Source organism: Aulonocara sp. 'chitande type north' Nkhata Bay, linkage group LG15 (assembly GCF_057382095.1).
Source record: "Aulonocara sp. 'chitande type north' Nkhata Bay isolate Kocher_YH1m ecotype deep benthic linkage group LG15, A_spYH_male_GT1.1, whole genome shotgun sequence".
Lineage (NCBI taxonomy): Eukaryota > Metazoa > Chordata > Actinopteri > Cichliformes > Cichlidae > Aulonocara > Aulonocara sp. 'chitande type north' Nkhata Bay.
The window spans coordinates 10432968-10577146 of NC_141358.1; the positions used below are offsets into that span (position 1 = coordinate 10432968).

The window sequence follows — 144179 nt, forward strand, 5'->3', positions numbered from 1 at the left end:
AATACTAACCCTTACCCAAAATATTAAAACATTCGTTCGCTTTACAATGTAATGACTCACATTGTGGTGCTACCTTTTAGTCTCAATAAAACTTTAGGTCCCCACAACATTGAGTCTTACCTGTGTCTCACATACGGAGCAGCAGCAGGACAAATAACACAGGGGTGAAGAGCTTTTTAGATAACAATCTGTGTGGTGAAATTAGGAGCTCTATTACATATATATATATATATATATATATATATATATATATATATATATATATATATATATATATATATATATATATATATATATATATATATATATGTGTGTGTGTGTGTGTGTGTGATATCTGATATCTTTCTCCGTTGCTTTGGATTTTACTGTTGGCATTTGATTGATTGATTAATTAAGCGGGTGTCTTTGGAGAAGTGACGGTTTTAATAATTGTCTCTAGATTCTATTGCTCCCCCTCCCCCTCTGTGCCCACTTTCTTTCTATATCTATATGTGGTTAAGTACATGTGCACAAACACGTGTGCACATGGGGGAATCTGCCCCTTCCTTGTTCCTTGTGCACTTCCCTCTCTCTTCACAGGAGAGTGACACGCAGCAGTCAGACAAAGATGGACCGATCAATAAACGTCTGAGAGCTGAAGAAGGTAATCCATACAAGTGAACTGAGCTCTCGCATTTAACTCCCACTGTGTCCTTCCCTGCAAACACGACTACTGAGCAACAACATCACCAAACCACAAAAGATCCCCTGATTCCTACTTCTAACAAACGGGATGCTTTTGTAGATACTAATACAGAAATTCAGCTGAAAACAAAAAGCTCTTCACGGTTATGTTTGAATGTGTGTGAGTGTGTGCGTCTGCTGAAGCACTGGGGTTTGCACCTTGTATAATAAGCTGTTGCCCAAGGATATGATTATGTGGCGTTGCTTTGATAAGAAAAAAAACCCCACAAGAGCCCTCCCTCGCTTCCTATCACATTGACTTTGTGGTTACCCATTTTCCCTTTTGGAGACTTCAACTCGCTGCAGCCCAACAGCTCATTATCAGTTGGATAACATTCATCTCAGTGGCAAATACTATACTTGGAAGGCAGCTTTTTGTGTGCATGTGAATTCATTTGCGCCATCTGAAGCCTTTCGAACCTGCGATTAGGCCTTTATTCTTAACGGTTTTTGTGAGAGAGAAAAAAGATAATCCTTTATGCTGAAATATTCACTTTGGCTTTTTATCTGGTGCTTTCAGCACCTCTCGTTTAAAAACGTGCTTTACATTCTCAACTTGTGCTGCTGCAAAGACATTTTTATTGCTGCTCTCTTCAAACACTCGCTGCGCTGCACGCCAGTCGATGAGTAGTGGGGGTGTTAGATCACATGCTCCCTGCCATGTAGGACAACACAGATATTGCTTACTTTGTCACTCACGCATGCACACACGGAAAATTCTAAAAAGGGGAAATGACTCTGATATATTTGTAGTTCGCGTCCAGGTGCTTCTGCTATCTTGTCATGCTCGCCAGAAAGCAGGTGCCACCTGTGTGGAAATGAAACTGTCAGAAAATAGATATCGGCCAGCTAGATGTTAATACAAGGTGTCCTGTTTACCTGCAACACTCTGTATGTGACGCTAATCAAGAATTAACTTGTCTGCCTTCGCCACAGAGGCACCTCCTATCTTGCCAAATTACATCAGCTTGCTGCTCATAATAGAAATAAAGTCTGATGCATACTTTCTTTTCTTTATTATTTTTCGCCTGATGAAAAGATGATCATTAGCAGCAGTTTCAGGAAATTAGATGTATTTTTCCATCACAGCTTGCTATGAAAGCAAATTGGAAACCATGTTATTGACATGAACGCTGACCAAAAACAGTTCACAAATAGACAGTTATTAGCAGGTTGATGTTTTAAAGTATTGCTTGCAATATTTTCTGTTTCTAGCTCCCACATCTACTTAAACATCACTGAAACAATGAGGCAAGATGCTAAAGGCCAAAGCCTTTCAAGACAAATGCTGATGTTGACACAAAAATATCCCTGTCTGTGTTTTTCTCCACAAAGCTTATTGTTCTTTTATGTTCTTGAAATCAAATGCAGTCCTGTGGGTCCTGTGGGGCTCCCTGCACACATCATCTCACATTAATTTTTCTTGTGTAACTGAATGCCAGATGGTATATTGCAGAGAGTCTGTTGACTTCTACAATAAAAATGATCAATCAAAAAATAAATCTGCTGCTAAACCTTCATAAATAATTCAGCTTTTCACCCATTTAGTCCTGTGGGCATGTTTGGTGTAAAATTTTGTGCATATATGAGGCTCTGCTTTGGCAGCGAAACTGTTAAAAAAACAAAAACAAACAATGATTCTGAATTTGGCAAGAAATCTGAACTCTTGCTTAAAAAAGTGATGCTGAAGTTTTACAACAGGTTCTTTCTCCCTCGTTTTAAGTTATGTAACAGTGAACAGAGAACATGTTTGACTTCTAGTATATGATTCCCTCATATGCGTTCCTAATTGATGCGCAATTTAGAGGAGACGGGAAGGGGACCTTGACTCACTGACCTGTATTTGCATCTTCAGTGCCTGTGTGCCAGCATCACGTTAAAAGGATCACAATAACTGCAGCTTGTGTTGCTGGGCAACTAACCATCGTCCAAATTGCAGACATACATACCAGGAATAGCAAATTGTGGTGGAAGAACTCTCCACAAAGCATCTGTTGTACGCTTTTCAGAAGGTATTTCCTCACTTTAACACATGGAAGTCGAAGAAGAATGGCATGGCGCTGACATTTTTAAAAAAAAAAATCAAGCTTTCAGTTGAACTGCCGTAACACGAAAGGTTTCATATTGAAAAGGGTGCTTAGGAAGGGCAACATTTTTATTCAGTAAATGGAAATTAACTTGTTAGTAATGACCATCTGTTCAGAGCATCAACGTGCTCCAGAAATAATATGTCTTTCATGTTTGTACTAAAGTATCTTCCTATTCCAGCAACTTTCTCTAACTTCTGCAGTTCAGAGAACGATATAAAAATAACTGCACAAGCACCGTTTGCCACAGTAGACAGCTTGCTTACACAATCCCTTCACGCTACTGAGGGTTATTCATTCTTTTCAAGTGTGCATAGAGCTGTCAAGGAGCCGCTAACCAGATCCAGCAGCAGGTTTTTCACAGCCAGATGAACCTGGTACCTCAAATGCCGTTTGCTGAGGTGCTGGAGAAGAACTTTTCCACCCGTGAGACCCGAATGCTGGAACTAATGACGCCGGCTCTCCAGTTGCCAAGAAGATATTTTCCAGTGAAGAGTTTTGAACTATAATTTCAAGCACTTCTTTTCAGAGACACTGATAGCTTCACAAGTTGCATTAGCTGAACCAGGGCACAATGTTGAGGCTGAACAACAATGAAGTGCAATACTGCAAAGGAGCAACAAGGCTCCTGGCTCTCTGGTTTATTAGGTTATTATTTTAATTTTCAATCACTTGCTGTCGGCTATCCAGAGTCCACAATAGGCGACAGCAAAATTGATCATAAAAGCCACTTAAATGGCAATCATTTGCAATATTTTTGTGCATAATATCCCATTAATGCTGTATTGGATATGCAATAAGATTGGATATTATGCTGTTAAAATTAGGTAGGTTTTTAAATTAGGCAAGGCAAGGCAAGGCAAGTTTATTTGTATAGCACAATTCAACAACAAGGTGATTCAAAGTGCTTTACAGAGACATTAGAAACAACAAATAAAAAGCATGATTTAAAATTGATTAAAACAAGCAAATAAACTAACTAACTAATTACATTCAAGATTTGCCTCAACTCCACACAACTCATCTCATGTAGAGTTCAGACTCCATTCCAATATTACATGTGATTTCATAGTCTAGGTGCTGGACATCATATATTCTCCTATGATGGGCATGCATTTTGAATTTTTTGACCTGGAATACTCTGAACTTTCCACTGTAAAATTCATCAAATTTATCAATAATCCAGCCATGTATTGAACATTCACCTTACAAATATCTGTGTGCCACAAAAATACCCCAAATTAAGGCAGAGGAAGGAGAACCTCCTACCTTTCTCAATGCTGCAATTTGTCAGGCGCTAAGAAGAGAAGTGATTTGGGTAATTTGGTGGTATGCAGCAGCCTGTAATTACCTAAACTGTGTGAAACAGATGAGATAAGAAACAGTTTTCCAGAACCCTAATGGAAAAAGTGGATTTTTAACAGAAAATTAAATGTTTATATTTTGGATTATATCACTCAGGGCTGTCACTGTCTGGGACTGCAACACATACTGGGCAAAAACATCTTAAAAACAAAATGCTGAGGCAGCACTAAAACATGCAGCACTTTGCTTTCTTTGTTACATAACCTCTCCCCATGCATGCCCTGTTCTCACAACCGCCTCTGCAGTGTGAAAGAAACCCTTTGGCACTAGCAGAAAATTTAAAAAAAAAGAACAAAACTGTGATATTAAGAAATGTCTGTAAACACACATCAATATTTTATTTGGATCTATCAAAACCAAAACACATAAAATGCATGGGAACGGCGACTCAGCCTGAGAAGATTTTTTTCTTTGTTACCACGAATAACCCTTGAATTTGGAGAGATTTAATTATCCGTCTTGTCTGGATGGAATATAATCCTTGATTTAATTCAAGAATACAATTTTCTTTATCACTGTCTCAAGCCTGTAAGCAATGGTGCAGGTTTGAGGCTTTCAGAAAACGACATCTCATAAAATTCTGAAAATGGAAAATGAGCATGAACTTAACTCACTAAAAGCAAGAATTATGTGAATCCCTGCTGTCCTCTTTGTGACCTTTGATCTGCTGTACTTACAAATAAGAAGAATGCAGAATAAGTGGAGAAACACAGTGAATGCAGATGCTTCCACACAGGGCAAGGAGTTTGCATGTTCCTGTGGAGGTTTTCTCCAGGTACTCTGGCTTCCTCTCACAGTTAGGTCAGTTTTGTGAAACTATATTTTGCATGTGTGTGAATGTGAGCGTGATTGGTTGTTTAGCTCTCCGTGTTTGCTTTGTGATAGACTAGCAATTTGTCCACAGCTCTGATAGGCTCCAGATATCCTGAATTGGATAAGTGACATTGTTGGATGAATGAATGAAGCCTGCTTTACAAATATCTCACCAGGCTCTTGAGTCAGCTAATTCTTCAGGACACATTGCCCTGATGTCTTTGTAATAACAATGAGGTATATCTGTCCGTGTCCATGTTTTTGGAAAGACGGGAATGCACTGCTTCTGTCGTGGTTTTAGATGAGGGTTTTGAATTCCTGGGAAATTTGGGTTTTTCTGGTTTTGTATTTTTTGGATCCTATATTCTGTATTATTTAGTCATCTGGTCATAATGTTATATTTACATTCCTGGGCTTATGATGATTCTGTTTTCTGTGCTGTTTGTTACTTGATAGGTGATGATTATTCCCCTTTTGGTCTTCCTAGTCTGTCTTTCCACTCTTTTTTCTTTGTTTCTTATCTTCTGTGTTTGTCTCAAGTTTGTATATTTTAGTCCTGGTTTCACTGTTAGTGATTTCCTCATTATTATGATAGCCTCTTGTCCTTTGTTTTGGTTTCCCCTGTTAGATTCTGTTCAGCTGTGTTCACCAGATGTCTCCAATCTCCTCATCTCCTAGTTCCTCCTAGTTTCTTCCTAGTTATTTGTTCCTTTGTTCTTTGCACCTAGTTTCATTCTTTGTCTGAATTTGTGTAAAATTGAGTAGTAACAACAATAAAACTGCCTCTTTTAGGTAATCCCTTGTCTCTAAGTCCTGTAATTTGGCCCTACTCTGCCTCCCACACAGTTAAACCTTGACAGCTTCCTCGTGTTTGATGCTTAATGCACATGCCACTATATATGGTGTCATGATCAGTGATCGACAGTTTCCATCTTTGAAGACAAGAGCCAATACACTTTTTATTCTATATTGTGCACTTCCCTGCTGAAATGCCCAAGCTGGCAGCATTGTGTGTGTTTGCCCATGTGTGAAAGAGTAAACTACAAGACACCTTAGTTTCATCAGAAACTTTTAAAACACAAAGTGGTGCTACTAGTATTTTTTGAAGGGCTGCTATTAAATGGGGACAATGTGGAAATAACAAATCATGTCCATTTTGAAAACAACTATACTAATAACTTTGTACTGACTTTATCTAATGACTTTATGAAAGTGGATCTGAATCAAACTGCATACATTTTTAATAAGCCCTTTTTACATTGCTTTAACCAATGCTTTTTTTCTGTATTTCTAATAGCTTCTTCAAGTATTTCAGTAAAGCAAGTCATTGTTTTCATTAAAGTACTAGCAGTCAGCAGATTGTGTGAGATCAGGTAAAGTCTATAGCTATAAAAAATAGAGGGTTTAAAAGAAGACACTGAACAGGTGGAAACGTCTTTCTTTTTACCCGTTTGTCTAATATCAAAGCAGAAGGACTCTAAAGCACGACCCAAGAGACCAGTGACTAGTTTAAAAAGACTTCATTTGAAAGGACCTCAGGAATCTGGACTCAGAGGCTGACAGATTGAAGTCAGGCAAGGCTTTTTCTGGGACTGGGCAGCTATTCTCCAGGGAGGCCGCTTAAATCTTTTCCTTAGGCTGAAGGTGGAGGAGAACTGCCAGGATAAATTCAGAGGACGAAAAGGTGGGAAGTGGGTAGGCAGGTAACTACAGGTAAAAATGATGAATGGCTTACTGAGACCAGCTTGAGAAGATCACAGGCGATTTAGCTGAAAGTAAATCGATTCCTCTGAGGGATCCATCTAAGCACAAGCAGGGACATAAACTAGGAGAGGCCCAAGAGAGTTTTGTCAGGAACAGGTAAGATTTCAGAAACAGGCATACACCTTGTGAGGCCAATTTACCACCATAGAGGCAACAATAATCTGGCAAAAGATGATAAATTAGCATGGCCTTAAATCCATTGAACTAAGGAGTAATGAGAAGAGTAAGAATTTGTGTGCCAGCTGGGTCAGAGGGGCCGGCACCGCCCTGCCCAGAGATGGAGCTGAGAACCAGAAAACCTGCTCCGAACACTAAATGAGAGAAAAGGGGAATCTAGAGGAAGAGTGAAAGAGAAAGAAGAGTGGGGCTTGCCAGGACCATGACACCTTTTTGGTTATTTAATTTAAATCTTGTTCTGATATATTGTCTGGCAGATGGATCTTATCACTTTAATGTGAGCACAGGGCTCCTGTAGTTGAGTGCCTGGATGATCTCATTGTTTTTGGTGTATGACTATTAAATATTGCCTTTCAAATTAGTAGATGATGCGGTAATGAATAGCGAGTCATTTGTAGGATCTCCAGCTTAATGGCAGAATTAGTCTCATGACGCTGAATGAGAATACCCAAGAAAAACTGTATAACAGTCCTAACAGATGCAGCAGAGGGACACTTTAGATTCCCCAAACACATTCGCACACACAAGCACACATTCCTCCTGTCATTGTCATTATGCAAATGCAAATGTGAAAGAAAGCATGGCAGTGCGATTAGCACACAAAGTAGGCTGAGTGAGCTATAAGTTAAAAACCCAGAGTGGGAGGATAGAGTTATGTAGTGACATGCAGTCTGAGGGATTATGGCAATTCATTACACACTGTCAGTCACAAGAGCAGAGCACAGCAGCAGCAGAACCTTGTTTTTATGCATCTGTAGTTTGTTGCACGCATCCATTATTGGCCCCTCACTGTATTTCATCCATCTACTTTTCTTGTTCCCTTCATCTGAGCAGGAGGGTGACTTTTACTCTGCTACGATGACCATGCATGTGTTGTTGCCATGGTTACCAGGTCGCAGAGGGCAAAATGTAATCTGTGGCTGCATGCTGCATTCATGAACACATGGCACATGTTCTTCGGTGTAATGTTTGGCAGCCTCTGACTTGATCAGGTTTGCCTGGCGTGTATTTACTTAGCTGTTTGCCGTTGTTGGCTCCTTATTCATAGCAAATCAATTTCCTCATGTTAGATTAAAAATTCGAAAGACCGAACAGAACCAGTGTGAATGAGTGGCCTGTCATGTTGCCTTTGGAGACTTTGAAATTACAGGGTGCAAGAGAGAAAAAGTATGTGCAGCTCTTTAAGTTCAGAATTTCTCGTTTGAGTGGCAGACTTCTCAAAATGGTGCATTGAATACAAGGTAGTTGCGCAATATTGCTTATGTTTGTGTCTCACTATGCCTTTCACATATTTTCTACTTAGTTGTGGAGCTAAAGTTTGAGATTTGTGTGTGTGTGTGTGTGTGTGTGGGGGGGGGGGGGATGCAAAGCACGAGTCTTGAATCTGCTTGTTTTTAGAGGAATTTTATAAATTTATTTTTGTTAACTTGATGAACCACTTAACTCTGACCTATGAATCATTCAAGAATAAAGTGATATATCTACACATAACGTCAATTTAGCAAAAAAAAAAATCGGCAATTGTATATATAGGCACGTTCCCATTTCTTTGGCTGAATGTGAATGTGTGAAAAATGCCAAACATAAAACAGTTTGACAGACATGAAAAAATATTTTTGATCCATCACTTCTAATGGTTTGGGGCTGGATTTCAGACAGTAGTGTTGGGGATCTTTCAAAGCACAGAAAGGGAAAGCGCCGTCAGATATTGATCCACCATGCAATGCCATCTGGACATTGGCAATGGCTTCATTATTTAGCATTACAATGATCCCAAACACATTGGCAATACAGCAAAGGCATACCTGGATAAAAAAAACCTCAACAGATTATTATCAGTTATTGGGAATTGGCCTCCCCAGAGCCTGGAACTCAACATTATTGAAGCAGTGTGGGATCATCTTAACAGAGAGCTAGACGAAGGCGGTCGCACTTTTCTCCTCTCCTCCTCCTCCTCTCCCTTAGCTTCCCTGCTTAGCCTCTTATGTCCTTGTCTAGTCTCGTGTTTTTTGTATTACTTTTCCCTGGAACATTCTCTCACAGTCTGTTCTCTTTTTTTTTTTTTTTTTTTTTAAATGACATCAGAAACAGCAGTATGCGACATTACGTGATGGCAGAGCTTCAGTTCATCCTTTGTCATTTTTTTTTTTTTTTTTTTTTTAATAAATAGGACAGGGGGAATGAATGAGAGAAAGAGGGGGAGAGAAAGAAAGAAAACCAAAGGGGAGAAGAGACGGTGAGAAGGGGGGGGAAGAGAGAGAGAAAAAAAAAAAGAACTCCTGGGTCACCTGTATGGAGAAAAAAAAACAAACAAACAAAAAAAACAAACAGAGGAGACAGCAAACAACAAAGAGTAACATAATAATAGAGAAAACAAAGCACCATCACAATAAACTAGCTAGTCATAGATATCAATATTTACTAAATAATAAACGATATTGTGCAGCACGCAAGATAGACAGCGCACAGTGTGCTTTGAGGCAGCAGCCAAGAAAGCTTTAGTCCGCGTCTGTGAATACCCATGTGTACATACCTGTGTGGATCAGCATGCTTGCATTCCAAAGGTTTCTCCATGTAATGATCTGCTAGGGAGTGTGGGGGGGCCACAGCCCCGTCCTCCAGGGTGTGAAGCGGGTATGGAGGAGATCAAAACTCCAGACATCCAGAGGCCCCCAGAACACAAGAGACCATGGAAGACCAACAGAGGGGCAGCCGCGCCACTGTTCCAGTAAGAGCTGAGGAGAGTCCCAGATGAGGGCTCGCCCAGCAGCCGCGGAGCAGAAGTCAGGGGGAGTTGCAGTGACGCGCCCGTGAGCTCCGCCGGCCCCCAGCTGTGCCTGAGTGACCGAGCCCCAGGCCGAGAGGCCGGGGGCACCCCACCTCCAAAGGGGCCCGAGCGAGCCCCAGGCCCCAGGCCCCGACAAGCGGCCGCCAAGGAGTGAGCCGGTGTGTACCCGGACGCCCACCCCCAGACACAAAGAACCACCAACACACCGACACCTGAGGGAGTCCGCCATCTTTCAAAGCACAGAAAGGGAAAGCGCCGTCAGATATTGATCCACCATGCAATGCCATCTGGACATTGGCAATGGCTTCATTATTTAGCATTACAATGATCCCAAACACATTGGCAATACAGCAAAGGCATACCTGGATAAAAAAAACCTCAACAGATTATTATCAGTTATTGGGAATTGGCCTCCCCAGAGCCTGGAACTCAACATTATTGAAGCAGTGTGGGATCATCTTAACAGAGAGCTAGACGAAGGCGGTCGCACTTTTCTCCTCTCCTCCTCCTCCTCTCCCTTAGCTTCCCTGCTTAGCCTCTTATGTCCTTGTCTAGTCTCGTGTTTTTTGTATTACTTTTCCCTGGAACATTCTCTCACAGTCTGTTCTCTAAAACCTAAAAGAGGAATTATGGATTGGATCAACTGGTCCCTAAATGCAATTGACACCCCTTTCTCAACAAGAAGTTTGGGCTTGGGTGAGCCTGAGTGCTGAAGATATCTACCTATTCGGAAACATGGTAACAGGGTTCTGGCGGATCGGAGCTGGCTTGGCCCTGACTTATTGAAGAATTAAGAAAGCGGAACCGGCTGTTCAAACCCCCACAAGGCTGCCTGCTGGGATTGGAACGATGGGAGAGGCGTGAGTTTCTCAAAATGGGCTCATTGAGTGCAGCACGAATAAGATCTTGGAGAGGCTACGGCTGCTGTGAATACTCAGAATAAGATCTCTGACTGCAGACTGGATACATCTCGGAAGGGCTAGCTCGGAATAACATCTCTGGGCGCAAATTGGATGACATTTCGGGGAGGCACACTGCCGTGAGTTCTCAGAATTGGCTCCTTGAGCACAAGAAATGACAGCATCACAGAATGCAAGTATGGCGAAGCTCGTGGCTCTCCAACGGGAGATTGAGAGACCAGTGTTGGACTGTAGAACTGCTTTGAAATTCATAGCTGTTCGCACTAAAGTAAAAACCACCATCACTTCATGCGGATACCCCTTTGGCGCCAGCTGCGGTCTCAAGGCTGGAGCTGAACAACAACACCCTGGTAACGACTGTGTTTAGTCTGTTCCTTCCCATTCCATGCAAGGCCACCTGGGTTGGCTGGAAGACTGTTTACTTAGGCTAGCAGGGCGAAGGACACTGTCTCAGCTGAACTCTGGACACGCACACACATACATATACACTGATATGCACACACTCATCCCCCCTCCCTTTCCAAACGCCTTCGACGCTTATTCCCTTCTGATGCTGACGGTGGATCAAGGAGACCAGCGCACGCAGGCTCGGATGTACTGTCTAATTCAGCTGTCTCTCACCCTTTACCCACCCCTGTTGCTTGTCATGTGTTTCTTTGGTGTATTAAGAGTTTTTTTATGTGCTATGTGCAGAGGTGTTTTTTTCTGTTCTCAAACTGATCTCCCTGTTGGAGCTCAGTCTGGGGGGAGTTATTTTTTTCTCCTTATCTTTCCTCATGTGGTGTATTTTCCATTGTTATACCTCTCTGACCTGTCTTCCCCATGTGATGTTTTGTGTAATGTATGTATGGTCAGAGGGTAAGATGGCGCCGCCATTGCGTGCAATAGGTCGGCAGCCTTATGAAATTTCCCCTTGTGGGACTAATAAAGGTATATCAATTCAATTCAATTCAATTCAAAAGGCAGCCAACATCCAAAGAAGAGCTTTAAATGTACTTCAAGAAGCCTAGAGACTCTTTTACTCCAAGAAATGACAAGAAAGGGTAATCAGAGGGTAATCTGCAGCATCAGACACACACAGGTTCCAGTGTGCCTCATGAATAAAATCCAGAGCGGCAGACCTCCTTTCTCCATGAACTATTGTGTTGCAGTGTTTTGATTAGATCCTTTTCTTTTTCTTTTCCTTGGAACAATAATGAATAAACAATGAGCCAGATACATGTATCTGTTGTTTGTTATTAGCAGCATACACATATCAGGTCCTGACAGCTTTGTATTACACAACTTAACTACATTTGTTTCATTCACAACCAAACTCAACCAGCTTTTCACCTTCAACTACTGGACAAAATCCTGTTTATGTAGCCACAAAAATGTTCAGGGACATTTCTGATCTTTTACTACACTTCTTCCAACAACTACCTGTCCAAAAATAGTGGCATATCTAGTCAAACTTGTCTCTATGCACATCTATGTCCATAGAGCCAGGCGATTTGTAAAAACAAAAGAAATAAATGTTGTCACTGTATTGCGTAGACACTGTGGAGCCACTCTTGGAGAGGCACGAAGGTAATGGGTAATAAATTGGTGATATTGTGAAATGATATTGTCTCTGTTATCGTTTTACCCATGCCTGTCAGCAAGAAACACAATTCTGTGTAATATAATATATTGTATAATGAAATCACAGTAATAGTAATGGATCCCCAAACAACAAATGTCATGACAAACACATGTTACTATGCAATGAGGAAACTGATATCGGGTGCAGATTTACTGTAGAGCATCAGTAAGTGAAGCTGTTATTATTAAATGATGTGAAAACCTCATACCTCCAATTTGATTATGTTTTATTTTTGTTTTTAGGTGGGGTTGACTGGATGTTGTGGAGAACAATAAAATCAGATTCAGCGTTTTATTGATTTTACGTTGGCCACAAAAGCTGTGCTCATGTGTGGGACGCACATGCATGACAGACCATGACCTTGTTTACTATCAGGGCACCTGAGTGAAGAGGGCTGGATAGTGTGAACTCATATGTATTCAATGCATGTGTAGTGTGGGATGAAGTGTATTTTGACCCCAAACTTATTTATTCCCTTTTAACTACAATATTTTGTTTTCTGTATTTACAAAAGTGTCAGAATATCTCCTGTACTTTGTGCCGTATACCCCCATGCAGCAACCCCTTAATGCACTTTGGTTAGTGTAATATCTTTTAGGTCTCCAAGTCCTTAGTATAAGTGATACAAGTTTTTTTCACCTACAATGACATTAGCACAATATTCATTTCTTTGTCTGCAGAGAAATCATTGCTGCTAATGCAGCTGCTGCAATTCAGTGTGAAAAACACTGCCATTTGATAAAGCACATTCATACTGTGAATGTGTGATTAAACATTTTTATTCACAATACATAATTATTTGACACTTGATTACATAAAACTCTCCAAATGTGAGTCATGACAATGTCCTGCTATGCCCCAAGAACATAAGAAAAAGTGGACAAGACACACCAAGTGCCGCTAACTGATTTCATTTCAATGCTCTAACAATCATAAAACAAAGCCAATTGCTTTTTTTTCCTTCTTTTTTTTACCCATTATCGGTCCAGTCCTTGTACCTGACCATTTTCAGAGAAATGTTTCTTTTGCTTACTAAGACAGTTAACACTGACCTATGAATAATTCAAGAATTTTACCTATTTCAGGGGATGAACCGGTGTTAAGAAGACAACTTAGCAAAGAACCAATTTTAAATTGTATCTTTAGCCACTTTGTTAACAGCAGCTTGTCACAAAAATACATAATTTGTTTTCATTTCTTTGGTTTAATGTTTGAAAAATGAGTGGCAACGGGCCTCAGAGAGTGATTTATCCACATTTTTAATTCAAACCATGTTTGAAGGAGGTCAGGCGAGACATATAACAGTTTTCTGCAAAACATGGTGCAGGCTCTGTCATGGCTTGGGGCAGCCAGCAGTGTTGGAGAGCTTGTCACTATTGATGGAATTATGAACTCAGAAAAGTACTGTCAGATTTGGATCCACCACGCAATACCATCTATAAAAGTTCCTACTGGCAACAGCTTCATTTTTTAGCATGACAGAGATTCCAAAAACTCCATTATTGATATCACTTATCGATTCAATTCCTTATTGATTCTCTTATGGATTGTCATTGGTTTCTCATTGGCTCTGTTTTGAGAGTCACCACAATCTCTAAGCAGCAATAAAGAAATTACATTAATGCAAATTAATTGCATGCTGTGTGTCAAATGTTTCATGTTTGTTGAGGTATTTCCCCTCTTCTTTGAGATCAGTGTTGGAGTCATTACTCAAAAAAGTAATTATTACACATTTTAAACAGAACATGGACAATTTCACCTCAGTAAATCGCATGATAGGGTGGGGCTAGGTTTCACAATGGGTTCACCCGAAACCTTGGCTGCTTGTGACTACACCCGTTTCCACACTTTGCCTCGTGTGATTAGGTAGGACCAAAAGGGGTCCATGGCTCTCTTGGGGACACTCCCATAGGGCTTAAAATCTGGGACTCTGCACCAATTGCTCTTAGAACTGAAGAAGCTTCTCAAATGAGATGTGAAACGTCTTCAAGGAAACTTAAAGAAGTCCGGACGCTTTTGTTTCCAAGCTCCTTACACTATGATGACCTGGATGATTGAGAACCTTCACAGACATTACACTGAAAACTTTTCTTAAAAGGAATGCAGCATGTTAAAGAGAGGCTACAGCCTGACTGTTCATCTGTTTGTTACCTGATATTAAGGGTCTGGCTGCTGGGGTCGGCATTCGCTGAGCACTTGGGGATCTTGGCTAGCTTAGCGTTAGCATGCTGTCTGCACAAATGCTTGCAAAGAACTGAAGTTGTGTTAGCAGAATAATGTGGTTGTTTCTGTCCTGGAAGCAGTTTTCCCCTTTACCATTTATGTCACCCTTCTGTACAATAAAAATAAATGTCCATATCCTCACTCTACACTGTGTCACTATCAGCTGGTAGCCCAATTGCAAGAACCAATAAGCGGCATCAAAAGGCAGACAGACTAACAAAACAAAAGTCAGCCCACATTCAACAACAGCTTTAAACGTCCTAGAACTATTCCTAAAGACTACTTAAAGAAATGAATGAATGAATGAATGAATGAATGAATGAAAGGGGTCATGCAGAGGGTTGGTGTGACAGAGGAGAATACTAGTTACAGGGTGAGATGAAGGCATATTATCTGCTGTGGTGAGCTCTAAGAACTGCTGAAAGAAGAAGGAGGATCTAACAGCAATTATCTCACATTTTCTTAGTAAGACGCTTCACTGGCTGAGACCACATCCTCATTTATTTCTCACAGCATTTCTAGTAGATAATGGCATGAAAATGAGTTGAGTCTACGATTTAGAAAAGGTCTCTAAGTGGACTGGAGATGGCTTCCGGACAGGGCAGATCCCCATGTTTGCCCAAGGGAGGTTGGGGCATGAAAATGAGAACAAACTGCTTATAGTGCAGGGGGGTCATATATCAACAGAGAATGGAAAGGGGATGCATGAAGTGTGAGCCTGCTCCTGAAATTCGGATAAATGATCTCCATGTTATTTTATTCATTTTTGCCAATTACTAAATCAGCATCCACACTCTTGTTTTTATCAGCAATGCAGAAAAAAAGCTGCCAGAATAACAGAGTATAATTAAGTATAATAAGAGGAATTAACTATAATACAACAGCTGAATACAGAATCAAACCTGGCAAAACTAAGCTTCTTCTTTTTCACCCCGACAGCTTCTTTGGGGTGGGGGGGGGGGGGGGGGGGGGGGGTCATTACATCGGCTTAATATCAAATCTGCCAAGAACGTTGGTATATTTTTTGACCAGCATTTGAAATGCACATTTCACATCTCAAAGTTCATCCAATCTTGTTTCTTTCGTCTAAGAAACACTGCAAAAATCCAACCTCTAATTTGAATCTTGAGTATATACGCTTTAACTTTCTTCCATCTTCCATCAAAAAACTAGCTGACACTCATACATCACTCCTCTTCGTTCTTCTCTTCACTGCCCAATTAAATTCTTTATCCATTTAAAAATTTTAATAAAAACATAAAAAGCTCGATGGTCAGGCTCCTGCATATATAGCAGAGACCTTATTCCAGCAGTTAGCCTCTCTTAACTCTTAACTGTTTCCCTCTTTAGTATTAAATCCAGAGGCAATCAAGCTTTTGAGGATGAAGTGCCTAAACTTTGTAACAACTTGTCTCTGCCTATCAAGCCATCTAAATCTGTGGTGTTTTTCAAAGACTACTAAAAACTCGTTTTTATAGGTCCATTTTTCTCAGTCTTTCACCCATTTGACTTTGTCTCTATGCTGGAACATGTTTACTTATCTTCAATGTGTGGTTTTATTCAAACTGTAAAGCACTGTGTAACTGTGCACTGAAATCAGGCCCCTACCTTCATCACGCTTCCATTTACCACTGTGCTTTTAAAAGAAGTAGTGGCAGAACCAATTCCCGAGATAGCATCCAAAACAACTTGACATTGAGGGAAAAGAAGGTGGAGGGTAATAATACATTTAGTTACAGTTTGAGTACAGAATAAGCTGCAGTCAGTCAGCTCTTGTGAATGCTCTGTCAGTGGGTCCTAATGGTGAAGGATCATGATGTCATCATTGAAAGTAAGCCACCTACTCAGCCAAATGACTTTGTTCTTAACACTGTACTTTCTTGGCCTCCTACAGTAAAGTAGATTGGATGATGAGTCACTAAGAAAAACAGAGGACAGTCATACAGACACACGTTTTACAGTTAGATTATTAAATTGTACCAAATACATCTTAATTACAAATTTTTCATGGCCTTGAATAACAACCACATGCGCCTCACGCAATGCTGATCTGAAAATATAATCACTTGCAAAACCCATGTTTCTAATGGGCTCATCCAATGTCATTATGTTGCCTCATCATAGCACCTCCTGCACACCCTCACCATGAAAATCAGTCAACAGCTAGTTCTGCATATATTTCTTCTTCCTCCAGAAGAGAAATTATGCAATAAGTTTAACAACTTTATAATGAAATTATCCAGATCCTAAAATGATTAAGCAAAACTGTGAACATTCAACATTCTTACACTGTTTAGACCAACCAGTGTGTTTATTTTTAAGATTTTTCAATATTACTAAACTAACAAAGTTTTACTTTGCAAAGAAAAACTGAGATTTTGGCAATGACAGGTTTTTGCACCGAAACATACATCATTACAACAAAAACAACCTGATGTTAATGTTAATGTCTGTCAACAACAGAGATGGGCAGTACAAGTAACACGTTACTGTAATCCGATTACTTTTTTGAAGTAACGAGTAATGTAGGGGATTACTATTGCAAAAAAAGGTAATTAGATTACTGTTACTTTCCCGTAAGCACGCCGCGTTACTGCATTACTAAAACCGTGTCTCATGACAGTGACGTAAGCGAGTGCGACGTTTGTGACAACAGCTGTGTGCAGATCAACAATGGATAATCTATCGAGTGCAGGAGAGAGTATGAGCGTGCAACGTTTAAAGCGTGGAAGTACTGACCTTACTTTGAGTTTGATTCTGTAAAAAGTGACAAAAACATTAGTGTCCACTGTTCACTGCGTGGGAAGAAAACTTCTTTTCACAGCTAAAAAAAACCCTTAACTTCCGAGGAAGCACCCAGTGCGCTACCACGTAATGGGAAATTCACAGACAAACTCACGGATTCTTCCACTGACCGCTGCGGCACACCTGCACCAGGGCAAACATCTGCCTGCTATACAGGTGAAAATAGAGCAACAGGACCGCTGAGTCTTTGATTTTATTTATTTTCTGCTGTGTTTCACTTGCATTTATTTGAAAGACTGAGTGTAAACACAAAAAAATATTTTATTTTATGTGCTGGAATGTGCAGAAAATAGGTTTAAATGTTAAACAAATTTCTTCCAGTCAGAGAATGTTGCATATAATTAAATTTTTGCTTGATGCATAAAGTTAAAAGATTAAAACTAATAAAACTTTGTCATTTTTTGAACTTTTTGAGGGTTGAAATAAAGAAAACCCTTTTTGAAGATATCTTTTTTTTGCCTGTGTCCTCTATGCCTTGGCTGCTTGGTCCCTCACAGTTTTGCTATTACTATTATTCCTGTTTTGATTTCTTTCCCAAGTTGTTGTGAGCCCCTTATTTCTTATAGTAATTTCGTTCCATTATTGTTTCTATTTGTTCTATTTACTTAGTTCCCTCTGTGTTCCCTTTCGGTTCCTTCTGTTTTCTCTCTGTACTTGTCTATCGTTCTTCTGTCCAATACCTGTCTTCCTTTGTGTCAAGCTCTTTCTTGCTCTCCTGATTAGCTGTGGCTAACTTCCTGTTTTGTTTTGGTAGCGGTTTATCGTGATTGTTTTCAGCTGTGTTTAGTTCCCATACTGTCTCTGCTTTCCTTGTTACCTCTTGTCATGTCTTGCCATCCTCTTGTTACCTCTTGTCATGTCATGCCATCCTCTCTACCGCCACTAAAATAACCAGTAACCGCCCAGTTACTGTGGATCAGGAAGTAGAAGAGGTCATCCAACATTTGGAAGATTGCTGGTTTGACCCCTTGAGTCCTGTAATCAAAGTATCCTTGGGCATGTTACTACATACAGAGTTGGCCCTTTTAGTGTGAATGTAGTAAAAAAAAAGGGCTTTGAGTGCTCAAATAGAGTAGTAAAGTGCTGCATAAGTACCAGTCCGTTTACCTTTTGCTCCTGAGATGTTCATAGTATCTCGTCATGTTGCTGGTTTCCCTTGTACATGTTAAACATTTAGTAGTCTGTGGACTCTGCATCACACTCTAACCTATCCTGTCAATGTCACATCTAAAAAAATATCAGCATCTGGATTACAGTAAATGTTGTGGTTGAGGACTGATGTTTTAGCACAATTTTTCAGCATCTTGTTACACTTTTAAAGTTTATGTGTTAAGTTGTTTTGGTAGGATGGCACATTGATTGTGTTTAAATATCAGAATCAGAATACTGCCATACCTTGGTACGTCTATTCTGCAAGAGTAATTTGGTTTTACAAAAGCAGTTTTATATCTTTTTAAAAACAAGTGTGTTGCAGTGCTCGTATTTAATCAAAGGACAACTGAGTAGAAGATGCATTTTTATTAAAGAGGTTCCATTCAGTCACTCTGAGTGACGGTTGGCATGTCACTTTTGGATTCACCTCTCGTCTTCATCACCCTCATCGCTTTCTTTATTGCCTTCAAGTAGGGAGTCTTGTTCTTCAGAGGCGCTGTCAGCAAATTCATCCCACCAGTGGAACTGTTCGCTGGCATGACTTTTCTCATCATCACTGTCTTCCTCTCTAAACTGTCTCCCAAATCCTCCAGGAAGCAGATCCTCCGCTGCTTCTCCTTCATCCGGGTTGACTTCATAGTCAACCTCAGCAGCAGCAAGGTCATTTTCATCTTGATGAGCTTCATTGCGTTCTTCTTCATCGTTGCTGCTGTCAGCATTTTGATCATCATCGGCAAAATTATAATTGCAATAATTGTGGTCATTTTCAGTATCTCTGTTATTGTGGTCATTTTCATCATCAGCATTATTGCCAGCATTATTGCCATCATTTCCATCATCAGAGTTGTTGTCATCAATTTCAAAATGAATGTTGAAGAAATTATTCTGATTGATGTGATCACCATTGTTGTTGTTAAGCTGCTCTGGCTCCCAAAGTCTCGCAACTTCAAAGATACGTGGTGCAAACATTATAACATATTCCACACCATTTTCAAAGAAGTTGTCCATATCTCCCCAGTTACCATCTTCAGCCAAGAGTGGTTGCTCTACATGAAAGTTCAGTTAGCAAAGTCACAGCTAATCAAAAGAAACTTCAACACTGCATTATGTTTCTTTTGTACAATAACAGATCAAGTTCTTACCCTCATTAGGCTGAGCATGGGCCCCATCTCCTTGTTCCGTCATCTGAGCTTTAAAGATCCCACAAAGACATAAGTTATTCAAGTTAAGCAGTACATTTCCCATCTGTACTGTTGGGCATGCTCAAAAATCTCACTGTAAATATCTACCATCAGCTATCAAAGTTACAGCGTCAAAAGTAAGTTTCACTTATAAAGCAGTTCCCCCAAAACTCACCTCTTTTTCAAAGAAACTGCTCTATGAAAATGTCCTAGTTCAGCTGTGTGTGTATCTGCTTGTTGCTGGAGTCAAAAATATGTTTCAGTTGTAACATTTAAACCTGCACTGTAACTGTGCAATAGCAGTGATGTCATAAGAACTACCAGAATTCCACCCCATGAGTGTTCCATGAGATTCCACCTCAGGAAGGCCAACTCTGATGGCCTTCATCAGGGCTTATGCAAGCTTACTTCAGGACTACCAATGTAGCCACTGTACTCCTGGTACCCTATGACCCATCAGGGTCATATATCATACTGATATATAAAAAACATAACCATGCTAACAGACAGCCATTTCTAAGTAGTGATGGCAGTAAAAATAAAAAGCTGAGCTTGGTTCTTTCATTGTGACAAAAAAGTCGGCAATGGCTGGGATGTGAGTCATTTAATTAATATTGCATGTACTTATGTGCTTAAAGTAAACAAACAAAAATAATACTATTAATGTTTTAGCAGTAGTAACAGTTTTATATATTTAGTCTTCTCATATAAAACTGACAACACAAACATCATAAATAAGAGGAAAAAACTGACCTCCTATTTTACACCTGCTCATGAGTGTTTTCATGATGGCGGCAGCCTTGTTTTCTTTCAACAATCAGGAGAAGCAGGAGACCAGAGCTGAAGACTCTGTATAGATAATGTATGGGAAGCTGCATCCCCTTTTACATTACAGGCAGGGGGAGAGGAGGGTCACGAAGACACGCTCATAAAACATTAATTCAGCACTTCATTCTGCTCAAAAGCAGCCACACACGGTGAAATAGGCTGTCAAATACAGTGTGCTTCTGCAGGGAGTTTGATTCACTTTAGTGTTAGCAGCAGTGGCCTCAGAAATGTTCATGCAGCTCATTTTAGTTCAGCATTTTAGAAAAAACACAAAGTCACTAAATAATTGTGACTCATCGGCTCAGCCATTTCTGTCAAAATTGTTAGGAGTGTGAGTACTTAGGTAATTTTTACATTTATTAAAATCAATATGTTTCCCTGTGATCCAGGTTGTGTAAACGCTGTTGTGTAAAAGCTGTGTAAGCAGCAGGTTGTCACTTACCTGCAGAAGAAACAGCGTGGGCTTTTTTTTTTCTTTTCGTAAGTGTATTGGTGCCTATGTCTTGTTCAGTCTCTGAGTGTTCCCATGCTGCAGGTAGCCAGAGGGTATGTGGACACAGGAACATTAAGTGTTGAGAAAACAAGTATTTATTCAATCAGCAGGTGCCATCAAATCTGAGAAAGAAATGCTAAAAACAGAACATCTGAGATAAAAAAAAAAAAAAAAAAACAACAACAAAAAAGAGCCAATTTCTAGGAATTAAGGAACACAACATGGCTATGGGGATTACTATATGTTTGTTGTTTTGCTTCATTATTAAACCAGACTGAAACACTGAACAGAGTGCGTGCTTTGTGCTAGCACATCTCACCGAGAGTAAAACCTCCTGAGTCACCTGAAAATCCTGCATTAGAAATAATTCTAAATTCTGCTGATTCCTTAATGAAACCTTCTAGTAATTTCAAACTGTTTAAACTGTTTCTGAAAGTCACACCACTTACTGGCCTTAGCTCGTTTCTGCTTTAATCCCAACACTTTAATTTCAAATCAGCTGTAAAACAAACGTTTAACTTTCAAATGCCATGAGAGCGAGACCCGTCTCAGACGTCTGATATTAAATGTGACAGCAGTTACCAGGAATCAAATTCGACTGTGGTAGACGGCACTTTTGAATAGTCAAGAATGGTATTTTTATCAGTATGGAAAGTGTCTCTTTTCATCGAATTTTTACTTTGTGCTGTTTGTTTAACCTTTTCGAGATTTCAGCAGGTAACCTTTAGAAACTGTGTCTAATTTCAGGGTTGTATATACCACTTGTGATGCTCTGTAATGTATGGTTGGCTATGATGGTTTTGATGCCTCGCTCTCTTATAAGGAGATTCGGGCCATTCGTTGTTTATTCTTTGTCGGTTTACATCAAAGAAAATGTCAGCCATGTGTTTCTGCGCTCGGTGCTCTGAGCAGGTTTTCTGTAATAAGGCATGAAAATGTTGAGGTGACTGTACCAGCACTTGCAAAGTACAAGGGACTCAATTTTCCAGCTAATGCACATTTTGTCAGCCATGTCTTTTCTCACTGTGCAAGACACACACTCACACAGATGTGCACATCAAGACACATATAACCCCACTTTGCGCTGGTGCACCAATGCATGAAATGCACACTATGTCTGAAATGCTTTTTCTGTGATGTGAAGTGAAGGTCAAGAGGACGGGGCATGAATGACTGGCTTTTATTTTAGCTTGACATCATATGCAAGATACCATCTACGTCTTTGTATTTAGCAACAAAAGAAGCTCTTTATTTACTTTTTTTAAATACTGAAATTCAAAGTTGTTTTTTGATTGGATCTAGCTCAGCAATATTTAGTGCGTTATGTGTCATTTGTCTGTGCTATATCAAATTAAGAGACCTAGGTTAACAGAGAGTGAGGCGTTTGGGGTCGAGTAAGTCTTTCCTCAGGCTAAACAATGAGACACAGCCAATGGTGCGCTTGATGAATCTGCTGACGCGTCAGTGTCGTCGTATAAATAATTCAGAAAGACAATAGAGAAGAACAGAAGAACTCACTGCCGATGGCTGGAGGTCAAAGGTCCTCCCAGCTCCTAGACATGTTGGAAAAACAAACTGCATCACCGCACAGTGACTTATCCAGTTGCTCTGCGCGACCCCCTTGAAAGGCTGAAACCTGACGCTGTTATGATCAAAGAGGGCAACTGTCTGTTAGACTGACCCACCTCTTCTATGGAGCTTTTTGGTAATATTTTTTACATGAGACATGATGAATGGAACAAATTAAATCCCTTATTATTGAGCTGCCCGAGATCACTAAATACATAAGCCCGTAGCGAGTGATACACAATGATTGTTACTGATGGACTGATGTGGGCACTCAAAGCCTCTCATGAGATTTTCATGACAGTCACATTAGAAAGAAATCAAAGGAAATGGACACTACTGGCAGCACTTAATAACAATCCATCTATCCACTGTTCTGTGATTTTTTATGCGGTTAGATATAAAGCTTTTTAAATGGAAGGCAAGTCCAGCATTGATCTGATACTAAAAGCCTTCCTGTTGCTAATGAAGATCATGTCATGCTGTATTTTTCTGAAGAAAATGTCAGCCCATTCAACCGCAGCATTTTATTCACTTACATCAGTGTAGCATGAACCAGCAATTTATTTCTGGAATGAACTCCACAAAGAACGATGATTTATTTTTCATGTTATAAAAACTTCACAGTCTTCATTCTTCAGGTGTGATTGCCCACTTATGACGTTATAAAGTCAGATTTCATTGGTCACTCAAAAATCAAAAATACAAGCTACACATTAACGTTTCATAGCCAAAACCAAGCTTTTGTTTGGAAACTTAGGCCTATAATTTTTCACATTACCTTACACTTTCCTGTTAAAAGAGAGATTTTCTTTCCCATTGCTGCCAATCATTGTATTGTATTATTATAGGACTGTCATGACACAGTTGTAAGTGTAATGTAATAAATTTATTTAGTACAAAACAATAATATACAAACACACACGTACACATACGCTGTCCTTCGGCTTATTACAGTTTTTCTCAGTCGCTTTGGTGCGTTTCTCAGATCAGAATTGAAATTCTCATAACTATTAGTTCAACCTCCACAACACTCAGTCATTTGTGCACATCATAGTAGCAATTTCTCCTCTCTCTGAACAAACTGCAAATGATTTTGGACATGAATCAGTTGCTTCCATACATTTCCCTGCTGCTTTCTGACATTTCCATTTGCTTATGTCATGTCAGTCAAAAGTAATCATACCTATGGATGCTGAATAGTCATTCCCAATAAAACTAATAGTCATACATCCATTGCTTAAGTCATCACACACAAAATTGTTGAACTAGTTATCACATGCCAAATATTGGCCATCTGTCAAGCAAATCCTATACCTTTCTGTATCATTTTTCCTGGAAATGTCTCCGAAATTGAACAATTGATCTCAGGTGAATTACAGCTGTCACTCATGAGGAGGCTCTACCAAATTGGTGATTTTATGTTTACATGTATTCTACAGTGAACAAGTGACTGTAGCATATTTTTCTTTTGCACAATTCTGTAGGATTACAAACACTTCTACACAATGGAAATGTGAAACGTACGTATTCAGTGTCTCAGTTACTCCCAAGACTCCCATAACATCTACAGTGACTTTACTGCACATTTCAGATGGCTGTACAGGTAGGCCATAGTGCTGTCGTCAGCATTTTCAGGTGTCACCAATTGTTTTTGCAATGGGAAACACTGAAATTATAAACTGTCATAGTGGAAACATGACAATGCCATTTGACTATCTTGTTCATAAAGATGGTGTCAAGACTTTTCATTTTGATGGCACTGACAGTTTCATTGACATGGATACTTGCTTTTGAGGTATGGATAATCAATTCTGTGCATGTGACGTGCTTTTGCAGGCTATCCACTAGGTGTTGCAGTTTGCACTAATTGTTTTGGGAAATGCACTAACTGCTGTGCAAATGTTAATGGTGTTCTGAGAAACGCACCAAAGCGACTGAGAAAAACTGTAAAAAGGCTATGTCATGTTTTTGCTTTGTCAAAAAAAAAAGAAAAGGCCAACATAAAACAACAACCTGTTATTACTGTGCTGACTTCCTCATTTTGAAATGATTAGGTTTTTTATTTTTACAGCATTTCATCTTGGCTGATGATGGCCACTAACCTGATGAGCTCACATGAATGAAAGTAAAACTTCCTGTGAACGTAGCTGCTTCTCGCCGGGTGCGGTGGCGAGTGCCTGTCATCCAAGTTACTGGGAGGCTGAGGTTGGAGGATCGTTTGAGCTCAGGAGCTCTGAGCTGCAGCAGGCTGTGTCGATCGGGTGTCCGCGCTAAGTTCGGCATCGATATGGTGATCCTGGGGGAGCCCGGGACCACCAGGTCGTCTAAAGAGGGGTGCACCGGCCCAGGTCGGAGACGGAGCAGGTCAAAGCCCCCGTGCTGCTCAGTAGTGGGATCGCGCCTGTGAATAGACGCTGTAGCGCAGCCTGAGCAATTCAGCGAGACCCAATCTTTATACACACCATTATACCTGTCTCTACCTCACACAGCAGCCTCGTCAGCCCTTATTTATATTTTTAATTGACGTCAAAAACACTCACAAACCTGCTGCTCTGCTTGTCCTGCACCACCTCCACCTGCAACTACATCCTCCACCCTAAACACTCCTGCCGCCCAGCAGGTGGAGACAAACTAAATCAATCAATCAATCTATCTATCTATCTATCTATCTATCTAATAACTTATTGCATTACAACTTGGCTAATGATGGGCAGGAAGTTTATGTGATGATGTCACCTCAGACATAGTTAAAATCCTTGTTAACGTAGCTGCTTCTCGCCGGGTGCGGTGGCGCGTGCCTGTAATCCAAGCTACCGGAAGGCTGAGGTTGGAGGATCGTTTGAGCTCAGGAGCTCTGAGCTGCAGCAAGCTATGTCGATCGGGTGTCCACACTAAGTTCGGCATCGGTATGGTGATCCTGGGGGAGCCCGGGACCACCAGGTCGCCTAAGGAGGGGTGCACCGGCCCAGGTCGGAGACGGAGCAGGTCAAAGCCCCCGTGTCGCTCAGTAGTGGGATCGTGCCTGTGAATAAATGCTGTAGAGCAGCCTGAGCAATACAGCTAGACCCAATCTTTATATACACCCTTATACCTGTCTCTACCTCACACAGCAACCTCATCAGTCCTTCTTTGTCTTTTTAATTGACGTTAAACACACTCACAAACCTGCTGCTCTGCTTGTCCTACACCACCTCCACCTGCAGGACAGCTGCAAATACATCCTCCATCCTAAACACTTCTGATGCCCAGCAGGTGGAGACAAACTCAAACTAGGAAATTCATTCAGGTAACCTTTGGGTTTAATATTTGCATGGGTTTAATATATTGACTGTCATGTAAAAAGGGTTTTTTTTTTTTTAGAAGTGAACTGTCCACAACTTCAGTACAGGCATGAGTCAGGATTTCAGGGTACATCATTTCTTTGAGTGTATGGTGAAAGATTGCCAGGGAAGGGACTGTGTTGCATTTTACTGGGATAATTTCTCTATTTTTTTAAATAGATATTTCATCTTATAATCAACAGTATATAAAACAGTGTGTATATATATATATATATATAAAAACACCCAGCACGCCCCTGCGGGCGGTTTATCCTTCAAGCTCGGGTCCTCTACCAGAGGCCTGGGAGCTTGAGGGTCCTGCGCAGTATCTTAGCTGTTCCCAGGACTGCGCTCTTCTGGACAGAGATCTCCGATGTTATTCCCGGGATCTGCTGGAGCCACTCGCCTAGCTTGGGAGTCACCGCACCTAGTGCTCCGATTACCACGGGGACCACCGTTACCTTCACCCTCCACATCCTCTCGAGCTCTTCTCTGAGCCCTTGGTATTTCTCCAGCTTCTCGTGTTCCTTCTTCCTGATATTGCTGTCATTCGGAACCGCTACATCGATCACTACGGCCGTCTTCTTCTGTTTGTCTACCACCACTATGTCCGGTTGGTTAGCCACCACCATTTTGTCCGTCTGTATCTGGAAGTCCCACAGGATCTTAGCTCGGTCATTCTCCACCACCCTTGGGGGCATCTCCCATTTTGACCTCGGGACTTCCAGGTTATACTCGGCACAGATGTTCCTGTACACTATGCCGGCCACTTGGTTATGGCGTTCCATGTATGCCTTGCCTGCTAGCATCTTGCACCCTGCTGTTATGTGCTGGATTGTCTCTGGGGCATCTTTACACAGCCTGCACCTGGGGTCTTGCCTGGTGTGATAGACCCCAGCCTCTATGGATCTTGTACTCAGAGCTTGTTCTTGTGCTGCCATGATTAGTGCCTCTGTGCTGTCTTTCAGTCCAGCTTTGTCCAGCCACTGGTAGGATTTCTGGATATCAGCCACCTCCTCTATCTGCCGGTGGTACATACCGTGCAGGGGCCTGTCCTTCCATGATGGTTCCTCGTCTCCCTCCTCTTTCTTGGGTTTCTGCTGCCTGAGGTATTCACTGAGCACTCGGTCAGTTGGGGCCATCTTCCCAATGTATTCTTGGATGTTCGTTGTCTCATCCTGGACTGTGGTGCTGACACTCACCAGTCCCCGGCCCCCTTCCTTCCGCTTAGCGTACAGCCTCAGGGTGCTGGACTTGGGGTGAAACCCTCCATGCATGGTAAGGAGCTTTCTTGTCTTTATGTCAGTGGCTTCTATCTCCTCCTTTGGCCAGCCTATTACCCCAGCAGGGTACCTGATCACGGGCAGGGCGTACGTGTTGATGGCCCGGATCTTGTTCTTACCATTCAGCTGACTCCTCAGGACTTGCCTGACCCTCTGCAGGTACTTGGTGGTTGCAGCTTTTCTAGCGGCCTCTTCATGGTTCCCATTCGCCTGCGGGATCCCCAAGTACTTGTAACTGTCCTCTATGTCTGCAATGTTGCCTTCTGGTAGTTCAATCCCCTCAGTTCTGACTACCTTCCCTCTCTTTGTTACCATCCGACTACACTTCTCCAGTCCGAACGACATTCCAATGTCATTGCTGTATAGCCTGGTAGTGTGGATCAGTGAATCGATGTCTCGTTCACTCTTGGCATACAGCTTGATGTCATCCATGTACAGGAGGTGGCTGACAACTGCTCCGTTCCGTAGTCGGTATCCGTAGCCAGTCTTGTTAATGATCTCACTGAGGGGGTTCAGGCCTATGCAGAACAGCAGTGGGGACAGAGCATCTCCTTGGTAGATCCCGCACTTGATGGTGACTTGTGCTATGGGCTTGGAGTTGGCCTCTAGTGTTGTACGCCACATCCCCATTGAGTTCCTGATGAAGGCTCTTAGGGTCCCATTGATCTTGTACAATTCTAGGCATTCCAGTATCCAGCTGTGGGGCATTGAGTCATAGGCCTTCTTGTAATCAATCCAGGCAGTGCACAGGTTGGTCAGTCTGGTCTTGCAGTCTCGGCTGATTGTTCTGTCTACCAGTAGCTGGTGTTTTGCGCCTCTGGTATTCTTGCCAATTCCTTTCTGTGTCCCGCTCATGTATTGACCCATGTGCCTGTTCATCTTAGCCGATATGATGCCTGACAGGAGCTTCCATGTAGTACTGAGGCAGGTTATTGGTCGGTAGTTGGAGGGGACCGGTCCCTTCTTGGGGTCCTTGGGGATCGGCCTTCGGTTAGCCATTCCGAGTGTCTCTCGTTAACTAGCAGCTGGTTCATTTGTGCTGCCAGACGCTCGTGGAGTGCAGTCAGCTTCTTCAGCCAGTAGGCGTGAACCATGTCGGGCCCTGGTGCTGTCTAACTCTTCATACTGGAGACCCTTTCTTGGATATCTGCCACTGTGATGGTTACTGGACCCTGTTCAGGGAGGTCGCTGTGGTCTGCCCTCAGATCCACTAGCCACTGAGCATTGCCGTTATGGGTTGTGTCCTTCTCCCATATGCTCTTCCAGTATTGCTCCGTCTCCAGCCTTGGTGGTGCTGTTCTCTTATTATTATTGTTCCCTTGCCACTGAGAGTACACCTTTGCTGGTTCTGTGGAGAACAGCTGGTTTATTCTCCTGCCTTCTATCTCTCTGGTGTACCTCCTCAAGCGGCTGGCCAAGGCTGTGAGTCTTTGCTTGGCAGTTTCCAAGGCCTCAGGTATGGACAGCTTGCTGTATTTCTTAGGCCCTACAATAATATAAGAAAACAGAAAAAACCCAAACAATCATATGATGATGATGATTTATTTATGTAGCTTTAGGTATTTTTTTATTTATTGTATTAATATTTTTTTTATTTATATATAGTAAATCATAAAAGAATATATGGGACAATTGTGGTACTTGTATCAGCTAGTACCGGTACTTGTGAATGTGTTGGGGTCCCGGTGCCTGCCCAGCTGTCCCAGCGTGGCCACAAGTGGCTTTCCCCCCACTTGTATATAGAGCACTGTGTTGAAAATAAAGTACTGTTTAACTGTTATTCTCAAGTCTGCACCTGAGTCCTTCCTGCCTGCCCTGATAGAATGATTCCTCTTTAATCTTAATCATCCCTGAAGATTAGAGAGCATGATGTGAAATTGTCTGCATTTCTTTCCACACTTTGTAAATCTGCTGACCCCGCACTGTTTGTATGTTGCAAACAAAGAAGAAAAAAACTCCTTTTCAGGGTGATGAATGGACACTTAAAAGCTTTGCAATGCTTAGTGTTCTGTTGTTTACATTACGCTTGTAGCTTATCTCTTTCTTCAGTGCACAGTCCTAATCTCTTGTATATGTTGTAAAATGTTTCCCATCTTGCCCTTTTTTTGTAACTCTGAGTAATTTTTTTTAGTTTGACATGTGAAAGGTCAGTGAGCTCTGGAGAGGCCAGCAGATAATAAAGTGGTTAAGTGGCACCACCATGTGGCCTTACAGACATCATTTTGCTGACATATACAGCAGGGACACATCTAGTTCCTGAGAGTTTCTATGTGGAATTCATTTGCATTTATTACATCTATACTTGGAGGTTAAGACACTGCCTTCTCTTCTGTGTGATTTGCTAAATTCTTTGAAAAGACCAGGTGAATGACTGATCAGACAATTTGCAATGCACGAGTTCTTCAACTGATACAGTATAACACAGTTGCGAAGACTGTTGGGAAAAGATTTTTTCAATTGAATAACAGCTTAATGAAAATGCAATAGAGGGTATGATTTGTAGTTCATTTTCTTCTTAATGAGACCGTGCATGCTGAGCTGCAGTCAAAGGTATAAAAATATAAAGACTTTGATACTGTAATAGGATCAGCACCCATCATACCTCGACGCGCATCATCATTTATTACTAGCTCAGAGCGGGATTACTTGTGGGTGATGTTTGTTTACTGTGTGTGCTGATGCATATTAGTTACATTATGTTCTCTTCTAAAGTGCAAACAGTCATTATGTGCACCTCTTACAGCAATCCTTGACCGTGTGGGTCTATAAGATGATCATTTTTATTTATTTAATAATTAAAAACAAAAATCTATAACCATTAAATGTAACAGTTCAGCGCACATTCTGCTCTGCCACAGTTTGTTTGATGTAATCAGGACAAACAGTAATTTAACAGAAAACATGGATATTTCTAGTAAATTAAAAGACATTTTTTCAGCTCTTGGCACATGTTTGGCTTTTACCCATAATTCCATTATCACTTCCCTCTATGCCTGCCTCCTTCCCACCCCTCAGTCATGTGAATCCTCTTAGAGGTGGATTACTGGACTACGATGTCCACATCGAGAAGGAAAGCGAAGGCGAGAGATGGCGAGAGAGAAAAGGAGCATGAAGCGTCCAGAGTGAGAGGAACACGCAACAAAGAGAAGAAGAAAAAGACAAAGACAATGGAAAGGACCCCTTGGCCCCATGCAAGCCAGGAATGGGGTAGAAGGTGGTGTTTAGCTAGGGTGAGAACATCTACTTTTCCACAGGTGCTACTATTTGTTTGTTTTTTCATATCTTCTTTTTAGTTATAGGTTATGTCTATAAAAATAGTGGATAACTTATTGACTTATCCACTGTAAGTGAGACACTTAATGAGTGGTACACTAAGTTGTCTGACTGTTGCTTGTCTGTCAAAGTAATCATATCTTAGTGAGCTTAAAGTGTCTTTATGGCTTTGTGAAATATATATTCCTTCCTTTCTATATTCTGTTTCTGTTTTCTCGTGGAATGATAATGCCCGTGTTGTCTTTCTTTCGCTCCTTGCAGACAGAGCCTCACATGGTGAAGCGCACAGTCTGGGTGTCCCACGCCCACTCTTGCTGACAAGGCAGGGAGAGACTAACAACCCGTGGCAGCAATGTCGCTCCTGTCCTTAACTGCCCCTCCCGGCTGGAGCATGTGCTCTGCTCTTTATATCCTCATTGTGTTGCTCCCAGAGGCCAAAACAGACAGCTTGAACGCTACCATTATCCGCAACGGTGGGGGCTCCCAGTGTGGGGAGTACACAAACCAGGTGATTACAATAACCATCTTGCAGTGATGTTCTCCAGACAATAGTAGCACAGCCTTATCACTGCAACAGCTTGCTACTTTTACCGTACACCAGAGATCCATCAGCTAGGTTAAGGAGCTTTCCATCTGAGCAGAAATCAGAATAATGTTCTCATCAAGTACATTTGAAATGCATAAAAAATATAAAAAAATAATACACTAAGGTGGCAAGACACCTATTATTTTTTTTAAGTATATATATTTAAGAGATTTTAGGGGGGGAAATCAGATAATTTAAGTGAGGAAAAGATAACACTGTTAAGAGTTGATATAAATCTGAGATTATGTATAAGAGCATTGACAAAAACAAGTGAACAAAGACAGCGGTTGTTTCGGCTGTCTGGACCTGTCCTCAACAGGTGATGGAGAATGGGATGTGTCGCCTGGTGGCCACACTGCCTCAGCTGGACGAGCGTAGATGCCCCGATATGTTTCGCTGCACAGACGAGGTCTCTTACTGGCTGCATGAGAATGAGGAGAGGACGCAGCAGATCATGGCGCTGAAAGAGACCATCTCTGAGCTGCAGGAGGAGCTCAGGAACCATCGGCATCGTATCAAAGTCCTCGAGCTGCAGGTGTGATTTCCATTTTTATACTTAAGTAGGTGGGAGAAGAGGGGATGCTATACTTAGCAGACTTGAGTCAACCATCAGCAGCAACCCTTTTAGCTTTGATAGCTACATGGAGAATATTGTGACAGTGTATTTTCTTGTTTTATTTTTAAGACTATACCTGTAGTGGCTCACTTTTTTTGCGCTATTATAACTTAATATGTTCTGTCTGTAGTATTAAATATAGCCACATGTGATCAAATAAGCCTTGATTGCAGTTTTATTTGAAATAAACATGTCCGCCTACGACAGGAAACGTGCTGCAGTTCTTTACTCTGATGTGGTGCTTGGTCATCAAACTGGCTTCTCTCCCAGCATGCCCTTGACCTTAGTCACTAACAGGATTACTCTACTCTTGCATGTGTTGCCTCATTCGTCTCAGTGTGAGCTTAAACAGAGACACTGGTCGGTGGACACAGATGAAGTAGCTCGTGCCTTGTGTGTTGCACAGGAAGCACAGGACAGGGGAGAGGGCTCTGGAGTTTGTGGTAATGGGAGTTGTTGGTGGTGGTGTGTCTGAGCTCTGAATAGATTAATCTGTCTTTAAGTATTACAAGTGGACTTGCTCCACACGTTTCCTGTGTGTGGTGTTCTGGGCCTGTTATACCCAGAGGAGGCCCTGGGGCAAACCCAGGACATGCTGGAGAGATTATATCTTTTGGCTAACTTGGGAACGTCTCAGTGTTCCCTCAGATGAACTGCAGAGGGTAGCTGGGGAGAGGGAGGTCTGGGCTTCTGCAGGCCCCATGACCCTTTATGGATGGATGGATGGATCTAGATGTTGGTTTGGCAGATATTGCATGTCTTAACATGTGAATGAAGGGTTCCTGTAACAGATTGGTATATCTGTCACAGGAATGTGAATGATTTCTTTCCTTTATTTTTAACTAATTTAAAAATGCACTTGTCTCAGTTGTTGAACGTCCTTTCATTCACATGTGAGTCTGTGTATTTCTATTTCAATGATTTCAGAGTGAAGAGAGGGTCCACTTGAACATCTCCTTGGAGCAGCGTTTTCATGAGTTGGAGCTGCACTACGCTGAAGCCACTACCCTGCTGCACTTACAGGGGACTCTGATCCTAGACCTTCAGGTTATTACCATTTGGGGATATTTTGTTAGAATTTCTTCTCTCTTTTTTTGTCATAAATGTTAGCAAAAGTGTTTTTGAGTGTTGGCCTCTGTTTGTATTTATGTTTAGAACCAACTACATAATCTGACACTTTTGGTGGATAAAGTAAAAAGAAGCCCCGGCTGTTTGATCAACATTGTCCGACCCAATCCTCTCATGAATGCTCACGATCGGCTGCACCCAGGTACATACTCAAGCGATGATGTTCCAGCAGAGGGTGCCAAATACCACTTGTTGATTTTCTCTGACACTTTCTTGCCTGTTTTACTCTTCTTTCAGAGATCCAGCATGTGAGGAACTGTCCTATAGACTGTGCCTCTATCTACCACAATGGTGTCAGGAGATCTGGCCTTTACACTGTGGTGCCATCACTGGCAGGGATGCCTGTGGAAGTCTATTGCGATATGGACACAGATGGTAAGTCATGTGCAAGCGGTCCTGATTAAAGGGAAGCTATGGTGGTAATTTTCAACTCCATGTTATTATTCTGGGACTCTACTGCAGTAGCACTGCATGATTTACAATCTCACGCTCATCCTTGGCAAAGTCCCTGAGTTCATTTCCTGTCTAAAACAGTTTGCTTTAACCCCCACTTCCTCCTCTCTTTAAGCCAACTTTCTTCTGATTTGCTGCCCCTCAAAACAAAAGATTCGAACAGCAGGTCTGTGCTGACAGCCAGACCTGTGTGCCTGAAATGACCATATGATCATGTCTACTCTTAGTGATATCATACAGAGCCAAGGGTAGAAATACCTGACTAAAACAGAGTATTTGGAGCAGTCTAAAGCCTGAGCTTTAACTGTGTAAACCCTCATTATTTGAAAACTTTGGACATGATTAATGTGACCATACAACACCAAATATTGTTGTTCATGTGCATAACTTCAAAAGCAGTGCCATAGATCATCCATTAGTTATTTTCATCCAACACATAAATGCAATACCATTTTTGTGACCAAACCTCCTTTAAAACCAGTTCTACTTGGTACACTTGCATGAAGCCTTCACAGTTTGTCTATGGATTTAGGCTTTCTGAGCTGATACAGTCACTTTATTTAATATCAGACCGATTACTGAGATCAGAAAAATGGCCAGAGTTAAAATATGCACTGCCATTTATAATAGCTACTTAATGTTTTCATCAAATTGTTAAGTATTCTGTACCTGACCTATAGTCATCAGCTGAGCAGATGATAACCCATCAAACATGGAATGAATTTTACACTTTCTCCCAGGTGGCGGCTGGACTGTGATTCAGCGGCGATTTGATGGCTCAGTGAGCTTTGACCGCAACTGGAGGGACTACAGGGATGGATTTGGTGAGCTGCACTCAGAGTTCTGGTTAGGCAATGACCACATACATGATCTGAGTGCCCAGGGAGACTACAGCCTGCGGATTGACCTGGAAGACTGGACCAGCAAGCACAAGCATGCCCTCTACCAGAGCTTCAGGTTAGTGTCAGATAACCAACTGTGCAGACTTACATTGGGCTGGATACTCCAAAACATACACAAGCAACTGTGTTCCTTACATAATTTCTTGCAGTGTGGAAGATGAGGAGCATCAGTACCGTCTCCATGTGTCAGGCTTCAGTGGTACGGTTCAGGACTCTTTCAGTTGGTACCACAATAAGCAGGGCTTCAGTACACCAGACAGTGGAAACATCTGCGCTGAGATCTCACATGGCGGTTGGTGGTATAACCAGTGCTTCTACGCCAACCTTAATGGAGTCTATTACAGGGTAAGGATACACAAATTACCCTGCATTTTACATTTTTAAAGACAAATTCTTATCTTCTTCTTCATCATACAGGGAGGCCATTACACTCCCAAAGGGCGAGGGCCGCTGGGTCCAGATGGAATTGTTTGGCACTCCTGGAAAGACTCTGATTATTATTCCCTACGCAAAGTCAGCATGATGATCCGGCCACGCAGCTTCCAAAGCCGCTCGTCACCATAACAATGGTGAGGACACGGGAACTGGCGTCCTTGGCAGCATTTGTAGGGATGAAGATATCTGATGATCAGGACGATGATGATTACACTTTATTGTATGCTCGGGAAACGTTTTGTGTGTGGAGCAGACCTACCCGGTAACCTCTTTGCTTTTAAATCTTATGTGACTGCGGCTGATATCCATGTTGTATTGTGTGAATATAAACATCATCCTGTTCACTGATTATTTCTTTCCCCCCACTCACTCCTGGTAAGTGAATTCTTCCTTGTTTTATACTTCTTTTTGTACTATAGTTTGTTAATGTTGACGTGTAAAATACCAGCCAAAATGTATTTGTGTGATGACAAGGTTGTCTTCTAGCCACCATGTGGAGACAACCTGCAACTGGAAAGAATCACATGACACAGTTTGCTGAACACTCTGCATGTATGTGCTTATTTGTAATCACTCTATTGCCAGTTTTATTATTTTGGAGTTCTTCTACTGTTTTAATCAATGGGGAAAAAAATCATTGAAATAAAAAGGGTTTGATATTACTAAACAAAGTCACTTAATATCTGATACGTGCTACTTTCTCAAAGTATTAGGTCATGTGCTATCTGAAGACTCCATATAAATACACATTAATGTATTAATTGTGCAATAAACACTATATATACTTAATAAAATGTGGCTTAAAGACATGTTTCATATTCAGAAACTACAAGCAGAGCATCCCCTCTCCCCAACTCTCCATCAAGGTCTTATCTGTAATGCATTATAAGCATCTTACATCATGTGCAGGGCATTATAATACATTTATAACACATTCCACAAGTGTTTAAATTGACAGCTTTTAACGAGGTCTAGAAAAAAAATTTACCATCGTGGGTCATACTTTTTTAGAACTTTATAATGCTTTATACCTTCATGCCAAACATTCTGCATAGCATGCAATAGTGTTATATGGAGTTAGAAGAGACATTACATGACTTTGTCAGCTTTAAGTGACAGCACTGTATGCGCTTATTAAAAGCTGTCAATAACACAGTTATGAATGCTTACACTTCTTTCTTTTTTTTGGGGGGGGGGATGCAGTAATTACAGCAAAAAATAAAATAAAATAATGTAATTGCCAAGTGTTTGTTTTCACACCACATGCCATAAAAAAGTGACACAATCAAATCAGTCTCTGTGGTCATGGTGCCAGAAAGAGGTAGTACTGAGCAGCAAATGTGCAGCTGAGCACATGAGCAGGATGTAGCTCATGCGAGTTGGAAATTAGACTGTGTAATGCAGGACTCAAACTCCTACAGTTGGCACTTTAAAGCACTGAGTACTAAATGCACGGCACTTTCTATGTCTTGTAAGTTATGCATGACTATAGACATATTTTTAATGGCATGGCATTCATTGCTGTATAATCATTCTACACATAACACATTATCTGTTAGTTACTTACATCGTATTGATTTAAACCTGGGGTTTCCACAGACCAATAGCATTTGATGTTACTATAGTATGATAATATGGTATGTGTGTTTAGCAGATATATTCCCAAAAAGCCTCGGGATTGCAAAATATCAGTTCAATTCTTGCAAAAACTGGAAAATAATTCTGTAAGCTTTCTATATGGTCTTGTGAAGCAACAAACACACTGCGGGTGATTCCATTGATAAGGCCACTGTGGCCTACATGAACAACTGCACCTGATGGCAGCGTGAAATGAGAGCAGGGTAAAAAGGGCTCTTTCACTTCCTTCACAACAAGAATTCACAAAATGCACTCTTCACACAAGCTGCCAGCTCATTCCCATTCCTGTCCATATCTACGCAAGAATCTGCTGCAGCGAATAAAGGCTTTAGTGTGAGGAAATCCGGGTGCGTAGTGTGCCGTCCCCTCCGAGTCAGAACACAAAACACACAAAGACACACACACATACGCAATAAATGACATCCTAATGAGTACAAATCATTGTTTAATAAATCAAACTGAACTTTTGCTTCTTTTTAAATGACACGTGTATTGCAAATAGTTCTATACATAACATATCAATTACAAGAAACCCCTGATAGGTGCAGTAGAATTTATATTTTCTAACAAAGAGTGAACAAGATTACAGACTGATTTGAAAACTGGGCGGTGATAAGCAAAAACAAGAACACATAATTCATGGCTCTTCCAAACTCCTCTAATAGTACGAATTCTTACAGATGACTTTATTCTTGTACCATCATGTCAAACACAATGACTGCGTCAAACAAGGGCAAATATTCTTTCGAAGTACTGAGAGAAAGTTAACTAGTGTGACAGGGAAACACTGATCCAATGACTTTTAGTTTAAATGTCTTAAAAAAGAAAAGAACAGAAAAGGAAAAAAGAAGAACAGAAAAAAGACTCATTCCAGATTCTGTTTCTTAAAATGCAAACTGCAGTGTGTGAGTATGCAGGAGCTTTGGGGTGCCAACCAGGTTGACCACTTCGATTTTTGTCAAAAGGGAAAACAGGAAGAAGGTGGAGCTTCCTGTTCGCTTTTGAGGAAGTGTGGGATGAAGGGGAGCTGGGAGCTGGGAGCTGCGAGTGGCGGTCATACACAGGGAGGACGCACACACTGCCTTTGCTAACTCTTTCAAGATTTGAATCCTTAAAGGAATGCTTCTGCTAACAATAGTGAAAATTTCTTTTTACATATAAATACTATATATGGTAACAAAATTATTCAAATGAAGCTACAGTAAAGCTTGAATATATCCTGGCTGTCCTTATTGGCAGAGCGGAGAATAGCTTTGGTATTTGGCGCCCTTTCCTATATGACTATTAACATGGAATAAAAGTGAAAAGCTTCAGAGCGTTACCTTGAGATAGATGGTTATGTTTGCACGTGAAGCTGTACAAAAAAAACAAAAAAACAAAACTGTATCACGTTAAAGAATTGCCAGGGTTTGATTTCATCGCCACTGTAACTACAACATGGATTTTTTTCCCTGTCTGTGTTAAGAATTACAGCTGCTGTCACTCTTGAAGCCTTTTCAGATGTCGTTCGTACTCTTTAACATCGAAGTAGCGGATACCACAAAGCAGGGACTGCTGGGATGAGTTGTAAGAAGAGGAGATGAGGTAAGAGAAAAACAGAAGTGAAATTTAAATTAAAGAGGACAGGGGTTGAAAAATGCAAAATAAGCAAAATTATTTTGGATCTTGAGCTGGTTTAAATCTTCTCGTCTCTTAGTGCAAGACAGCCAGCGGCCGCTTTCACATTGTAGTGAACTGACTGTGCGCTTGTCTCAGCTTCTCTGCGATCTGGGGGTGGGGGGTGGGGGTGGGGGGGTGCAGAGGAAGACAAACGAGCATTAATACAAAAAGGTCATGTGACGCCTTCATATCGTCACTTTGGTATGAAACTACTTTCTTTCCAGGTAATAAGGAAGTGAAAAGGACAAACTGTTTCACAGTCAAATTTACTGTGAGAAATGCTCTATTAAAATGCCTTTACCGTCTCGTAAAACTTGACTTGCTCCTCCAGGTACAACTGCATGACCCTGTTGTAGTCATAGATACGGTTGCTATGGAAATGGTTCATTTCAGCTGCAGCACAAGACAAGAGAAACCACAGTGATCAGCCTGCATGCAGTGATAAAGCAAATTACTTCAGTATCTGTGACCGTGTTGTACCTTGTAATGCGTAAGACATGGTGCTGGCACGTTTAGCCATGGTGACTTTGTCCTGCTGAGTAATTTTACTGGCGGCTACCAGCTTGTCACCCTCCTTCACTTTGTCTATGGCTGCCTGCAGGGACCAAAAGTAAACAGAAGGCACTTTAGTTAGACTATTTAAACCTTGTATAATAATATGCACACACTGCTACTTGTTAATTTTTGCTTCTATCTGATAAAGGGACAGTTCAACCATAAAATCAGATATGCATGTTTTTCCCCTGCTGTGCTATTTTTACCCTATCAGAGATTGTTTGAGTGTGTGTTGAGCAGTTTTGGGAACTTCCGCTATAGTGATTTCTGCAAATAGTACAGGTCCCAGACATCAACAGTCAGGGGCTTCAGAGTTTTCACTTTGCAATGATAATAACTATGAAAAACAGAAATTGCTCACACTTTAGTATGGAGTGCATAGGCAATTTCCTTCTATATTACTTAGAAAATACTTTTTAAAAAAAGCACTGGGTCCCTCAAAAAGACTGTACATGCAAAATGTGTGTGCATACACATTCCCAAGTTTTTTGTAATCTTAGGCAAAGAAAAGGGATAATAATTAACTTGAACACTTGACATATATTGTAAAGGTGTAGTAGTGATATAGAGGCGGTGACATATTTTAAACAGGTATCCTTATACTGTAGTTGAAGGTTGAAAGTGTATGTGTTAGCATGTGGGGGTGTGTGTATATGTAAATGTGTAAATAAAGGAAGATGTTGGTATGGTGTCTGTACTATCTATATTGTGGCACGCACAGCACCTCTGTTCCTATCAGATACCCCATAACGGCAAATTATCACATTCCAGCCCATTTCCTGTGGCATGGATGTTAGTGTACCTTATGGACTCCAATGGTATCTGGAAAACATCCAAGTAGTCCTTTGTATTCATTGTTGGTCTCCATGACATGGTGGAGGTCTTTCCTGGGCTGAGAGAAAACAAAAATAGACACAAACATGAACTATAAATGTAAAAAGGTAAAAGTCACCAGTACTTAAAAATAGAAGAAAGTAAAACAGAGCAGGAAGGAATGCAAGAGGCTGATAAGAGAAAATACAATGAAGCCATAATTCAGTGTAGGTTTTTTTTTTTTTTTTTTTTTTTTTTTTAAATAGCAGTACTATATATAAAACATCATGTATTCAGAGGAACATCCAACAGGGAGACGCACTGGGATGAGATGGCACAGAAATAAAACAATATTTAGCCAAACTATCATTTTAAATTGTAGTGCCAATTCCTTTGCTCACTATTGACCTTATTCTGCAGGGGAGTGCTGTTTGCATCCATTTTGGATAACATCAGATAAATTGGACTGGTTCCTTTTGTGCCCTGAGATGAATCCGTGTCTAGTGATCGTATTTCTCCAACACTAAACCACATCACAGGTTTCACTCAACTAAAATCAGAATTCTACCAAATCACTAACAAAATCTGCCTGGAGCAGGACGAGCTTACCAGACAAATCCTTCCTCTGGAAGCTGCTGGGACATCAAAAAGGCCAAGAATGGACTTTATTACTTTGCACACTCATCGGGTCATTCAGTCAAAAAAAAAACAAAAAAGCCACATTGATACATGAGTCAAAGCAAAACTAAGGAAGCACTAGGAATAAGTTTGCCATAAGCCTCTTCCTGCACAGATAGAAACTGACGAGCAGGACGCTGGGTTAAAGAGGTCAGCAACAGGGGAACTGGATATTGAGACATGCAGTGAACACAGATAATGGCCACAGAAAGATGTTGCCCCACCCCTCTCTCTTTATGGTCTGTGTGTGAGTTTCCAGACATAATCACAAGAGGAAAAGTAAGGGTAGACACATTTCTCTTACTTTTAATAGCAGTCACATTAGATTATTTTACAGCAGCGGTCAAAGTACGTACCTGCTCTGCAACCAGCTGAGCTATCTCTTCGTATGTCTTCCCAGCTGCTGTCATGGCATCAGTTAGGGCTGACTCACCTGCAGCGAGAAACACTGTTAAAATACATCCTACTGTTTCCCAACAGTAAATAACGAACACTCGATTTCAAAACCAAAGTCCACATTACAGCATAGCTCTGATTGCTCCAGATGTCTCCAGCTGTAACCTGAGACATCGGTGTGACAAACCCAAATCCTTACACCCAGGAAAATGCCTCAAGTGCTCCAAATTACACATGACGCTGAATCGATATTTGTACTCCGTACCTTGGTATCCGCTGCTGGTGAAGACAGAGGAAAGGTTTTGGAAGGCTTTGCCGATTCTCTGATACTCTTTGGGCAGAGCTATGGTAAAACAAATGAACAAAGTAGCAAAGACATTTTCCCCCCAATCTTTCTAAGTTGACAAAATATTCAGAATAATGAACATTTAATGTAAATAGTAATTACAGCACAGACTTAAGGTGTGGCCTAGGTGTGCTAAACACTTATTTAGCTTGAGTGCAGTGTGAACATACGGCCTGTGCATCTCTTCCAATGTTCATGCCCCACTGTGAGGATTTCCTTCACCCCGTCATCCATGGATTTGGTAAACCTGCTAAACTGCTCACATTTCTGTTCTCTGCGAATGAGGAACACCAGTGGCATGAATTACGCAATACAGTACTACACACAAGTTACATAAACACTTTTTGGTGCTATAGTTTCTCTTGGTAAAACTCACACTTCTATCAGGTCCAGGTCTGGAGCTTCAGGCTCCATTGTGGAGAAGACCATCACTCCTACCGTCTCATCCTTCTCTGCTTTTCTCTTGCCCATCTTCCAGTCCTGTAACAATCAATTGTTTTAATTAAAAAAGAAATAGTTAATGCCACAAAATAAGCCCCAACCCTAAACTATTAGTAATAACAATCTTAGTTTTGCTCGGCAACATTTGGCTGAAAGAAAGTAGAATTAACTTCCTGCGGTTGTTTGCTACTGCTTTGCAGTTTATAGTCGTGGCCAGAAAAGGGTTTCTGCGATACTTTATAAAGTCAAACTGAAGCTGAGTTTGCACTTTTTGAACAGACATTTCAGTCTGGTGTTGTAATAATTAGCGTAATAATTATCAAGTTATGGTCAAAATCATAACCGGCAAATTCAGTTCATTTGGGGCACAATTAATATTTGTGACAATTTTAAAGAAATTCCTTCATGCCTTTCCAGAGACAAGACTTCCATACAGAAGGCTGGGCAACCGGACAACTATGGGAGTCCATATCCAGCTGTTTCTGCATGATTTTCATTAGTTTTTGCTAGTTAGGCAGTCTGTCTAGTCTAGAATTTACATCTGTGAGCAATTAACTGATTAAATGCAACTGCTGAACAGCACCACAAGGTGATGCCTTCCTGTGTGGAGGTCCCAATCCTGGATGAATGGGAGGATTGTGTCAGGAAGGGCATCCAGTGCAAAATCTGTGCCAAATCAAACATGCAGATCCATCACTTGGGAAATAAGGGCTCAGCCAAGAGTACCTTTTTAGTTGTACACCAACATGGACACACGTCAACTCAGTCAACTGACAATAGCTAGTTATTCTGTAGTTATATATTACATATTCTTTTGTTACATTAGCTTTAAATAACTAACTGACACCTCAAATCATTCATGTAAGACTGATTTCAGCAACAGTCTTAGAACACATACTCAAAGACCTTAAAAGATGGGAAGTGGATGTATCAGTTTACCTTCTCATCCTTGTAGGTGACGAAAAGTTGAAATACTTCACTGCTGGAAATAACGGGGTGCCTGCACATCCTGGTCATCCAACCCTGTAACCGCTCCATACGCATCTTAATAAACTCTTCCTCGAAACGGCCTTTTAAAAGAGATCAATGCGTAAAGAACGGAAAAAACAAATATATTCAGCCATACGCATTTATTGGCTAGTTACCTACCTGTAACCTGCTTATCTGGTAAAGAAGGGATGGGAATGGCTGACCCAAATTTTTCCAGAAGCCTTTCATACAACCAGTCAAAGTGTTTATATCTGTGATTGACAGGTCGGTTTGTGGTCTGCATGCCAGGGGGGGGGGGGGGGGGGGGGGGGGGGGGAAAGTACAGCTTCCATTAAAGGAAGTAAAGATATACATTTCAGTCCTTCTTATATTTATTTATGCGTCTAAAGATTAGCTTAGTGCATTTAGTTGATTTGATAACCTAAAAAATAGCTCTTGGATACTTACACTGGGTGTGACTTGGTACTCAATGTAGCTCTTGAGGCCATACATCTTTGAGCCTTTTTTGGGATCAGCTACAACACAGTCTAGCTGGGTTTCTGGGTAAGACCACACTGGACCAACTTCTCCCATCTGAGCACAAAACATGAAGGTTCAGAAGTCTACTGCGCCAGACAAACATATGGCAAGCTGGCAAAAGATGCTACAATACTACTTTATATAAAGGCGAATATTCTGACAGAAATAATTTAGCCATAGGTTTTTAATTATGACTGGTGACTTCTGTGTAATAACTTAATAAGAAGCACGTTGATGTTCTAACAGAACTAAAGAAAAACACACACAAAAAAAACATTTTTGGAGATGACCTACATAAATTGGAAGTCTGTCTTTGCCCTTTACAAGCTGCTTGCAAAGGAGGTAAAGCTCCGGACCCGACTTGGAGAACCCAGGGAACCTGCTCAAAGACACAAGACAAAATTTCCTGATTAGTCTTGTGTAGAGCAGTTATTTGATACGATGTTACCATTATTAGAACAAGATTACTCTGTGCTGCTGCAACTCCGTTTATTATTATCTACAGTAAGAGCCTGAACACACTTTGGCTGAAGTAAATTCTGCTGTCCAAACTCTGATCAGCAGCTCAAACTGTACAGTGCAGCTTATTTTATGTTAAAAGCTGATTTGAAGCCAGGCACATTACTGACTTATTAACTCTTACTTGTTGAGGGAGATTTTCATTGAAGTTGCATGTGATCCGCCCCTCTGCAGTGCTCCACTTTCTCCGGCTTCTGACTCAGCATAACCGCCAGTGGATTTCATGTCATCCCATTCATCGTCCCACTCATCATCCTCTGCCCCTGAGGTAAGATTCGTGTACACCAAGTTGTTTGTTTTCAGATCACATGCACAAAAAAAAGCACTGTGTACAACTATTATACTGCATTTATAGATGTTCCTACTACAAGAGTTGTGTGAAAATTCACACCTTAATGCTTCACTGAGCTTTACTTAGTGTGGGTCTAAATATAACATAACAGATTTTTCTTGAGATAGAGGAGTCAGTTGTTTGAGCATGAGGGCATGCAGCACACATCTATATCAGAAGCAATGCAAATCTATTAATGGTTCTCATGCTTTAAGATTTTAAGCATCATCACTCTCTTTTTCAATTAAATGGCTAAAAATATTACACACTGCAAAGCTTAAATTTGTCCTTCAGTACGTCTCATTTGTGAAAATAGTGCATGCATACTGAACCAGACATGATATCTAGATCATTGCTTTTGTCAGAAGCTGCACACTTCATTTCAAAGCAGGTTTCAAAACGCATTGACACAGTTCAAAGCAAAAAGGGCTGAGCATGATTTGTTAGGATTGGTGCCAGCCAGACCATTAAAGTCTGAATCAGGCAGCAGGCGGTAAGAGAAAATATTTCCACATATACATATAGCTGCACTGTTCCAACACTGCCTTTCAAAGCCAGACTTGGAGACTATATAATAACTTAGTTAAAACTGAAACTGGCATGTAAAATATCATATTATACTAACAAATCACACTGGATAAAACAGCAAAGAAAATACACAAAAATCCCCCATAAATTACAGCAACTTTCATTCTATCTCCATGTTGGCCTGCCGAATCACATTTACTCATTAATTTTCATTTTTGTTTTTTTAAATATATGTGTCCTTGTGTCTGATCAGTTAGTTGAGACGTGTGTTGTGTATGTGTGCCTGTTCACTGCTACTGCTCCAACCCACACAGACAAGCACAGGAGGACAAGCTCAGACCCAGTTCAACTCCTTTTTACTGCAATCGGATCACAATCAAACTGAAAACGAAACACTACAAAAGGCAAAGCAAATGTGCTGCCGTGGTCTGCCACCTGCTCCAAAGCGAGTTGACCAACTAGGGGTAAACACTTGGGGTATATTTAACCTGCTAGTAAGCCACAGCCTCAGCCATTCTCCTCCGCTATCTATCTGTAAATTTAAAATGCCATAAAGGTAAACAATTAAGAAAGGCAGCAAAGGTAGTCCTGCCAAAAGTGTTCTTGTATAAATCTACAAATGTTTAAAAGTTTATTCCTGCACCACTCACCAAAGTCTATAACTGAAAACTATATCTCTGTTTAGTTACTGATCTCTATCTGTGCAGGGCGTCTAACAAAGCTCCTCCAACCTCCTCTTATACAAAGATAATATTGTTAGTGTCAAACTGTACACACATGCTTTAAAAGAAATGTTTCTTTCTTCATATTATTGGCAGTTCACACACAAAAATGAGCAACAGGCTTCCAAAAAGCAATAAACGGAATACCTGTGTAATCAATAAGGTAAGGATATGGGTAGATGTCTTTAGCAAGAGAGAAACAGAGGAAAAGTCTGTTAATTTCCCCTCTGACCATTTTTCCAATGTACAATTTTTTTTATGTATTTGGGGGTTTTTTTACAAAAGAAAGTGAAGAATTTAAAAAGCAGCTCAAGTAATATATCCTTCTGAGTCATGAGTGAGGCACAATTTTCCACAGTCTAGAGAAAACAGAATCATGATTTGACCGTTCTGTCCCCGTGCTGGAGCTTCTCTCTGTGGCGGGACTGCACAAGTAAGAAAAACCACATCGAGGAGTTACAGTCACTGCAAATCTGTGAAAATCTGAGTCGCGTAGTATTTTCAAATACAGTATGTGGAGTTCAAGATTACAGGTCCTACTGTACATAGCATGCATTTCTGTTCATATCAGATAACATGAAGGACAGGATATATATGACGCAAACACCTTTCACTGGCTGCTCAATGAAAAATCATAATTGCAATTTTAAGATTTGTTTCCATAACATCTATTTCTCACGACACGGGAAAAGAAACATCCAAAATATACATCTGGGTGTTCTTCCTACATCACATATTATTGATTTTTCCTCATACACTCAGCCAGAAATCCTTATTCAGTAGCACTTTTTTCACAGTAGGACTTTTTCCATATATAAAAAGCCTGACCTCTTGAACATCTTATCACTGAAAACAAAGAGTCAATGGACTTTTTCCAACTACTGACAGCAGTTTGTGATTTGTGGAGTAATAAAAACACTTGGTATATCAATTTGTCGCAACAATAGTTAAAGAACTTTAAACACCATGTTATCCAATGGCCTGAAAAAATATGCTAAATTAAACACATAAAGCCTCACTTGCATATCTAAAAATGAGCTTTTCAGAAAGCATGATTCAAAAACAAAACACTTGATATCAAGCATGAATCAAAAATTTAACACAAAGCTTAATTTATCTTTTGTATTACCACAGAGGCATTCTCAAACTCGCAAGTTGTTGTCTGTTTGTAATTCAAACACCTTTAACCAAACGTCAGCCGAGCTCACAAACTCACGCAGAATCACTAAAAAGCACCAAAGGCTGTTTGAAGCAACAACCTTTATCACATCAACCAATTGTGATTGCAACAAAACAACCTAACTAGTCAACGTGAGCCTGACTGTTTGATGCATTAAGTGCGAGGGACTCTGAAGTCACTCGTGTTTGTAGAACTGCTCCCTCCTCTGCAGCCATATATACAGTACAGCTTATGCAGAAGAACAGTTTAACAAGTAAAGAGTGAGCTAAACTGTTTCACGAGGTAGTGTGATGAGCCAAAACCATTGCATGACTTTACCTTTCCTGTAACCACATTAAGACGTTAAAAATTGCTTTGAAAATGTAGCTTACATACTTCAGAATGACATAAACACAGTCGTATGAGAGTATTGCTACAAAAGAGAAAGTTGAAATTTCAAACTGTCAAAAGATATTACAGTGATTTTTATGATAATAAAAGGTTTACATTATACTTCTAATAATAGGACAACCATGGTTCCTGAAGCTATCTCGGGGTTTTTTTTTTGTTTTTTTACCTGGGCCTTGGTAAGCCTGAGGGTGACCATGTGATACAGGGGGCCAGGGGTCAGGAGCGCTCTTCCCAGTCTGTGTGCCCTCTGGATTAGATGCCCAGTTGTTGGTGGAGCCCCCTGATGGGTCCGCGTTCCACGCCGACCACGGATCATTACCATTAGTAGCCTGCAAGAGTGAAACAGAACTTGTGAGGAATGGAAGACGGGCGGTAATAACAGATCAAACGCGAGAAGAAGAGAAGGAGCAGAGTCAAGTCCAGTCCTGTATGGAGTCTGTTTAATGAGAAGTTGACAGTAGTTTCAAAACAACATCCTTTTCCAAACATTTGATGAGGACCGGGCTTCTCTGAGGGAATCTGCTGAGAGATAAAGCAGCCCGGCAGTGAGTGTGTAGTTTGCATATGCCGCTGTACAGAAGGGTTAACTGAAAAGATCAAAATAATACCCGATAATCTGGAGAAAGAGGCACATGCTTGCATACAAAAACTTCCATTTGTGTTTTTACACAACCTGTTTTTGTTTTTACAGTATTTAAAAATGCTCAAAATGCAGCATGCCATGCTTGTAAGGCAGGCATATACACAATTCTAACAACTCGAAGGCATGCAAAAACACTGCTGTTGTGCGTTTCTCTTCTGTAGGTTAAAAAAAAACAAATCACCGAAAAAAATAAACAGGCAAACTACTCAAATGACATTAACAAGCAAGTGCATTGAGGAACAACACTCTAAGAGCATGTGCTTTTAAATTTTGCAGCTCTTATACTTCTCATTACAGAGCAGCACTTAAAAAAAGTGATTATTACTGATATTTGCATAATTTTCATCATGATTTCTGGTACAAGCGTGTGTTCTGGCCTGATGATTTGTCAGTGTGATTAGTAAAATACATGTGGGGATCATGAACTCTTTTACCACCGATTCATACAGTTTTTCTTTTCTTTTTTAACAGTGTGTGGGTGCTGATTGGTGGAATGTCTTGTCTTGTGCTGAATTGCAAGGTGAATGGAGAAGTTGAGCTCATGCTTTTTGCAGGCAGTAAGGGTTGCAGGGGAATTTGCCAAAGCAGACCAATCAGAGAGGATCGCTTGGGCAAAGAATGAGTGAGGGCGGGAGGGCTTGGGTTCATGCTTTTAGGCCACTCCCACCACCCCAAACTCACGGTTACCTCATCAGGGGACGAAAGGTAGGGGGAAACTGGGGTGTCGGGGGTTTCCGGCTGGGGGCTCAAGCCCCCAGCATCCACCTTGAGGGGAGGGGGAGGGGGAAACAAAGGTGACATCATCACAAAGCGCCAGATGTGACAGTATACACTGTGCAGTGCTTTTTGTTAAAGTGATATAGATGTGTCAGAGGAACAATAGCCGACACATTTCCTGCTTTACCTCACTTGCTGAGCCGCAACATATTTTTACTGATCCAGCAGTATGTTCACTATTGTGGAACTTCCTGCCTGCTAACTGAAGATTTTGGTGGACTGCATATCGTTTAAAAATGACATGACAAAGATTAATATCTCCCACACCAGCTGGTCTCACTTCTGCATCTCTGGGGTTTACGGGATGCATTAACGTCAGTACATTTTTGCCATCGCTCACTTCTGCTTTTTGATTGTTTTCTGTAGCGTAACCCTACCATATATCATTTTTGAATAGGAGAATGAAAGCACGACAGGTGCACCGCTCTATATTTTGTACACCTACTTACCCAGCATTGCACTAGACTTGTGAAATTGAGAAATCTTCACTGGCTGAATGCATTACCTGGTTTTGTGCAGGTGTTGATGCAGGTGCATATGCATCAAAGAAGGACAGGTCTGAAGCTGCAACATTTCCTAAACTTGGAGTAGGTGCTGCAGCTGATGGGAACACAGAAAACTGCTTATTGAGCTGCAAATCAAGAAAAAAAGAAAAAAGACAATGGAAGAGAGAGAGAAAAATTCCCATTAGTGAACAGATCCAGACATTCCAGCATGATCTAATGATTTTTAAAGGTGCATCCTCATGCGGTAATGTGATCGTCTCATTTTTCACTCGTGGCTTTGTGAAACAGGGTTTTAATTTTATCAATCTTTCCAAAAAACAGCAGTGTGATTGAAAAACAGACTGAGTTCTGGTGTTTTTCATGAGGCATTACATAAGCTACAAGTGCAATTGTCATCTGTGGGTTTTATATGATTTGGACACAGAATCAAAACAGTCCGGGAGCAGCTGGGGAGGTAACTCAAGGTCAGACAAACAAGCACGCACCCACCAAAATTTGCAAAGTTAAGCAGATGTTTAATATCAATGCCTCTCACCCTCACACACAATCGTTAGCTCTTGTGTGGCAAGTGTTTACAGTGATGTTAAGTTGTTAACATCACAGACTTTAGTTTTAAACAACTCTTTCTGTGTCTGTAAATTTCTTCAGAGTGAATCATATCCTCCACATGAAGTCAGAGTTACTGGATCGAGCCATACACGCACGCACGCACGCTCGCAAACACAAACACCCAAATCAGCAAAACCCTGAATGAGGCACATCCTGTTGTGACTTTAGTTTCACATAAGAGATGGCACCACAGTATGCAGATACATCTTTGTCTGTGACGAGGTGTCTATGAAATGTCTAGCTGATTAATGTTCCACTGCACCCACGGTACATCATAACCTCGGTACAGAATGTTTTGTTTTCGTTTCATTTTTTTCTTGCTTAATTTTATGTGAATTAAAGTCTCTTTGAATATTCTATGGGGTTTGAAAGCTCTGCTGGCATCTCCTCCATACTCTTCACATCAACAGACACAATATAACTCACTTCAATGTAGTCTTCAGGAACCAGTCCCACCTCCCCTCTTGAGTTCTGTGCTTCCACCCAGCCACCTCCAATACTCTGAAAGAGAGACCCAGCTGCATATTAGTTACAGGAAAAAAATACAAGGCATGTACTTAGGTATTTCTCCCTTCAGGATATTAGTTTAATAGCCAATAATCAGATAGATTTTTCATTTTACTAAGTCAGTTAATGTTTTAGTTACTTACTTTTTAAAATTTGTATTAAGTTACTGGAAATTATTTGAATCACATTTACAAAGAAATGTTTCAAAGTACAAAATGTTTTGTCTACAATTTTTCTCTCCGACTACTACTTCTTTAAATGCCACATATTTGTGTAATATGTCCAGTCCTATGGTCAGTTGTTACACTGAGGCCACAATACCACAACATAAAGTTCTGAAGAACATTATGTTGTGGTATCAACATTTAAGGAAATTCTGCTTCACATTTTTAAGTAACCTCAATGCCAAAAACTGAAAACGAAGGTAATAATGTAGCACATAGCTTCTGAACGGCTTCTGATTTACTTTTCTTGCAGAGGTCGTATTACTAAAAAAACAAAGAGAACCACATCTTTCCTTAAAAATATCCTTTCAATGCAACAAATGTTGCTTGGTTGATATGAAGCTCGCACATTTTTTTCAGTCCTGCTCGACCCACAGACAAAACGTGTACTTTTAACTTGGAAGTCTAACTCTCCACTTACCTTTGCGCACTGGATTAAGGAGAAGTTATTTTATATACAAATGGAAGAATCACTTACCCATAAACCAAATACTCCAGATAGATTTAACAGGTGACGGGGGCTTTCCTTTAAAGACACCATATTATCTCTATATTTTCTCTCTGCTCAATAGTGTGTGAAACTTTATATTGATTTATATTTATTTATATATTTGAGTTATGTTTTCGTAATGTCAATACTGTCATTTGCATCATCTTCAATTCCCTATTTATATTTTAAGCCTGGTAGCCTCCTGCTTATTTTTTGTGTTTGTGTCTATTGTGGCAACATATGTATCCTTAACTTTTTCTTTTTTTAAATTGCTTTGATTAATATCTTCATTGCTTACAAAGCTGTCCTGCAAAAACTTTATCCTGTACCTTACATTTTTAAGGGAAGCTGTATGGTAACTAAAACAGGCTCAGTAATAACTTGTACATATGTGATAGCCTATACACAAAAACTACATGTCACCTGTGGGAACCCAACAGATTGTTTATCAGTCACACTTGGATTTGACTCATTGTGAGTCAGATCTCGAGCTTACCATTTAAACATCATTTTAATGTTTAGTACCAAGCAAAAAAGAAATAAACAGGTAAGCCAGGTATGTATGTACACACCTGAGACAAATTCCTCATCAGTGAAGTTGATGAAAAATAAAAGTTCTGATACGCTGAGTCCTTGATAGCCATGACAGAGACATCGATTGGAAAACTATGTAGGACAGCACTTAACCAGTGACCTTTGAACTGTTTGTGGCTGGCAGCAATGACATCATGTTTGCTTTCTGGTTTAGTTTTTTTTTTTTTTTTTCACCTCTTGTCCTTCCTTCTTTTGTCCACATCTGTGACATACATGACAACGTGAGGTCATGTGCTTTAAGTTTTTTGTTTTTAAATTGGAAGATCCGCACTAAACATTTGATCCTGGACTAATGTCTGCAATGTTGTTGTAGGCAAAGTAATTAAAAAATGATGGTATCCACAACACAAGCAAGTTTTATGATTTAACGATTACAGGCAGATGCAAAAAAAAAAAAACCAAAAAAAAAACTCATATCGTACACGTCACATCTAGACAGCTTCTTTACAGCTGAGAGTGTGAGACTTTACCCCTGATGCTAAACAGATGAAAAGTAGAGCAGTGTTTGTATTATTTACCTGATTGGTGATGGTAATTGTCTCGCCTTCTTTCACTGACAACTCATTGTTTCCAGGCTCAGCAGTGAAGTCGTATAAAACCTGTGCCTGCAGACAACAACAACAACAAAAAAGTTCTAAGGTTTACTATATAACTGATTAACAAACTTCAGACTTATATGAGGCCATAGTGAAACAGGCCAAACTTGTTCTTGGTATGGTATGCTTACTCTCAACTAAATTCTTGCATCAACCAAAACACGGGCAGACCCACAACGTTACCCAGTTCAGCTTAATACAGGAGCCAACAAGGTCTCTCACAGTGACCCACATGTACTAATCTGTCATTCCTCCATGGCCCCAGAGAAGCTCAGACACACACACACACACACACACACACACACACACACACATTCATCTATACTCAAATGAATTTGAGACAGTAGACGGAAACCTTTCCAGTATGTTGAAAGTTAAATAAGCACAAATTGTTCATTAACCATTGAGATGGAATGCAAGGCTATTAGAAAGCCATCAAAATAACATTTGTTTCAGTGTCCACCAACCACCACCCTGCAGTCCAGGAAGCTGAATGAGGTTTTTGAACAGAAGCATATTACCAGAAAATGACAATAAATGTTTTCATGTCTACTGATGATCTTAAAAAAAATCAAACTGAATTATCAGGTCGTTCTGTCGTTGGTCCCTCACATACATGTTTTTTACTGTGCTGACTGCTGCATTTTTTATTAACACCATTTATTTTATTTTATTTTATTAAGGATTACTTAAAATAAAAAGCAGACCTGTGTTATTATTCTCAGTAGGATTTTTTGCATATCATAAACCATATCTAGAGTAGAGGGGATATTTAACTTCTTAGTTTTACGTACGGTTTATCTTTATACACACTCTGCTTCACGTACCATTTCCGGTTCCCCTAAAAGAACACTCATTAGGTCCAAATGCGAACAATACTATGAGCAAAATTATCGTGTTTGCAGTGCTGCAGCTACATTTATGGCCCTGTAGTCCTCACCTAAGGTAAACAGTAGTCACATATGGTACGAACAGTGTTTTGAGAAAAGACTACATTTCCCAGAATTCCGCGGAGGCAGCTATGACCCACAGTGGAAAGGTAGTAAAATGTCACAAGACACTTCGTTAATGAGACACATTTTCCATGTATAGCAAAAGCATTCGTTTCTCGCTGAGCGCATACAGATGTGCGACAAGCGGCCATAACGCTTTTAAAGCAGACTCCCTAAATGCTTTCAGCCTTAATGCGGAGCTCACCGAGTGAAGTCTTCACTGTAAAACTAATGCGAGAAACTACACTTCTGACTGTCCAAGTCTACAGCCCTCAGTATTGGTGAAAAACAAGCTCCAGGGGGAACCCAAGAAGCCAGCGTAGTCGTGCTGGGGCTTTAAGAGAAGCCCAGGAAAGTTGTCAAACCCACCTTTTGCGCCATTATCGAAGCATTGATCAATCATTACAAAAACAGGCCCTGTAGTTTTCAGGATTTCCAGTCCTCAGCTGGACATTTCCTCCGCGCTTCTCTTCAACTGGAGGCGAAGCAAACACGATAACTCCTCCCGGTGGAAAGCCGCCGCGACAAATGCATTAACACATGACTTAAAAACAGTAGGTCGTTTAAAAACTCAAAAATCCGAGAAAACGAAAGGTGGGAAGGAGACCAGCTGAGTGCGACTACCAAGTTTGAAGCGCGTAAAGAGCTGCTGACAGTACAGAGGAGGGAGTGACCTGCAACGCGCACAGAAACCGGAAAGGTAGTCCAGGTCCGATATGGTGGCTCCTCCAGAGAGACTACACGACTGTTTAAAATCGCAAATAATTTTTTTTCAATATGAAGAAATAAAACACTTCATAATTAAACGATGATTAAAAAAAATACAATACAAATAAAACGTGGTAACTAAAATTTTTAACTTGTCGGAAAAAATAAGTAATAACAATAATAATCAAAATAGTAGTAGTAATAAAAGAATTTCTACTATTTGCGGGATTTTTTTACATTTTCCAGTGCGTTTTTTAATTGTGTGTTTACTCACTATGGGCCTGACAGCTCAGAGGGAGTGACCCTGAACCTAAACTTATGTTTACTCTTTTGTTTAAGTCTCCCTCTGCTGGCCTCATTGTGCAAGTGCGTTTTTATTGTTGGTGGGGTTTTTCTTAATGTTTTCAATAACAGCTCAAACGCCTAGCACATGCCAACAGCATGACATCTGTAGTCCTTCTCACCCATTATCACCTTCTCATATATCAAATATTTATTCGAGCCAAAATAATTCCGTGGTTCAGGACTGTGAATAGTGTGGTTGTTCTCTGAGTATTGTATTAAAATCCTAATCTCTGAAGGCCACAAAGAGTTTTTGTTATTCAAAATTTCAGCTACAGTAAGTCTTCATGTCTTTATTTTTAATATCTGAGTTTCAGCTTTAATAGATTTTCAAACAAATCCTAAACCCATGGTTTGTTCTTTTTGTCCAGCTGATGTTTTGTAATTTGAGCTTGAGCTAACCTGAGGAGGGGCATCAGTACTGCCAAATCAGAATACAAGAGGAGAATAGAGGAACATGTTAACGACCCCAGACAGGTGTGGAGGGGCATACAGACTATTACCAACAAAGGATGTCCTGTGACATCTGTCCTGTGACACTCAGATGCAGGGCTAGCAGAGGAGCTGAACAGCTTTTTTGCCCGTTTTGAGTCTCAAACACTGCACTCAGCCACACCATTCCAACAACCACTACAACCCACACCAGACTCTAGCAACCCCCCACTGACTCTTGAGACACAGGATGTGAGGCATGTGCAGTAAACCCCAGGAAGGCTGCAGGTCCCAATGGAGTACCTGGGAAGGTGCTCAAGGCATGTGCCAAGCAGCTAGCGCAGGTCTTCACTGGCATCTTCTTCAACCTGTCTCTGGAACATCCCACCTGCTTGAAATCTGCCATAATCATCCCCATCCCTAAAAAGTCACCCACAACCAGTCTCAATGACTGCCGTCCAATTGCACTAACCCCGGCACATCAGAACCTGTCTCCCCCCCGCTCTGGACTCACACCAATTTGCATATCAGACTAACAGATCCACCGAAGACACCATAGCCACTACTCTCCAAACAAGTACTGAGTCACCTGGAGCAACAGGAGAGCTATGTCAGAATGCTCTTCACTGACTTCAGCTCAGCCCTCAACACAATAATACCGGACATTTTGATCACCAAGTTACTCAACCTGGGGCTCTCCCCACCCACCTGCTCTTGGATAAAGGACTTTTTAGTCAACAGATCCCAGCGGGGGAAACTGGATCCTTGCCTCTCCTCCTCCCACACTCTCAGCACCGGCTCTCCCCAGGGCTGTGTACTAACCCACTACTCTACTCCCTCTACACATCTGAGTGCAGTCCTGCCCACCCAGAGGACATCATTATTAAATTTGCTGATGACACAACGGTGTTGGGGCTGATCACAGGGGAAAATGAGGTGGCCTACAGAGATGAGATCCTGAAACTGGGAGAATGGTGTGCATTAAACAACCTGGCACTTAACATCACCAAGACCAAGCAACTCATCCTGGACTTCAGGCGGAACAAAGCTGCCCCTGCCCCCCTGCCCATCAACGGTGAGCGAGTGCAATCCTTCAAATTCCTTGGCATCCACATCTCTGCAGTTCTCTCCTGGTCAGTCAACACCACGGTGCTAGTCAAGAAGGCCCAGCAGTGGCTACACTTCCTAAGGGTGCTCAGGAAGGAGCAACTAAACACCCCACTGCTGGTGACCTTCTACATATCCATCGTCGAGATGGATGCCGTGTGGCACGCTAGCTCCACGGAGGCAGACAGGAAGAGACTGCAGAGGTTGGTAAACACAGCACAAAAAATCGTCAGCTGGCCTCTGCTCTCCTTGTCTACCATCTATAACTGCAGTTGTTTCAGCAGGGGCAGAAACATCTTTAAGGATATCACCCACGTCGGCTACCATCTTTTTAACCTGCTGCCCTCTGGCAGGCGCTTCAGATCCATATGGGCCAGAACAAACAGACTCAGAGATAGCTTCTTCACCATACTCTGTCTCGGTGCTGTGTATTTATATTATGTGTATAGTTATATTATTGTATAGTTTTTTATAATATGCTAAGCACTTGTACACTTTTATGGAGCTGTTTTAAATCTCATTATACTGTGCATAATGACAATAAAGGCTTTCAGTTCAATTCAATTCAATTTTTGATACCTGTCAGTTACAATTATCTTTTATTTTGTCTCCTGATTTCCTGGGTTATCATTATTGGTAAAGACTTACCATGGTTCTCAGCCGGAAAAGGGTGGAGTGCCCACCCCGGGTCGGGGATGAGTTCCTGCCCCAAGTGGAGGAGTTCAAGTATCTCTCTTGTTTGCAAGTGATGGGAGAAGGGAGCCGGAGATCGACAGACGGATTGGGGCTGCAGCTGCAGTAATGCAGACGCTGCACCGGTCCGTCATGGTGAAGAGGGAGCTGAGTGTAAAAGTGAAGCTCTCAATTTACCGGTCGATCTACGTCCCTACCCTCACCTATGGCCACGAATTGTGGGTAGTGACCGAAAGAACGAGATCGCCGTTACAAGCGGCAGAAATGAGCTTCATCCGAAGGGTGGCTGGCCTCTCCCTTAGAGATAGGGTGAGAAGTTCGGCCATCCGGGAGGGGCTCAGAGTAGAGCCGCTGCTGCTCCACATCGAAAGGAGCCAGCTGAGGTGGTTTGGGCGCCTCCTGGGTGAGGTGTTCCAGGCATGTCCCACCGGGAGGAGGCCCCGGGGCAGACCCAGGGCACGCTGGAGAGATTATATCTCTCGGCTGGCCTGGGAACGCCTTGGTGTGCCCCTGGATAAGCTGGAGGAGGTGGCTGGGGAGAGGGAGGTCTGGGCCTCTTTGCTTAGGCTGCTGCTCCCGCGACCCGGCCTCGGATAAAGCAGCTGAAGATGGATGGATGGATGGACTTACAGCACTGTGTAAAAGTCTTTTTTTTATATATTTTTCTCAGAAATTGCAGTGAAACAAGTGCAAGCATACATAGAAATACAGGACAAAAGACAAAAACAGAGCTTGTACAGTTCTAATACACTTGAACCTTTATTCTTTAACACTTGTGTGGTGTTCATATTTTTGTTACTCAGCCAGTGTTCATGGGTCTGGTGGACCCGCTAGAGTTTTGGCTTTCCAAATTAACACTATCAAACAATTTTATGTTAAATTACTCAACAGATGTTTACTTCATCCCAATTACAAGCCATATGAACAGCAAACATGGTTATTTTTTTCCCTTTACCTTTGTTAGATCACATTTATGAATTAATGTGCTTCTCGTTTTTTTTGTGTTTTTTTTTATAAAATGTTATAAAAAAAAAAATCAGTTATAATCAAGTGGAGTGAGTGGAAAGACACAGCACATTTACACGTGAAGCAATATGTTTCACAACTAAATGGGATCAGCAGCTCATCAATGGTGACATTAGGCCCAGGGTTGTAAAACAGGGGGAGGCGGTGCACACACTTATCCCACACTGTCCTGAATGGCAGCTAGCTTGTCTCTCTGCCGTCGAGCTGGTCTGTCGTCTCGGTTATCAAAACGGATAATCCTGGAAATTTGGTGGAAGACATTGATGCATGGAAAGGTTCTTGCCGGTTTCTGCATCCCACAGGGATTCTGTGGATTCCCCTTTGGACCTGAAAACTCCTGCAAGGATAAGAACCCCAAAGTAGGCCTTTGGGGTTCTTAGATGAATTTGGTCCATCTCCTTCCACCTCTCTCCAAAAACACACCTTCCTTCTAGATTACTGCAATCCAGAATAATTTTCTGGATGGAATCTGGGATGAAAAGCTCAAATGAAGACTTGATGTCCTGCACATGAGTAACTGTCAGCCGTGTTGGCCCTGGCTTATCACAGTAGCAGCTCTGCAGGGTGGCTCATTTCTTGGGCAAGAATGGTAAATGGTAAATGGCCTGTATTTATATAGCGCTTTACTAGTCCCTAAGGACCCCAAAGCGCTTTACATATCCAGTCATCCACCCATTCACACACACATTCACACACAAGAAGACCATTCAATTTCACCAGTTATTGACATCCATATTTCTTCACTTGCTGTCTGGTGGGCTTGTTCTGGTCCTGGAGCTGGCTGCTGATGGGGCACTCGTCTTCATTTTGTTACTAAATGGTGCTCAACCTCATCCTCTTCTTCAAAGTCACTGTCAGACTGAATTTTCAGAAATGTGAAATATTCTGAAACCTCTTTGTCAACATCATCATCCGAAGCCCCTCTCTCTTCCAAAATCAATTGGATGGCCCTCGCAGCAGATAATCTTTTGCCATCTTGATCAGTTGTGATAAGGAACCACACTGGCAAAGTCTTATTTATAGTATTATGCCCCTAATTTGCAGGTGGGACAGGGTATGAGAAAATAAAATTTGGATCCCTCAAGAAAGAGGGTAAAATGTGTGGGAATGTAAGAGCAGACGGTGTTGATAGTTGAACTTTCAACAATGTTGCAACTTTGTGCGGGAGCAGAAGGGGAAGAAAACACTATCAGCAGCACCAGAGAGGAGGAAGACAGAGTGTGGGAACACAGGACCTACACTTTCAACACTTTTATTAGACCTGGGTCCAGTGGACCCGAACACCTTGTATGTAGTGTAAATGCGTGGGGGGAGGTACAGAAAGTCCAACAAACAATAAATTCTAGCATGCAAAAACTTCTATGAATATTTGTTTGCAATGATCATTGCTGTCAACCAGTTTATCACTGACAATGATGACGATGACTAAAGAAATCTTCCTCTCTCCTTATGTGTTCAAGATAAGAAAACATTGCATATGTTGGTAAAAAACCAAAAAAAACCAAAACAAACCTAGACTGTGCAACTGAACCTGTGAACAGGATGAGTTGCACAGTAAAATGACCAAAGAAGTGTCATGTGTAAGAGCACTCAAGTCAGTTGTTATGTAAGTTGTAACTCTACTTGAAGTGAAGTGCTTTTCCTTAAAATATTAGATATTTGTTCAGCCACTGCATAGAAGAAGAATCTCTCTGAAATGTTCGCTAAAGAATATGAGACGGTTAAAGATTGCACACTGTAAAAAATAACACATGAACAAGGAAATAAACCTAAAACTTTTGTATCTTAGGATCTGAATGCAGCACGCAGAGACTAACTACACAATTCACATTCCTGCGCCATGAAATTCTTTTGACTCGACTCAAGCCTTTGACATATGAGAACGTGACAGTAGGTGAGAAGAAAGTATTATACATTTCACTTCTCCTTAGCACCCATTCATATGTCAATCACCTGAGCCTGGCAGTTAAAAAACAAAACAAAACAAAACAAAGTGTAGGTGAAATCTTCAGCCTACCTGTGGACATTTTAGTGCTGTATGAAAAGCACTGTGGCTGGAGACTGCTAGTACATAAAAGATTCAATTACGGATTTAATACTAAGGCTTTAAAGAAGTTGAGTTTGAAACTCTTGTGAGGTTTTACAAGGATGAGAATGTGACAGGGAGCCCAGTTTTTATTGTTCAGCAAGGGCAAACAGTAAATGCCTGAGCACTTTACCCCCCCCCCCCCCCCACTATCACTTGAGCTGATCTCGAAACGCAGGTGTGTCTTTGGATGGTGGGAGGGAGTTTGGCAGCCCCGCTAGTATTCAGCTCAGTTTGAAGAGTTTCAGCTTTGCAGCTTTGCAGAGGCATCATGTGCTCTCCGCTTCCCTTTTTCTCCCTGCTACTGATCTGCGCAACAGGGTCATGGGCGATGGATGTCACAATGCCCTTTATGGAGTACCTGGACCAGGAGCAACTGGTGTGCCTGAAGTGGGGCTTTGACAATCCAGCAGGTGACATTACATTCCAGCTGGCGGTCAACACCACAGGCTGGGTGGGTTTTGGTTTGAGCCCGAATGGAGACATGAAAGGATCAGACATCGTCATAGGAGGAGTTGGATCCAGTGGAAGCTACTTCTCGGTTAGTTATGAAATAATTATAAATGAGCAGCTGTTGTATTTTTACTTATTTAGTATAAACAGCTGGAAGCTTTCATCCTCATTCATCTTGTTTAATTTAATTTTGTGTTTTGGTTTTCTTTTCAGTTTCATATCAGTTGTTTTAGTTTGGATTCTATTGAAAATTATTAATTTTTGTTTAGTTTTTAGATTTGCATAGTTTTAGTTTTTAGTGTTACTGTGTCCTGTTCGGTATTTGTCAAGGACAGAAATAGAAAAAATAGATACAGCGGTGTGAAAAAGTGCTTGCCACCTTCCTGTTTTCTTATTATTACATGGCCCTGTGTGAAAAAGTGATGGCCCACACCTTGTTAAATCACAAATTAACTGTGATTAACCACATGTTATACAAAGCTGAGTTCAGTGTCACTGCCACACCCAGGGATGATTACTGCCAGACCTGCTGAATCAAGAAATCACTTAAATGGAACCTGTCTGACAAACTGAAGCGGGCTAGGAGATCTCAACAAAACATTTCATGATCCAAAGAAAAAGCTGAGAAACAAAGTCACTGACATCTATCAGTCTGGAAAGGGATATAAAGGAATTTCTAAGGCTCTGGGGCTCCAGTGAACTATGGTGAGAGCCATTAGCCACGAAAGGAGAAAACTTGGAACAGTAGTGAAGCTTCCCCAGAGTGGCCAGCCTACTAAAATTACTCCAAAAGTGCACTGATGACCCTTCCAGGAGGTCACAGAAGAAACCAAAACAACATCTAAAGACCTGCAGACCTCACTTGCCTCTGTTAAGGTCAGTGTTAAGGTTAGTGACTCCACTAAAAATGGGGCTGGGCAAAAGTGGCCTTCATGGCAGAATTCCAAGATGAAAACCACTGCTGAGCAAAAGGAACAGAAAGGCTCGTCTCAGTTTTGCCGGAAAACATCTTGATGATCCCCAAGATCTTTGGGAAAATATTCTGTGGCCTGATGAGTCAAAATTAAACTTTTTGGAAAGTGTGTATTCTGTTACATCTGGTGTAAAAGTAACACAGCGTTTCAGAAAAGGAACGTCATACCAACAGTAAATTCTGTGGTAGTAGTGTGATGGTCTGGGGTTGTGTTGCTACGTAAGGGCCCGGAAGACTTGCTGTGGTAAATGGAACCGTGAATTACAGTCATCTGCTCGTGACCTCAAGCTGAAGCACACTTGAGTTTTGCAGCAGGACAGTGATCCAAAACACACCAGCAAGTCCACCTCTGAATGGCTTAGGAAAAACAAAATGAAGACTTTAGAATGGTCTAGTCAAAGTCCTGACCTGAATCCGATTGAGATGCTGTGGCATGACCTTAATAAGGCATTTCATACTTGAAACCCCTCCAGTGTGGCTGAATTACAACAATACTGCAAAGATGAGTGGGCCAAAATTGCAGTTGTTGCTGCTAAGGGTGGCCCAACCAGTTGTTAGGTTTATAGAGAGGAATCACCATGCAGGTTTTGATTTTCCCCTTACTAATAAACAGCTTAATTTAGAAACTGCATTTGTGTTTACTTGTGTTATCTTTTTCTAATATTTAACTTTGTCTGATGATCTGAAACAATTAAGTGTGACAAACATACAAAAAAAAAAAAGAAATCAAGACGTGGGCAAACCCTTTTTCACACCACACAACTTTTGTAAGTGATCTTTCAAAAGGACACACCTAACAGTGCCAGAGACTAATGTCTGGCTTTCTGCTGTTGTTTTTTTCCATTAGGATCGATACGCCACGGGCAACTCCATGCCTCTAGAGGATGCACAGCAGAGCTACACTCTCCTCTCTATGCAGGAAAATGAGGGGCAAACCGTCATGACCTTTAAGAGGCCTATTAAAACGTGTGATGATAAAGACTTCCAGATCACTGTAACTATTTTGTTGCTTGTTTCTTTTCTTTCTTTTTTTTCTTTCCCCTTATCACAGTCTGCATGTGTGGGATTAGTGTGACACAGCCATCACAATTATTATTTTTATTTTGTCTAATGAAGGTTTTTTGGTTTTTTTGTTTTGTTTTACAAAATAGTTCCCATAAAAACATAAAAACAAACAAGTGAATCATGCTGAGAAGAGGTGCAACGTTTCTCTCTTCATACCACATCTATAGGTCTCATATGACACCACAATTAGACTTTGTTGTCTAGGCCTGAAACACAAGTTAAGTCTCTTTGTTGTACCCTTTTCTCTGTTTTCCTTCTTTGTTGCCATAGATGTAATTCTCTGGCTAATGCTCAAGTTTCACAGTCTACAATCTGCAATTCCAGTTCTTTTGTTAGGCTCCCCGGGCTTTTTTTCCTCCACACATTGCCCTGGGTTTCCAGAAGAATACAATGGCATGATTTCATTTTGAACACATGAAATGCTACACAGTTCCTAGTAACAAGACTCAAAGACTATAGTACACCTTTGCAGTAGCACAGAAATCTACACAGTCAGCGCATTAAACCACTTTATGTAACATGTTAAGTTATTTTACAAGGTATAAAAAGATATTAATAATCAGAAACGTCTCACAATATCACCTTCCACAAGAATGTATATATTACTGTATTGCTTCTATGTGTAAGGGATCATATTGCCTGACCTAAATTACCATCTCTCTCTCTCAGGCTCAGCCAATCAAACTCATCTTTGCCTATGGGAAAACAGATGAGATCTCTTACCACGTGTCCAGACGAGGCACCAAAGAAGTAAATCTACTGCACTATATGCCAAAGTCCATCCCAACCAACTCCAGCTATCTTAGTGCTACGGTGGACAACGTAAGAATTACTGACAATAACAGTCAGATCAGAAATATCGTATTGTTTGTTGTTTATTTACCTTTATATTTGTTGTTTACAGATCATAGTCCCTTCCAACACTACCTACTATCACTGCAAAGTTATGCAGTTCCCAAAGTTAAATACAAAACATCATATTTACCAGGTAAGCATTATTTCTTTATGTTTCTGTCGTCACTGTTCTTTCATTTGTGTCTGATTGGGTAATTAAAATGCATATAAAAGCACACCCACATTGATGTATGTGTAAGCATAAATAAACTACCGTAATAAAAAAAGTGTCACAACAAAGTAGACTTTATGAATTTATATGCTGTCATTGTGATTTTTATGTTTATTTCAACCTCGTTCTCCTAATTTACCTCAGATCGAGCCCGTGATCGAGCACCTTGACCTCATTCATCATATGCTGCTGTACCATTGTCCCCCCAAAGTGACAGAGCCTTATGACAAGCCATGCTACATTGGAGACATAGGAGACAGCTGCTTTGGAATAGTGGCTTCTTGGGGAGTGGGAGGCGGGGTGAGAGAGACTGTACACTGTAAACCTAAAGAAGTTAGCAGAAGTTTATTAACTTAACAGTTGGACCTTATCAGAACTCCAATATTTTGATTGCATTTGACATGTACCTTTTGTCTAAAATAAAAGTAAAATTGTTTAATAATTGAATTCATAAATATTTAGTAACAAGAACTTAGTTTTCGTTTATGACTCCCGTGTGAATAAGCTGACATAACTTACGAGGAACGAGTACAACAGAGTCACTGTTTCAGTTTAGCAAAACTCAATATTTATTGTTCACTTTTATAATCGTTTTTTTAAATAAACAAAAGTCAAACATCAACTTTGAAAACTCAAAAACAAGTCAGACAAAATGTAAAGTTTATTTATATTTTTATATGTAGCGGGTACTTAATATCCAAAATAGTTAAAGTTCATCTGAACTGACTAAAATGAGAGAAAATATTGGATTAACTTGAGTTTGTGGGACTGTTTTTTTTTTTTTTTAATTAAATTTACATCACATCATTTTTTTCTTGTGTGTGTTATTTCTGTGCCAGTGTTACATCAGTTCTCCTACAATTCATCTCTAAATCTTCAGGTGTACGAGCTTCCGGAAAATGTGGGAATTCCCATTGGAGGAGAGAAGAGCGATGCATTCTATAGGCTGGAAATCCATTACAATAACCCAGAGAGGAAAGAAGGTAAATAGTGAGTTCATTAAAACTAAGGACAAGTTAAAAGAGAAATATGACCCCTTGACCTCTGCAGTGAGGTTGCCGCATTGATCTGGATTATTTTAAAGTGTCACTGAAAATTAATCCAGAGTTGTTCAAAATGTTCATCTTTCACTATGATGAAACATTTCTGGCCTGATAGAAGCCTTAATTTTTGCCACAAACCCCTTCAAACACCATTTTTGGTTTTAACCTTAATTTAACCAGAAAGGAATAATTTTGAGATTTAGAAATTATTCTGAAAGTGTCTTGGACTATGTGGCACGGTGGTTAGCACTGTTGCCTCACAGCAAGAAGGGCGTGAGTTCAATTCCACCATCAGGCCAGGGTCTTTCTGTGGAGTGTTTGCATGGGTACTCTGGCTTCCTCCCACAGTCCAAAGACATGCAGTTTGTGGGGATAGGTTAATTGAAAAATCTATAATAATGCCCATAGGTGTGAACGTGAATGGTTATCTGTCCCTGTGTGTTGGCCCTGTGACAGACTGGCGACCTGTCCAGGGTGTAGCCTGCCTCTCACCCCATGACAGCTGGGATAGGCTCCAGAACCCCCCGTGACCCTGAAAAGGATAAGCAGAAGCAAATGGATGGATAGATGCCTCAGACTAAAACGGGTAGCATTAATCTTAATCTTACATACCAACGCTGGGAGAAAACCGGCTCCCAGCTAGAGTGGGGGGCACCTGGGGAGCCATGTTTAAATACTGCGGCACAGATGTGTTATGCTGTGCTTTCCATTGCCACCACCAAAACACCCAGTTAGGTTGGCGATCTAGTTAAAGTGTTGAGGCACTTTGACACCCAGTATCCAACTATGTTTGTCAAAAATTTAATATGCTTCCTATGATCTTGAATTTATTTACTTAACTTTAATATCATTATTATTATTATTATTAGTAGTAGTAGTATTTGACTGTTCTTTTTCTCTCTACAGGCATTAAAGACAGCTCAGGATTAAGATTACACTATACTGCAAAGCTACGGCAGCATGATGTGGGCATTATGACTACAGGTGTCTTACCAGGAAGCGTGAAGTACGATATCCCTCCAAAAGCTAACCAGTTCCACACCTACGGCATATGCAACACTGCTTACTTTTCAAAGGTATGCACCTCTGCAATATGGATTCCAAGATGTATTTAAAAAGTCTGTAAAAGTTTTTTTTCTCCTTCCCATAGTTTTTGAACCCTGTGCCTGATCTTCAAGTGTTTGCTGTGTTCTTGCACACTCACTTGGCTGGGACGAAAGTCAGAGCTGGCCACTTCAGGTAAAAAACAAAAAAAGGCAGACTCTATGCAGCTCAACAGCAATCAATGTCGTCTGCATGAATTTAGAGTTGATTTTCCCGGTGCATCCCACTGCAGAAATGAACGACAGATAGATTTTTTGGGCATAGATGAAAACTACAACTTTGATCTACAACAGGCTGTCAGTTTGGGAAGCATAAAGACAATCAAGCAGGTAAGGGTTCATTACTTCCATGCACATTTATGAACACAATAGAGAAAAATGGAAAACAATTAGCTGTCTATGGTTTTTTCCTTCCACTACAGGGGGATGAAATTGTAGTGGAGTGCACCTACAATACTACCAATCGTGCTTCAGTCACTAAGGTGGGTTAGTAGTGTATGACCTTGTGTCATCATATGGCTTGAATGAAATCAAGACTGCCTGAGTGAAACCAGAAAAAAATGTAGCACAAGTAATCTTAAACAAACAAGTGGTTTACTAGTTTTTGCATCCATATCTTAGAAATGACATGTAATGCACAATGTTCAGCTGTGATTATGACTGTTAAATATGTACTGCTTCCCATAGCAGCAAAATCCTTGTATCAAGAAGCATACAGATATGAACACAGTGTTCCTTCCTATTCATTATAATAATATCAAAAGATATGTGATCTGTAGTGAGGATAGGGAGTCAAGCGGAGACCTGGAGGTGTGCTCTGGAGCGAAGATGAATAAAAAGAAAAAATATCTGTAAATGAGAGGGAGACATTTGTAACGTGTGAAACTGCAGGGAGTAGAGGTAGTGAAAATGAACTAGCTTAAACACCTGGGGTTAACCAGGAATAGAGGGCAAGTGGGGTGGAGATGAGTGTCAGGAATGATTTGTGATTGAAGCAACAGTGAAAGGGAAAGTTTACAGGATGGTAAACCTTGAAAAGCACAATCTTCAAACCATACATCATAATGAGGCCTGTTGTCATGTATGGTTTGGAGATCGTGGCTCTGACAAAAAGAAAAGAGCTGGAGCTGAAGATTCTATTATTTTCATCAGGAACCACACTGGACAAGATTAGAAATGAGTACATCAGAGAGGCAGCTCAGGTTGAACAGTTTGGAGACAAGGCTGAGATGGTTTGGACATGTGCAAAGGAGGGACAGTTGATTTATCAGACAAAGGATGCTGAAGATGGAGCTGCCAGGAAGGAGAACAAGAGAAAGACCTCAGAAGAGATGCAGAGGGTTGGTGTGACAGAGGATCCACTGTGATGACTCCTAAAGGGAGCAGCTGGAAGAAGAAGATCTCGCAATCATTTTACACCATGAAAGCAAGTTAGACTGCATTGAATCTCTAATGCATGCTCCTTTCAGATGGGGTTAGCAGCTACCAATGAGATGTGCCTTGCTTTCCTGTTCTACTACCCTGTGATCAACATCACCTCATGCGTTAGCATTCCAGATACCAAAGGAGTGCTGATTGACGCAGAGAAGTAAGCTCTGATGCAATGCTTCAGCCACCCTTTTGATTTTTTTCCCCATACATATGCATTTGAGTAAACTAGCTATATACTGATTTTTGACAGAATACCCATGGATAAGATCACTGAGTATGAAATGATGTTAAAGAAGGCACCGCAATATCAAGCAATCATAAACAGTAATGTAAGTATCAGTCTTAGTTATTTGATACTGTTCTTTTTTTCCTGTGGGATTTAATCAAATGTTTTTGAAGATTAAAAGATAGATACTGGCACCGACAACACGTTATATTTTATTATTTATAGGTTATATAAAATGTTTATATCAATAAGCTTGTTTCTTTACAACTTCAGACATATAGTGGCTGGGTTATTAAAGTACAGGAAATAATATGAATGTGAACGTGATCCCATCATTAACATTTGACCTATTGTTTTTGTTTTTTACATGTATTTATTTTTATCTAACATTGTTTCCTCCTCTACATCTGTTCTGTATTGTTGCCATTTTGCATTTATGCTAAGCATCTTTGGAGTGTTAATTTTTATAATAATATTTGACTGGCCAGTAAGCCAGGCTTCTATACTGTCACACACATCTATGCATGCGTATTTAAGATTTTATAAATGGTTCTTATGGTTTATGATCAAAATATGATAAACACAGCATAATCACAAAGTTGGAGCTTTTATTTGTCTTTCTCTACAGTATGTGGCATTTAAGTGGAAGTCACTGACAAAAAAAGCAAGATATTTCATTGTTTTTTAACTGCAGAAAAAAAGTGTTATTGTGATTATCTTTTTTTTTATTTGCAGCACAATGCAAACCTTTTCCCAAATGGCACTGTAAGGGATCTGATGAAGACACCTGCTGCTTGCCAGATTAGAAACACTTCAAACAGATTCAGCACATCCTGGATTGTGAATCTTGCAGGAATCATACTTGTGCTACTCTGGATTATATTAATGTAGCCCAGGCATTGGCAATAGAGCCAGTTCCAATCCCTATAAAGGAAGACAGAGTTGTTCAAATCTTTACTGTATCGACATTACATCAGATTTTCCAAGCTTTTGGTTTCTCTTTTTATGATATCATTTATCTTTCTTGTTAAATTTTAATCACAGTCATTTTCTTTAGCACCTGATTGATTTTCATACTAAGCACAGGGACAGGGATATTTACATTACACATATTAAGCCATTAATACTGAAGCACAACTTCAGTTTGTAAGCTGGGATACTGTCTCTACCACAGCAGCTATAAAAACATTTATTGTTTCTGAAATGGCAATAATAAAAGTTTGCATGATTTTCAGTATGAATGCAGTTTTTTTTTCCTTTATTGCATTACTATTTGCTAATTGAGTAGATCAGAACTTTCTGTATTATTAAATCCAAATGTTGGTTGTTAAGATTAACAGTTAATTACAGATCAAGTGTACATGACATAATATGCTTCCCATGTTGCACAAAAAATGACTTTCTGTTTGGTGACATATATTCTATTGATTTAATGTCTAATTGTTAATTTCTGTGTTTAAAAAAAATCTGATCACTCACGGAATAAAGAAATTCACCGGTAGCAAATTGAACTGCCATTCCCGTAGACAAAGATTACAGTTCAGTTGCTTTCCTAAAGGGGGCGCTCTGATTTATTTGTCTGCATGTTACTGACTGTGCAGTCAGAGAATGAATGTGTACGGCTAGCCGGCTGGTAGCTTCGGCAATGTTGTCAATATCAGAATGATATCGCAGCGGGACAGAGGAGAACTTGCTCGGTTTTATACTGTTACAGATCCCAAGAAGCACCAGAAAGGCTACACTGTGTACAAAGTCACTGCAAGGGTAAGTAAATAGACGATGAGCACTGGGAAGGCTAGGCTAATGCTAGGTGTCAATAGCTAGCAGTGTTAGCCAAGCTGTTATGATTATAAAGAGACCCAAATAAAAACGTCAGGTTAACCGTGTGGCGGTGAATTAAAAGTGGCGACAGCTTTTGAGAACATATGTGTAGCTAATGGGCACATTCATACCCTCTCTTGTTTCAAAATACATGCTTTCTATTTGCTAACTTACACTGTCGATTTGAAGCGAATTGAATGTGACCCAGAGTTAACCCGGGTGTTAATGGTTTGATGCTAAACAACTAAGTTAATGTTATGTATAGTGTTGTGATACACAGATATTCAGGAGGTGGCAACTCGTTCTTTTGTTTCGCTACATTTTCAGCTAACAAAACTATTTAACACTTCTGTGTTAAAGCCGAAGTACTTTATGATCCGCATGTTGAGCAGAACCGAAACACAATACGTGTGTACGAATGAGGAGGAGGCAAGTGTAACAGTGAAGTAAAAGGTGGATGAGTTTAAATACCTGGGGTCAACCATCTAAAGCATCTGAGTGCAGGCTGGGTGGAGTGGGTGGAGAGTGCTAGTGGAGATTTCTGGCAGGAGGATAGCAGTAAATGTCAGAGGGAAGGTTTAGAAAGTTGGAGATTAGGTTTAGGTTTAGGTTTGGAGACAGTGGAACTGACAAAAAGAGAGAAGGCAGAGCTGAAGATGTTAACATTTTCATTGGTAGTGACCAGGATCGACAAGATTAGAAATGATTATATCACAGGGACTGACTAGCTTGGGTTGTTTAGAGGCAAGGCTGAAATGGTTTGTACTTATGCAGAGGAAGGATAGTGGATATATTGGGCAAAGGGTGCTTAACTTAGAACTGCCAGGCAGGAATAAAATAGGAAAACTACAGGAAAAAATTAATGGATGTAGTGAAGGAGGACATGCAGAGGGTTAGTGTGACAGGAGGATGCTAGGAATAGGGTGAGATACGTAGAGCAGCGTGCCTACTGATGATTGAGTTTATCTGATTATTAATCAGCACTTATGCGATCACATTGCTACATTCGCATTGTAAAAACTGGACTGGGGCAGGCTGAGTGTCTTTGTCTGGCTGCTGTCCTTGTTATGACTCTGGGTGATGTCTCGTTCTAACACTCGAGACTTCCGTCACTGTACATAATGCCGTCATTGTGACACTCAGAGCCTTGTCCCTGCTCATACTTGTGACAGCCCTGCAAGGAAGTTGCTCTAGCAAGAGATAGGGATCACTCACATGGATTTTCTCTTCTCCCTCTTTTACACAGATAATCTCCAGGAAGAATCCAGAGGATGTCCAGGAAGTAAGACATGCAGCTTTTTTTCAATCCATTTTTTGAGTGGTCAATGCTTCTTTACCTTTGACAACTGAGAAATACCAAGACAAGGGCTACTGTATTTCTCATCCAAAAATAATGGCAAGGAGATATTTCAGTTTCAGATATTTCGTTTTACTCGTTTTAATTCATGAATTTCAGAATCTGGCTTTATGGCTTCTTTACACATTATATCCTGAAACCGAAGCTTAGGTCTTTTAACCAGAAACATTGTGAAATGTAGTTTACAGATAATTAGGCCTACACCTGGAAACTTGTTCATATCTAACTTTTGCACTATTTATTTTAATCTAAATGCTTACTATCTATATATGCCTTGGTATGGACAGAAATCCACCGAAGTTACTCATTAATTATTCTGCTCATTTTACACGGTTTTACAGAGTATTTAAACCAACCATACTTGTCTGTGTTGTGCATGCATGCTGTCTTACATTTCAAACACACTGAGGAATGCAGTTAAGCCCACAACCAGTGCTAATGCAACAGGCATGATGTCAATTACTGTATGTGTTTCTAAGAGACAGAGAGATGTTTTGCCAGAAACACACATACCTCCATTACTGAGTAATCTTCCTGTTTGGAGGATGTGATTGGCCTAGTTTTTCCCCACACCATCCAGCAGCCTAAAATTTCCGCACACCACAGTAGCATCTCAATATGTGGCCATTATGCTTTTCTTTATTCCACTAAGTAACTGCTTCATTCTGGTTGTTGTGGCTTGTATTTAAAGTTTCGAAACACAAGATGACAGCAAAATGTGGACTACATTGATTTATGTTTTGGCCTAGTAGCAGTCACATGAGGGAAAAGTCTCTGGAGTTAAAGGCTGTGGAGTACTCTGGTTGTTATGTTAGCTATTTTTGAGTTTAACAAGATAGCATTATCGGTGACAATGAGCTTGCATTTACAAACAAGTAGAAAATCAGCTGCTTTTGTTCAGTCAACGATAATAATCATAATCCATTCAATTAAAGATAGATAGATCTTTAAACCCCAAATGATTGATTTATCTGTGTCTTCTGTGTCTGTCTTTCTGTAGATAACAGTGTGGAAGAGATACAGTGATTTCCGGAAACTCCATCAGAATCTCTGGCAGCTGCACAAGAATGCATGTGGCCAATCAGAGCTGTTTCCTCCCTTTGCTAAGGCCAAGGTCTTTGGTAAGAAGATGACTTTCTCTATTCCCCTGTGTCACACATTTGCCCTAAAATTATCCAGAGCGAAAGCTTGTCTTGATTGACAGAATTACTCCTCTACAGTTTTGTTCTTCTGTGAGATTTCTTTCGATTCTACAGTACCTCATCTTTGAGTTGTTGAGATTTTGAACAAAGAAAAATGTGAATGTTAGACTCTGTAGTAGGCGTGCAACTAAAGATTATTTTGTTAGTCGACTAATCTGCCAATTTTTTTTTTGATTAGTTAATCGGTCAACAATTATTTCAATAACTCTTATTCCCGCTGTTACCCTGTTGTCTCGTCCCAAAGCAAATTAAAATAATGACACAGGAAACAAAGGATTTTGAAAATAATCAAATGTGTTTAAACATTACTCAAGAGGAACTCTGTGAGAATAAAAATTAAATAAATAAAAAATTAGGTAATACAAATTAAAGTGTTAGTAGTATTTTGGCAAAAAAAAAGTTATGTGCAAATAGGAAACTAAAAATGGCTTCTGTCCATAAGTTTAAATAAAGCTTAAAATTAAATCATAAAGATTTTTTTTCCAGTCCAAAATGAAAAAAATTTGCAAAGTTCACAGATGATTTAATTCATGAATGCACGATTGCAGTGAAAATGCTCTGGACTGTTATCTTTGAGATGATGTCCCCAGCTGCTGATAATCATGCTGAGGATCCTCTCTGTCATGACTTCAGTCATTTGAGAGGTGCAAGAGCCTCTTCTCAGGACAAACTCATCTATACGCCTTTGCTTAATACTAGGAAAGCTGAACAAAACAGAATTGGAAATAAAACCAAATCACAAATTTGGTTTTATTTCATAGTTTCTCAGATGGTGTAGTGATCAATACCAATTACACTGTTTAATCCTGATATTGATGTGAGAAAGAAACTAGGAGACAGTGTAGCTACTGCTGTTTAATGGTTTTCTATCGCATTTCACTTACTAGCCAACAAAACTGAAACAGTGTTCGCTTAGCAAGCATCATCCATGAAAAGTTTCCGACAGGTAAGCTAATATAAACATTACTGTACACACATGAACACAAACAAGGTATTAACGCAATGCACTAACTTGACTGCTTAAAACTGACCCATTCAGAGTCGACGTCACAGCTCCAGGGTGCCGGTGTTGTGTCAAAAACTGATTTCCAGATTTTTCCATGCGTTTTATATGTAACGTCTTTAGTGCATGGTTTTAGAACATGATGCGTCGAGAATAAAATTCCACGGTGACAAATTTTCATAGTTGAAGTCATCAATTATATCGACGCATCGTTGCAGCCCTGCTTTGTAGAGATGGATTTGCCCACTTCAGATAGCTTGGTGTTATTATACTGTAAGCAGGCACTAGTTATAATAAATACAGTATAATCACTTGCGTAATGGAAGCATCACTTATGTATGTTTTTTGCATCTGTGTGTGCCTGTCGTAGGTCGTTTTGATGACTCGGTGATTGAGGAAAGAAGACAGTGCTCTGAGGATCTCCTGCAGTTCTCAGCTAATATCCCTGCTCTTTACAATAGCCAGCATATCCAAGATTTCTTCAAGGTATTCTAGTACACATTGACAGAAACACAAGAATAATCGCAAAAAACTTTTGACTGAATTATTTTTTATTGTCCAGGGTGGTGAGGTCCATGACGGCTCAGAGCTCATTGGACCAGCGGAACCCTTTTCTGAGTTCCTGGCTGACACTCTATCAGACTGTAGCTCTGATGGTAGGGTTGCACACAGAATGTCTTTCCTGTTATTAGTCTTCCTTTCAGCTTAGGTGCTGATTAGTAGGTGCTAATTCAAATTTGCTTTGCGATGTCTGGATATGTTTTTCAGTTCAGAGAGATATCAGTGGGGCAGAAGATTTGACTCTCACATCAGAGTATGGAGGTATGTACAATAAACTTGCACACTTTAAATATTTTGGGATATATATGGATCTAATAAATGGTGAGTGTAAAAAAGAGTCAAGACAGGATGGAGAGGGTGAGCATGGGTGATTTGTGACAGAAGAGTGAAACTAAAGATTTATAAGATGGTAGTGACCAGAAGAGACAGGATTAGAAATGAGTACGTGAGAGGAAGAGCTGAGATGGTTTGAACATGTGCAGAGAAGGAATAGTGGACATTTTGGACAATCAATATAGGGCTGCCAGGCAGGAGGAAAACGGGAAGACCACAAAGAAGGTTCGTGGATGTAGTGAAGAAGGACATACAGAGGAGGATACTAGGGATGGGGTGAGATGGAGAGACAGGTGATCTACTGTGGCTACCCCTAAAGAGAGGAAGATGATGATGTAGTTTTGTTAAAGGTTTATGTTTGTAGCTGTCCGTTATGACTGCGGGATTCCTGTTATTCCTAGGCCCATCCAGTGACAGCGACTTGACCTCCCTTGCGGTGGACACAGACTCTTTGGCTGAGTTGGATGATGGCATGGCCTCAGGTCACACCTCCCCAAACCAGCCACAAGGGGGAGCCACCAACATTAGCAGCAGCTGCAGCCCTCGCTTGCCCTCCCTGCATGTACGTCGCACTCCATCACCTGCCCCGGTCCCTGCCTCCTCAGCCCCTAACCCAGAGGTTAGCTGGCCAGGTCGAGCACCGCTCTTCCCCAGCAGTCTGAAAAAATCCACTGGCGGCAACCTTAAGGACGTTAATTCAGACTACTTGGACAAAGCCAGTGAGCTCATTTGTTTTGCTGTCCAAAAGGAGAAGGAACAGGACTACCAGGCAGCTTTTTCATACTATCGCAGTGGAGTTGACTTGCTGCTGCAAGGCGTGCAAGGTTAGTTTGACCAAGAGCTCAATAAATTTCTATATGGTCTCATAGTAGTTGAGTGACACTTGGGCTCAGGAACTTACCTAGAACTCTTGCTTTGATGTTGTAGACTGGCAGTTATTGAAATGCAGAAAAAGCATTGTCCAGAAACCGTCCAATTTGTTAAAATTTCACTACAAATGTACCTTAAAAAGGATCTATTAAGCATAAATGCGTCATTTTTACTTTGTAAGCCATTTAAATTCCATGCTTTTAACTTTAGACTCCACTCTATTCGATCTACTTTGTTAAAAAAAATATTAATTACATTTTTTTCTTTAGGTGAGCCAAGTGCTACACGGCGAGAGGCCGTGAAAAAGAAGACTGCCGAATATCTGATGCGTGCAGAGCAAATATCTAGTCAGTATCTGAGAAGCAACATGGGTCAAGGGTCAACACAAACAGTGGTGAGTGGGAGTGAAATGCTGGTTCATAGGCTTTCTGTATTGTATTACACAAATGTTCTTTATATGCATGCATCTACCAGGTTCCTCACACGCACTGCAGTGAAAACATCATAAGTTTGTGAATGAATTGATTAAATGATTAAAGGAAATAAGTTTATCTTTTTGAATGAATGATTTAATTGCATATGTATGAAACACTGAAAGGTTTTTCTTTTCAAGGCCTTTGGGGTACAGTGCTGCTCTTCTTTGAACAGAGGAGGGCAGCAGAGTCCATCTGAGGAGCTGAGAGCTTACAGGGTGTTAGGGGTCATAGATAAGGTATGCTTTCAATTTACAAGTGTTGCATCCTCCAAGCTGACTGTATGACTTCATTTAAGTGTTGTTTCATTCACCCAATCACCAGTTTGCCTTTTTTCTACCAAGTAATTTTTTAATGAAAACACATTTCATTAAAATACACATTCATGTAATTTGATAGCAGAATTCTCACAAAATAATTACACTCAGGGCTAGCAGACATTCGTTAATTTAATGATGACTTCAACCCAGAGTATGGATGTTATCCAACTCCAGATTTCTCTTCCTTGTGTGTCCTTTACTTCTTTGACCATCTCTTTTATCAGGGGTAATAAAACACAGTAGATTTACTGGATGTATGGTAAGGGCTGAGTGTGTGTATGTTTAGCATCAGTTATGACTACCACAAGGTCAGTTTGGGTTGCTGGTCCTCTCAACCAGCTGCCGGCGAAGCAACTTCTCCACTCAGCCATGAAATGACTTGGCAAGCAGCTCAGAGAGCGACACACAACACTGAATCAATGATGCTCATCCTACACACTCACTCAGACACACGCACACACAACAACAAACCCTAAGGAAAACGTTGACACAATACCAACATGTATAACTCCACTGAGGTGCACTCAAAATACACAATATGTCAGAAGTCTTTGAGGCGTTAAAACAAAAAAAAAAAACCTCAATCAAAGATGAAGTTATCCAGCAGTGGTGTTTTCTTTCCTCTTATCTATTTCCACCCCCTCCTCCTTCCTCCTTTTACTTTAAATGGGGACAGCGGGGACAGATGGAGAGAGGTCCTCACCCTGCTGCCCCCACCAGCACCGCCTCACCCACCCCTCCTATCTATCTCCCCCCTTCCCTGATGTTTGTTTCTTAATTATATTAGCACCCTGGCTAGCACCGCCACTCTGTTTACTCACTGCTCCATTCATATCCATTTAGCCTGCACCTGTTTGGTCCCAGTCAGGGTCACATGGAGAGAACGCACTCTCAAAACATACACATGCACCACACACACACACACACACACACACACACACACTGGGTCGCACACATATGCTCAAGCTCTCCCCTGAGACAGGGAGGGAGTAAACGAGCGATGGAGATGTCAGAGAGGAAAGGAGAAATGAGGAAGAAGGGAGAAAATGAAGATCTCAGGAAGGAAAAAGGGGGGAAGTGAAAAAGAACAGGGAAATTAAATGGGGAAAAAAAGGATTTGCTTTCCCTTTCTGTTGACATCTGACAGTTTAGTGATGACACTGCTAGTAATTACTGCCTCTGTCATGACAAATTGCATAGCTCTGTGGTGACATGTTTTAGACAGCACATGTTCTCTAAAATTGATGCTCAGTCTTGTATATAAACAGAGTTATAAGTGACTCTCACTTTGTTCTGAATGTTTTTTTAAGGACCAAGGAATGGCCAGATTTGCTAGAATATTTCCAAGAATATTTAGGTCTTTTATATCCTTTAAAGCTCTGTTGATTCTTGTTTTTCTGTATAATATCACTGAGACTGTTTGGTTGGCACAACAGGATCTGACATAGTAGTGTCAATTTAGTGTAATTTAGGGGCCTGCATTAATCTCTTACTAAACCTTATGTGTGTCCTGACCCGGTCATTAAAAAAAAAAAAACTGCTTTGGAGGACATAACCACTACATCATCTTAGTCTGCATATGTCTCTTCGTGTCCTGCAATTAATGGTACTCTTCTATTGCAGGTTCTTCTGGTCATGGACAAGAGAACACAAGAGACTTTCATCCTGAAAGTAAGTCTAGTGTGTGTGTGTGTGCGCGCGCGTTATGTTGTGGTGTGGGTTTTTTGCCCTGCATCCTCCTCGTCCTGACTGTAAGTGTGAAGTGTGCCAGAAGCCCCTGTGTGTGACTGGTGTAATTGATTCTAATGGGCCTGTCCCTGTCAGCTCCTCTGCTCTCAGGTGTGAGACGTGTGCCAGATGCCAACGCACCGCGCAGGCATAAATGACTACACACACGCGTGCGCACACGTGCATGCATGCATACACACTCTCACACCCGATGTGAACTTTACATGTAGCGCTGATAGATTTGTGTGGCTCTTGTGCTGTATGTAGCTTGATGAATCCGGTGACTTTGGGTTGCCACAGGGCATAACTAGCACTTGGTTAATGGGAAGTTTCTCCTTTGCCACATTTTTTTTCCTCCTATTCATGCACACTCTTTTCTTATCTTCTACTTAAATGCTTGTTATTTGAATCAGTGCATATGTTCCCTTTAATGACTCACCTCTCATCTTTTTTTTCTTTTTTTTTATTGCAGGGTTTGAGGAAAAGCAGTGACTGTGGGCGGACGAAGACGAACATCATGCCTCGCTCTGTGCCCCACATGGTGCAGCTGAGAAAGTTTGTTGTCTCAGAAGACACAGTTTTTCTTCTGCTGCAGTATGCTGAAGGTAAGGGACACATTTCAGTCTCATCTGTTTCATCTTCCCTCATTTGTCTTCTTTACCTCCACCTCTCTTTTCCCCTCCTTCTCCTGACTCTCCGGTCTCCTGCCCCTCTCTGTGCCCTTGTTCCAGACAGATGTTTGATAGAGATGGGTGTGTGTCACAGGTCATTATTCTGAATACCAGGTGGCGCCATGCTTCATTAGCTATGCCAACACCTGGGCATCCTTACATCCCACTCACTCTAGGATGTGTGTGTAGACTGTGTGCGTGGGTGAGTGCATACTATGAATGGCAGCCATATTTTTTAACGCCCTGTAATCTATTCAATCTGGTGTACTCCATAACCATCCTGTGCTAATATTAGTGGACAGTATTGAATTTCATATGGGATGTTCAGCAGGATTTGATAAAGCCAATCAGAAACCGTTTCACTCATTATGACTCACTCCTGTTACACGAAAAAATCCCGTAGTAGTCCTGCTTTTATAGTATTAACATGGAGGTAGTTGATAGGCTGAATAAGGATAGACGGGCAGACGGAAAGAGGCAGTGACCTGAGTGACATTGGACAAAACAACATGTGGATGGGTTTTACTTTCTAAGCCATCGAGCTGCCCCGCTATCATTATCATCACTGTGAACTTCGTATTCATTCTAATTGCACACAGCAGATGCTAGCTCCCAATTACTTACACTACAGCTGCGTGTGATACGTATGTATGCCTGTGTGTATGTAGCCACTCTTTTTTTTTTTTTTTTTTGATGTAGCATTTTCAGATTCAGAAAAGTGAGATGCTACGGAGCCCCGCAGGGGACATAGGAGAAACAAAAATTAAGACGGACTTTTGCGAGATCTCGCAAAACAAACTCGGGATCTTGCAAAACTAACTCGGGATCTCGCAAAACTTTCTCGCGAAAGTTGAATTCCAACAATGGCGGCAGCTACTTAGTTGTAACTCTTTCTGGGTCACAAAATACACTTTTAAGATATTTTGAGGCGTGAATGTAGTTGTGTAAACGTCAGATACCTGCTCGGTTTACAAGACATCACATATTTGCAAAAGTGCTCCGACGTTTTTGGAGATCTGACACCCACTAGCTCGAAGCTAACGGGAGGTCGAGACCTACTACAGCCGGGAGGAACACCGCTTTCCCGGCACATCGTGCCTCGACCTCCTGGTCGGCTTCGAGCTGGCGGCCTCCAAAGAATGCGGCTAAAACTTTTGCGAGATCTCGCAATACTTTTGCGACATCCCGAGTTTGTTTTGCGAGATCTCGCAAAAGTCCGTCTTAATTTTTTTTTTCTAACTAATTTTTTTTTCTCCCATGTCCCCTGCGGGGCTCCGTAGATGCACATCTGGAAAATGGTGTCAAAAAAATGGGGATTTCTACCTGCATGGAAATCCCCAAACTCTCAAACGCATTTGTGTGCCAATACTTTGTTGTACTTAAGTCAGTTATTAATTAATCAGAATCAGAATACTTTATTGATCCCTGGGGGAAATTATTTTTTGTTACAGTGCTCCATTTTAAACCAACATTAAGACAAGACAGACAATACACTAACTAAGAATAGTACAATATATACATATATATACATACATACATACATAAGTCACTCATAGATAAATAGTTGGAAAAGAAACATGTGTAGTTGTAGCAGCAAACAGTGTGTTAAGTGGATGCGTTGTACAGGGAGATGGCCACAGGCAGGAATGATTTCCTGTGTCGTTCAGTGGTGCTTTTCGGTAATCTCAGTCTCTCACTGAACGTGCTCCTGTGACTGACCAGCATGTCATGGAGTGGGTGGGAGGTGTTATCCAACATTGTCTTTATCTTGGACAGCATCCGCCTCTCCGACACCACCTTGAGGGAGTCCAGCTCCATCCCCACAACATTGCTGGCCTTACGGATTAGTTTATTAAGTCTGTTGGCATCTGTGACCCTCAGCCTGCTCCCCCAGCATGCAACAGCATAGAGGATCGCACTGGCCACAACAGACTCATAGGAAATCCTCAGCATTTTCTGGCAGATGTTGAAGGACCTCAGTCGCCTCAAAAAATAGAGACGACTCTGGCCCTTCCTGTAAAGTGCTGTGGTGTTTTTAGCCCAGTCCAGTTTATTGTCAATGTGTACTCCAAGGTATTTATAGTCCTCCACAATGTCAACACTGACCCCCTGAATTGAAACAGGGGTCAAGTGTTTCCTGGTCTTCCTGAAGTCCACGATCAGTTCCTTGGTCTTTGCCACGTTGAGCTGCAGATGATTCTGCTCACACCACGTGACAAAGGAGTCGACCACAGCCCGGTACTCTGTCTCATCATCCCTGCTGATGCATCCAACCACCGCAGAGTCATCAGAAAACTTCTGAAGATGGCATGTCTCTGTGCAGTGGCTGAAGTCTGTGGTGTAGAGGGTGAAGAGGAAGGGGGAGAGGACAGTCCCCTGTGGTGCCCCTGTGTTGCTGATCACCTTGTCAGACACACACTGTGGGAGACGTACATATTGTGGTCTTCCTGTCAGGTAATCAACAATCCAGGACACCAGAGAAGCATCCACCTGCATCGCTGCTAACTTATCACCCAGGAGGGTCGGCCTGATGGTGTTGAAAGCACTGGAAAAGTCAAAAAACATGACCCTCACAGTGCTCGCCGGCTGGTCCAGATGGGTGTAGACACGATTGAGCAGGTAGATGATGGCGTCCTCAGTTCCGAGACGAGGCTGATAAGCGAACTGAAGGGGATCCAGGTGTGGTCTTACTATGGGTCGCAGCTGGTCCAGGATGAGCCTTTCCAGGGTCTTCATGATGTGGGAGGTCAGTGCCACGGGCCTGTAATCCTGGGGGCCACTGGGACGAGGCGTCTTTGGTACAGGGACGAGGCATGATGTCTTCCACATCACCGGGACCCTCTGCAGACTCAGACTCAGCATAAACAGTTTATGAAAGACTCCACACAGCTGGGGGGCACAGGTCTTGAGGACAAGGGGACACACTCCGTCTGGTCCAGCAGACTTGCCTGAGTGAAGTCTCCTCATTTGCATCTCAACCTGGTATTGAGTGAAGGTGATGGGTGGGGGAGGGGTGTCAGGAATCTCACAGGAGGCAACAGCGCCATGTGAAGAGAGAGGCTGGCACAGTGGTGTGGTTCTGGATTCCAGGCTGACTACAGGTGAGGTTGTGGGGGTAGGAGCAGACACTGTGGTGTCGAATCTATTGAAAAACAGATTCAACTCATTGGCTCTATTCTCACCTCCCTCAGTTCCCCTGCTGTTGGTTGGCCTGAATCCAGTGATGGTCTTCATGCCCCTCCACACCTCTCTCATGCTGTTCTGCTGGAGTTTCCACTCCAGCTTCCTCCTGTAATTGTCCTTAGCCTCTCTGATCTTGTCCTTTAGTAACACCTGGATCTTCCTCACCTCCTCTTTGTTGCCCCCTCTGAAAGTCCTCTTCTTGTTGTTGAGGAGGGCTTTGATGTCCTTAGTCACCCACGGCTTGTTATTTGGGTAACAATGAACAGTCTGAGCTGGAACAATGGAGTCGGTGCAGAAAGTTATGTAGTCTGTGATACACTCAGTAAGCCCATTGATGTCCTTGGCGTGAGGCTCACAGAGTGTTTCCCAGTCGGTCACCTCGAAACAGCCCTATAGTTCTGCTAAGGCCTCCTCTGACCACCTCCTGACAGTCCTGGTGGTCACAGGTTCCCTCCTCACAATTGGCACATAGCGGGGGGTGAGGTGAATCAGGTTATGATCTGACCTACCAAGTGGGGGGAGGGAGGAGGAGCTGTATGCATCCTTGACGTTAGCATACAGTAAGTCTAAAGTTTTCTCTCCCCTGGTGGGACAGTCCACATATTGTTTGAATGTTGGTAGTGTATTGTCCAGTGATACATGGTTGAAGTCACCCGAGATCACAATAAAGGCACTCGGGTGCTGAGTCTGTAGCCGAGCTATGGCAGAGTGGATAGTGTCACATGCAGCTGTGGGGTTAGCAGAGGGGGGTACATAAACAGCCACCAAGATGACGTGAGAGAATTCCCTGGGTAAATAATACGGCCTGAGTCCAACAGCACACAGTTCAGTGTCCGGGCAGCAAATCCTTTCTTTGATTGTTATGTTGGCAGGGTTACACCATTGTTAACTAAAACAGCAAGCCCACCTCCTTTCCGCTTACCGCTAGCGATGCTGTCCCTGTCCGCCCGAACAGTGTGGAAGCCTTCCACGGAAGCATTCTCATCGGGAATGTCCTGGTGCATCCATGATTCGGTGAAACACATCAGGCTACACTCTCGGTATTCCCTCTGACTCCGTACCAGTGCTGAGAGCTCGTCGATTTTAATTGCCAACGATCGCACATTACCCATCACGATAGACGGCAGACACGGTTTAAACCTCCTCCTCGCTTCGAGCCTCCGCTGTCTCACCGTCACCTTTTTTCTTCTCTTCTGTCCTTGACCTCTGCATCCCCGATGTGTTTTCCTCCAAATTTCAGCTGGTACTTCTGCGGGCCTGGCCAGCGAACCAGCCGGCATCAGGGCGATCAGCTGATCTCTGGAGTAAACAGTCCGTGCGTGTAGGAGATGTGCCGCGGTCCCGTTCCTTGATAAAAGTAACAGTTCCACGGCCACCAGAAGAACAAAAACTCTCTCAATCCACATGATTGAGTAAGAGATAGAAAACGGAGGAAAATACAAGTCAGGAAAAAAAAGAATACGTAGAAAAAAAAAGCTAAACTAAGAGAAAAGCAGGAGCGACTGTAACAGGCTGCACGCTGGTTGGCGCATGCGCACTAAGTACTTGTTAAGTAGTTAACAAGTACCAGTAAATTTTAAGTGAAGAATGGAAGAAGAGTGTAGAGGCGTAGAATCAAAGGTGTTTCACATCCAATGTAAAATTTGATGTTATGGTTAGCTTAGTCACCTGACCTCTCCACATAGACGATCTGTAATGTGTTCTCTAGAGCAGTGGGCCCCTGTTTTATCATGAACTAGAGGGTGGCAGCTTGTAATGCAAATATAACTATCGCACTTTATATTATGCACTGTCAATAATTATTACATGATTATCACATCAATACCAATTCGCCATAATGCAGAATCAGTGGGAGCCCAGAGCTTGTTTCATGGCTTTATTAGCTAGCTGGGCAATATTATACAGAGTAGATGTGGAGCGTGTGAATCACCTGTTGCGAAAGTTGCACCTGAAGCTGCAATTTAAATGGGATTCTTGACATTTTCTTTTAAATACAGTTTTCTTTCCATTGTCCTCAGCTTTTTGTGAGGGTTAGCTTTCAGAGTTACTGATGCATGGGGGCAGAAAAAAATCTCAGAACTAAGTTAAGTGCAGGAGTTAAGTCCAACTCGAAAGTGGCATTGTTTGGAAAAGTAAAAATGTCTGGAAAACTGATAAAAAATAAAATACATACAATTTTAAGCAATTTTCTTCTGTCTTTGCGGCCTGGTAGCAGTCCTCAGGCCAATGGTTGGGGACCTCTGGTCTACAGGAAGATAAGTTGTTATTGTTAACGCTGGAGCAGAAATGTTTTAGATAAAGAAAACTGTTTCCTAGGAACAAGATTATGTGTTCATGATAATAATCACAAAGAAAAACAGGAAAGTGATTATCTAGCTAATATTGGCTCATTTGTTTCTGTCTGCTCCCTAAGTTCTGCTTCTGATACCTCTGGTTCTCCCCATATTGTGCACTGTTTTCTTTTTAATGCTCTGCTTTTTTCAGGTGGGAAACTGTGGTCTCACATTGGAAAATACATGCATAACTCCAGCCCAGAGGACAGCTTTGACATCCCTTTCATCCAGAAAAGTCACACAACTGCCGTGCGCTCTCCTCAACATACCATGCCACAGCTGGAAGTAGATTCAGCCAGCTGTGGTTCGGTGCCTGTTGCTGATTCAGAGTCTGTCTCTGGGCTACAGAAGGAACCCGAGAGCCTCTTTTCTCCTCTTAAAAGCGTTCTTCCTCCCAGGCTTGTGGAGCAAACTGACTCTGGAGCCACTTCTGAAGAAGAGTGCACCAACAGCTATTTGACCCTTTGCAATGAGTATGAACAGGAGAAAGTAGAACCGGATGCACTGCAGGAGGAGGAAGAGAAGAGCGAGCAGGAAATGCTCTCATTAGAGGTACCTAATGCAACGACCACCACATCGTCACGTAGCCGCTCACTTCTCAGCAATGAAAGCCTTTCTTCACCAATCAGTTCTCAGGAGCTTGGCTTCTTCAGTGAGTTGTCTGATAAAAGCGGTAATGCCCAAGACAGCGATCAAAACCGCGGTGAGGGACAGGATCACAATGAAGTCTTTAGTCCTTTACGTTCCCCCGCTGTGCCTCTGTCTTTAGATGAGTCCAAGAACACGCCAATGGAGTTTTTTCGTATTGACAGCAAAGACAGTGCAAGCGAGGTTATGTGCCTTGAACTAGGAGAGCAGCGTCCCTCTCATAAACAAGTCCCTTTCTTTTCTACGTCCGACCTGGACTCAGGTGTAACTGAAGATCTTCCAGAGCTGGCTCAGGAGGTCAAAGGTCCCGGGTTGGATCTTTGGGGTTTGGACTGTAGTGATAAAGCCTCCAATGAGTCAGTGCCAGTGATCTCATTTAAAGAAGCAGTAGTGGAGGATGAGGGGCATCCACCAGACCTTTTGGTGAACCTCCCTGTAGTGAGCGGGACTGCAGACTCTTTACAGGAGGAATTGGAGACTTCAGGAGTGTGTCTGGGCCTCGAGGTCACGGCCTCTCCTCAAAAGTTCATCCAGCCAGATGTCTTACAGCTTCATACTCAGCCTGAGGAAGAGGAGGAACAGCCACTGGAGCAGGACCTTTCATCTTTATGTACAGCCTCTGCAACTTGTGACACGAGTGTTGCATCTCCATCTCCATTCAACTCGCTTTTGGATGACTACAGTCTGGCATTGGGACAAGAGGCTTCTGACAAAATGTTTATCCACTCTGAACGCCAAAATAATGACCTCCCTCTTGACACAGGCATTCCAGACACTGATTCTCATAGTGAGAAACTAGAGCCCAGTGCAAGAGTAAACACAGACTTGGTTCCAAACAGCACAGGCTCTGACTCGGCCACAAATGGCACAGAGGCCTGTGGAGCGGTTGAGAATTTATTAGGACTTGATGACGAATCATCAAGAGTTATTAGTAATACAGGTGGCAGCGAATTTGATAAAGAAGTATCCCGGCTGTTTGCCGAGCTGGACAAGCTGTCGTTGGCTGCTTCCCAAGCTCGTATCCCGGAGGAGTTTGTACGGTGCTGGGCAGTAGAGATGGTGACAGCCTTGGATTCTCTACACCAAGAAGGGATCATCTGCCGGGACCTAAATCCCAATAACATCCTGCTTGACCACCAAGGTCAGACTTTTTTGTTTTTTTTTTGTCCATACCCTTTATAATTGTGTTAAGGGTTTTGTTTTTATTCTGTCGGGCATTTAATCAGTCCTTAAAGGGGAATAAGATCAAAATTAATATTTAGTTATGTTTGATAAGTAAAGAAAGAAGGATATGCAGTTTAATGACAGAATGTTAATAATTAGTCTAGTTTACCATACTTTTCCAACCTTGGTAATAGCTACCCCAAGTCATCATTCCCGTCACTTCTTGGTGGATTACTGGGTACATGGGTAACATGTATGTTAAGGACTTTTACACATGAAACTAGGGCTGTTCGATATGTGGTGTCGCAAAATAAACAGTTTACGGCAATATTTTTCATCGTTTTGATGGTCACTGTAGTGTAGGGCTGCTCAATTAATCGAATTTTAATCTCGATTACGATCTGAGCTTTCAACGATCATTAAAAATGACTGAGCCGATTATTAGCCCCTCCCTCGTGCTTTACTCTCGCACTGCTCCGTGTGGAAAATCGAGCGCACCTCTCTGCATTTCGAACACGTGTCACAATAATTAAGAGCAGCGGTCCCCAACCCCCGGGCCTCGGACCGGTACCGGTCCGTGATTCGTTTGGTACCGGGCCGCGAGAGTTGAGGCTCAAGTGTGAAATGTATCGTTTTCAGGGTTTTTATCAGTTTTCAGCGTTATTTTGTTATCGCTTTTATCGTTAACTCGGTTTCCCTGGGTCTTTTCACGTGTGTTATGAATAAATCTTCTTTTTTTCGGTACCGGTACTAGTTTTATTTTGTTGTATTTATCCGCGACACCTTAAAGGCCGGTCCGTGAAAATATTGTCGGGCATAAACCGGTCCGTGGCGCAAAAAAGGTTGGGTACCGCTGATTAAGAGGACCCGAGGGAAGCTCGGAAAGCTAAGCAGAAGTTATTTGGAGAGGAGAGTGACTGCCGTTGGTTGAAAAGAGAGGTAAAAAAAAAACTAAAGTGGTGTGGAAACATTATGGGTTTGCGGAGTCAGACGTGGATCAAGTAGACATAGTGTGTAAACTTTGCTACGGTGTCGTAGCTGCACCACAGAGCAACAATGCAAAGTTTACTAAACATAGATGTTTACATTTTTCATTTATTTTTTATATTGCAAACATTTGCACTGTTATCAGTATTTGCACACTATTTTATATTATTTTTTGACAATCTTTAAAGTCATTATTCAATACATTGTTATTGTTAAATAAATATCGTCAAATAATCGAGATCTCAATTTCAGTGAAAATAATCGTGATTATCATTTTTGCCATAATCGAGCAGCCCTACTGTAGTGGCTATATTAATTTCTTAAAGTTCTCTCTTTCTCTTATATTTAATATAACCACACTACTGACGGACAAGCGCCTGTTTTTATGCATTGTCGTTAGCAACAACGATGGTAAAACCATGGCATGTCCGCTTGTTTAGTTTCCACATAAATCCTTCACAATAAAGCTCAAGATCCTGTTGAGACTTTTCAAAATAAACGAAATCACGTGAAAAAGTATGCAGAGTATTTACGGATGAGAAGCAAAAAAAAGAGCCGTCAGGTGCTAAAAAATAAACCTTAGACTCAAACGTTAGAACAGGCTTTTCCCCGCAGCATGGCGTGTAATAAATACTCACAAAGAAAACAGCGGCCGTTACAACCTATGTCTAAAAATGTGTAGTTTCTTGCATCATTTGAAACAGTCGACTCCAGGTACACGACGCCCAGCTGGAAACACTTCAGCTACCCGAGATTCACAGAATTTACAGAAAATGTGATTTTTATCGTTATTGGGACGATAGATGTTTTATATCGGGATATGAGATTTTAGTCATATCGCACAGCCCTACATGAAACGATAAAATGCACTAAAACAAGAAACCAGGGAAGCAATTTAAACCTCTAACAGTCAATATGAAAATTAAATGCGCACTTGATTAATCTAATCTTGATTAAATTTACCAGAAGCTGGACAAAACCAGGTTTAAAAAGAGATAAATAAATCACCATGAAGCAGCTACTGTATATAACAGTTGTCATGTTTAATTTGCCCTTTTTTCCCTCCCCAAACTGGATAACTTGCATTGTAAAGATACAGTCCACAGCCTTCATCAGTCAGCCGTGATCTAATCTGTTTAGCAGAATGAAGTCTCTCTGAGAAGCGAAAGCGTTGTTTTACCATGAGGTCACAGATTCCCCCTCAACTTCTTCTTTTGTCGTCCTACAATCATCTCTCTCCACCTCGTTATCAACAAGCATCTAATTAGCTGAGTGGCTGTTTTCGTCTCCCTGGTGGTAATTATTGTTCTAAAGGGCCCATCAACGGCCTAGTGTGGTGCATCAGTCTGGCTAGCCCAGGCTAATGGCCATGGCTACCTAATGACACCATTAGTTCTAATGATAGCTTTAACGGGTACCCGCTAAACAGGAGTAATCGCTGGGGCTGTGTGCTTGAAAAGTTCAGAGGGATGTAGAGCGGCAGAAAGGAATGGAGGAAGGAAGTGCTTTAAAGGTGCGGTGAACAGTTTGAAAAGTTGAGTGTCTGGGTGACACTAGACGTGTGGGTTTGATGAGAGGCAGAGCAACAGATTTATGTTTAACAGACTCCAAGCTGAACGCTTTCTGTCTTTTCTTCTCATCTTAGGTCACGTTCAGCTTACCTACTTCTGCAGCTGGAGTGATGTGGAGGAATCCTGTGACAAACAGGCCATTGCCAATATGTACTGTGCGCCAGGTGAGACATATGCAAAGGTTTCAGTACATTTTTCTATTGATTTCTTTCATTTTATCAGTTAGTGGGTATATTTGCAGTTAATTATATGCTGACTTTTGATAATTCCCACCACCATAATACTCAAAGGAGCTTGCAAAAAAGCTCCTTTTTATATAAACTAATGAAATATGAAGTATTGAAAAACTAACAAAATAAAATAAATGTACATAAATCTTTCATGGGGTTAAAATACTTCTTATTCATTTTATTTACCTGTCTAATTGGTCAGTATATTAAGAATAAATAAGAAACACCATTCATTTTTAACTCTTCCTCCACAAATGTGAGTTGCTGAATCTCGTTGTAGTTGTTCTGATGTCCTGTAGAGTGCGCTGTTGTGCAGCAGTCAACTGGTAGCACGGCGGGCCTGCTTGTGGCAGCTCTGGCATGCTGTTTAAAAGCTGCCTAAAACAAACTGGTGCTAGACTACAGCACCGAGTCCCTACTTAGCCCTTCAGCATGCGTGGTTGGGCATTTGTACATGTATGTGTGCCGTCTAATGTATTGGTCCTTTAAGCAGGTGGCTTCACACTAAGGCTGTCAGGCAGAGTGTGCGTGATGTGTTTAATCTTCTCAAAATGTTTTAGCGGCTAGTTGAAAACACTGGATGCATTCTGAGACACTCACAATGACCCTCACACCCATTCACTCTCCCACACACTTATATTTAGCTATTCTTTCATATTCATCCTCTCGCTCAAGTCAGGAAGGTCACTTCAGATTTAAATCCTCCTTTTGTCTAGAACGTACAGTGTCTCACTTTTGTAATAAATCTGAAAGGAACAAATGCTCTCTTTAATATCCAAAGTGTTCATTTTTATTCCCTTGGCAGCAGCTTGTTTAACAGCTTACTAATAGAAGTGCATACATTTTGAGACATGTGTTGTGAGTGATGTGGAAGCTAGCTTAAACTCTTAAATGGTGAGCAAAGACATCCCACTTGTTTATTTTTCTTCAGTTATTGTAAGCAGTGGTAATTTTTACACTAGTCTCAAATGCGTGGTTGATGAGTAAACTGTAATATGCGGATGATGCTTATCCAGTAAATATAGCCTCATTAAAAGATTTTTTTAATGCATTGTATTTTATGCAAGCTTTTTAAGTTATATCCTCATGTATTTTTGGTACATATTTGGTACCCATAAATATATTTCATTTAAAATGATATCAAAATGTTTCAGTTAAACCAAAATTTACAGTTTTTAGTTCAATGGAAGTCATCCTTGACAGCGTGTTTCAATGGTAAGAGGCGCAGGAGACAGCAACATAATGACACCTTTACTTCATCTAAGCCATCTGCAGTTCCTCCTGAAAAAATAATGTGTTTGGCTCACATTAGTATAATTCATGCCGTAGCATCAAAAACATTTTACGACAATATGTGACCGGGAAGAAAATGTGGTTCTGTGATAAAAGGCAGATGACCTGTGAACTGAGCTGAAACTGAACCCACCTCGGCCTAAGTGTGAAAGGTCTAGTTAGTCAAACAAGTTGATCCCATGTGAATTTAAGGATGTAATGCATTTTAGCTGCCAACAGGGGGTGTGTTATGCTGCTGTTAAATGAAAAGACTGCTTCGACATATATCGACTGTCCTACTCAAACGCTGGCAACTTTCTCTCTCTTTCTAGCGTCTCGTTCTGCCTCATCTTTATTTAAAATTCGTCCATAAAGACACATTAAAATGTAGAAGCTGTCACACACTTTGTTTATTTATTTATGTCACACCAGAAGACTTCTACATCATGGACATGCATATGTCTTTAGGTGTGTGTGTGTGTGTGTGTGTGTGTGTGTGTGTGTGTGTGTGTGTGTGTGTGTGTGTGTGTGTGTGTGTGTGTGTGTGTGTGTGTGTGTGTGTGTGTGTGTGTGTGTGTGTGTGTGTGTGTGTGTGTGTGTGTGTGTCCCCTGCCCTTGTTATGCATTGCTGTTTATCCAGACAGGGTCAACTCATGCAATGGCTTCATTCCTGATGACAGATTTATGAATGTTTGCCAGAAAGCTAGCAGGGGGCCTGCTGTGACTGTGTGTGTGTGTGTCAGAAGGAGAGAAACATGTTTTTAAATAACACATATTCACACCCAAAAAAACACAGGAGTGTTCTTGGAAAATGCATCGGCAGCAGGGCATTAATCCGTTTTTCCAGCACTTCTGCTTATTTATTTTCTCACCATTTTTTTTCTTTACTGATAAACATCAGATGGCTAATGTTTTGTTCCTGGTAAGAAAAAAAAAAACGCCTTTGCGCGAACACGACCTGATTTGAGCAGAAATGGGAATTGTTTATTGTTCTGCTGAGAAGGAAGCACAGCCAAAACCGATTGTCTTCGATTTCTAAGAAAAGGGAAATTAAATATTCTTCCTCTCTGAGGTGACAAGGCAGTTCCTCAGGACACGATCATCATAACCACTGTTTGTTTTATTGTTTTTGTTTTGTTTTGTTTTTTTAAGTCCTTTTACCTGCTCAGCCACGCCTGATCTGATTGAAGTTACAGTTTAGTTCTCCTTTTGACACAGAGCCATCATCTCATTATTTTTTGAAAGGTTATACAAAGAAGAACATGTACCCTGAAGCCTTAAAGTACTTCTGCTTTACTATTTCAGTGTGTTTACTCTGCTTGTAAATATGCCAGGAATCTTGATGTGGACATGAACTCTGAGCTACATTAAGGCAACTGCAAATTTATCGACCAGTCACCTCTAGATTATATCATGATTTACCTTATCTTGGTATGTCACTCTAACAAGTCAGATGAAAGACCAGATTCTGAGTGACACTGTCATTGCTCACATTTTTTATGTATGTCAAATAATTCAGCTGCTAATGTTTCCCCAGGCTGAGAGGCTATACATGTACATGCAGATGGAAAAAGAAATTCACCCCCTGCCCCCTAGAGTGGAGGTGATCTGGTGTCTTTGTTGTGATATGGGGTCATTTTACTGGCAACATTTGAGTATATCTTGTCTAATTAGAAGAAACCTTCACTACAAATCAATTCAAAGTTGTTTGGACTTCACAGCTACTGGTTCCAAATGTTGGTCGGGGCTTTGGACCCGTGTCATCATAAAATTAAGGGTCAGATTTACTAAATGGCGCAGTCAGTTCATTTCATTATCAAGTGCAAAAAATAAGATATCCTTTTTTCCCAATGTTAAATGTATTAATGGTAGTTGCAAACGTTAGTAGATCTTTTTGTGCGTTGATACCTTGAGAAAGGAACTCCCAGAAAGACATCCTAAGATTTGTTTGCTTGTTAGTCAGATTAGTTAAAGGATTTTATCTGCTTGGCCCAACTTACACGTGATTAGGAGTTTTCAATTAGTTTATCATTGAGATTGCAGGCAAAACTGGACACTGGTCAAAAGTTCACAAGTGTGTGTATATTTGTAGATGTTCGTGTTGATCTAAAGTTCCTTCTTAATCCAGAGATTCCATTCATGCACGGTGTAGGGTCTTGGCCTTTTCTTTTCTTTAGTTTTTCCCATAAACTTGAAGTTTATTCACAGTCTCTTTGTGGTTTCGTCGTATCGTTTTTATAATGGAATCTTTTTATACAAATGTATTTATACCTTGCATGTCTTGTGTAAATCTCTTTGTTTTAAATTGTCGAGAGATCCTTTACACACAGTGCTCGCCTTGCCTTGGAACAGCAAACATCAATCCTTCCTTACTTCCTACCTGCATATACTTGACTTCCTCTTTTGGTAATGACTGTCGGTTAAGTTTTTAGGGAAGTCAGACCGAGAGGAGAAGAGAGAAAGTTCCTTATGGCCCCCAGGAGGGAGGAGATGAAGTGTGATTAAGATACAAAGTAGGAGGGAACTTCATTGTTGAGGGGAAAGGGAAGAAGAGGCCATGAGGTGAACACACTGTATTGTTGTCGCGTTGGAGCTGAACTTGTCTGTATCCCTTTGTTGTCTTAGAATTCTCGTGTGTTTTTTTTTTCTTCTTCTTCTTTGAGCTGTTGAAGAAATACAATGCAAAGTTAGTTTAAGTATGCTCAGTGTGGAAAATGTGCACATCGTGTAGCACACCGTAACACTGGGCTTTGCACGACCCATGGCCTGTGGATGCAGTTAATTCGCCCATCCTCTCCTCTCTTTCTGCATCTCCCTTTCTCCTGCCTCGCTCTGACAGAGCGGTAAGTGTAGCCAGCTCCACTGTACTCTCCCTGCAGCTCCTTAGACATTAATCCATTGTGATGACATCGACCTTGCTCTGAGACGTTCGCGTGTGTGTGTGTGTGTGTGTGTGTGTGTGTCCAGTATTTTCCCTCCAGCTTATAACTACACAGGTATCACTGGTCCATTCAATGACGATCTTCTCTCCTTGGCTGTCAAAACAGTAGTCCTGGGGAGCCCTGAAGACTGGTTGCTCAGTTGGCCGTGCGCGCGCGTGTGTGTGTTTGTGAGTATATGAAACATGCAAGTCGTATCATAGCCCTCTCTAACCTTGGCTGCAAGAGAGCTGCACAGTCCCCTGGAGTTCTCAGCAGCCTCCAGGAGACGAGGGGTCTTTGTCTAATATCCTCCTCCAGCTGAGGAGCCAGGTCCCTGGGCGCACACAACCATGACCCTGGGTCCCGGCCCAGTGGGCGACCAGACCCCCTCCCTCTGGACAGGAGAGGAGAGGGACACTAAGCGGCACAAGAGGCCATCTGGTACCCAATGGAGCTGCCGTACACGCTTGACTTTTGCAAACAAGTGTCACTCTTGTTCTCTGTGTCTTAGTTAGACTTGTGCTGCGGAGCCTGCCAGATGGGTTGTAGATCAGTTATTTCTGTCAGGTTTTTGAACAAAATACATAATTTTGGGATGTAAGTAAAATAGGAAACTAGTTTCTGACACTTTACGGAGCAAAAAAATACTTGAATGAAGAATTTTTTTTCTTCAAACAAGCTGATGTCATTAGTTTTAGCCCTGAGCTCAACTAAAAGAAAATGTGGGAGTAAAGAAAAATGAACAACATATTTTACTCTTTTTTTTTTTCCTCAAGTGTTCCTGCTTTATCTTTCTTGATTTGTGTGTGTGTATGTGCTGCCTGAGTGTCTGTGTGTTGCATGAGTGTGTGTGTTTATGTTTGAGGTCAGGTCATGCAGATGGCGTGAAGTTGCAGCACAGACGGTTTCCTCAATTTAACTGCTTTTTATTATGCAAATCACCCTTTTATGAGACACACACTTTGTGTGTGAGTGTGGCCACGTTTTTGTGCTCATTTCGAATTGATTGCAACAATTCAGCAAAATATTAATCCAAGTTGTTACTCTGAAACGGTGGCACAAAAGCAAGATCCTTAAAGTTTATCGTAGGCTTAAGATCAACGACTCCACGTCTGTATGGTTGATCTTATCCCGACTTCACATTTGTCACTAGTTTATTATTGCTACCTGGGTTCCTCTCCCACACACAGATGATTTCTCTGCTTTTTAATTTATTGATCATTTCTGTCTCTCTCCTCTCACTCTCGCTTCAGAGGTGGGAGGTATTGGTGAGGAGACGGCATCGTGTGATTGGTGGAGTTTGGGCGCCATCCTGTTTGAACTCCTGACAGGCATGGTGAGTCAAAAAGTACAAAAACTGTTTTGTTTTGTTTTTTTATCTTTGTTGCGAAGGTGTTGTGGGATGTCTGTAGGTGTCTTGGCTTTCAACTCTCTCACACTCTTTATGGTCGTGCCAGGTTGTGTGTGATTCTGCGCGCGTGTCTGTATGTGTTTGAGTAGGTGGAGGTTGTTGTTTTGGTGTGTGCGTGTTTGTGCGAGGTGCGTCTTGGCTGCAGTCTCTTACTCTGGTTCTCAGGGAGTGCCAGGGGTGTCGGTGTGACTTTCTCCCCCAGCCTGAGCTCCATCTGCTGGGCCATGGGGTCAGCTCTCACCGGGCCTCTTTGCTGGCTCCTAGAGCAGCGCTGGGCTTGGAGCACACCGACCTTAGATCGCCGTGGAAGGTGAAGACCAGGGCAGCTCTCAAGGTGCTGCAGCTCGGCTGGTCCAGGATCAGAGGGGACCATCTTTTAAGACCAGCTTGGGAGAAAGGGGAGAATCTCAGAGCCTTTTGTTTTGAAGATAACGGATACATTTATAGCTGTTATGCATGTACACAAACGCATGCTAATTATAACTTGCTGCTCTCTTGAAGGACAAATTCGCACACGGATGCAAGCACAAACGGCCAGTGCAGGTGCAGAGCGTCCCTTCAATTTTTCATTGTCTATTAAATTTCAATAAATTCTAACTGATTGCCAGTGGGCACATTTTCATATCAGCCATCAGCGCTTCTTTTCAGTGGCTCAGACATGAGTCGGGGTGTTAGGTTAGGGCCATTGTGTTGGAACAATAAACAACTACTTACCTGGGTAAAAAAAAGAAAAAAAATCCCAAAACAAATAAATAAACAAAAAGCAAACTGAGTGACACAGATGTCTCCTTTGATGATTATGTCTTGGTACAGTCCTGGCAAGGATACACTCACACAGGCACACATAGTGTCTCTTGATCCTTGCAGGATAAGATCTTGCCTGGAGCAGTCTTGACTGCGGCTAGGAACGCAGCCAGAACTCCTGCAGCACGTATCAGGAGAGAGAGAGAGAGCCAACCGACCTAACTGATGGAAAAAACACACAGGCCCCCCCCCCCCCATACAAACACACACAGTTTAAGGCTTTTGCTTGGTGCACACATTTTGCTCTAGCATTTCCAGCCTGTCAGTGAAGATGCACTGAGAAAAGTGCTTTTACAACAAGCGGCAATTACACTCATTATTGTCAATTATTTCAACAATTGGGCTATATACTGTGGTTAGGAAAGCATTTGGAGGTCTTACTGCTTACTTTTTCTCACTTGCAGGATTAGGTTTGCTTTATTTTCCTCTGAGTGAACTGATAATTTGACCTGATCAGGTTTTACCTCTCAAAATATAAAAAAACGTTTCGCATTTACCGGTGATGAGCTGCTGTCCCTTCCAGGAAGCTTTCTCTGTGTAAGCGAAGAACAAACGAACCAAACACAATAATGTTTTTGTCATTCTTTCTTTTTCCTGTGATTTTCACTTCATGTGACACACACAGAGGGACGGCTCCAAGAAAGAGCAACAGTGCTGAAATCATTAGCTTGTTGCAGTTGGTGTGATCAGTGTTGTTTCAGGTGCTCTCACTCTCTGATCTCCTCCCTATTTGTCCAGTCCTGGTGCTTTAACATTGACTTGTGCTCTGCGGGTGTCTGTATATTCTGTGTGTTTACATGATGGTTATCTACCTCTCTTCTTTCCACTCCTCCTTCCCTCTGCACAGTCTCTGCTGCGCTGCCATCCAGCAGGAATCGGTCGTCACACAGCGCTCAACATCCCCGAGTCTGTTTCGGATGAGGCCAGATCTCTGCTAGAGCAGGTGAGAGTCTAGTGTGATTACTACTAACTTAAATGCTGTACACAGAATTAGGTTTCCCTCCTAAACAGATATTGAGTAGGGCTTTCCCAGGAACAAAGGAAGAACAACTAATAATTTCTTATAGTAGTGCTAGTGGTTAGTATGCAACAAATACAGTGGAAGAAATGGGTTGACATTCACTGATGTTTTCCACCAGACATGTTAGTAATCTCTGAGAAGTGCAATGACACAACAGTGAAATCTTCAAATATATTTTTAAAAAAGCCAAGCTTCACTTTAACGTCATTAAATGATAAGGAATATACAGTATGCATTTGTCAGTCAGATTATGGCAGATGAACATGCACTACTGATGATGGACATGTCCTTAATAACACAGCTGGCACTGTGATAATATCTTAGAGCTAATTGCAAATCCTCAAAATTTGGTAATCTTTGGATATATATTAATGTGGTCAGCCTGGATTTCTCTCTGCTTAATGTAGCATGAAGCTAACAGTAAGCCAGTGTGGCTATGCCTACAAGGTGACAGCATATACAGACTGTATACCGTATTTATTGGATCTGCCTGATGTCTTGATTTTGGTATCATCGTATGCAATACAGTGCTTATACTTTCATAGGCAACAGCTAGTGGTAGTTTGAAACTGTCAGATGTACTGTTTTTAACTCAGACGTTGAGAAAGGCTTTTGGAATAATATGGTTTATTTGTGTCATTTAAATTATTAGTTTCATTAATGTTTTTTTTTCTCTTCAATTTCTGTCTTGTGCTCCTGTGCAGCTGCTCCAGTACAACCCGACAGAGAGACTGGGGGCAGGTGTGGGAGGTGTGGACGATATCAAATCCCACCCCTTTTTTGCCACAGTGGAGTGGCCCAAATAGACTCACCCCATTGTGGAAAGCAGAGTCGCTTGTCGTCAAAAAAAACCTGGCTGTTCTCAGTTAACTTCCTTCTGACCGAACACACAAATACAAATACAGTAAACTGAACTTTGACCCCCTTTTTTTCCCCTCTCACTACAGCCACGCAGCCCCCATGTCTGAGTTTTGCCAAGTGAGAGTTTGCTCAGTGCTCATTTCTTTATCTCATTTACTGTGTAACGTTTGGTGCAGGGAACCCTTAACATGTGTGGTGCAATAATTTACGCAGTAAGTGTTTGTACAGAGTGATGATCACTGCAACACTGTTGCATTTCCACTCTGCGCATAGTAGCTGTAAGCCAAAATGATCTGAGAGTGAGAGGTGACATTTTTGTTCCCTCATTGAGTACTGTAAGCTATTCAGTCACTTGAGTCAGCTTTCTTAAAGACCCATGTGCAATACGCTCGGTTTGTTTCCATAGACGACACTTACATCATTCCTCATGGAGCCCACTGAGATTAGCTGACATGAGGCTGTGTGTTGTATAATATATGATTACCTACTTTTTTGTGCGTGTGTGTGTGTGTATGTGTGAAATCCTTTTATTGAAGACCAGCCCAAGAACAGTAAATGTAAAATAGACTGACACTATGCAAGGCGAATGAACAAAATAGTTAAGTGATATGAGTTGAGTGGTACTGTTATATGGAGAATTTAGTTACCATGAGATTAAATTATTTGATAGACTGTAACTCTGTAAGGGCCGGTTGGCTTGAGCCTCCTCCCTGTGTGGTCAGTAACGCTTTCAGTGAAGAATGAAAAAGGGTGAGGCGTGAGCTACACATTTAAAACCAGCCCTTTTGCAGAAGGTTGTTTTTATGATTATCAGAGAAAACTCTCTCTGTGTTGTACAACACTGCATTTTGTGCATGTAGGATTAGGATATTTAATACTATAAAAAAATATATAAATAATGCGTATCATGTAAATATACATTTTTAAGGATCCACTGATAAACAAAAGGACACCAGGTGTCAAAGTTGTGATTACGTTCAAGCTGTCAATCATTTTGGCTCAGTTAAATCCTTTTTCTTTGTGTGCGTTTTGTGGTTGAGCAACACGTCTACTAACTTGCCACAGATACGTTAGCGCTGCCTATGTTGACAGATTTACATTTTTATGGTCACGTGCCATGTATCAGATATAATCATACAAGGCTTTATTGGAGCATTTTCGATACATTTAATACATTTGTCTAATCAATATTCGGATAATCACTCAGCTGTTAGATGCTGCACTCTGTTTTTGCAGTATTCATCCATCTATTAACCATTTTGATGAGACATAAACATAAATGTGACATTTTTTTTGTTTTTCTAATGCTCGCTCTTGTCTGTGGTCAGTGTCGTATCAGTGCACTCTGGAAAACAATAAACATACCTGGATGAGCACATGTACAGTAGTGGTGTGTTTGTGTGTGTACACAGTCATTAAGTGCAAGCAGCTGTGTGTGTATTTCATTTGTTTTTTCCTGTTCTGAGGCTACAACCTGTCTTATCTGCTGGACGCATGATACTCCTAGAAAGCTGATGTCACGCCTGCTGAGTGTCATGTTGAGCGCAATATGAGACGGCACACAGACATGCCAACACACACACACACACACACACACAGTATGGTAAATACCCAGCAGTCACTAATGCACAAGGGACCTTTTTTTTTGGGTCCAGTTACTATTTTTCTGCCCTCATTTTGCTTCTACGGCTATTTAAAACTGCCACTACAATTTTTCCAATAAAATTAATATCAGAGTCTTTGTAAAGCAGGAGTGTACATAGAGGTACACTTGGGACAACAATGAGCAGTTTTCACAGTAAAAAGGCAAACTACTGAGGTTGCACCTGTGTGGAAATCAGGCTCCAGGGCTAAAGCACAACAAAAACATTGAGCCAAAAAGCTGCAGTTTCTTGAATGGCCCCTTAACGTTGAATTTGCATGACAATCCTCACAGACTCAGCACAGATATTTTAAACTGCCAACACTACAACATAAATGAATAATTTTCTTCTTCATAAGTGCATGGGAATTATTGTTTTGATTAAGTTATCCATATAAACTGTTAAGGCTCAACTTTGGGGATGTATATAGACTCAAAAGCATTAAATCATAAGGAAAATTGTCACTAAGGTCACATGCAGGGTGAGAGCTTAAGTTTATTTTCCCACAGACTCATCCCTTGATAAAAGAAAGAGTACAGGTTTAAGGCACTTTCACATTGGCTTCTCTTTACAGACTTGACCCCGTGTTGAGATATGCCAAGTTTTTGACTAATAGCACTTTGGGAATCACCTTGTTGGTGCAGAACTAAATAAATGGAAACAAATTGTACATTTTTGTGACTGGCTGCTAAAATTGGTTGTTTGCTAAGTTGTCTGTTATCTGTAGACATAATTGGGGTTCATCCCTCGAGGTATAGGTACCTTTTTATGCTTGGATGATTCATAGGTCAGTATTACTTGGCTTTAAAAAAAAAAAAACTAAGAAAGAAAACAAAGCTCTGAAAATGGTCAGGTACAAGGATGGAACTAAAAATGAGTAATACAAGAGCCAATTTTCAAAGAAAAACTGAAAGACTTGATGGGTGGCTCTAGGTTTTTGCACAGTATTGTACATAATTACTATAAACATACCTCATGCAGTTAATGATTGGATTATTTTCAAAAGGCCCACAAGGACTGTGATGAAAGAAGGAAGTAATTTAGCTACAGCATAAACTCTAGCTAAAACAAATGAGAGCAACATCAGTGTCCTTAACGTGCCTTGACCTGAAAGGTGGAGAAGAAGAAAACTAATTAATCATAAGTTTAGTTTAAAATGTGAGTTGAAGTTACATATGTATGCTCAAAGGGATGCTTTTATTAAACATCTTAAATCAAAGAGAATTCTCTTAGAGATCAATATTCTGCCTTTTTCCATGTTGAGGAAAAAAATTACAGTCTAAGCGCAGTGACCTGAATGCGAAGCATTTCCCGCTTTGTCTCCATTACCTGACGTGCCACACGCTTATCCACGCACAGGTCGCAGGAGTTTGTTAGCAGTGTCGTAGTGCATTCCTCTGTGTCAGCTTAGCCGCCACGGGGTCAAGAGTCTGGGCTTATTAGTGCTTGTCATAAGACCTGTCTCACATTACACACACACTCAGGGCAAGAGATTCACTTCAGTTCAGAGAAGAAGCCTGTCAATCTTATTCAGTGCAGATGTGAGTTATGCCTTCAGTGGGTTCGCAATAGCTGCAGGATCCCTCCAAGCATATTTTTATGATTTCTCTAGTTCCTGGTTACATTTTCATCAGATTGTGTGATCGGCGTTAACAACTGCTACAGCTCAGAAATGACTCCTGTTTGCAGTGAGACACTTTCACTTACAAATGTAAAGTTTTAGTGTAGTTGAAGTTTCAGCTTCAAAGCTTTCTTAAGTTCTTGGTGGTTCAGTCTGATCATTAGAGTTCATGTTTGGTTCTGGTGATTGGACTGAAACGTTAGTCTACCTGCTCGTCTATTTAAAAGCTCTTCGGTTGCTTCAGCTCTAAGTTTAGAGTTGTTGTCCAGTTAGTTTCGACTCAGCTGTCTAAATCTGAGCACGCAGAAAGTGCCTGTATACGTCTGCATTCATGCTGTTGCTTCCGTCAGCAGTGAAACCATCAGCAAATGCTGGCGTGCCAGTTTCATTAGCAGGCATGCGTGTCCAAGCCTTAACATAAGCACCACCATGTTTGACAGATAAAAGGATGATTCTTTTTTGTTGTCACCACGCTTTTTGCTTTCCATCCTGTTTGATATAAAAGAAAGAATTTTTTTTTCCATTGTAGAACTTTGTTCCAAAACTCAACCAGTTTATTTTTCTGTGTTTTCTGCAAGCTGCGACCTGGCCTTTCTGTTTTTAAGGCTCACCGGGGGGTTTGCATCTTGTTGTGAATTCCCTCAGGTTCTGGTCATGAAGTCTTTCCTGGGTTGTTGACAAGGAAACATGTACGCCTACGTCTTGGAGAACATCCTTGAGCAGTCTTAGAGGGCTCGCTGGTCCACCGGGTCATTTGTCATTTTCTGTACCTTTTCAACTTCTTTTTTTCTGAGGATTTACCCAACTGTTTTACAAAATCGACGATAGTACTGTGCAAAAGTCCTGAGCCGCCCATTATTTATTTGTACTTTATTTGTAGAAAAATGTGAGAGGAGTGCAGTTTTTGTGTTTTACAGACCGCTTTTGACGCTCACTGTGTACGACCTATTGCCACTGATTTTCAGTCTGGTTCTTGTGTAATTTGACATATGTCAGACTTTTCGTCCTGCGTCCCTTCCTTATCAATGGCTTCTCGACAGCCACTTTTTCACTGAGAAAATTTCCCATGAGTCTTCAGTGGATCCAGCAGGGCATAATTGTTTTTCCTTATTGCTTCAGAACTTTCACTTAGTGTTTATTTTTACTTCACTTTTATGTGTAGACACAATGCTCGTTCATGTTTTTTTATGCTTGTGTTAAGTGTCTTAACAATAAAAAACGTTATCCCCAAATGGTCAGATACTAGGAGTAGATTGAAAGTGAGAAGAAACACAGCCAATGTCCAAAGAAAAACTTTCAAAGACCTTCAGAAAGCCTGGAGAACAAGACCACTTTAAAAATCACAAGAAGAAAAAAATACTTTTCAGATGGAAGCTTGTAGCTGATAAAATAACCCAATATTTCATAAAAACTGAAAGATTAAAGAAAACTCCAAATGATTTATCTAGGAGAGGTTTGTGTCTTCTTTCCCACCTCATTAATCATTTTTCAGTCCTTCAGATTTATCTGTGACCTAGTTAAGGAGGACCTCACACCTCCAGTTGCTTATTACACCTTAAGTACACAGTATTTTAAAATTGTTGTACTGATACTTTGACTATTCTGCTCTCTCTGTGTTGCTCCCAACATACAAAGAACCAAGGTGCATGTGCTTTATATGTGTCTTTGTGTGTGTGCAAAGCCACAGGGAGAGACCCGTCTGGTCAGAGGCAAGATTAAGAGGACACACCAAGGACTCCCGTGATGCAACAGAGGCCTCTTTTTCTGAGCCCCGAAAGCATCACCCTGGCCTGCAGGCTGAATTGACCCCTGAACCCATTCTGCAACTTCCTGCACCTCCCTCTCTCCCTTTCTCTCTCTCTCTCTTGTCTTTTCCCACCTCTCTCTTTCCTTAAATGTACCTCCCTTCAGCTCTCGCACCCATGGCTTCCACACAGAGGCACCAGTGTGCGGGCAGCAGCCAAATGGCCTGCCCTCTGCTTCATATTGCTGGTGGTCAGGTTTTGTTTTTGTCTTTGACGGTTTGACTTTCGTTCACAAAGCCCAGGAGGACTCAGATCGCCCGGGGATGGACACACACACACGCTCACACTCTCTCACACATACACTTACACCGAGCTGAAGAGTTCCGCTCCGAGACCTCAGGCATCTTCTCCAGCTTCTGTCAGAGCCATGATGTCATTATGAGGAGACACAATGCCTCTTCATTATCCCCCCCCCCCCCCCCCCCGCCGCAAACACACACACCCTCAACATTGCACAGACACACATACACTACGTGGTCAGCAGCTATAGAAGCCAAGGCGCAGGTGAAAACAGGTACAGGTGGTAAAAATTAATAATTTATTCAATTTTAAGGGGCTCTTTTAAGAATTTGCGTTTTCTAGGATTAAAAACAATAATTAAAATGCAGACGGCAAGTCTGTGTTCTCTGATGTACATTCTCAAATTAGCTTTATTTTCTGATGGTACTGCATCTGTTGGATGATGCATCACAGGTTTAGTTTTTATTATATTTAGATCTAAATAACAGAAAAGTTTCATACCCCAACAAAGCATGTCTATTGCTTTTTATCTATGGAGAAGTGAATATAGATTCGAGGTGCCCTGTAATAAAGAGTAAACTACGATGGTCTCTAGTGTCGTCCTTGGGGAGGCCATCACCAATAAAAGCAAAAGGCCCAACAAACAGAGGTGTGCACAGCTATCATTCAGTTATCAGCAGAATTTTTTTTTTTCCTTTCAAAGTTCTATAAAAATTATACAGATGTGTAATCATAAGAACAGGATCTTATATCTAAGAAAAAGATATTTCAACTTTGTACCATCTGCTGTAGTTTACAGTAGCTGGGTGGCTTTTAGTGAGGTTATTTCAGATAACACAGAAGGTGAACTCTGATTTTACCGAGTTCAAAAAAGGCAAAAGTGGTCCACTAAAGATAAAAATAAAAAGGTCTAACTTAATCTGCTCCTGGTCTGACTTTAATTAACTGCTGTAATACTACTTGTTAAAGCGGGGTCACTGCCCTTCTGCCTTGGGCTGTCTCACACTTTAATCTGATCAGAAAGCACAAAGCAGCTCTGTCTCTTACCCTAGCTCCTTCACTAGCCTGAGAAAAAGAAGCTCTGCAGTAGCAGCGTTCTAACTGTACAAAACATTTCCTGCGCCTGCACACAATCATGATTTCAGTTCAGTGTAGACACAGCCACGAGATTAACCACCAATTGGCCTTAAGGCTTTTGGAAACAGATCATTGACCCACTGTGTGCACCACTACCACCACTCCCTCCACCTGCAGTGGTCCTTCATTAGCTGTATTGCTGCAGATTTGAATGATCTGGTTTCTGCCTTAAGATAATGACCAGGGTCAGTGAGAGGCCACTGGAAACACTGTAGGTCTGGTCATCAGATCATCAGACACCACCTTGAAATATTGCATCCTTTGACTTTTGACTCCTGAGATCCTTTTTTTTTTTTAAAGATAAGATAAAAGATTTTCAAAGATAATCCCAAATCGCTGTAAGAAATAAAACATTTACCCCAAAGAAGAGAAGACATAAACTGTGGATGTCAAGCATAGGTCCCATAGTTCTGTGGACTGAATGAATTTATAAAGTGTGAAAACTGCAGAGAAACAATTAAAGATTCTACCCTTTTAACAAAATTTCTATTATTACTGTCATGCCAACATTACTACACAGGATTGAAAATCTATGGAAAGTTGCAAGTATTTCTGTCAATAGTAAGACGTCTAGAGATAGGACCGGAGATGCATCTGGCCCTTTATTTGATCAACCTACTGTTCACAATTCTTCTTAAGGAAGGAGAACAGGGCTAAAGTATGTAATTACACAGAATCTGGACTAAAAATCAGTGGCAACAGGTCTTACGGAGTGATGGAATTTTTGGTTGAAACCATCCTCAAAGTACAGAGGTCATCAGGAGGAAGGAATAACACAAGTGTCTACAACCATCTGTAAAACTGTGATGTTGTCAAAACTGATGGAATTATAAATGCAAAAAGTACCATCAGATATAAATTGATATCATCTAGAAAGTATCTGATAGGCAAAAGTTTAATGTTTCAGCACGACAATAATCCCAAACATATTGTCAATATGATAAAAACATCCCTGGATAGAAAAAACACAAAATGAAGCACTATCAGTCATGGGTAGGCTTTCTCAGAGCCTGAAACTCAACGATATTGAAGCAGTGTTGGGTTGGAGCATCTCGACAGAGAACACAACAAAAGTCAGCCAACTTCCAAAGAAGATCTTTGAATGTCCTTCAAGAAGCCCGGAGAACTATTCCTGCAGACTACTTAAAGATATGACAAGAAAGCTTGCCAAAGAGTTCAGGTTGTGCTGAAGAATAAAGTTGGTCCAAATACCAAATATTGACTGTCACGTTTCAATAAATCATTGCACCTATTTACTGTTTTCATAGCAAAATATGATGAATTGAAAGGTGGGTAAATTGGGTACTACAAAACCTAAAAAGAAAAAAAACCTGTTACATCATGAAATCAAGTTTTATGTTTTTTTCTTTTTTTGTTTTTGGGCATTCAGGCTTGTTTGATGTTTGATTAGGATGGAGGCATTTTCAAATTCTATGGAAGAACAAAGACTGTTAGGTCCTTACTGTTCGTACACTGTGGGTTTAATGGCGAGAACAGAAAAAACCCACTCCTTATTCACATATTTCTCCAAAGTGGTTAGCATTAAGGCTAACCTTTAGGGCTAATGCTAACTAACAAGTTAAAGTAGATACATTTCGTTCTTTTACTGTGTGGCATATTGTTGTAGCTGGTTGTTACCCACTGAAATTGAGAGTCTGGTAACATGTCTCCAGTTCTTTTCATTAATGGGATGTCAGCAATTTCCAGTAAGTATCTCTGACTTACAAGCTGAAACACGACAGGAAAAGTTTGTTCTACCTATGTCACTCATAGTTAACGATTTGAACAATATGGCATGAAAGCAACATCAGACTTGTACGTTTTGTGTTATATCAAGACAGCATACACTCAGCTGGGTAAGAGAGCAAGTACAGCCCTGGGAAATGTCTGATCTCGCTTCAAGTCAAATTACTCAGAGTGTCTTGCTGCATAAAGCCTTTTCTGTATACCTCGACTTGAAGTGCCAGTTAGTTTTACCGCTCTGAGCATTGTTCTACCTCACCTTCGCCGCCACATTAGATTTAGGGGTCTCTTTATCTAACCCACATGCCTGCATGTGAGTCATGGTACGGGAGGCTCAGATGGTAAAGGAGTCCCAACCGGTGCCCAAAAGATGTGTCACTAGTAATACTTCCCCTCGAGACCCGAGGTGTCTCTTTTCATTGCGCTTTGGGCCTCTGTGATCTGTGTGGAAGGGCACCGTGCCAGGGCCCAGGCATGCCGTTAGCAGCTCACTAACATAGCATTAGCTCTACGGTCATCTCAGTGGGCCTGCGCTGTCTCAAATGTTTCCTCACGCTCGACTACACACACCTTCTGTGGCTCCACGCCGCTTGTTAGCCACAGACCCCCTCTGTCATAAGACCACCCTCCTCTCTCCCCCTCCCCCTGACCATGTCTCCTCCTAGGCCTTTATACTCTTTCTTTTTTCGCCTTTCATTCTCTCCACTATCGCTCTCTCTCTCACGGGCTAAAGAGGTCTCAGCGGGGGCTCCTGTTAGTGGCGTACAAACATCCACAAACGCATGCAAAAGCATCTTAGGGATGTACCGTGTCAGGGGGGTGAAATTTGTTTGACTATCCAGTAAAGAAAAAAGAGATAACGAAAAATAAGCAGGAGAGTGCCATCAGATTACTTTCTGCGCTCCTTGTATTTGGGGTGGAGGGGATTGCCACAGGCCACCTGGAGGGGAATTTGATGCTTGTTAAGGAGGAGACGTTCCTGGGAATGTAGCTTGAATGGCACGCTGGGAGCAAGACTCTTCTCGCTAATCTGTCTGTTCCTCCAAGGCGCAAGTCTTTCTGGCGATGAGACACATTTTGCTACCACACACACACGCAGTTGAAGTTAGAGTCCTGGCCAGATGATGTCTCGCTCCCCCTCGGGGGAGAGAGGAAAGAGCAAAGGAGGAGATTTAGAGGAGGGGGGGTGGGGGGGCGGGTTAAGGGAGGTAGATGACATCTCACACATCTTGGGACAAGGGGGGCAGAAACAAGGGGAAGGGATCTGAGGGAGATGGAAAGGAAAAGGGAGGGGGCAGAAGCGATTAAAGAAGGGGGGGAAAAAAGAAGAAACCAGGTGGGAGGTTTTACTTTGATGTGCCAGAGGCTGTGAAGAAGATGTAAGTCTATAGTGATGAGTAACATCTAAGAGGGGAGAGGAGAGCTAATTTTATGAAGCACTGAGCAGAGGATTTAGAGTTAACTGGACATCATGATGCGAAGGTTGGGGACGAGAGCAACATCTGAGGGTGAAGTGTAAAAAGGGTGATAAAGGGGTGAGGTTAGCAGGACATAGAGCAGTGTTCTTGAGGGAGTGCGGAGGATCCTTGGAGTCCTGGCACCTTATGGCATGGCCTCCAGTCAAACAGATGCTGCAGGCCTTGCCAGCCTTGAGCAGGGCACAAATGAGACCATTAGTAGCAAAGGAGGAACGTGCCTTGTCTTACCGAGCAGTGCAGGAGCGTGTCTGAGTGTGGACCTGTCTAAAAAGAAGAGCGTGAGCTGTTTGCTGATGTTATGCTAATGAGCCCACTTTTCTTCACTTGTATATTTAGCGGCTTTATTCCATGCTGTCCTCGCAGTGAGCTGCTAACAGGAACTAGTTTTCATAGAAGGTTCCAGTTCACTAGGTACACATATTAATATTGTGCTGTTATATGTTTAAATTGGCACATTTATCTTATGCATGTCTTCTGTTTTGGGGTGGCTAAGTCAGCAGAAAAGAGCAGGATAAAATTATTCTGTTGTACTGAGTTCTTTTAAAGTGACAACATAACACATCATTACCCATTTGCAGGTCACCAGGAGTGCAAACTAAAGGCTGAACCTTTATGATGTCTGAGAAAAACAAACATCACCACTGTTACAGTTAGCTGTGTGCTAGCTTAAGCGTCCTGCATGGTTGTGCATCAGTATTTATAGTTGCTACTGTGAAGTGAGCTTTGCTTACTCGGTGGTGAACTTCATTGTCGGCCTTTGGAAACACTACACGCAATTGTGTCTCCCTAGCTTCTGTTTAACTTAAATCCGCACAATCCCTCTCTTCCTAGCCAAAGTGTTATGTGAAATGCAAAAATGCTGGATTAGCATCTAGAAACTTTTCTGATGGAATCATTAAACTGGCAGTATGCCATGCTACTAGTGGCCAAAGGCTCGAGTATTTGCGGAATTCTTGTCAAATCATCGTTTCCTCTGACTTCTTAGTGCCACTTTCCCTCCTGTTCCACAAAGGAATTCTCTTGGTCAGTTTGGTCAGATCTTACAGCATGGCAGTACTTTTTCATCGTCTTTCTCCTCACTCTTGTTAGAAGATTTTCACATGGACCTGTGTGTGTTCTTCATTAATCCTGCAAATCCTGCAGTATTACTGAGTTTCAGCAGATGTGCAGGGCAAACCACTTGTTCTTCAGCTAGTCTCTTCATCTGCCTCCATCTCACCCTACCCATAGCATCCAGTTTTATCAGACCAACCCTCTGGATGTCCTCCTTCACTACATCCACCAATCTCAAAAGGTTGATTCTGTTCATCTGGACGTAGCATTTTCAGTGGAAGAAACTTTTGGTGTCTCCTTTAGTCAATCTCCCAACCGATTTAGTATCAAATCTTATTGATAATCCAAAAGTTCAATTAGGCAATGATTTTATGCCCTTTTTTGACATAACTCTACCCATTTATCCGGCCTTGGGACCAGACCCAGGAGGATGGGTTTAGTCAGTTTTTACAAATGTAGATAAAATTGTAATAAATAAAAAAATTATGTTGGATGATAGCCAATGGTTTAGAGAGTGGATGCTGGCAAGTCCCTCTTTTGCTTGATGATTGGTCATCTTGGAACTTGGACTTCAAGAACCCAATAGGAGTCTGCTACTAAAAAGCATATCACTCTTTAAGTATATTTATATGCTGACTTTGATTTATAGAGATTACTCAGTTAATTCATATCAGTTTTCAGTTTTTTCCCTTTGTCAAATCTAACTCTTTGAGCCTACTTTTGAAATAACCTCTATTAACAAAACAAAAAAAATTGGCAGCGCTGTCAGAGGATTTGTAACATATATTAGTCCTAACCATTCTTGACTCCCTTTGCAAATCACACCTGCATGTTTAAGGAAGGCAGATGAGTTAGAAAAAAATATCTTAACTACAGACTCTATGCCTCTGTTTTGGAAAACTACTGACTCTAGTGGGTGGAAGCACAAAGTAAGTGGAAGAAGAGCAGCGCCAACTCTCTCCTCGCTGTCTATTTTCTCTCCTCCATCTCTAGTTTTTTCAAGTGTAAGTGATAATATCCTCCCTTTTTTCTACCTCTCAACGGCTTGAGTGATTTGCTAAGGCGGTGTGTTCATGTGTGTGTACGTGTACATGTGTGTGTGCATCTCACATTAGCCTTTTTCCATTAAAGCAATTTCGACGCCCATTGTATTCCTGAAGAGGACCTGGGAAGTCACTAATGGTGCCTTGCGTCCACACTTGCACGCTAGCACACACACCCGCACACAGCAGAACATCTCTGAGCGTGTGCTATCATCACCTGTCGCCTGATAGCTGTAAAACACACACATTAGCATAGAATGAGACACATTATCACTCCTGATTATGGGACGCTAAGAGGTTTCACAGAAAAAAAAGACCTCACACCTTTTCTCCACAATGCCTGCTGCTAGTGAGATAAATGCATGTTGTCCAACATCTCTGACGCTACTGAAACAGCCTGAAGACTCTGCTGATGGATTTAATGGCCTCTTGTTGTTCATGTTCATAACTGCTCAGATTTGTCATGTCAATACTAATTTTTTAAATTCAGACAGCGCTGTGATCCAGCTGCCACCATCAAAACATGTACAGTACTTTGTGTGTTTACGGCTGTTTTGAAAGTGGAGTGAAAAGCGCCCGGCTGGTGGTGATTTCAATAGGTTATTACTTATTTTAGTGAGATCAAATCTAAGTAGGTGCAGAGCAGACAGACACACAAACACACAGTGCATCCTTTGTGGCCTCCTCTTCCCTGTCTTAATGAGTCCAGGAAGTGTTAGCCTTGTACAGGAGAGGCAGCGGACACTTGTTTGAGTCAAAGGGCAGCCCTCTGATATTTTGCACTGGCTTCTAAAGTCTCGCATATCGGAAGAGGTCCCGGTACTTTTGACACCCTTCACTTATTTCAGATGTATAGGAGGAACAGGAGGAAGGAGGACAGATGTTATCATTGAGTTTTGACTATTTTCTTTAGTCTTTCCTGTATTTTTTCACCAGCAGACTGGAAATGAGGGGTGCATCCTAATATAGCTTAGAAAAGGTCACAGGGTGATAGGCGGTGGGTGCTAAGATGGGGATTCCCTTGTAGTCAGGTTTGGTTAATGGTATATTGTTTTAAAAAAAAGGAAAAAAAAGAGGGACTTTCCATGCTGGCAGAAGATGTATGCTCTCTGTTGAATATATACTTTTTGGTATGAAATCAGGAATCAAGGTCCCGGAAGTAGCTTGACATTTTGTGTTTTCTTGTCAAGAATGTCAAAAAAGATACCACTTTTCATATATATATATATATATATATATATATATATATATATATATATGTGTGTGTGTGTGTGTGTGCGTGTGTGTGTGTGTGTGTGTGTGTGTGTAAATGTAATAAATGCATTAAGAATAGGTTTAAAAATTATACATCGTGTTTTTACTGGGTATCACATGATGAAATTGTTACCTACTTTTGGTCTTCTTGCTAAACAAAGCCCTATAGCTCGAATAGACACAATTTTTTAACAATGTTTAAAACAATGTTTAAAACAATGTGGCGTGGACATTATTCTTATTCTCTAGTTTTGTTTTCACTGCAGTTTTATTTTCTGTGTCTACACAAACCTTTAGATTACAGTTAAAGTAAAATCAACTCACACAGTGTATGTTCAGTTGAATTCTTTTTCATTCGGTTCTAACAGGACCTGCGTTTCTTTCCAAAGCTTGAGCAGAGAAGCTTGAAGTTCACTGTTTGAATCTCTCTGCACACTCTCAGCAGCTTCTAGCAGGAAGCCAAATGAAACAAACCTGAAAAACCTTAACAATGATCTAACACACATAAAACAACTAGGGCCAGATTTACTATCTGGCTTTAAAACATTTTTCAAAATCACTGGTTTTTACAAACAGAGCGCAGTGACAGGATTGTGTGTAAGAGGTAGAAACCCTTGTGACTGACCCTGTTGCAAAATATATGTTGGAGAGTATACTGCTAATTGCTCTGATATTTAATGCTTAGAAAACGGTGCAACTTTTGTAAATCACCTATTAAACTAACCAAACCCGTGAGCACTTTTTGGGGATTGTACTTACACACTATATTGTGGCGCTACATGCAAACTATTTTAGCTAACACGTGCAAGCTTTGCTACTTGGAACTTGCAAATCCAGAACTTTCCAGACCCACCCATTCTGCACTACCGCATTAATGACAAGCTGGCAAACATGGTGTTGGTGGGTCTTCACTTTTCCTCACCTCTCTCCTGTCTTTCTGGATCATAGCATAATCTATAATTGCATGCTAATACTCTCCTGACAAAGGCTAACACGAGTACTTTCCTATAATGCATGGCCACATGCATTAACATGATGACACAACGACACACACACACAATTAAATACTTCCAAGTGCTGCCTACTTATTCAATACCAATCTATTTAATTAATTCAAAAAAGAGTCACGAAAACTCAAAATTTTGAGTAAGTAGAATTGTAAATATTAAAGTTTGCACAGCTTAAACTATATAGCTTTGAACATTCAGGTTTACAGTGTGTAGTCCTGGCTGCCACATCGCTGCTAATCTCTTCCTGTCTGTGCGCCACCTAACATTCAGAAAGAGGGCCCAAATACATTTGACGCTTACTTTTAGCTTAGCAGGAGCACTCACTGCAGGAATTCCATTTACTGAATGAATGAAATTAGTGAGAAAAGATTTCCGAGTTAAAAGAAAAACCTGCTGAAACAAACTGAGAACATGCTATTAAGAGATTTTAACAGGCAACAGAGAAAGTGAAAGAGAGTGAGTTCAGATTTCCTTGGCACTTAGCTTCGTTTGCCCACCTGTCACCCAGCACACACACACACACACACACACACACACACACACACACACACACACACACTCACAGAGGTCTGTGATAATGACATAATTGTCCCAGAGCACACAGCCATGCAAATAGGGAAGATGGCTTGTGTTGCCATCCGTAGGTCTCTGCCATCTATTTCCATTATTCTAATGCACTGCTACTGATGACCTGCTCTCACACAATTAACAATCAGCGAGTGAGAGGCAGAAGCAGAGAGAGAGAGAGAGAGAGAGAGAGAGAGGGGAATGTGTGGTATTTGGGAAAAGCATTTTTCTGTGCTCGTCTTTCTAGCCTGATCTTCTGGCCTTTAAAAAAAATGGCATTACAGATGGAACATATGGTAACTTTTTGGCTCTCATTTTTGTTTGACTTTTGTCATCTCGTCATTCATCCCCAAAAGGCAAAGCTGGAGTTCACTGAACTTAGAAAAAGAAAGAAAGAAAGAAAGAAAGAAAGAAAGAAAGAAAGAAAGAAAGAAAGAAAGAAAGAAAGAAAGAAAGAAAGAAAGAAAGAAAGAAAGAAAGAAAGTAGCTGGAACCATAGCTCGCTTTTCTGTCCATGCTTTCTACGCCATTCCTCTCTCCATATTCTTCCCGGCGTTTCTTCTTGCCCCCATATTTTCCGTGTGTGTGTGTGTGTGATCTTGAGAGAATGGGCTGTTGATTCTGGTCTGTTCCTTGGCTCCCCATCTCATGGTCTTGGCCCGGGTCTGATCCCTGTGATTGGATCGGGGGGCTTTTGTGGTGGCTGATGGGACAGAATTAAGCCAAGTGGCACACAGTGAGCACGCTCCATGGCGGGCAGATGGACGAAAAGTGAAAGAGCTGTGATTTCTCATTGTGTCCCACCGTCTTTTGGGGTGTGTGTGATACCCCCAGAGCACATCCTCCATCCAAGAGCTCTATTCTCAAATCAGTGGCCACCGCTTCCTGGATCCAGAGACACGCCTCTCCAAGATTTCATCTCTGTATCAGACCACAACTGGGTTGTAAGCAGCTTAGAGAAGAATAATGCAGGGCAAGATGTAGCTGCTCAGTCTTTGTTTAAAGCGCTGTCAAAAACTGCAGTACAAAGTCTTATTTCACATTATTTCAATCTATTTATCGCTGACGTCTCACCATAAAAGTTTCAACTTAATCACATTTGCATCTGCGCTTATTGTCGCACATATGTTCTTGATCATTTTAAAACACAGTGCTTGTGTGAAGTCAATGGATCAGTGCACTTGCAGCCGTCCAGCTGTTGACAATGCACTCGGCATTTTCCAAAACCGATTATAAATACATAAAGGGGTTAAATGACTGAGGCGGTAAAAGTTCCAGCAGTTTATATTTAACCTCTTACCTTTGGAGCCACCCCCGAACCCAAGCTGTGCAGCTTAGCCTCAGTGGGATTTGCACAAGTTTGTGCAATGGTTATTTGACCGACAGCTTTTCTGTGCATACATATGTGAGTGTGTCTGGGTGAATTTGCCGATTACAGCAGATTACTTACACCCGTGGAAAAACAGGAATTAGTTCCCAATAAGGCATGCTTAAAGGGCCTAAAAACATTAAAGATAATCATTAGGCCAAGGGGAGCATCACTCATCGCATCACGCAATCACACATCCTCACTATTACATGTTAAAAAGGAGTAAATATCCAAACAGCACCTTTTTTTCCCAGACCCCCCACCCCTTCAGAAAGCAGCAATCTGAGCTGTCAGTGGTGGTGCTTAACTGCTCCTCTGATCTGGACATTAGCGCAGGAGCTTTGGAGTTTTATTCTGAGTAGGGAATAAATCACATGAAAGGTACTAGGAAGCATGGACAAAATGCTTTGCCTCAAGCCTTTCCCCTCTCTAGGACTTATTCAGGCAGAACCTTTTGTAGCCCTTTCTGAGAGCTGACAGGGAAAAGGAAGCAAGACTATAGGAGACAACAGCGGTAGCATGGCATCTCCAATAAGGGTTGAGTGATCTACTTAGAAGGGCCATGGCAGGCCTGGGCAGCAGAAGCCAGATAGATGCCTGAGCAGGCTGGCAGAGGACCAGACAACCCTTTAAATCTGCTACTATGGCTAATCTCTAATCTGGAGATTTAGTCTATCTGTTCCCCTCTCCCTCTGTTTCTCTTCCTCTCTCTGTTCCTACTCCTCTACATCTATAAATGGAGCAATCTGTGAGTATTTCAAAAATGCATTTATCTGCAAAATGTGTTATTAAAGACCGTCTAATTCCTCGCGCATCTCTCAGCTACTTCAGCCCCACCCCCCAAGGCCCAGCAAAACACACACACTCACACATGCATGCACATTCTCGCAGTTTTTTGCAGATGGTCACATAATGCACAATCAGCCAAACAAGACGGCTGATTTTCGGGTGGAAAGTTGGACTCCCTCTCCTTTGGAGGGCATCCTTGGTGGACATTGCTAGCTAGAAGCCATTAGATGCTAGCCGTATGCAGTGAGCCAGCAGCAGTCACAACCAATCCTAAATCTTCTTGTAACTGGAACAAGCTGCAGTCCAAAAACTGGATCGAAGAAGAGCTCGCCTGCTTGAGTTAGTGTAGCTGGACCGCAGGAATAACGTGCCGAGCGCCATGCATGTAGCAGATGATTTCTTGCACAGCTCATGCTAATTCGTTTTTGGTGTTTCAATGGACATTCTGCTTGCTTGGTAGGTTTTCTTCCTCTGCATCTAACACTGCGAACAAATGCACCTTTCCCTCGCCCAAAGCACTAAAACATATGGTGGTCTTGAAACTTGCATGATGAAGACATGTTGTTTCATAATAATTAGAAGGTGGACAAAGGACCTGCTGTTTAACATGGTAATTTATGCAGTCCCCTGTGCTTTCTGTGAAGCTAAATTTGAGCATTAATTTATTTATTTATCGCCTTCCAGCTCAAGTTAATTTTCCACTGCCTGTCCACTGAAGACTTGCAGTGGTCAGTGACACTACTGTCATGCAGGTCAACATAGGAAGGGTTCTACATAATGTGCATCTCCTTCTATGCTCTCTTCTTTGCTACTGGCAAAAAAAAGAAAAAAGAAAAAAAAACAATGCATCCCTCCTCCCTCGTTCTCGTTTCTCCATACTTAGGCCCTCGCAGCAATTATGCCCAATCACAGGGCCTCAATAGGAAGCAACCAGGGCTTGTTTGTGCCTCTGCGGTCATTAAGAGGGGGGCGAAGAAAGGCATTAATGACTTAATTGAGGAGGAGAGAAAAAGGGGGAAATCACACAGACTCTGGGAGCGGAGGGGAGAGTATGAATGGGGTGCCTGGAACGCTCCTGGAGCAGGGGATTGTGGGATTGCTGAAGTGTGTCAAGATTTTGGTCGTCCTCCAGAGCAGATGGTGGCTTGTCGTTCGCATACCATCTATTCTCCTCTTTGTCAACCCAGAACGGCTTCTTTTGTTCCTCCCCATTGCTTTGCTGCAAAAGTTCATGGGCAGAGAGAAGGAGGAAAAAAGAAAAAAAAACAACACAACAAAACTGAAACATTGGTCCAGTTTCCTCCAGCTCAACAGTCTCAGCATCTCTCTCTCTCTCTCTCACTCATTCTCCCTCCCTCCTAAAGTTTTGACCAAATCAAAAAGGATGCTGTGTCTACAGTGTCTTGTGTGCCAGGCTTGGCACATTGCTATTCATTCCTGTCTAATGTGGCAGTGTCCCCCTACTGCCAAGCCTCCGCTCCTGCTCCACAGACTCCTGATTACTGTGGATAAACACGCAGGAGGAGATCCCCCCCCACACACACACACATCCCTCTCTTCTATCCACACCAACTGAGACTTGAGAGATACGCTACCTCCAGGAAATTCTGGCTCGACCTGCTCTCGCAATTACTCTTCTTATCCAAGATTTCAAAACGATAAAGTAATCAGGAGGAAAGTGAAAAACAGCTTGCTATTAAAAAAAAACAAACAAAAAAAAAACGCAACAAGGTTGGATGAAGCACTGTTAAGCCCCAGGGTTGACAGACCTGATGATAGCAAGCTGAGGTGCTTTTAACATTCTCCTTTTTGTTTTTTCTTTTATGTGTCCTGATTCCTGGAAGCATTCTTTCTGTAAACAGCATCTGAAAAACCCTCCCAACAACAACTGAGGTTTATTTGGAAAATGGTTAGCACCTTTGCAGGGTTGAATAATTAATGTATGCTAATGCTAACGATGTATTAGTTATTCAAATGTAATCCTTTTAGACAACAGAACTGTTTACCCCCTATTACACCCTCTGATCGTCCACTCCAAAAGGGAAGCGCATAAAGAGAAGAAAGCAAAGGAAGAGAGGAGCAATGAGTGTATGTGACACTAGCAGACACCAGCCAACACAACAAAGAAAAGCAGTGAGATTAGCATGACAGAGAATACCAGCGCTTCACACATTAATACACAACATGAACTATAGCCATAACCCTCAGGGGCCCGATCCAATATGCATCTCCTCTATCTCCTCCTTCATTCTTTCTTTCTCTCTCTTCACATCTCTTTTCTTTTTTTTTTAAAGAACATTTTCACCCCTCTCTCCGGTCTCTTCTGTTCTTTGCTCAGCTCCTGTCCTTCTCTTTCCCACCCCTCTGCTCTTTCTCAGTAGACGTCTGAAGGGCTCTTCAGTCCAGAGGAGATGGGGACTGGTCTTACCAGGGCAGGGGCCAAAGTGTGTGTGGAGGGGTGGCACAGGAGGAGAGGAGAGAGCTTTCTGTCTGGAGGAGGGAAGGATGGTTCAGTGTCTGAATGTTGGGAGAAGAGGGCCTCCCATTGATAGATTAAGGACCAGGTTGGCTGTACTTGAGAACTATGGTGCTCTATCGCAGGAGGTGAGACTCGAGAGCCAGGTCACGCATTAGCATGTGTTTTGTTTTCGGCTCGACCGTCCCAGAGTCCGTTACTCGGTTGTATCACTGACGAACAGGGGGATGTAGAGCAGGGTAAAGCCGTCTTGTTTGTAGAGCCGTATTTACACAGCGTGTTAGGCTTATGGAAATCTTTAGAACACACATTTACAGCACACAGCCAAAAGACTGGTTTAATGTCGCTACGTATAAATATAGTGTATGCTGTCAAGCTTTGTCTCTTTGTAGCACTTTTGTAGCTGTGAATTCTAAACTGCCACCTTATTCAATATAGTTCTGATAAAACTGTAAAAGAAAGTTTAATGACTGTCATGATAAAACCATCAAGCTTTGTATTCTGACCAATCTAGTGTATATATATATATATAACTAGCTACCTATAAGATCAAGTGGTTTCAGGTACAATTTGGTGCATAATTTCTTTTCACATTCCTTGTGGACACTGCTTGGACCCTGCAATGATGATAGGCAGTGTTGTAGAGAAGCTGCGTTGAAACCAAAAGGAAATATTAAAGAAAAGGACATATTCAGTCCTTTTAGCTTACACCAAAAGAACTGAATAAGGTAAGATGTGCACCTGATTTCACCAGGTCATTTTAACTGCAGATAAAATGTCTTGTTACCCAGATCAGGGTTCTATTATAATGTCCTGTTTAAAAAGAACAAATATGCCAAAACCTTTTAATGGTCTTGACTATTAATTAAGGTAGGTTTCCTTTAATATTTATCCATGCTCGCCCATTACTTGGGTCTGGTCAGCGCAGCCACCAATGTCTTTCAAAATGAACCTCAACGCTTTGTTCCCCACATGCAAATCCCTACATAGATTTGATGCTGATGAATGACACAGTGCCTCTGTACTAGAGTTGTGCTGAGTGGTCACAATATCTTTTAAAGGTTCTTTAAAACATATTTTCATGGCAGTTCTCATTCATGTGACACTTTTTTTATATGCTAAGACCACCAGAAGCAAGATCCTCAAGGTGATTCAGTCTGGGAATGTCTTTGAAGCTCCCCGAAGCCACTCCTGCCTGCACAAAAGATCAATGCGTCTGCGAAACTGCGAGCGCAGTTGAGTTTACCCCTCGCCCCCCTTCTTCTCATCAAAGATAAGCTTGAATTAGGTGCAATTAAGGTATTTCCACAGCCACCATAAAACAAAAACCGCATGACAGCGGAGCTGCGGCTTCACTATTAACAATAATCGCCCACTAACTTCACACATTGTCTCTCAGCAGCAACAAGGTCAAAGATGTGAAGCTGACCTGTTTAAAAAATAAAAAAAAAACGTACACGCCAATCACTAAAACAGTAAAATTCGACTAAGGGGCTGTGAAACAAAGTCATTTAAACACTGAAAGCTACAGACCCCCTCCTCCATTTCCCTTTTTGATAATGATATCAGTAATAGAGTCTTTTGTTTGATAATGAGAGCTGCTATTTCTGATAGGAAATAATAATACATAGCTATTATAGTTTCATCTGTTGGGATTGAATGAATAACAATGCTTGGTGCAATATTAAGCATCACACTAAAGCACACATATTCTGTGTGTCTGTAATTGAGGGGTTGATATTAAAGTGGCCAGCCACCTCAGTCCAGCAACACAGGGAGGAAAGCAAAGGTCCTTGAAGTTATTGTTGCCTGTGTAACAATGTAGACGATTTGGAGTTTTTTTGTCATGCGCTTTCGTCCTGGCTTTCTTCACCTTGCTATGAGATTGTTTTGATGCTAATTGTACAGCGGGCTAATAATTAAGTTAATAGCGCGGAGCTCTTTACCTGCGAATTAAGGGAGTATGTTTGTGGTACTGGGAATGCTTGGCACGCATAATAAGTGACTCAGGCCCGGCTGTTTACAAAAGTTGGAGAAGTCGAGATCGTAATTCCCTGCGATAATTACAGTGCACATTGTGAAGAAGAGTCAATATAACTGGATCTCTGTACGGCATGTGCAAAATTCTCATGTAAAAAACCCCAAAGCGAAATCACAGTTTTACATCCAAAATCCATCTATGGTTGAAGCGTAACCAGTTGTTTTGTTTTTTTGGTGGGGGTTTAATCTCTTTTGTTTTGCTTTTTTTTTTTTTTTTTTTGCTGCAACCTGTGAGAGCAAAAAACTGAAAGATGAAAAATGCGACAAACTGACAACTTTCCGCTGCTCCTGCTTCCTGCCAACTTCAATGACTCCAGCTGCAACTGCCAAAACACTGATTCACAATCTGACAAAACTGGATGATGACAAAAAAGCACATTCTTAACTCAAAACACTGTGCCGATGCTTGAGATAGAATTTCTCTCCTTTGTGGGATGGATGATAATAGGTGAAAACAAAGAAGCGGGGTGTAAAATGCTTCAGCTGAGCGTGATTACAGCTGTGGCCGTCATTAGGCAGCCTCTTTAATGTAATTGATGGAGTGGATTCTCATAGCAGACCTCAATAGACTGGGCAGGGTCTCCTCGTTTATTTGGACTCATCTGCATTTGGTGTGCGTGCGTGTGTTTATGTGTTTATGTGTGTATGTGTGCATGCAGGCATGAGGTAAAGCCAGAGTGTGCTATAATTACAACTTCACACTCTTCAGACACTTAGAGAAAAGAGCAAAACAAAGCCCAGTAATCAGTGTGTGCGTGTGTGTGTGTGTGTGTACATGCGTGCACAGTTTGCTACATTCGGAGTGCAAATGCAGTGCGTGTGTTCGTGCACACATGCCTGTATGTGTGCGCAGTCCCGTGTGCTTGTGTGTGTGCAAGAGCGAGAGAGGGAGAGACTGTTTGCATTTGCTCAAGGATCCTGACCCTTCAGAAATGACACGTTTTCTCTATCTACCCCATCCTTTCCCCACACATTAGGTGCTTACAAAAGACAGAGCACTAATGCATCATCTAATTGGCCTAGGCTCCTGCCTCTGCCTCTCCCTCCATCACTCTATTAGCTCAGTAATTACCCATATGCCTCGGCGAGGCGGGCGTCCAGATAATGGCCGCCTCAAGGGCCCTTGAGCGCGGCAGAGAGGGGCCGCAGTCTGTCGCCGCGGGAACAGAGCAACCTCTCCAAACTATCCCAGCACTGCACTGGGAAAAACACAATAGGGAAGAAGTTTGGCAACACCCTCTCCCCACCTTCCACCAGAACTACCCCCACTCCCACCCCCCCACTCAAAAAAAAAAGTTTTGAGTTGAGTGTGTGGTGGAGATTCGAATTGGTGGCTTTTCAAGTTGGATGCTGTCTGTTTACCTAATATTTCTGCACTTGTGTGAATGAGCCCGAGACGTGCTTTTACGTGTCTTGAAATGAGAAGTATGGAGGGTGGTGAGAGAGCATCTGCACAAAACTCCCACACACACTCTGATGACAAAGTTCAGTCATTTAGATCTTCATGAAGAAAAAATATAGCATTGGCACAATATCAACAAGGACTTATGTTAGCGGTGGTGAGTTGTTTGCTATTAGGATTTCATAGCAAATATGGATCAAGTGCAGTTTGATTACCAGGTTTGTAATACTCAAAAATCTTCTGTGCAGTACTCCTGTTACAACATAATCAGTAAAATGCAGTTGCATATATGTGTGAGTGAATGAGAAATTCTCATTTCATGTTTCTCACTTGAAACCATGCCACAGTTAATAGTTCTGTACAAAGCATGAATATGTGAATACAAAAGCATGATAAAACATTTCATCGGCGTTGTTGTGCATTTTGCAGACTTGTCCAATGTCAGTGTCTAGCAGTTGATTTGAGTACTCAGGTAGTGCACACGTAATGCATTAAAAGCGTGACTATTCACCATAATTATGTTTCCCTCTGCAGTCCTTTTTAAAATGACGAGTGACAGAAAACACATATTCGTGTTGATCCAAAACTTAACCAAAACAGTATTAATCCCCTGGTGATAATGTAAAGGTTTACAGAAACTACTGCTTCACTGCAGCTAAGACACTCTTTGGAAGACCACATGAGCCCACATGAACTTGGACCTCTTTTGGCGTTAAAAGTAATGTTTTGATTTAGTCCTCTGTTTCTGGACAGACGCTACAGGGCAAAGAGCTCCTTTGTCAAATACATTTCGATAACTAAGATTCTGGAGTATTTTAGCACATTTGAAAGTAACTAGACTTGTCCTTAAACTGTTGTCTTTCCGCCATTCTCTTCCAATTCTCCCCCTACATCTCATATCTTTTTAAAATGGAAATTATAATTCTCCAATCTTCAATCTTCATCCTCTTAATTGAAATCACATAATCTGTCACAGAATAGGACTCGCCATCCTCATCCCTTCCCCAAACAACACTTTGAAAAAGAGTACAACAAAGAGCTTCTTAAATAATTCCCCCGTTCTCCACAGCATATAATATGGATTACAGAGCCCTCTGCCTCTTTTCTCTCTCCCTCAATCTGCGATATGGTCTCATCTCTCCATCCTACGCAAGGCAGATTTTGTGACACTCAAACTGACCAGGCAGCATTATCTGTTTTTAAAATCAGATAAAGATATAAATAAAGCATCCAGCAGTAATGCTAATATATGCCCTAAGAGGGTCTAAGGCTTCAGATCTGTGGACTTAATCTGGGTTTTGGGGAGGTATCTTCCCTTGGCCGTTCAGAGATTTGTGAGATCACTGTCAGTCCTGGGCTGGCTGAATTATCTTTGCGTATTGTGTTAATCTGTTGGCATGCAGATTGTGGTGGACTAAGGTTCAAGTGGGAAGGATTAGGGGAGATCTGAGCAAAGCTGATGCAGGCAGCCTTCTCAAAAACGGCCCATGCGTTCAGGCTCCTCTGTGGGGGGTTTTGCACGCTGACCAGCGGGACCACTGAAGCATGTTCTCTCCCTCGCTCTCACATACACACTCACACACAAATCGCCTTCATTCCACCCTCTCCATTCCCGATAATTCCCCTCTTAAAATCTCCCCCTCAGACCAACCACTGCAAGTGCAGGACCCAAAATGCAAAAACCAGCAGCCATGCCCACTCCACAAATCCCAAAACCTTTTAGAGCTACTTGACAGAGAGAAATCCATCTGGAGAGGATATCCACCATCCATTACTTAGAGACTAATGTCTAGTTTTAACTCAGCGGTATTTATTTACATCATTGCATCTAAATAAAGCACATTTTACACAACAAACTCAACCCGGTAATGCCTTATTAAAATACTCGTAACACACAGCCAGTACACGGACAAGGTTTGTAACTTTGTTAATTGTTCGTTGTCAGTTCAATAACCCAGCACTTTGTGTCAGACTCTCCATGATTATCTCTGGAGAGTGATAAAATCACTTCAGGTAAATGAGTGATTGGACTGGAGGACCGCTGAAGTACAACTTAGCAGTCCTTTAGCAGCTTCTGTTTGCTAAATGGAGCCATGGAGTTGGGAGGATGAGGAGGCTGGAGGGGTCAGAGGGGTCCATACGGACCAGCAATTGGACGACTCTCGGAGGGACGAGCAACCAATCACGTTCTCTAAAAATCCTCGACCCAGGGACCCGGAGATCCAGCGGGAGAGCCGGGATTTCATTTCCACCAATCACTTGGCTTCAATGAAAGCTAATTGAACAATTCTGATCTCTCAAATAATTTTATTTGGTTTAAGTTCTCGGTGACAGAAATAACAGTGTTGGAGGTGCACTTGTCTTTATGGAAATGTTAGAAAAAAAAATCTCTTTGTGTGGAGATGACTGTTGAGTTGTCCAGAACAAATGGAATGTTATGATTCTTGGGAAAACCAAAGGAACCACAATTCATCTTGTTCTGACTCTGACACAATTTCCAGAGTTAACTGGAAAAGAAGTGACCTATTGATTTAAATCTGGCTCAATTAATACATACCTTTGAAAAACTTGTATTCATCCATTCAGATCTGGGGGTCGGAGCCTATCCCAGTGGAGAGGTACGGCAAACCCCGGACAAGTTGCCACTCTGTCACAGGGCTAAACCTTCAGAAATTTACATTTTAAATTCATGTATGCATTTTACATAGATAGAAATTAATGAGTGCATAAACCAAGACACAGAAAAAGAGAACTGATGATTGCACTTGCTTAGTTTAATAAACCAAATGTCTTCCATTGCTCATCTCGCTTTATTAGAGACAGAATCTTCTGAGTCCTTCTGCCTGCATTTACAAGGTTAATAGGGCTCTAATATGGCAATCGTGTGGTCAGGGCGGAAGGAGACCAAAAAATTTTAATTAAGGAGCGAGTAGGTTTTTTTTGTTGAGACTTCAGAAGTAGCTGTTTTGTCATTTCTCCAATTAAAAGAAGAGGACCGTCAGAGGAAGTCACTGCCTAATTTCTTTCTGTTTGTGATTCATGAGTGAACAATAAGGACACTAATAAAATCTGATTAGCGGTGGCAACAGGACTCCTTGATTGATTCTTGTCCGATATTGTTTTCCACAGACATAATTAGACTCATGTAGCTCTGCATTTCATTGCCACTGCATTCGTTTTCCATCTTAATATTCTTTCCTAAATATTCTGTAATTAGTTCCCATTATTAATTCCTTCTGCTTTCCAAAGAAATGTCGAACAAATCTTTAAATGCCACGAAAAATATCAAGCAGAACAGAGAGCAAATGCGAGGCAAATATATGTAAGTCGGGCAGAGAAGTTACAAAGAGAGACAAAAGCTTGCTTAGCATTAATGTCAAACAATTAAAGCAGGAGCATTCATAACGGGAAGGATCTTATTAGCTGGAGAAAAACAGAATGAGACGGACCGTTTCTCGGCTGCTTAAGCCTCAGGATTACTCAACCTTTGGTGGCGGAGACGAACAATGTGGCTTTTAAAAACCCATTCTGGAGAGAAACGTCTGGTTGACAATTATATGCCTCTAAGCTGTTTAATAGGTGGTTGGGAGAGGTCTTTAAGATCCTCATTCAGGACTAGTGATCTGGCCCACAGTGTTTTAGGCATCTCAGTGTGTGTGTGTGTGTACGTGGGGAATGAGAAGGGTTTTACGGAGAGCCTGACATAAGAAATAGAGAAGCGGCAGAGGAAGGGAGACAGTTTCAAGCTTGCTAAGCAGATCAGTGTCTTTGTGTGCGGTCAACAGAGGCACTTGAAACTTTTCGTGAGCCCCAGCTGTCTGGAGCTTATTCTTTCTTTTTATTGCTTTTGTACAGAGATGAGGGGGGTAAACAGAAGAAGGACATTTTTGAAAAACTTGCAAAGCTACTTTGTTGGGGGTCTCCGCACTTGTTGAAATATTTTGCCGCAAAATGTTACACATCGAGGGATGATTGTCGACGAAGCCAACGGATCCAACAAATCAAAGACTTAAAATACAACCAAAAATCACTTTTTATTCAGAAGACTTCTAAGCTGAGGTGAAATCCATGACTCCTATTGGCTCCTTAAAGCAGCCTATTTGTGTTTACACATTGACTTTTTTTTTAAAGAAACAGTCAATAATCTGTTTTCCCAAACGATTTTTAATCACCCTTTCAAATATTTGTGCCGTCGCTTGTGTGTGGAGTCGTGTCCTTTAGGATTTCAGATGGCCACAAACAACGGGGGGGGGGGGGGGGGGGGGGGGGGGCAGGAAAAAAAAAAGATCAACAAACAGGCGAAGCATAGAGACAGAACAGTTTGAGGATGAACGCTGCTAATCCTGACCTCAGCTAATGCTAATGCAAATGCATGTTTATCAAATATGTAATTGACATTAGTTAGAAAAACAAGGATCTGCCAGCACTCTGCTCTTTGTTCCGTGATTGTGGAAGAGGGAGATTAAGATGAGCTTTAGTGATGCTCAGATGAATGGAAGGAAAGAGGGATGGACGGATGGATGCACTTGTGCTCACTGTCAAGAAAAGACGTGGACCTGTGCAGCTGAATCTGCTCCATGCCTGAGCTGTGTGGAGCTTCATGTTAATGTTGATGGCTGATTTAATCTTTGCCTTCTGACCAAAAAATAATCTTTTGTTGTTGTTGTTGTTTGTTTGCTTTTGAAGATTCCCATCTATGTCCATATTCCCCACAAATCCAGTAAGTTTTACTCATGTAGGTGATAATGTATATATTGCATTAGCCAGTATATGCACATTCTGTAAGCATGGAATGTCTTGAAGGCTGCCGAGGTAACAAATGCTCAGTTAATATTATAACTTTTAATTATTTCTGTTGATATCTGTATTGTGTTAATTATTCATGTAACATACCATTGAAAAAAGGCAATATCGAACCTGGATTCTCTTTCTACTTAACACTGGTTAGCACTGTTTCAACCAATTATCATACAGGCCGCCTGAACTTATTTTGTAATTTTGGCTGTAAAATGACAAAATATGTGTCATCTTTCAAGAATCTTTTAATTTTGTCTGTCTCTAGCACAAACGGTCTTTTAAAGGTAGGTTGTAGCTGATTAAAAAAAGAAAAACGTTAACACTGGTGAAGCTTTGGATAGCTGTCCACCTTCACCTGCCATAACAACATAAAAGATAGACAGCCAGCTGAAAATCCACAGCGGTCTATATTGCCAATAGCTTATTTTCTTTATATGACCTTTCAGTAGGTGCGCAGGGTCCAATTAGATAGATTCACAGGTCAAAAGTGACAAGTTAGTGTAATGTCTGTCACGAGAGAATACCTGCACAAGATCCACCTCCACAGCCTTTGATGGCATGATATTTTCTGGTTTGCTCCAGCTGTTTTGTTGCTGCTTCTTGTCTAATTTTCAGACTGTTTATAAATGAACTTAGTTCATATTCTGCTTATGTTACTTTTTCCGGCTAAATGTTTACAGGATGACACAGGGGCACAACTCTTGCCAGTTAGTGGCTCCCCTGGGCACCCAGAGAAACAGAGGTAACCTATTTTCTTTGGCAAGGTTGAGCAGTCACACGGAGACTGTGTTTGTGTTGTTTGATTGCATTGCTCCTTTAGGCTTCTTTCTCTTCTTTAATCTACCTTTTTCTTTTTTCCTTTTTGTCTCTTTGCCAAGATTTTCTCAACTTTTACCTCCATTACTGCTTTTCTTTGATTTCTCTTAGAATTTCCTTATTGCTTTGTCTTCATTTTCCTCCCTTCCCGTCCCTCTTTTTCACCATCCACTGTCACACAGCGACAAAGGGGAGAGGTATTGCTTTGCTGTGTGTTTGCCTGCTTGGTTGCAGGGTTTGTTGTCAGTAAATGAGGTCATTAGAAGACACTCTGACCTAACCAAAGGCATTTGTTCAGCATGCTGTATTTTTTTAATGCTTTTCTTCTTATAAATATACACCTCTGATGGAATGGCCAGATGCTGGGATCATTAACATGTCATTATATCACCCAACAAATTAGCATGAAAAATTTCTTGCCGCGTTCCCTTCACCTCTCTAAACATTACATACAGTACAGAGAGGTGCAGATAACTTTCAATCTGTATTTCGGGATTGGCTATCTACTCTCTCTTTCTTTTTCGGATGTGCCTACTCCTTTTCTCCATCCCCTCCTGACTTCTTTCCTTGATGTATTGGTACATCTTGCAGCAGGATGACACCTTTATGTGTGCCTCGGGGCCTTTGGATCATCTCTCTCTGTGGCACGAAGCCAGATCCCCGATGACACCTGTGAGCCTTGGCAGAGCTCCTGGTTTACAGTAGTTGTTAGCAGGCTATTATGTCAAACAAAACACCAATACAATGTGTTCTCTCTCACTATACCTCAACAATTCCCCACCCCAAATGACTCCAGCCCACTTTCTCCTGCACTCAACGTGACCAAAGCTCTCCGTGCAGTCATATGCTACTGTAAACACTGCCAGTGAATCAGCCTTTTTCTCACCATGTCAGCGAGTTTTAATTATTGGTGAATGTCAAGGATGTCTACTGGGTCCATCTCATTTCTCTCAGAGCCAAACCCATTTCTTGTGTTGTGTAACACTGTCCCCCATTGTCTGAGCGCACTCATAAACATACTTCATATGCAGCATCTCTGAAGTGTATTCCATTGTTCCTCAAGTGGGGAGACGAGTGTTGCTGCTCTCCAAATGGACATTGGCGCATCTCCTGAAACAATGCGGCTCCCCCACACCACATCACTCGCATGCGTTTAAAAACGCCAGACCTTGACCACTTACGCCTGGAAAGAAAATTACCTGAGCACAAAGCGGGAGCTCTTATCTCCACCCTAAAACACACCATAGCACTCTTGTGATTGCAAGTGGAGGGTCTATTATAAACAATTATTTTAGCCCTTCACGGACAGTTTGGTCTTTTTGATACATTGTGTGTTTGAGTGAAGAAGTATAGGCAGTAATCAATGGAGGAGCCGTACGGTCAAGGTAAGGCTGCTGTGTGATCTAAACACATGCAAACATGGGAGGGAGAGGGAGGCTATGTTGACTCAGATACTGATGTTTGATATGTTGGACTAAAAAAGCTGATTATGACACAGAATACTGGGTTCTGATTGGCACCAATACTTTTTGGACTGGCAACACTTCATCCACAGTCTCAGCTGTAGTGACCCTAGCTTTGTGTTTCATTGGCTGAGACTGTTACTTACTGTTTCTATATGTGGATTTGAGAGAACTGTAATGCCTGGTGTGGCCCTACGACATGTAAAGATTTGTTGCCTTTTCATAAAGGTTGTGATCTGCTGACCTGTGCTCTAAAGTTTACTGCTCTTTGTGGATTTAAGCAGAGAAATCATCTTTAGTTTAAATTGTTTGCTATCCTTTATGCAACCCCACAGGCTGCCCTGCATCAATCCAGCACTGCAGACTTCACACAGTATTAAACTGTGTAGTATTTTCATGAAAACTTTGAATAAGACAAATGATTATGCTTAAAATTTCAATATGAAAGACAAATTTGAGCAAAATTCATATATAGCTATAGAAAATAATGCATTGCTCATTTGCAGCTTATTCACGTGAAACACTTCAATAAAATGCATTTCTCGCACATAGTTTGAGAGATAATGGCAGACAGTAAAGTTAAGGCAACAAACACAGAAGAAGCTATTTTAAAGTTTGGATCTTCTTGATCGCATCATTGCTTTGCTGTTTTTGTGTCACTCTCAGTTTGTGTCTCTAGCCTATATGACAGAGGTACCTTCTAGGTAAACTGACTCCTCTAGATCAGCTCTGTTACAAGGCACTATAAAAATAATTACTCCAGTTCTATGAGTATTTAAAGCCTCCTAACACTTCAGCAATTCTGGGTGGTGGTTGTGGCTACCCTCCGCCTTCGCCCCAGTTTGTGCAGACCTTGTACAAGTGGATTCCCATTAGAGCATTTATAGCTGCTGCTTGGAGTGTATATCATAACAGACGACTGATTTACGTTCATCCGGCAGTAATTAAAGCCATAAGAGTATCGCTGTGAGACAGGTGGCATCACAGGAGAAAGGTTAATTATAAACCTAAAACAATGAGATAATCAAATCAGGGTCAAAAATTATGATTAACTTTGAAATGTTATTCAAAGATAAAATGAAGAGTAACTGACCGCTTGTGATACTGTCAGGTAATGTTGCATTCGTCCCCATAATGTCTGTAAACCATGAGAGAAGCCCTGTGCACATGCACACACACAGTTGTGCAATGCTTACTCTGTTTTGTCCGAGCTATATGCAAAGACTCAAAGGATAAAATGCCAGGAAAGAAGGATTCAGTTTTTCTTGCTACTTTCTTGCCACAATATTTTTTTACTACAGTGACGATCTGCAGCATGAGGAGAGAACAAAACATCAGTTAAATCTTGTCCAGGTCCTTGAGTCCAGGTATGAATTTCATGGAGCATAACTAAAATACAAAAAAGAGAAAGAAGGATAGAGATAAGAGACACACAAAAAAAAAAAAAAAAGCGAGGTGTTAGACGTGTGGGTGGACATTGGGCATGGTGGCAATAGGCAAAAGGGGCTTAATGAGAGGTGAGCCAGAGGAGAAACAGAGCAAGGACAGACGGAGAGAAGGTAGCAGAGAGAGGGAGAGGTGAGAAGGAGGGAGTGAGTGATAGATGGTGCAGAGGGAGAGGGGGAACAGAGGAAGAGGGAGGGAGGACAGGACTTTGGAAAAAACAGAAGCAGTAAACAAAAAGCCAAGAATAGAGTCCAGGTGTGAAAAGTGAAGAAACAGGTGGGAGGCAGGGATAGAAAGGACGGTTTAGAGGAGAACACTGAAGGAGCAAGGCGGGGTCATCCGAGTTAAAACCGTGTATCAGAGGAGAAGAATACAAAAGGAAAACCCGAAAATATTTTACGCTTTTTCTGTACATAAATCCATAATCATATCAGTAGATGATGAGCTGCATGCAATAAGAGAAGTTAAAGAAATGTCCTAAACAGGAGGCAAGCACCAGATTTCAGTGACTTTTATCAGCAGGTGGCACAAATTCATCCACGTGGCTTTGTGAAATACTGTCTCATTAGGCTGGATAACATATATACTTGGTAATAATTTAGATGGCCATAAAACCTCAGAAAGTTAGGACAGTGGTGGCTGCCGTTCACAAACAGATTCACCTGGTTTCGCAGCCTTGCATCACCTCTTGAGTTTGAAGGATTTACTGATGGGTGTGCCAGACAGCCACCAAGGTTCCAGTCACCATCATCAACAGAGTGATGCAGCGGCAGATATAGGCACAATGATAATAAGACATGACATAAAAAGTAAATTTGTACTCACAAAGCAAATTGAATGCAAAATGACTGTGGAAGTAGATCCCATAGTTTCTGCGTAGGATCAGGCCCAAGACATTTTCTCACCACTACATTAGTATTTCACTTGATTTCTACTCTTATTTTTTATTTTTTTTAAAGTCTCATAGAAATTCCTGCTGATTGGTTGATAAGTTAGTCAGAATAGAGAAGGGAGCAACAGCTCCCAACTCATTTTCACTTCAGCTCTTCCAATGTTATAACTTTGCTTTTCTCCACGGCAGGCTGATTAATCGACAACTTCAGAAGCAAGAGTGGCCCACAGACCCGTTGTACCACACACTTTGTACACTGCCTTCATCTGGCAACAGAGCTCTCTGCAGGCTGACAGATCATCTCCCGACTGCCAGCTGACTTCAAAAACGCTTCTTCTGCTGGACTACAAAATTAGGTATAATAGCTCACATGGAAAGCTTCTTTTGTAACTGTTTTAAAATATATCTCTATTTCTCATACGCTATGACCAGCGGACAGAACAAGAAGTCTTGGTCTGGATATTCACTGGAAACACCGGAAGCCCTCAAAGAGAGATGAAAAGAGAAAATAAAAAGAAAAGTTTAAGTTGTCTCTGAAGAAAGAAAATCAGTATTCTGATGCAAAAGAAAGGGGAAAGCGACAAACAGAAATCTGGCACTATCCCAATTTGTGAAGGAGTTTGGGACATCACTGCTTCCCCCCGTCTCAATACCCCCCACATAATCCCCCTAAAAGGTGATGTATGGCCAGGGAATGGATGTGCCCTTGTCAGAGCCCTGTGTCTAAAAATGCTGATGGATGGGGAGGAGGCGCAGGAGGAGAAGGAGGAGAAGGAATGCAGGTGATGGGGAGATGACAATGATGAAACATCAGCGTGCCACACCACCACATCTCAGACAGCTGTTTAGCAACAGGGGCTAACGCCCTGTATGTGTGTGTGCGTCCAGGCCTATCTCTGTGTGATTTTTGGGAGTAAGGGACAAGAGACATGTCTATTTTGTAACAAAATCTGTTGACTTAAAGTCAGAGGCAGCTTCTCTTCTTTCTGTATCTCACGTCCTTCAAGGCCTGGCTGCAGCCTCCAGGCAAGCCTCGGGCTCCGAGGCCTCTCTTTGTGTGGCAGGATACCAGATCGGACTCAGACACACACAGCTGTGGCCCAGGGGCCCTCACTCCTCCCGGAGTGACATTCAAACTCCCAAGAGCTATATTTAAGTGCAACAGTAAGTGATTATGTGTGTATTATCTGTGTATTTTGTGTGGTCGTGACTTTTAGCCTCCAGACGGCAGGTATCCAAGGGCTTTTTCAAATTAGAAATGGGGGGATTAGCCAATTCCCCGAGGAGACCAGTGGCTTTCTGAGCAAGGACTCAGGGAATATCACACATATCTGTCACAGCAGAACATGGTAAAACATCACAGCAGCAGTCATAAATCACTCAGCTGCTCCTGATCATCATCCACCAACCACAGGTTGCTTTGTCTGTGAATAGAATAGAATAGAATAGAATAGAATAGAATAGAATAGAATAGCCTGAAGCAGTTGAAGTTTAAGTCACAAATAGCTGCTATTCTCTTTTACAAGCAAGACTCTGAATCACTATCAGTTCTAGAAATGCTCTTTTTTAACAGACTGATATCCATCTGGAGGTAGGGTTGCCAACTCCCTGAAAAATAAATAAGGGACACCTCGTGGCCAGGGCCGGGCAACCCAGTTCACCCTTCCCAGTGTGGTGAATTTTGTAGCTCTTTTTTTTTGTGTGAAATTATTTTTTAACCATTTGACTTGAATTTGATTTAAGCAGATGCATCTTCTTTGTGATATGACCATATGGGAAACAAATGATCATTTAGCCATTTATTTTTAGCTCAAAATGACAACATTAACACAGTAAAACAGGTCTCTTTCTTAAACAGAAGCCTGTCATGCTTAACTTTTGAGAATATAAGTAAATCTTTCTTTAAAAGAACTCTGTCCTGCTTAACTTAAAATTATATAAATTAATAGAAAACAATATTGTTTAAAAAAAACAAACCAGTGTTTACATACCATATCTGCTTCTGCCGTGGCCTGGTGGACAAAAAATTGGTTAAGGGTTCCCCGAGCTGTCACGCCCCTCATGTTCTTCATGTGCCCACCATTAGAAGCATGCCTATGGAAAAAGTGCGCCGGCACACAGTGCAGTGCGCTTTAAAGGTGTTATCGTGCATTTTCCCAGCCAGGTGTTTTCCTTTTCCCATTCCTCCCTGTACTTTTGCAGCCTTTTTTTTTCTTTCTCTGAGCAACAAACATTGCTGCTCTAATGCTGGGCTTACTCTGTGCGATTTTTGGCCCATTTTGAGACGATTTTTGAGTCGTGCGACCGATTTGGTGATCAGCCCGATTTTGGCCTTCATCGTGCATCGTGTAGTATACGTGGGGTAACGAGAAGCGATTAACACCTCACGACCAGCTCCCGATCATCACGTGCAAACACGTAAACGTTGGTGGAAAAGATGGAGCAGCACGGCTGTGCAGCCTGTGATCTGGACACAAGCGATGGAGGCACAACTTGTAGAACTTTGGAAAGCGCTCCGAGCCTTTTCGATGTGGCATCACAAAATTATCACGACCACAACAACCGTGAAAATAGTTGGATCTACATTGCTGCTCAATCACAGCTGCCTGATCAATGTTTTTCATTAGCAATTTAGCAAAGTTGATGGTGGTGGTGTGTCTGTGTGAGTGAAAGACAGAGAGAGAGAGAGAGCGACAGATTTTCTGTTATAACCTTCATTTTATGGAGGCACAGTGTGAGCACTCAGGTCGCATCAGAGCATCGGGCGGTATAGTGTGAGACCTGCATCGTGACCTACCAACTTCTAACCCCTGCGAGTCAATCGTGCAGTTTGAGCAGGAGCTGAATAACGTGACTGAAAAAATCGCACAGTGTTTGCCCAGCTTTACTGCCCAGGTGTACTGTCGTCCGAGACTTGCACCGCAGTGTCGGCGTTTGTTTCCCTGTTGGCCATGCTTCTTGTTGTGGTCACCTGTTGTCTTCCGGTATTTTCTCTGTAAGCGACCTTTCCTCGACCAATGAGATGAGCGGTAATCTGAATTGTCATACTCGAATTGTCATAAGTGTGCTGTCAGCTCATTGGTCACAAAGCAGGAGAGGGGCTGGGAATTATGTTTTCAAACAAAGCGTTAATTCCATAAACATTTATAGACTACTTTTGATTCTCACTGTATTACGGGACAAAGTGCGTCCCTTATTAGCTCAATACGGGACGTGTACTTTTGTTTCTAAATACGGGACGATTCCGTTTTTTAAGGGACGGTTGGCAACCCTATCTGGAGGACACTTATAAAAGACACTTTTAGTAAATGCCCAGTGTTTCCAGCTTGCTTAGCTAAAAAATAAAATAAAATAAAATAAAATAGATCCCCTATAGCTAATTGATTGCTAATTTTTGCTTTTCTTGCCACTTGTGGGCAGCAAAACAAGTTGTTAGGATAATAGTAGCATATCAGCCTTTATTCTAATGTGGTCGGAGTTGCATCATACTGACACAGCAGTTGCTGATCAAGATTATGTGATTCATTTGGAGTCACATTCCTGGCAACTGGTGCATTTAAAAATATTCACTCTCTTTTAGCTCTGTTGTTGCTCTACTAGCCCTGAGGGACTCTGGCTGTTTAGCAGCTAGCTGCTGAATAAAACCCTTGTGTTCATTCTCTGACAATATGTAGAAGATGGAAAAGCTCGTAGATTGGATTACTATTCTGAAACCACACTTTTGACATTTTGGATGTTCTTTTAAACCAGTTGTAACATTTAGATGAGATGGTAGAGCCGGGGAATGATCAGTTTTGCTAGTAGAGGACAGCTAGCTAGATGAGCAAAATGCATTCCTGCTTCACTGTGATATTTAATGGGCTCCTTATTTGAGCTGCCAAAAACTAAGCCTAAAATAACATTTATTTACTGTGGAAATTAAATAACTGACTCCTTGAAGTGTGCTGAAATAGAACTGAACACGCCACAAGCCAAAATGAAGCATGCCTGGTACTCAAACGTGTTTCTTATATAGCTATAAGCTGTCATAGGATTTAAATAAATACGTTTTGTAAAAATCATGGAGGAAAATCATAAATGTGCAGGCCTTTAAGTTCAAGTTCCAGGCTGTTGTCTCAGACCAAAAACCTGAGCTGAAGTTGAAACTTCCTATTAAAGTTCTTTAAACTGATGACAGTTCTTTGCAGTGGTCATCAGGTTACAAACAGCTTCTTTCAAATGGCATCATTATCGCTTTTAGACAAGCAAGCTTTAATTAGACTGCATTACCTCCCACCAGTTGTGGCAGATGGGCACCCCTACTGAAGGTTGCTTCCTGTTAAAGGGAAGTTTTTCCTCCCCACTGTTGCCAGAGTACTTGCTCATTGGGGGCCATCTGACTGTTGGGGTTTTCTCTGTATTTCTGTAGGGTCTTTAACTTACAACATAAAGCGCCTTGAGGGAATTGTTGTTGTGATCGGGTTGTGATATAAATGAAACTGAATTAAATTGAACTGTATTGATAAAGATGCGTGTAATCCGTCTGTGATATTACAGCAACGAACTGTGAAAAATTTGTCTTCAAAGAAGTTCACATTAAACAGAAATCCACATGGCCTACTTCCATTCAATCTAGCCAGAATCTCATAGATTTGAAACAGAGGTTTAGAAATTGCTTCACAAATAGCAATGTAGTTGCTGCAGGACAGTGATTTAACTGCAAAATTAAATAGGTGCTCAGTCAACATGCTTTTATTTAGGAATCTAACCAGAATACAGTAAGCTGGCACCCAGTTGAGTTGACGCCCCTTTTGCAAAGAGGCAGATGAGCTGCAGTCATTGACACAGACTGACTCCAAATAACTGCAACAAGCTGGCAATCGGTCTGCATTTGTAAATTAGATAGCAAGTATTTGCAAACCTTCACCAATTTGACTGAGAGTGAGCGGAGTCAGTTAGAAGTGCAATGTGATTGTATGGAGGCAGGTTGCCTCCCACCAAGTGATCGGTGTGATTGCCTTGTTGGCCTTACAAATGAAAGTGGTCACCGAGATGTTGAATTTGTTATACTCTTTAACCTCTGTGTGACCAGTTGGTGATTTCAAATGCTTACAATCAGTCTACAAATGCAACAAAACAAAACAATTAAATGCAAATCACCAAGCAACAACTGAATTTTTCTTAGTTGCAAGGAAATTACTCTAATGTGACTGAGTCATAGCAAAACATTAACTAATCAGTGCTGATACACTCCTGTAGAACTCCTGCAGAATGACAAATCAAGGTAGAAAGAGAAAGGAAATGAGGACGAACGGAGGAAAAAAGTGTGGGCCAAGTTTTTTGTTTTTTTTAAAAAGGAATCTAGTTTCCATTCCATTCCTGAGCGCAGCGGGTGATGCTGATAAAAAAGACAGGATGTGAAAAAAGGGGAAAATGGGGCAAGTTTAATTGAGGACTGGAAGAGCACCAGAAGGGATGTGTTGAGAAGGGAGAGGTCTGGCTTGGGAACAGGAACTGGAAGTGTTTCTGTGTCTGCATGTGTGTCTGCATGTGTGTCTGCGTGCACAAAATGCACTTGTGACACAAAGCAGTATTGACAAGTGGGGCCGATGCCCCTGAGAAAACCTTCAGAATTCAATCTCATTGATTCCCACAGAAGAGTGGAGGACGCCGCCTCTGGTCCATGCCCTGAGTCGCATTACATACACACACAATCACACACACAACCACACACATGCAAAAAAACCCTTACAGTACTAGTGCAAATTACCTAAATCCATGCACAATAGTTCGATACGTGTGAAACTTAAGAATTAAAAATAATTATTTAGATACATTTTCCAATTTGATGTGGACAGAACCATCCGAGAGTATCAGTGAGCCATCACTGCTTTCGTGATCAGCTGCAATTCTAGAGATATCAATAGCTCCCAAACTTAAGACTTTATTATATTATTAATGCCTTTCCCTTTGAGAAAGTTTATGCCCGATAAACAGAATGCATGCGTGAATACATCCAAATGCATTTGCACATACATCTGCTCACAATATGTGTGTGAGAGAGAAATGAAGTGGAGGAAGAGATTATAGTGGGTATAGAAGGGGTGGTGGTAGTGGTGATGGTGTTGGGAAGGGGGGGTGGCACAGAGTCCATGTGTTGTATGACCTTGGTCACCACTGAGGGGACCTAGTTTCTTGCCAAGCCAATCAATAAGCTAAACAGGCGGAGGATGGCTATTTGGAGCATGGGAAGCCAAACTCAAATACTGATAGTTTATCTGGCTGTCCCAGCACCACTTCTGTGCAAATATTGGACCAGCACATTTTTCACGGTGACTTGCATTTGGAAAAAAAAAGAAAGAGAGTTAGAGGGGGGTGGTGTTGAGAACATTTATGGTTGAGTGCATACGTTTGAGGGCAAAATCTCCCTCCTTCCTCCATTTCAGTCAGTCACAACCCTTCACCCAACAAGTCAACAAGTGAATCTCAACCAGAACAAACACCAAGTCTCCAAATTTTATTGCTAAAATTTAAAATGCACTAATGAGGTACCATGCAGCGAGGCTGTAAGAACATTTTAAGATATTTATTAAATTACAAAAATATTTAAAAACTCTAATCCCTCCAATACTGGTAAATGGTAAATGGCCTGTATTTGTATAGCGCTTTACTTAGTCCTTAAGGACCCCAAAGCGCTTCACACTACATTCAGTCATTCACCCATTCACACACACATTCACACACTGGTGATGACAAGCTACATTGTAGCCACAGCTACCCTGGGGCGCACTGCCAGTTGAAGACACTTCGTCAACTGTGTTTTACCATGATGTCAATTCTTATCTTTCTATAGTCCAGACCATCACATTTTGTTATATTTGTGGTAAATAGATAATAATGATATTATTATAGTCAGACCATAATTTAATCATAAACTGTAACAAGTAAAAAAATATATATAAATACATTATTTCCATTAAAAACAACTGTATTATCTGTTTAAAAAGTAATAAATTACTTTACTTTTTGTACTCCTTGTAGAGATGTGCTGCGATGTATACATTTCTCATTGTTTAGATTATAAAGGACACCTGTGATGTCTTGTCACGTACTTGTAGTTAACAATATAAAAATTAAAACGTATATATGCCCATAAATCAAAACTATCCTCATAAGGCAGACAAAAGCAAAAACTATTTCACCATTACCACAAATCTAACAAAAACCTCACAGCTGGTGACAATAGTAATTCTGCTTTTAAAATGGGCTTCATTTCCTCTTCCCCATATGATGCAACAGACCTTTTTATCGGTCTTTTTGGTAACTGTTGAAAATTGAGCTTTGACTATTTGCTCAGGGTCAGCTTGCACTCCATCTGGACACCACTCTGGCTTTATGTTAGCATTTTGGATTTGCAGATGCTTGAAGGGATTTGGTGTCTTGCTGCTAGTGGGCAGTTATTTCCAACCTGGACACAGTTCAATTATTAAATAATAATAATATAAATCCAAATGCAAAACTTTACCTTATGAAAAGCCAGATATTTTCAATTTATTTATTTATTTTAAAAACAGGTATTATCTGACAGCTTAAGATGAGTTGAGCGTAGTGAGTTTAAGAGAGCTATTTTGGCTCAATGACTACAATCCAAAGTGCATTTTTGTTAACTTTCAGGACAGACCAGAGCTGCCATTACAAAGTACACACTGTTGCATACCTTTGTCATAAGACTGGCCCTTTGAACTTGATTGAACTTGGATCCTCTTCCAATAAGTGTAGCTAGGGCAAAGGATTGTGTGTCACAATTTCCTGAAAAGTATTCTGGTTTGCATACTTGCTGGTTTGCATTGAGAAATAATGGTATTTTTGCCATTTGACTAAAGAACGCACCAATATTCTCTGATTCATCATAACAAAGTCTCCCCAGCCACATTTACTATTTCACACTTTGCACATAAATGTCTACCCAGTAAGGCAGCTTTTGATTGGATGAGAGAGCGTGAACACAACTGCCAGGCACTCATCTAATCAAAACAGTTGAGTTCATCTATGGAGATCCTCAATTCTATTTGTATAACACATTTCATTACACGTAACTCAATGTGCTTAACATAAAAGATAAATACATAGAACCTATAGTTTTACTCTGCCTTAAAGCAACAAATACCATAAAATAAATCATTACTACAAATAAATACATAAATAAAAGTTAACACACATCCACAAACACACACACAGCTAATAAGTGTAAGTTTAAGAATAAAAAAGTTTGGTTTTGAATGGGCACATGGTTGTAATTGATTTCAGATCAGCCCTGTTCTAAACAACAGGACCTCAGTAACTAAAAGCCCCTCAATACACGCAGATCGAATTCTGGGAATAGTTAAACAATCTGCACCTGATGACCTGAGAGGTCTGACTGGTTTATACACACTGAGTAAGTCAGAGGTGGCATTGGGGGGCCAAATCACTGAGTGCTTAATCTAATACAAGGATTTTAAAGATAATTCTGTATTGAACTGGGAGCCTATGAAGTGACTTCAGTACCAGAGTAATATGGTCAACTTTCTTTATACGTTGCTGACAGAATATATGAATTCATTGAGCAATTTCTCAGACTCAGTTTGAGATAAGATTTTATTATTTTTTTCAAAAAGTAGAAAGCAGTTCTGGTTATTTTATTAATATGATTATCAAAACTGAGATCATTGTCCAAAATGTCAGAGATCATTGTCCATAACTTGCTTACTGTGTTCCAGCAAAAGGGATGATAAATATAAACAAGTATTCTGAATTTGACTTTTTGGAAAAAAATAAAATATTTCCATCTATTTAGTTCTAAAATGTTTCGAGACATCCAGCAGTTAATTAGATTAAAACAGCTCATTAATTTGTGAACAGAGCTTAGACGATCAGAGGAAAATGATAAGTGCAGCAAAAAATCATCTGCATTGGGATGACAGGATTTACTGCGATAGTTTTTGATAGTGGGAGCATGTAAAGGTTAAAGATTAATGCACCAAGAACAGACCCTTGAGGAACCCCTGATTGATTTTTTTATTTCTCTATATCAAAAATTGAAATAATTGAGAATCAATTGCCTTTTAATTAAAAAGTCATAATCTTGAGTGTTGAAGGCAACAGCGAGATCAACTTGAGGCCAGTATACACTGAGCATGGTGCAAAAAAGGCGACATGAAATTTCAATTTTTTTTGATGCAAACTTGTCGTGTAACATATTTACACTCTGAATGCATTACGTTTTTGTAGAAAATTCATTTTAAAAAGCAGTGGAAAAAAGGAAGTCAGCATCAATCGATGAAGAGCTGGTCCTGATGTTTCTAAACAAGAAAAGGAAAAAAATATTAGATTTTGGTTTGATCTATTAATCTGCTACCTTTTGCATTTCATGGTTTGAGGATGAACCTGTATCACGGCCACTTTCGTACATATTTCAGGATGTCATTTGGGCAGTTTGAGGTCTTGTTGGCATAGCTGGGAACAGATCTGAGGAGGCAGAGAGATCATTTCAGAGAGCCGGTTATTACAGAGCATCTCACTGTGTGTCTGAGGTAAAACAGCTTGCACCTTGCCAGATGCAGTGATTTGATTGGCCAGATCTGTTTGTTTGCGTCACAAATCAGAAATATCGAGCTAGGTTAGAAAAAAATAAATGCCGCAAATTTGTTCAGTAAAATTACACAGTTGGTGTGAACAGTTGCATTAAGAACAGGTGAGTCAGAAAAATATTCACCAGTTTGCAAAGGCCTTAAGACTGAAAGTTTCTGTAAGTTGCCTTTTCTGTTCAGGTTATAAGAGCGTTCTGATTGTGTTCTGATTGGTTTTGAAATCTGATTGGTATTTATCATAAATACTGTGAGTTAAAAGATATTTATTGGATTGTTAATAAACATTTTTGGGGGATTTTATTCTAGGACAGCGGTCCTCAAACTCCAGGCCGGTCTGTGAGTCGTTTGGTACAGGGCTGTAAGTGTTGAGGCTCGGGTGTGAAATTGATGGTTTTCAGGTTTTTTATCGGTTTTTATCATTATTTTTTTAAAATTGTTTTTATTGTTAACTCAGTTTCCCTGGGTCTTTTCCCATGTATTAGGAATAAATCTTCTTTTTTTTGGTACTGGTACTGGTTTTATTTTGTTGTATTTATCCGTGACACCTTAAAGGCCGGTCCGTGAAAATTCTGTCGGACATAAATCGGTCCTTGGCGCGAAAAAGGTTGGGGACCGCTGTTCTAGGACATATTAACTCTGTGCCAAGCAGTCACTTGTGAGCTAAAGAAAATACACCCCTAGTTTAAACAAAAAAAGTAAAATTAGATTTTACTTGTCAAAAATGCAGTATTATTGGCTTTAGGTCAGAAAAAACAATGAACAAATATGAAAAGTTTTAACAGTACAGTAAAAAGGTACATTTTGTCCAGAAAACATTAGCATTCTGCTAACATATGCTATCTGGTCAGTTAAGTATTTATGATGGGACTTGCTACCTTAATACAACACATCTCCATTTATAATGACAAAAGACACTGGGAGTGCAGCTAAAACAAAGGGTGGCCAAGAAGACTGTTGCTCATGATCCATGAAGTTACTGGAAGTTAATATCGTAATATAGCTGAAAACCCCATAAATATAAAGGTGTTGTTTTTTAAGTAAACATGAGATACCCATGTTGTAGGTCCATTCACATGATTAGAAGCTAAACATCCACATGGCAAGATGGCAAGTTTTTATCATGGAGGAGGAATTATATCAGTATCTTGTTGATGACATGATATCTGTAGGTGTTAACGGTAGTTGATAAGAAAAGAACACCAACAAAATGATGTGTGCTGACGGTGTCAAAATATCAACAGCAGAAACCCACACCCAAGCAGTTGTGTGTGAGAAGGAAAGAACGACGGTGGTTTATCTTTAAGTGAGCCGTAGTAGATGACGGCATCTGGATCTGATCAATAATAGATGAATGACACATGCCAACCACTGTATCCCTACCACTCTGGAGAGACACCAGTCAATCCAAATCAGGGGCGGAGCGTGGGGGTGGCTTACGGGGCTTAAGCCCGGGTTGTTTTGTCAGAAGCCCGGGGTATTTTGGAGTGTAATTTTTTCATAGTTAGATGCCTGGCTGACAACTGTATAAAACAAAAAGTACACACAATATTCGAAGCACATAGTGCACACTGTGGGAATTTACGACTGTGCGTGAATCCCCCCCTGATATTGGTATGATCCAAGCTCAGGCACTAAGCGACTGAGCGAGGGGGCGGGGCAGCTGCTGCCCGTGAGTGCGCTGTTGGAGAGACGGAGCCAGCCATACTAAGGAGAGCTTAAGTTTGACCAGGTACCAAAGCAAATCATTCGTACTGTACAAATAATGTAAATATGACGGTGCATCACGAAAGATTGATATGAAACTGATCACTTGACCAATATTACGTTACTTGCTCTTCAAGTGAATCAACAAATGGCAAAATGAAAAGCCGAACAAATGCTATTTTTTTTAGAGTCTTAGCTTACGTGTGTTTATTTCATATTTTCAGTTCTTACCCTCCCCGACTAAATCGGTTTCAGTTATGTACTGAAACATAAGAATGGACATTAGAGGGTTCTTTCAAAGAAAAAACTCAGGTAAATGTTATTTTATATATTATGCTTTGTATGTTGTTCAGTATATTTCTATGCAAAACAAGAGGGATTTCAGTACACAGCAGGATATTCACATTTGTAACCAGATATTTACATACACTTTAGGGAGAAAACATAAAACATTTTTACTGTACAACATCAATTTAGAGTAAATTTTTGTTTTAGATAAATATTGAAATATATTTTGAATTAGTTAAATTTCAGAATAAAGAGAGACAGAGCTATTTTTATCACTTTCATCAAATTTAGGAGTACATGTACACTAAATTTATTGTTAATTAATAAGAAAACTCCAGACGATTCCATTCTGAGCTGAAGAAGCTTCTGATAGGTTAGTAGAGTCCATGTGAGTAAATTGCTGGCACAGCTGTGGATGCATATAAGGCAAAACACAGAGCCTGTTTCTTTGACATGGGAAAATCAAGAGATATCAACCAAAACACCAGGAAAAGAACTGTGGAGCTCCATAAGTGTGGCTCAGTTTGAATACAATTTGGTGCCATTTGCAATTAAGAAATACAGACAGTTTCTCTCTTTACTCTTAAAGTTAACAAATATGTTTTTATATTTATCAATCTAAAAAAAATAAACATTTAGTCTGATTTGATGTTACAATTAAAAAAGTGTTTTTATCTGAAGAGTAAATATCTGGTTTCAACTGTATATTTGATGATTGTCAGCACAAAGAGGGAGAGAGAGGAGAACGAGGACAGAACAGATGAACAAGAGCAGGTGAGACACACATGTTAGTCAAATGGTTGTTTACCAAAAGTATCACCGTATCATAGGTCCTCATGTATCTCGTACCTAGTGTTTCTTTTTAGGTTTGTTATTTTTCAAATTCTGTATTTATTAAGTTCTGCAGGCTTGTTTGCACAACAAGGCTGAATAATTATATAAACTTTTCTCAATCTAAATAGTGTACTTTGGTAGAATTAAAAAAATAAGTGTAGTGCAGGTCTATGAAGATTTTTAGTGCTATCATCTAGTTCTGATTCTGGTTCTGTCTTGGTTAAGTCCTCAGTAGTCCTGATTTTGAACTGTTGTAGTCCTGTTTTTAATTCTGGATCAGTTCTGGGTCTGGTTGAATTGGGGTTTAGTCCTCGTGTCTTGATGCAGCCCTGACCTTGTTCTGCCTTGCTGCTTAATTAAAAAACTAGTTTAAGGTGTCCTGCACATGTGATATATATTTTTCCCTATATGAAGTCATTCTTTCTTGAACAGAGCCTATTAATCTTTCAGTCATTTCTACACCCCCCCCCCCCCCCCCCCCCAAAAAAAAAAAAAAAAAAATATCCCACATGCATACTACTCTTTGGGCTAAGCCCCGGGTGTTTCAAATGTCTGGCTCCGCCTCTGATCCAAATGTGTGTGTATCTAAGTATTAATGTGTGAATGCAGCAGTGAGATCCCTCTGAGACAATTCAAAGCTAAGAGAAAAAGAGAAAAGTAATAGAGAGATAGATAATTAGACAGACAGAAGGAGGGAGGGTGAGGTGAAGTGACGGGGAGAGTGCCGTGATTTTCCCATCAGGTGGAGAAGTCAAAGCCAGCTCGTGTTGGTGCAGCGGAGACTGGAACAATGACTTCAAGAGCAGCGCGCAGCAAAACCACATTAATTATTAGAGAGGAGCGATCAAAGCACAACTGTGACATGAAATAAATGAATTAAAGCTGGAAAAAAATATCGCCATCTGGACGAAGGGTTTCACATCCCAGAAACAACTCACTGCTCAGATGCCTGCCTTTGTTTTTTGCCCCTTTTTTTAAATCCATTTTCACTCATCGGTTGAATACTTGTACAATATGTAGGCTGAACAAACATTTTCTTGTTTTCATATCGCTCACTGGTTGGAAATGTTGTAGTTCATTTTAGTTTCATAAATAAAATACACTTTGTCTACTTAAAGAATTGTTATTTAAGACGACCGGCCTTTTCGTGTTCACTTTTAGCTCACGGCTGGAGTCAGAGCAACTGTTGGCCTACTTTAACATAAAGAAAAGCAGGTGTTGTCTTTGTCCAGATTTGAAAGCAACCACTCCAAAGGTTATTTACACTGTGCATCTTAAGCTCACTGTGGAACAGCGGATCTCATACACTTATGGAACTGGTATGAGGGTCATGGGTGTTTATGCATCCAGTCTAGACATGTAATGTGGAATTGGAGGAGGCTTATGCTCATGTGCCCTCAGAGACCCTGCTGAGGGAAATTTGGGACCGTGAGATTTCAGGGCATGTGTTACATGCTATCCAGTCCTTATATGAAGTGTGTATGTTTTCAGTTGGTCTTGGGCTCAGCTAAGTTGCCCCTCGCTGGTGCTGTTTCTGATTTTCATGGATCTCAAACCCAGGCTAGGTGGCAGAGAGTTGCTGCCCCAAGCAAAGAGGTTTAAGTACTTCTGTAGCTTGTTCAGAAGTAGCGTAAGATGAACAATATGATCTGTGCAGCATCAGTAATGTTAGCAATGGTGTGTTATAGCAAATAGCTGAGAGCTGAGATGCAAGCTGAAGCTTTCAATTTACCAGTTCATTTATGTTCCATTCGCTATGAGCTCTGGATAGAGACCAAAAGGTTCCTGTACAAGGGGCTTAGGTGCAGCCTTAGACATCCAGCAGTAGGAAAAAAGTACAAGCAGAACTTCAACAATAACTTGTTGAAGTTCTGCGCAATCTATGATCCCTCCGTAATCACGGTGCTGTGATTTTTGGGGGGAGGAGTTTGTTTTGTTTTTTGCATGCATGCATAGCTATTTGAATACAATTCAGCATACAGTCTAGTGTATTGGTCGGTTCCTTTTCCTTTTTTTTGGGACATGAAACTGCTATTTCCTGTTGTATTCCGCTTTTGTGCACAGTATCAGTATCTTTACTGGTATTCACCTTCCGTGTAACTAATGAAAATAAATTAATTAAATTTTTAGATAATGCTAAGCTCTTCCTTTAAATCCTTTACTGTTGCCCTAAAGACCTTAAAGGCTGCAGTTTAGCAGAAGCATGTGATTACAGACTGTGTGTGTTTGAAAACATAGATGGCCCCTTTCTCTGTCTGCAGCTCTGGCTGGCCAAGCTGGTGTGATGTTGTCTTCCTGTTTCAGCTCCTCCACTTGGTTCTGGCACGTGTCCCCTTGCCTCTTTTTTTCCAGCTATTTCACTCTTTCCCTAGCTCGCTTTCTCTCTTTTCTCTCTCACCGACATGGGCACTGCTCCCTTCCCTGACCATCTGGGCCTCTCCTCCGCAAAAAGTGTCTGTGTTATTATTATTTATTGTGCACAAACCAACAGGCTTGTATGAGGTGGAGTTTCAGCACTGTTTTCTCCTCAAGAGGGCATATATGTCTATGTCTCTGTTAGCGTGTTTGCGATATGTGTGTGTGCGTGAACTGTTTGCGAGTCTGTGTCAGTAGAAGCTTCTTCCTTCGCCAGGTGGACAGCTGCTACTTAGTAGCCTTATAGCCCAGCCAGAAAAGTCAGGGATAGAGAGATGGCAGCCTTAACCCTTAATGTGCCAACACATTGCTTAAAGTAGACGGTTTTACTCTACTTTACTTTACTCACTAAAACTTGCTCAGTAAACAAAGGCATTGTAGCTTTGCATATATTGTAGATGCACATATATATACACATTGTACAATGCTTGAATCCCTGTGTGTGATTGTATACACTGTGTATGATCTACATCTGTATGTTTCTGAGCCTGGCAGTCAGATTTAATACTCTTATTCATCCCTGCGGCCCCGTCTTTGTCTAGTCCTTAAATGGAGGTTAAGTCGCTTCAGTACAAGCCTGGATGAGCTTAATCAAACCATTAGGGTCCTGAGCCCCAAGGAGCATCTCATCACCTCCTACTGAGATCTGCTTTAAGACATGGTGGCAGTGGGAAACCTCCGGATTAGATAGGCTCTCAACGACTTAGCAATCTCCCTCTAGCTTCCACCCCTATCTCTGCTCTCTCACACTTTATCTGATTCGGTTAAAAGCACTTTCTTCTTTCCTTTTAAGAGTCCTAGAGTAAATGCAACCAAGCAAGTGCAAAGTACAAACATAGCATAATAAACTTCATTCAGAACCACTGTAGACAACAGTGACTGATTTCCATCTGTAGTCATTTATATTTGGTGCCAAAGGGCCACTGACCACTGGCCAGAGGAGGGGAGAGCAGCAGCAGCACCACTGACAGCTGATATGGCACTGACAGGAAAAGAGGAGATGGGGGATGGAGGTGGGTTGCAAAGTGGTTTGCAGATACATTTGCCAAATGTGTTAAAGGGTATCTGCAGAGCCATCACCTGAGGTAACCAGGCACTGACAGTGGACTGATCTACTGAGACTGAGGCTAAGAGTGCCTCAATAAACGTTATGCTTTTTTATCATTATGTTCGCTGCTTACCATTAAACTAGACTTTAATGCTGGTAGACTGAGGAGAGACTTGTTATATGGAATGACCTCCAGACATCCCAGAAAGTATCCTCCTGTCCTTGAGTATTCAGTGTTCCCTCTTTCCAACAATTTGGAACAGTGAGCTTACCCAGAGTGATTCTCTGCTCCAGTTTTCCATGGGCCCTAACCTTAATTGATTTCACGTACTACATAGAACAGTGGATTGTCTTCCTGAGTGTTCTTTTATGGTCAGTGTCCAAATGAGGGACAGTTACAATGCTTGTTTTGTCCCTGGCCTCTTTACTTGGCTGCTTGCGTTTCAGTGTTCTTGCTTTGATAAGCAGCATCAGAACACATTCTTCCATGTCCCCATGGGATGATGGGTATTAGTGTTTTCCGAAGAGTCTGGAGTCCACTTCCTCTGTAGCCTTCGTCCAAGGGGGAGAAGCGTGTCAAAATTCTTCCCCTCAGTCCGACTGACGCTCCATGTTAAAAGATTAGAAACAGTGGCTTAATTTGAAGGGAGTGCTTTGGAAATATCAAGAAGAGGCCATCCTCCCCTGTGTTTAGCTTGTAGGAAGTGGATAGAGATATACTCCATTGTAAATCTTTCACCGTGACATTTGTTTAAAAAAAACTGGGAGAGGGAGAAAGAAGGAAATAGGACATATTCTAAAGCCTTTCTGTTTTGCAGGATTTAAACAAATGCAAAAAAAGGGATAAAATCGGCTTAGACTGCTGAGACAAGTACATCTAAGAGAATGCACAAAAGGAGGGGTGTAAATGGCGGATTCTTCCCTGCTAAAAACTTATCAAGCACAGGCTTTGTGCTCAATCCATTTAAGTGAGTCCCTAACACGCCCCTATTGTATGCCTTTAATGGTCGAAAAGTGACTTGTGCAGGGCTATCGCCTCTTCATGGGGATTACAGCTAAGTGCTTAAGTTGTAGTGAAACCCGGATTTACTGATGGCAAAGAGAAAAGAGCAAGAGAGGGAGGGCAGGAAAAGGACCCTTACCAAGGATTTGTGTCAGGATCGTGCTGTCTGTGGCAGGACAACTGCTCCATGCAAACCAGCACGCAGGCGCACACATGTAGCAATGCTTTCGCACAACACCCTGTTATTGTGCATGGTTTTATTTTTCTTGTCATCCCTTTCCATTAGTCCCTCTCACTTTCTCTCTCTTGCCCTCCCTCTCTTTCTCCCTTGCCCTCTCTCACTGTCATCCCTTTTTAATTAATTTCTAGCTGTGCTGCCGTATGAGACTTGGCCCTAGAAGTGTGTACTCCTGCAATTTCAGGCCTCATCTCCTATGGCTGCCAGAAAATGACTCAATGCTACTTGCTTTTCAAGAAGTAGAGGTAAATAAGGACCATCAAAAAAAGGCATAGAGATTTTGTCTTTAAAATGCGCACACTAATTA

General features: G+C 41.3%; 5 protein-coding genes and 2 non-coding genes across 14 annotated transcripts; 5 read left to right on the forward strand and 2 right to left on the reverse strand.

The window, feature by feature from the left end:
- Positions 1-18803: 18803 nt before the first annotated feature.
- On the reverse strand, positions 18804-19901 carry LOC147312560 (uncharacterized). Of its 3 annotated transcripts, none has more exons than XM_086264158.1 (3): positions 19798-19901; positions 19584-19631; positions 18804-19487 (listed from the first exon to the last, which is right to left on the reverse strand). In XM_086264158.1, exons 2-3 carry the CDS (start codon positions 19624-19626, stop codon positions 18865-18867), a joined length of 666 nt encoding a protein of 221 aa, XP_086120284.1. In that variant the 5' UTR covers positions 19627-19631; positions 19798-19901; the 3' UTR covers positions 18804-18864. The 3 variants fall into 3 exon arrangements, with proteins under 3 accessions (XP_086120284.1, XP_086120285.1, XP_086120283.1); XM_086264159.1 differs by having other exon boundaries at positions 19584-19626; positions 19798-19872; XM_086264157.1 differs by lacking the exon at positions 19798-19901 and having other exon boundaries at positions 19584-19787.
- A 4767-nt stretch (positions 19902-24668) lies between these two features.
- On the forward strand, positions 24669-24967 carry LOC147312561 (signal recognition particle RNA). The gene has a single exon (XR_015125223.1).
- A 322-nt stretch (positions 24968-25289) lies between these two features.
- Positions 25290-25588, forward strand: LOC147312562 (signal recognition particle RNA). Its single transcript, XR_015125225.1, has one exon.
- A 4572-nt stretch (positions 25589-30160) lies between these two features.
- Positions 30161-35663, forward strand: LOC147312563 (angiopoietin-related protein 1). Of its 2 annotated transcripts, none has more exons than XM_086264221.1 (9): positions 30161-30369; positions 30650-30896; positions 31294-31509; positions 32518-32637; positions 32746-32860; positions 32956-33093; positions 33912-34128; positions 34223-34418; positions 34491-35663. In XM_086264221.1, exons 2-9 carry the CDS (start codon positions 30741-30743, stop codon positions 34635-34637), a joined length of 1305 nt encoding a protein of 434 aa, XP_086120347.1. In that variant the 5' UTR covers positions 30161-30369; positions 30650-30740; the 3' UTR covers positions 34638-35663. The 2 variants fall into 2 exon arrangements, with proteins under 2 accessions (XP_086120347.1, XP_086120348.1); XM_086264222.1 differs by having other exon boundaries at positions 30161-30345.
- A 910-nt stretch (positions 35664-36573) lies between these two features.
- snx9b (sorting nexin 9b) lies at positions 36574-52846 on the reverse strand. Of its 4 annotated transcripts, none has more exons than XM_086264034.1 (19): positions 52521-52846; positions 51082-51168; positions 49175-49249; positions 48139-48264; positions 47544-47621; positions 46380-46542; positions 43187-43325; positions 42838-42922; positions 42472-42597; positions 42184-42301; positions 41974-42104; positions 40970-41073; positions 40764-40867; positions 40513-40590; positions 40208-40284; positions 39163-39252; positions 38286-38400; positions 38107-38198; positions 36574-37913 (listed from the first exon to the last, which is right to left on the reverse strand). In XM_086264034.1, the coding sequence occupies exons 1-19, from the start codon at positions 52530-52532 to the stop codon at positions 37866-37868; spliced, it is 1848 nt and encodes a 615-aa protein (XP_086120160.1). In that variant the 5' UTR covers positions 52533-52846; the 3' UTR covers positions 36574-37865. The 4 variants fall into 4 exon arrangements, with proteins under 4 accessions (XP_086120160.1, XP_086120159.1, XP_086120161.1 ...); XM_086264033.1 differs by having other exon boundaries at positions 42838-42925; XM_086264035.1 differs by lacking the exon at positions 47544-47621 and having other exon boundaries at positions 42838-42925; positions 52521-52845.
- Positions 52847-58721: 5875 nt separating this feature from the next.
- On the forward strand, positions 58722-67288 carry moxd1l (monooxygenase, DBH-like 1, like). The gene is made up of 13 exons (XM_086263808.1): positions 58722-59086; positions 60819-60965; positions 61706-61858; positions 61941-62024; positions 62247-62402; positions 62983-63085; positions 64052-64221; positions 64296-64384; positions 64482-64578; positions 64671-64730; positions 65718-65836; positions 65930-66008; positions 66641-67288. The coding sequence occupies exons 1-13, from the start codon at positions 58817-58819 to the stop codon at positions 66794-66796; spliced, it is 1683 nt and encodes a 560-aa protein (XP_086119934.1). The 5' UTR covers positions 58722-58816; the 3' UTR covers positions 66797-67288.
- A 218-nt stretch (positions 67289-67506) lies between these two features.
- On the forward strand, positions 67507-96032 carry rps6kc1 (ribosomal protein S6 kinase B1). Of its 2 annotated transcripts, none has more exons than XR_015125022.1 (16): positions 67507-67669; positions 68973-69008; positions 70084-70204; positions 71659-71774; positions 71851-71944; positions 72057-72110; positions 72584-73006; positions 73322-73446; positions 73666-73764; positions 75469-75516; positions 76046-76178; positions 81912-83549; positions 86205-86294; positions 91807-91889; positions 92130-93711; positions 94494-94546. XR_015125022.1 is itself a non-coding variant. In XM_086264042.1 (16 exons), exons 1-16 carry the CDS (start codon positions 67568-67570, stop codon positions 94593-94595), a joined length of 3360 nt encoding a protein of 1119 aa, XP_086120168.1. In that variant the 5' UTR covers positions 67507-67567; the 3' UTR covers positions 94596-96032. The 2 variants fall into 2 exon arrangements, 1 of the variants encoding a protein (XP_086120168.1); XM_086264042.1 differs by having other exon boundaries at positions 93616-93711; positions 94494-96032.
- The last annotated feature ends 48147 nt before the right edge of the window (positions 96033-144179 follow it).

Coding starts and splice junctions, on each gene's coding strand:
- LOC147312560 (XM_086264157.1), bottom strand. CDS start 19,686: ATGGGAAATGTACTGCTTAACTTGAATAACTTATGTCTTTGTGGGATC. Junction 19,488..19,583: donor CCATGCTCAGCCTAATGAGG/GTAAGAACTTGA, acceptor ACTTTCATGTAG/AGCAACCACTCTTGGCTGAA.
- LOC147312563 (XM_086264221.1), top strand. CDS start 30,741: ATGTCGCTCCTGTCCTTAACTGCCCCTCCCGGCTGGAGCATGTGCTCT. Junction 33,094..33,911: donor TTGCGATATGGACACAGATG/GTAAGTCATGTG, acceptor ACTTTCTCCCAG/GTGGCGGCTGGACTGTGATT. Junction 34,419..34,490: donor TTAATGGAGTCTATTACAGG/GTAAGGATACAC, acceptor TTCATCATACAG/GGAGGCCATTACACTCCCAA.
- snx9b (XM_086264033.1), bottom strand. Junction 42,105..42,183: donor ACCAGATAAGCAGGTTACAG/GTAGGTAACTAG, acceptor CTCTTTTAAAAG/GCCGTTTCGAGGAAGAGTTT. Junction 38,199..38,285: donor CATGTCTTACGCATTACAAG/GTACAACACGGT, acceptor CTTGTGCTGCAG/CTGAAATGAACCATTTCCAT.
- moxd1l (XM_086263808.1), top strand. CDS start 58,817: ATGTGCTCTCCGCTTCCCTTTTTCTCCCTGCTACTGATCTGCGCAACA. Junction 62,025..62,246: donor CAAAACATCATATTTACCAG/GTAAGCATTATT, acceptor AATTTACCTCAG/ATCGAGCCCGTGATCGAGCA. Junction 66,009..66,640: donor AAGCAATCATAAACAGTAAT/GTAAGTATCAGT, acceptor TTTTATTTGCAG/CACAATGCAAACCTTTTCCC.
- rps6kc1 (XM_086264042.1), top strand. CDS start 67,568: ATGATATCGCAGCGGGACAGAGGAGAACTTGCTCGGTTTTATACTGTT. Junction 76,179..81,911: donor TCTGCTGCAGTATGCTGAAG/GTAAGGGACACA, acceptor TGCTTTTTTCAG/GTGGGAAACTGTGGTCTCAC. Junction 93,712..94,493: donor CCAGATCTCTGCTAGAGCAG/GTGAGAGTCTAG, acceptor GCTCCTGTGCAG/CTGCTCCAGTACAACCCGAC.